This window comes from Anopheles cruzii, chromosome 3 (assembly GCF_943734635.1).
Source record: "Anopheles cruzii chromosome 3, idAnoCruzAS_RS32_06, whole genome shotgun sequence".
In the NCBI taxonomy this organism is placed as follows: Eukaryota; Metazoa; Arthropoda; class Insecta; order Diptera; family Culicidae; genus Anopheles; species Anopheles cruzii.
Window position 1 is genome coordinate 61,130,478 of NC_069145.1, and position 141,371 is coordinate 61,271,848.

Here is a 141,371-nt window from a genome sequence, read left to right on the forward strand (position 1 = left end):
ATATATTTTTTGCAACAATGTATTTTAAGTATTTTTTCTGATGAACTTCTCGATGGCATTAGATCTCGGTGGCATTAAGCTAACGTTACGGATGATATCTGCTGGCTTGAAATGAATAAAAACATGGCTTTAGGAAATAAAGTTTTAGAAAGGTCAACGCAAAACTAATTTGGAAAAGTTAGAATTTGCGGTTTGCTCTTGTTTGTTTCACATATTTTCGCAAAAAAAAGTTTCTAAAATTCGCCGTATTTCATTTTTATTTGTATTGTAATATCGTATTTGTGTCTTGGAGCTAAACCATAATAGCGACTGAATAAAAGTACCGTAAAACATTGATTGATTAGAAACAATAAAACGTTGGAAAAAAAATAAACACGTTAACATGATTAACATTACCAAAGACGACAACATTGATTTTTTCTTCTCGATATCGACCTCGGCCAAATTGATTAATGACTACTTAACGCTTCATGTATGATAGCTACATAGGCAAACATAAATTGCTTCATCATGTTCTTTACAAAACAACCGCTCGAGAACGATCAAAACATTTTCTCTCTCGTCATGCAACTTGCTAATTCATTTGGTCTGACTTTTGTTGATTAAAATTTTACTGTTGGAAATTGAATTGCGAGTCGACTATTGTCGAATGGAACTTTCACCCAAATAAAGTGCAAAACCACAGAAACATCGAAACAAAATAGTGCTTCAATGGAAAATATTTTGCCAAGATTACGTTTGCACAACTGCGAACTCCTTTCCAGTCACACAAACAACCGTCCAAGGTCCTCCATTCTAGCAAAGCTATTGATTTGGATGCCACTAGCCGAGAGATATGGCTTTTTAGGTTCAATCATCGATTAGTGCAAAATGATACGCCTGCAGTCCAGAAGTCCTATCGGCATACCGGTAAAGCCTATCGAAAGCACGGCTCTCCGAGAGTCCTTGAAATTCAATAGCATTGAAGTGGCAATCATTTGATTTTCGGATCGCTTGTGCATTTTGTCAGGCGTTCCAAGTATTTTTAAAGATATTCTAAACAAGATATAGCTGCCAAATCAAGATGACTGTAAGTTCGAACACAATTTGGTATAATTTCACAATGCCATTATCAAAAGCCATTTTGTTTGGTCTATTTCATTGTAATAAAATGTTAATGTGCTTTGAACTTTATTATTTTCGAACATTAAGTTAACAATACGAAGTTTTACGATGCTGGGCATTACAAGATTTTACACAACGACTTACTGCTCCAAATTCAAATGTCTGAAATATTCTTGAGCGCTTTCCACTGGGACCTCCATGCCGTACGATTTCAATAAGAGTGTTTTAAGAACAGGCGAAGCCCTCCTTCGCTCCGTGACCTGACGATATGGTAACGCAGCATCAATGAACCAAGCACCGAAATAAGGGAGCCTTCCAGAACTTTGCTTCCTTTCAGTCACGTACGCAGCAACATCATTTCTTACATCAGAAGCAATGGCCATACTAAGAAGCAGCAGCGCTTTTCCTCCAATTCACCACATTGAGCCGAAAAGAGGGCACACGACAAGCAGAAGTTCTGCTTTTCCCGCATAAAAGTCGCTTACTGTTAAGAAGTAGGAATACGGCCAACATAAGTCATGTGCACACGATTATCATTGACACGGAGAGGGTTTTAGTTTGTGCGAACATGTGTTCGAAGCGAGTTTCCGCACTAATGGAATGAAAGATGAGAAAGAAGCTTATTTGGATACAGGACAGAGAATATAGTCACGTAAAGTTTGGCTCCCACTCAGGTAAAATAGTAGAAGATTGATGCGGGAAATCCGGTACCGACAGTGCTGACGACTCTATTGTTCTATGATTAACTAAATATCTTGGGGCTGGTTTTATCGAGATCTTGGGGTACTTCTTGCCCGCTCGGTGCGTTCGTGATCCGTCTCTCGGGAGCACCGTCAATCGTCGGCGTGCGACAACTCCGGAAATCACAACACACGTTCCACTTATGGCAGTGGCTGACCCAAAACCTCCGCCAAGGCACGGTTCACCAGGGCCATATTTTTGATCTGGTATTTTCTTTTGAAGGCACGTATTAGAGACGGTCGGCGTTAGTGCGTGATAGTGCAAAATTCTGTCCGGAAAACTTATTCATTCATTCATTCATTCATTTGTATTATAGAGACTTTGAGCTGCAATAGCCTAACATTCGTCTCTTTCTACAACTACTTTAATTTAATTTTAATACTAATTCAAATCTTAAACCTCTTGCCAGTTGCCAATCAGGGTACCTGGGCAATGCAAATCATGGCCTCTTCGAAAGCCTTCCGGAAAGTTCAGAAAATGTTGTAGTATAAATTTTACGTTAAAACAGTGCTGTTGAGCGTTTCATTTAAAATTCGTGTTGATTTTCAAGTTGCAGGTTACTCATTTTGAACTCAGATTGCAGGATTCGTTTTTATTAGTAAGAAAATATTATTATTATTAGTATGAAATGGACCGACGCAAACTGATTTCTACGATGCATTTACATACATATGCATACGATGCGCAAGATATTGAGAATTCTGCAATTGCCGCACTCTTTTAAATGTTCACCGTTTCAAGAAACAAAAGCTAAAAGGATGTTTTCGTTGAACTGGCTTGTTTGGGTTTGAGCATAATTAAACCACAATTTTCAAAAATTTCATTGAGGAATAAGTTAAGCATGCTTGGGTGAACTTTACGGTATTAGTACACCATTTTACTACGTAATCTAAGTAGAGCACATATTAACGTGCACGGTGTGCTGAAAAATGTAGTGAATTCTTACTTAGGAAGTTGTTATTTGAAAAAGAAAATTACGTTAAAAACCGTAAAGTATGGTAAAAAACCGTAGAGTATACATTACTTTTCGGCACTAAAGTCTTCGTTTTAGGCGGAATACTTTTCTGCTCTACTAGAAAATACCTTTAAGGCACTTTATTGCCTTGAGGCGGACTCGTGGGATCGATCGTGGGATGTGAAAACGTGTCTCCGACGCCGTAATGCAGTCGTGTAAAAATGTCGGAAAACAAGTGACCGCGTTTTCTTTCTCGGTAAGTTATAGGGTGATAAATTTTTCTTCAGAACATTACGGACTAACAGACGGGCAAGTGCGACCGTGGGGTCTCTTAAATTCTTTGCAGTAAAAGTAAGCCACACACACAGATTACTTAAGCTTCGTCGGCCGTACCTCTCAATCAAGTAAAGAGGAAAAATTAAGGTTTTCCAAACATTAAAAAGCTAAACATCATTTTACCGAAGATACCCTACGTACAACATTAAAGTAAGACTTATCAAAAAGGGATTTGGGATCGAGAGAGAAATGTTTATCCGTTTATCTTATTGCTAGACAAGATACATGCTTCCACATACGAGTATGTGCCACTTCTTTTGTTTCTATTACTACCAACGTGACCTCCAAAGAGGTTCGTTTTTTGCTGCTGGGGTTAACCAATTATTTAAGATCATTGTCCTCAAAACTAGTTTAAAAGGATACTTTGGATCCTACCAAGCGTACAGCTGTATGCTGCCAAGATAATAATTGAATTATAACGGTCTGTGTTGTTACAAGCTTATGGCTATTTTGGCAACAATATTGAGGCGGCACAGAGATGAACGACGAATAAAAAGAACAGCGTACAGTCGGTTTTGGAGAAGCTGTTTATCTTAAATATGTTCCAATTGAATAGGTCAATTTTGAAGATGCTGAGATAAGCGAAATTTCTTCTGAAAGAACATGAAAATCAGCAACATGCTTTCATGCACGGCATAAGAGGATTTCTATTTGAAGATTTGGAAAGAAAATGAAGTATTTTTTCTTTTCTTAAGTATTTGTTTTTATACTTTTTTATGGTATGATAAATAAAAGCGATACATTTTTTAATAAACTATTAAGATAATATGACACGATTTGAAATAATATAATTGAAAACATTTGAAAAAAAAATTTAAAAATGCAGACGTAGATAATACATGTTTATCGTATTAACTACGTCTGCATTTACAATACAATACAATTAATACAATTAAACAATTCATATTTAAATTAACAACAGTTTATAGATAGCTCACATTACTTAAAAAAAAATGAAGCGATACTTAAAAATAATGAAGCGACTGGACCGCGAATCGGCTCGTCTGTCCATTTTTGTCTCGAAGATTTAAAAGCTTTAAAATGTGGTTTATGGGATTCTTTCGTGAGCTGAGTACTGTACCATGAATTACTTCCATTAGAAAGTTTGTAAGAACTTTTTTGACTGTAGTTTATTTTTATGAAGTGATAATGGTCAAAAGATAACGGTCGAAGTGTTATCATTAAATACGAAAGCACAGGAATTTACATACAGCAAGGTATGGTAATTAAGTAGATACTGGTGAACCCACAGTCTGACCTTCACTGAATGGTCACGCGCTCTATGTTGGGCGACGGGCGACCGTATAGGATACACAAAAAACCAAAACGAACGCTTAAGAAGACAGCCCGTAAGATAGCTACGAACGAATATCACTTCTATAGCAGCTGGATAAGTTGTACATCATTTTAATAATGATAACATTTGCCCCTTGGCGAGCTTCAGATACTTTACACGCACTTCTGGATTCTTATTGGAGTTCTCCTGGGTCGCCATAAGTTATCGGTCCCATGGTGGCCCTAACGAGAGCACATTGTGTCTGCACAGTACGGGGCTAGGAAACTGCTACGCTGGCTATACAGCAGCCGAAACAAACCTATTATTATGTGTTTATGCACATCGACCGGGGCATGATACGGTAAATGTTACTAAGTGTTCCTTGGCGAATAAATGGAGAAATCGTTTGCAATATCCTGGCTCATGCTGGTGCGTCCATAATAAATGAACTAAACAGCAGTACTGCGTTGATAATATGTTTAAAACTCTCTTGCAATATTCGGAATGCATGAAGCGTGTAGGCAAAGCTTTTATAAAACTATCAGCGGGAGAAAGAAATACACATACACGCGTGTGTCTTTTCCTAAACAAACCACCATCACTAAAGCATGACGGTCCGAGTGTGTTCGCAATGAAGGCCACGAATATGTGTTAACATGTCGTAAAACCGTACCACATAACACCAACCAACTCCCTCGTTCAGCTGGGGGCAATATTTTCCCTAGTGAGAAAAGGTATCCCTTCCGGACATGCCAGAGCAGTGTTCTGTGGCAATGCTTTTTCCGCTTTTGCTGTCCCATTTTTCCCGTTTCGCTTTAGATTTTTCATCACATTGTCTCACGCTTCTGGTGAGCAGTGCAGCTGCTTGCGCTGCTCCGTAAGGGAAAACGCAACGAACGCAAGCAAAATTATGACAACCGACAATTTGTCAGTTGCCGTTCTGCACACGGAAAAGGATTGTCAGGCGAAAAACGAGTAACAGTGATACGTCGCTGGCTTTCTTGTCTGTTTAGTAAAACAATATTTGCAATGACAATCCGGTAGGATGTGGACTCTAGTCAGAAAAAAGGCAATTTTCATGCACAGCGCCACAACAACTATGAGTAGTTTGTTTGCATTGCTTTGTACAACTAATACATGTTACATTAGAGGAAAATGCAAAATTTTAATTCTAGTTACTACGCATGGGGGATTAATACTTGGCTTACTGACGATTTTGAAGTCATAATTTTCCTACATCTAATTTTGCTACGATATGAGATTAAATTAATACGGTTAAACCATGCATAAAATAACGAGCCACACAAATGTACATCCGACCAAATGGAATTTGTAATTATAACTCTGCTTCTTTCTAGGCGCAAAGCTGGGTATGGCGCTGATACTTGCAGATTCACAGCTTAGGGCACCGTGGTTTTACCCAAGGAACAAGAACTAATTACGTCACCTTTAAAAAAGTCTACCACCAGAGAGGAAAATAGCCCAGAGCATTCACCATGAGCCGGGTTCTGAGGTTTAGCCAGCGATGACATGGTGGCTGTGAATTATTACCCTCATAATAGTAAACATGTCTAGACCAGCTGAGTCAGAAGCGATAGGCCAGCACGGACGATGGCGAAATATTTGGGACCTACATTCCAGTTTTACAAGTTTTACGCTATGGTTGAAGGACGTATGCTCATAAATATCATATTCGCTCCATTGCGTTTCTTATACAGTCGTATTGTCTTATCAACTATGTTATAGTAACTGTTATTTGACCCCCATAAATAAATGAGTGGTGAAATGAAAACAGATGCTCAATACGATACCATGAGTAGATGCCTCAAAGTGCGTTAAGAATGTGTGTGATTTCCGTTCCATCGCTTAAGCAGTGCATGTGGGCGAATAATCTTAAAGATTTCGCCCATCAAATGAAGGGAAATATCCGATGAAAGTTCAGCTTTAATTTCTTTGCTTTAATTACGCGAGCACGGTTTCAGGAACACCTTAGCGTCATTGAAGTGCAGTCTACTGTTTCGGCTCAATCCGATTCAAGGCTAAGAAGTGGTAAGAAGCATGGCTCACACAACGGAGCCAAGCCATGCTCCTTATCGTCCTTTCATTCGGTGCGGTTAGGCGTTCCATTGAGATTACATGACTGTAGCCGTTTCATTTAATGACATTATGTTCCTAGTGCTGCTTACTACAAAGCATATTGAATCTGTAAAGAAACTGGGCACGTTGTCGGCCAAGCACTAACCGCTACGGCCAGATTGCTCGTGGTGCGACAAAACTCGAACGAATAACACTCTGGGCTCCGTGTTGGGAATGGTAGCGGCGTCTATTTAGTAACCACCGAAACCTTTATAGTGATTGCTAATGCGGCACCACTTGAAGCACCGCCGAAGACGGCAGTGTTCCGAAAAACGCGAAACTTTTAAACGTCAGGCATGGTATCGATTTTTTACATCTTTTTTTAATCACTCATCATTTTTTAAATGCATGGTACGTAGTGCTTTCTGTAATTTAGATTTCTATGGATCGGTTAACGTGCGGGTTCCACATCAACGTAGCACATAATGGTAGGAAACACCCCCTCGGCTAATGCATTCTAGTTCGTTTAATTTCTCTGAGTGAAACCGAACCTTGAAGTGAAGGGAACCTTTTGCATTTTCCGCGACGCATCCAGGTCCAACGCAACTAATCATTTGATAAGGAGAATTTGCATTTTTATTTGCAGATGCTAAGTACACCATTCCTTTTCTCAAATTAAGCTCGTTAAAAGCCAAGCAGCATAGATAAAAACGCACACTGTGGGTGTGTCAGTCTTACGATACGGCTGCAGTTGAATGAAAGCGTCCCACTGGTTACTGGTTTTCATTAAAATAATTTAGAATCATGATGGCACCCAATGGACGTGCTTGTACACAGCTTCTTTCAATTAAAATAAATTAAAAAATGCCTAGAGGTCATTATCGCAAGCAGCGTAAACGTAGCCGCCAGCGGTGGCGCCCGGTTTTTTGGGAACGGAAACCGGTAAGAAAACCGTTCTGCAGGTGGACACCTTCGGATATTAAATCCGAAACATCCCTAGACACTTGAAGCTTTAGCAGATGATAATGGCCTAGGTGAAAGTTGTTCACGCGCTGCTGTCCCGAAGGTGTTTCATTCGTTCACCGGCGCACTTCCATTATGCAAATGAACAACAAATGTAACTTAATAATACAAAACTTTGCTCAAATAAGCAGGTTGTGAAGTACGCCACCGAATAATCTCAATCAGTGCCAATTTGTACCAAGTGGCTATTGTTTGGAAAATGAGGATATGATGATCCAGCAGCAGCAAGGCGAAAGGGATAATGTAAAGGTTTTATGCTGAGAAAGCGTAACAGTAGTTTTTAGCATAAACATGGGCGATCAAGATCCCCTTGCTAATCAACGAGTTTCAGAGGGTGACCGTGGCCTAATGGTCGGTTAAAAGCTCATGATGTAAAAGTGTAGCCTTTGTTAAAAACTCAATCTACCGTAATGATCCGTGCATTAGCGTCAGGCGCACTGTAGTGCTCCGTGGCCATTGTCAACTTCAGTTCATATTATGGTAGCACGCATTTTTCCCATAATGTGCAGAAATTTATTGAAATAACTTAATTAATAACGGCTTTAATGATAAATGGAATATAACGTACCGTTGGGACAAAGTGCGTCGAAAAGAATGACTGTTTCTATTTCTTATAACACCCTTCAAACATTTTCAGATTTTTAATGTTTTTTGTTCTTTGATCTTTCATCTTGGATATTGGTTGCATTATTTACTTCTTCTGGCACAGTATGGTTCAGCCTTCTAAGTTTTAACAGTTTTTGTTGGTTTACATCTTAAAATGAATCGAATGAGTAAATTCTCGGTCTTGTCGCACGCATTGGCCGCAAATGTGAAATGAACTTCTCATAGCTCATCAAATCGTTGCTCACTTCACTTCACATCCTGAGAATGAGATGTTATGAGCCGTGAGTGAGAGTGAATGTGACAGTGAAAAACCGTGAGAAAATGCGAATGGTTTTTCCTCATAACGTTCACTCGATTGCCATGAACCAAAACAACGTTCAGCTCAGAGTGAACAGAATCTGCAGGTAAATTGTAAAAAGGGCAAAGAATGGTAGACATAATTTTTTTTTATTCTCAAGAAACTACTGCTACTAACTGAAGATTGATAAAAATGGTGGAAATTTAGTTTAAGAAAAGTCTTAGATACGAGTACCGAGTTTAGACAATGTAAGTCTCGTAAAACGATGTTTCAATTGTTAATGCAAGAAGCGCAATGATCGCAGAAGAACAATCTGTAAACACACATAACTTTTATCCAGCTCTTTCACTGACTGAAACAGTTGTGGATCATCAACAGTTGATTTTAAGCATTTGGTTTGAGTGTTGTGAAAGTGTACACCTGTTGTGCTTACCAAATGTATTTAAATATATCCATGCATTTAAGTGTTTCGTGTCTGCACGAAGCTTCTGCTGGCCACGCAACAATCGTAATCCTATAATGGAAAAATCAAATTAATTATTTCAATCCACCGGAAATCGATGAACGACTTTTGATGGTGCTTGATGGATTAAAGAATGGTACTTTACACTTTGCATCTATCAATTTGGAATGACCCGAATCCATGATGATTTCATTTGTTAATTTAATGATAACAAACGGCGAAAACTAAACACTTGGTGCAAAAGTTAGTGAAAAACTTCGTATGAACGTTTTTAAAACTATATGGAATTTTTAAATGTTTCAATTAAATCACAGGTCAAATGTCATAATTTTGTATCACACCTTCAAATAACATTTGTGTTAGTAAGTTGATATTGGCCAAAATATGTGTTTGACCACTCAAATTATAATGTTAAATATTTCGTTGTTAAATTTAATAGTTGTGAAATGATTGCTGGGTAGTCATTTGTCAAATTATTGTACGATTTACGTTTTATTTAGCTTTTCTACCAGAACCCACTATTTCACGCCTTCACAAAACGGTGCGATCTCTGATCCAGCTCGCTATATTTGCCACCGCCGGCATCGCCTCCAACCTCTTCGTGGTTCGGTCGTTAGGATGTTTCAACCCATGCCATTTCGTTCATGTCCTCCAGCGAGTGTCGATAGAGTGTTTCGATTCGATTACAATTCGATTATCCAACGTTCTGACGACGTCATGTTTGCTGTGAAAAACACCCATTACGAAGCAACGACAAACGACATAGTTATGAAATCAGCATCTTAGACGCGATAAGAAAACATGATTATCGCGATAGAAGAACACTTATCGCAGAACTATCTATCGAGTATTACCGGAACTAATGGCCTGGCTGGCAGGGATCGTTTTTTACCGTACGATGTAACGTCGCTTACTTCCATCCGTGCAAATGACATAAAAGTATAGGAAGCTGATTCGTTTTCGTAGTAGAGTAACTTACCTGCGTTTGATTATTCTTGAACTTTATTTGAAACAAACAGTTTTATTCGCATAACCCATAACACATTATTTTGTTTAGAATCAATCTCAAAATAGAAACATGTACGCATATGCAACAAGGTATGTGTTGTTAACACATCGTAACTTAATCACTGTTCCGCACCGTACCACCCACCAATATACACTCGGAATGTAAACTAAGTACTGGAAATGAATAAATTATCACCTATAATCGAATCGGTAATCGAACCGGATAATCAACCTCGTAGTCTATTGTGAGGTTCATTTAACAAAGCTAGCAGGATGAATAATTCAAGGCTCGTCGATTTGTAATTGGCTATTTCCGTATTAAAGCTATGCCTGACTGCGATCTAGAACGAGCATTCAAGTTGAATGTCGAAGAAATCGTTCGTCACTTCTTCAAACTCTTGCGTGCAGGAAATGGTAAACAAATGTAGTTAGTACCGTACTCTGTATTGAAACGCTTTATGGCACGGATTAAACAAGGTTGGTTAGAGGTTTCACTTTTATGTATGTAAAAATGATCTGCATATCGAAACGAAACCTTAATCTCGATTGAACCTATACGAAACTGTCTGTAACATCACCGCTACTCTACGCTCTTATGTGTTCTAATTCACAATACAGATTTCACTGAGCAGCTGTTTGGATGGGTTTTACTTGATTCATCGATGCTGCATTCGGATTATTGAGATATCATGACCGCGACTTTGACGTCGCCATGCTGTACACGGGATAACACAACATGAGCCTTATGTAGAAGGAAAATACATGCATGTTGGCAATTTTCACATCCCAAATACACGTCTGTGTGCTCTTGAACTGAACCAGAATCGAGAAAGTCAATAGTGTGAACAGACCTTATATGCAAAAGTTGAAAGTCGTATGTTCTGAGCATAGTTTTTGAGCATTTCCACATTCGCTGCCAATCGGGACGAAACCCGCTTCGGTGCTTTAAATCTGCTTTTTTCGGTAAACATAGACATCGAATTATGCATACGTCTCCACAATTGGTATCGACGATGGCGATGTTGGTCCTAAAATATCGTCCTGTCACGTACCTTGATCCCTGCGTATGAAGCCGTTGTGGGAGAAAAAACACGAAAGACAGATTTTGAATGTCGGTTTTCCGTTATCAGGCCGTTATCTATTGCCTATAGCACTTATCTTAAATTGAGTTTGCACTACAGCATGAGGACGCCCTGGCATCATGCGTCATGCATGAACTTGACGGCGTCACAAAAAGATTTCCTGACATGAATTTCGGATTAAAATGAGACACACGCAGCCAAGGACACGCTTCGACGGGCGTTTTGAGCGTAGCTTCGGCTTACGGTCTGTGGCAAACATACCAGTATGAGACTGGTTCCTCGGAGGCCAGGACAGTAGCATGGCTTGAATAATAAAGAACATGGAACAAAGCTGCAAGAATATTAGGACACGATTGGCACTATTCGGTACCCATCGCTTTCAAACACGTTCGGAAACATTTAAAATGTTAATATGCCACTAACATTTCACATCCCACTACAAATTTTTTATTGCAAACAGTTTCAAAATAAGTTTTGACTTTCGTGCAACTTACAGGAAAAAATGATTTACTGTTGCACTGTTTGCAATCCGCTTTCGAAAGGTTTTTGCTCAACATAACTGTCGCAAGACGTGACAAATGAACTTCGATAATGATTGTACTTCAACCGTAAAAACCATATTGAACGGACGGTGATGCCGAAAAAGAAATTCGTAGACTACGAACGGTGTCGGTGATGTTGGGACGAAATTCCTGTTCGACATTTTCTCTCTTCCATGGATCAGTGTATGGAGACAGCATTTATCTTCGTTCGCTCCTCACCTTTACGGTTGACCGCAAAATGCAACCTCTGCTGCTCTAGGCCAAGGTCGACAGTGATTCATGCTTTTTTGTCTTACGAAGAAATTTGCGCCAAGAAGCCAAAGCATACGGAGATAGACGTATGATGATACGAGAATCTTTACATGTGGACTTGTGCTGATCGTTCTAAATTCGGACTTGAAAACTGTTCAAACATTATCATTTTTCGCTCGAGATCAAACCAATCTTTTGCCCATTAATCTTATTTTCCTTTATTAAATTGGGCCAATGTTGACATACTTCTCCGATATTAACACTCTTTGAAATCTCTGCTACACCAACCCCCCTATTATGGATCTCGAACGGAAATTCTACCGTTCGAGTGAACACTACAAGAGAGAAAGCCGAATACAGCAAGAGAGAGGGCAGAATGAGAAAGCTATAGCAAAATGAACTCAAAATGAACGGAATGAACGTTCGAGGACTCGAATCGAGTTCTATGATAGGGGGGCAAGTCCACTCCAATATACGATTAAGTCACACTTCTCCACATTGCAGAAATTCATCTGTAGCAAGGCGACATCCTTCCAGGTTTAGCTCTATCAATCACTCAATTTCGCTATGACTTCCAAAAATGTCTACCATACATGTAAGCCTGACACCATCCTTTCCTTTCCATTAACTTTCAACTAAGGCCCATCAATCAACCAACTTTTGCCAACTTTCTCTAGGTTTACCGCATGCATAAACGTATACACAGGTGTTCCGAGAGTTCATGACACTTTGAAAAACCGAACACAAACAATAGATACGGGTACTGAAGTGTTTTTTTTCTTTCAATTTCTGGAATCGCACAAGAAAATTTGTATTGAATTCAGTGTGATATCAGTTAAATAAAATTTCTCGGCACTCGTCAGCTTGCAAACCTAAAAAGACCAGTGTAGAGTGCAACGTCTCCATCTTGTATTTTTAGCTTCCCTGGGGCTAGAGGGCAATTTAAATGAACTTTTCTATTGCATTGCACAACTTCCTGTAACTTTTTTCAAAAGAAAACTTTTGCTTTGAAATAATCAGCAGCCTGTTAAATAATCCATTAAGTAAATTAACCCTTTCTTACGTTACGTTTTCTGCAGCAATCTATCGTGAAGCATTGTGAACCGTTTTTTATACACTTTAAAACTTCACGCTGCACAACTTCTAGCTCTGTTCTCATAAGTTGTGTCTTCAGCCGCTAATGTTTAACAATAAATTCTCTGCTGAGAACGAATGTTTCCAACATGTATGCGCCAACATCTGTACTGAAGTGGATACATTATTTAGAAAAATTACGTATGAGTTTCTCCGGCACCATATCTTTTCGGTACCTGGCGGAGCTATGCAATGCAGCTTTGGTCTCGGTTCTTATGCAAATGGGAGAAAAATCAATTTTGAGTATAATGGTTGCTATACCCCGAGCAGAAACTATCTGGGTCCAGTGGAATAATGTTCTTGTAACTTTTTAGATTGACTGTAGCAGATTGAACCATTTTCCTTTAGTTCGTGTATAATAACGGCAAAATACCCTGCATCCTACTCCGCAGCTATATAGAACCGCCCAGTAGTGGAAATTTGTATAGAAAATTAGGACTATCGTGCACTACAAAATTAGGACTTTTGAATTGGGACTATCGTGAATGGTTTCGCTTTATGTTACAATAACTGTATTGGGCCATAGTTCAGCTTCGAGGTTTGTGACGTTTTTGGAACCTGGGTTTTTTTATATTTTCTTGATTGTGCTTGGTATAACTTTTATTTCCTTTATCCTTTAGCAGGGATAATGTTACTTTCGCCATTTAACTAGGTTCAGCTATAATTGGCTCTATTGCGTCCAACCTGATGGCACTAGTTTTAATGACGCACTTCGGCATATCCATTCAAATGGATCTCTCTGTCTAAATTAGACGCCACCACTAGAAATCATCCGCTCACAAAATGACACAACCGTGTCTGGTAAAATTTTCATTCGATTTCACGTCAATCCGCCCGTCAGTTAAGTTGTTACGTTCATCGAAAAGTAGACCACCGGAAACGCGAAAATCCGGTTTTGAGATATCATCCACTTCATACCCGCAAATACTCAATTGGGGCCATGGTTTGTTTAATAAGCTTGTGAAATTGATAGACGGTGAGTAAGTTAATTACTATCAATGCTCACTCGAGTGCGGTCGGTACAGCCACAAATTGTACTTGAAAAAAGGTTCGCATTGACTGATTATACTTTCGGCTATGGCTCTGCTGCAAACCACAGGTTTCGAGCTTATTTGCAAAAAAAGTCTTGTTCGAACAAAAAGCGATATGCTGTTTTATTGAAAAACGATACACTTATTATCAATAAAACCATACCGTCATGTAACAGATTGGGACAATATCAACCAGCAAACCCGTACTGGCTGGCTGTAAGCTGCGTGAAAAAGCAGCATATTGAACATTCATATCTACATTTATGCAAATAGGTCAAATATCGTACACAAGGCACGTTTTCAGCGCAAGTGTCTTACGATTCATATTTGAATTGATTTGACCATGCACAGCGGCTCACCCATTTTTTTTAGAACAACTCCACACGAAAAAGCCCGAATTTTATTGGAATTCATATCTTGAGTTGATTGGTAAGTGCTCAATCGCTACCACTGTCCCTATATTGCTCTGGTTTAGTACCACCTGATCGTTAGAGCAGATTGATTGTTTTCCCAATTTATGATTGTGCCAGGTGCAACGCGAATTACACTTTACTGCCAAATGAAGCAGGTGTTCAATACGATGGTGGCCCCATTGATGTCGGGCAATTTTCAATCTTCCTGTGGCCAGCCATTAGACAACACACAGAGAGATATCTTAAGTAGTACAACATGCACTAAATAGTACAACATTTGATTTATTACGTTATTAGACAAACTAGTTTTCTTCAAGATATTTTGAAAGGTGTGAAAGGTTTGGAAAATGATACAAACCTTATTTAGAATCAAACAGATGATGTTTCTTTTATTTGTTTGGTTTTCTTTCAAGTTTCAATGTTTTTATTGTTATTTTGCTATTTCGATGGCGTTATGTCGATTCTGAACAAAAATAAATCTAACTGGCTATCTTGTTCAAGCCTTAAGAACGACAGGAAGATCCAAAATTTTGTTTTTCGTCTCTACTTTGATTTTTCTACTGGTCAACAGATTTTTCGAATTGTAATAAAAACAGTTTCAATAAAATCCAATCACGACTCCCGAATTTGCTTGTTAACTGTAATTGGGGAACAAGGGTTAGTTCAGCAAAGGTTAGGTTAAATTGCAAAACTATATAATTTGCTTACCAACCTGCTTACGAAGTCCTACAATGTTTTATGAGCTGATCATTTTACGACTCCTGGAATATTCAATTGGTTGGTTATAACAACAGAGCAGACCCAAGACCAAAGCAACAACAAAGCCTTTAGAGCTAAATCGGCTTTTCGTACGCTTCAGTAAATGAATAAATAATCTGAGCATAAACGAGTGAACGGGTAGTGAAGGCGCCCAAAAAGGTGCTGAAATTGGGCCTATCAGCTCAAGTTTTTACGACGAGGACAAACACCGAGACATGCTGACCGGTGCAATTTAATCTGTTTCTTGCATTTTTCTGCTCCATGTTTCATACTGGAGGAACGATAGAGATGACGACAAAATGCTAATCAATATTTGAATACTAAATACAAAAGGGACCAAACACTTTCCTTATCGATCTGTAAAGCATGCATTTAAGCAATATAAAACATACCCCAGTTGTTCAATTGCACAGTTATTACGGGTTCCGTTGCAACTTCATTCAGGATCACTCGACATTGTGAGCCTGTCGAATGAAGAAAAGGGCCTCTGTTTAATAGGCAAGCATTTGCATACCATTAACGTTGCATAAATAAATACTAGGCCCGAATTAGCATCTTGACGCCCAATATTGACTATATATGTCATCAAGAAAAAATAAATGCACACTGTTGTTAATAAGATTCTCGTTGGTGCTAATTGACTCTAGCCTTGTTTATCATACTCCAGATTCGCCGGATTACATACGCGCTACCGAAACGACGATGTTTATCGTAGATATAGATTTGTATGGTCATATGCTGATATTTTACGCCAGAACGCTATTTCCTTTTTGATTTTATACTGTATATGTTTATACTCATTTCTATTTTTGAAACAAACAGTATAACAATTACATTGTCCAACACGTTACACATCCTGCAATAATGAGCTGAATAAGGAGGAAATTTTTCACTGCGCGTACTGCGGCGATGTACACCATTTAACGTTGTTAATCAATTATCGCCCAATGCGGATGATTTATTTAATCAAATATTCCTCAACCCATTTGCAGGTTTTCCGTGGGGATCGGATAGCGAAATAATCACCGTTCTATCGCAATGATATTCGATTCAATGAATGCATGTCTTTGCAGGGACGGATAAAAATGCACATAGGATAAATTAATTGCTTGTGTCCAGTGAAACGAAATGCACAAATGCCACGATTCAATTGAACTTGATAATACACAATACTGATGATAAATCATTAAAGATAATGAGTAGCGGCAAATTAATGACAAATAGATTACTGAGCGGAAAAGGAACTTGCGTTGGACCCAGCACAACCGCACCATTTGTCCATCTTAACCGTTGTGGAGCAGAAATGGCGCTAAATTTTCATTAAATTTTGTGCCAGGTTTGCACCGTAAGTGCAATCGTTTAATAACGTTTTCATCCATAATAACCTTCGGATGAAATTCTGAACCAAAATTGTTTTTCTTCTTTGCTGTATTCAAATCATTCCTCGTATTCGTGCAACCGAATTTGGCAGCACTGCTCATGTGCAGCTTTGAAGTGGAGCATATAAACGGCCCGTACTTGAAATGACAGTTGTGAATTTACCGCCAGTTGCCGGCTAGACAAACAAACGCAGCATGCGTAGAGCGCTCACTTTCTGTTGGTTCGTATTGATAAGTTTTAAGCGTGTTTTGTGCTAATTTAACAGTTACAATGGAACCAAACGTTACCTCGAATCTCCCGTGGGTGGAAAAATACCGGCCAGCTACTCTAAACGATCTAATTTCACACGAAGAAATCATCAGCACAAGTAAGCATAACATTATACAGCAGCTGCTGGTTGCCGTTACTTACTAGCTTCTTCAACAGTCAACAAGTTCATAAAAGAAGAGCAACTACCGCACTTGTTATTCTACGGTCCTCCGGGAACTGGAAAGACCAGCACCATTTTGGCGTGTGCCCGGCAGCTCTACAAACCACAGTCCTTTGGATCGATGGTGCTCGAGCTGAACGCATCGGATGACCGTGGCATCAACATCGTTCGCGGTCAAATTCTTGATTTTGCCTCCACCAGAACTATCTTCAAAGGGGGCTTCAAGCTGATAATTCTGGATGAAGCCGATGCAATGACGAATGATGCCCAGAATGCGCTCAGGCGAATTATTGAAAAGTACACGGAAAATGTGCGATTTTGCATCATTTGTAACTATCTGAGCAAAATCATTCCGGCAATACAGTCGCGCTGCACCCGCTTCCGATTTGCTCCGCTATCGCTCGAGCAGATTCTTCCTCGATTGGAACACGTTATTGAAGCTGAAGGGTTAGTAGGTCGGTTTACATATATTTCATAGTGAAAATAGCTGAAACTGTGCTTCATTCGCAGCATTCAAGTGAGCGAGGATGGCAAAAAGGCACTTATTACGCTCGCCGGTGGCGATATGCGGAAGGTGCTGAACGTTCTTCAAAGCACCTGGATGGCGTTCAAGAACGTAACGGAAGTTAACGTTTACAACTGTGTCGGACATCCTCTAAAGCAGGATATTCACGACATTATAGACTGGTTGCTCAATGAAGAATCGTTTAAAATTTGCTACGACAGTGTGCTATCGTTCCTCCAATTGTCTTATAATCTAAGTACCACAGCATTAAACGTCTTGCTTTGTTTTAGAAATTCAGCAGCTCAAAACCCAAAAAGGGCTTGCCCTGGAGGACATACTAACCGAGATCCATTTGGTTATCAATCGACTGGAAATACCGCCACGTGTTTTGTCTCAGCTCGTCATTACTCTGGCATCAATTGAAGAACGATTAGCAGATGGATGTGTGGAGAAACCTCAAATAGCTGCGCTTATTTCTGCATTCAGTAAAGTTAGAGATTTGGTAGTTTAGTGGAAATCTGAATTTCTTTGGATTAAAAAACTTCAATTTTCACACAAACAATAAAAAAATAATTTTAAAATTTACACCCGAGTTTTTACACTCCGAAACGAATATCAAGATCTTCATACGTTTATATTTAACATTAATGCATTTCATATTTTTTTTATTCTCCAATCATGTGTACGTTCGTCGCATACTTTTGAATCAACATATTTTCTGAACAATCGATGAATAATCTATAATATTTTTTTCCCTGTTGTGGTGTTCAACTTTTTAAGGCCTAACTTTATACAATATTATAACATCGGTTATACAAAAATCTTTAAAGCGAAATGAGATTTCCAATGTTATAAATACTGTCAGAATGTTAAAGTTCAAAGAACTTTCAACTTTAATTGAATTGAATTGAAGAATTGTCCAATTTTAGGTAAACAAACTTGACAACTATTTAAACTCAGGGTTAGAAAACTGGGTGAAATGAGGCGTCAAGTTAGTTTGTTACGCTTGTTTGTTGTATAAAAACTTATCAGTTTATTCAAATGGTGCATTTTAAATTGAATACCCCTCACTTCTAAACCCGTTATATCTAAAATCGTTTGATAGACTTAGTTAAAACGTAGTATATGATGGTAAGTAATTGTTCAAACACAAAGTATGTGTTTCGTTGCAGTGATAGCTAATCGGACCTTTCCATCTCAACGAGGATTATAAACTCCTGGTCACAAAAACCGTTTCTATGTTTCTTTTGGGGCATAATACCTGCCAAATAGCACAAGATCCTACAAGAGTCATGAAAATTCTCCAGCGTTCTAGGGTAGACTGTCTGAAAAAAATGAATGTTAATCACCCGAAAGCTGCAAAAAAGTATTTTTTAATGTCGAACCGGGCTCAATATTGATGCACAAAAATCAAAGCCAAAGCTTTTGATGTCATTTTAACCTTTTATCGAAAATATGAAGAAAAACTTTCGGGATACACCTTCCGAGTTGCTGACGAAGAAATATGGCCGACAAGAGAAGTCAAAATGATTGGCCCAAACGCGTTGCAAAAAATTAATCATTTTCGAGCTCCAATAAAAGCAATATTAAAACGCCATTAAAGCATTAATCGAGCTGTTCGATTACAGGGGCATGGTGAGTGATGTTATCAATTGAAAAAAGCACGAAGGTACACAAAATACTGTGAAAAGGTCCCCGAAGAATCGTCCGTTCGAACCTTTTACCAATTTAGAGGGGCCGGGACGAAAATCTTTCGCTAAGAGTAGAAATATTCGACCTAAAAATATGGTTAGCTACGAGCGCGTATCGTTCGAAACAAAAAATTAACCGTATCAAGGGATCGCTTCGAACATCAGCCAAGAGGTATCGAAAAGTGGACACTCAGCATGAACCGCAGCCGAAGAGTAGGAATAAAATCTTACGGTCAGACTGTCAATAGCTGCTTCGTGATGAAATGTAATTATAATCCAAGGATGATTTGCCCATTTGAGGACCTTTTTATTGACCGTCAGACACTGTGAGACACTTATTAATAGCTACGCTTAGTAACACGCTCAGAGTGCACAATCATTTGGGTTTAAGCAAGGCGGTAATCTAGTAAAACACATTTTATCCAAAAATCTATATAAAAAATAATGGCAAGATTTATTTTACAAACGTTGTAAAATGTTGTGATATCGTCGTAAAATATGGATTAAAACCGCCTATGAAGACAAAACTACCGCAAGAAAAAACATGATTAGAAATCTGCATATAGGAGTAATGCCGTATCTATGGCTGTTTAGTAGTTTGAATTTCACTGAAAGTGAACTAATTAGAAGTTATTAGTATTGCTGCTACTTCGTACGCTCAGTCCTAAAAGCTTTTTAAAAATAAGCCTCCCGCCGCACGTTGCCTCTTTATACGCCCAGTTGCTAAGTTTTTGTCCCTTAGACCATTTGTGACCAGTGCCAAGGCTTAATGATTTATGAGTTTCGAAGAATAGTCTAATAGCCACGAGATATATGTTGCTATTCAGCATAACAGCAAACACAAACGTATCTTATGTTTTCTCCCTAGAGCTGGACTGTCGAAAACTATTTAGGTAGCATAGTCGAAGTGTGATAAATGAGATTTTCAGCAATAGCTTCAACTGTTCGTTGATGTTGTAATGTACAATAAACACAATACACTCTTTAATTAACACATCAGGTTCTTCCTAATGTAAAGCTGCATAAAATGAAACAACGAAAAAGGAACCAACCTTCCGGTAGCATATTCCACTTTTGCACTTTATTCACAATTTGTTCTTGACGAAATGTGTCAGAAACAAAATTTTATGCGTCATGCACCACCCGGTTGAACATGGTGAAAGTTCTGCCAAGGTATCGCGGCCATGCAGAACACCGTGAAACGGAGATCGTTTCTTAATTCGTGCAAAATATGTTATGCATAAAGTTCTGTCGGCTGCTAAAAACAGCCGTTTCTTTTTCAACTCAAGTTACAATTTCTATTTTTCGATGCAAATATGAACATCTTGCATATTTCCGACATAGAAAATGATACTTCCTGACGCATGTAGCGATTCAGAAGAAAAATCCAAGTGTGTAAAGTAAGTAACATAAATAGATCCAAACAAGTTTTAAAAAAGGTTGTGGCCAACATACACCACTTGATAATTGACAAAAGCAGTGCAAATGTTTGTCATTTCCATGGAAGTATTTATAATAATAAGATCCGTTAAGCCTATAAATAGCATATTGGGTTACAATAAATGTCCAATGAACTTTAGCATCCGATTTAACCCTAATAACATAAAATAGAACAACGTAGGTAGGCCATACCCTTATCTGTCATGGTTTTGAAAAACGAAAGATGTTTAATGTACATTTTAAAACATTCAAATCGAAATAAACCTTAGCAAACGGGTATAAGGTCTGAGTAAGGCAATAAAACATAAAGTAATTTTACCCTTATCAGATGTTTGAGGTCAGAAGAAGCGGTGTGTTCGATACTACAACAATCAAAAATAAGGGTTTTCTAACCCGAGTCCTTCACACGTTTGGCGGTGTGTTAAAAAATATTTCATGCAAATCGGATCAACCTTTTTCGAATCGAGAAACCATTGAAATCTAAGCGCAGTACATGATTAAGTTTTCAATGATTTTGAAGGAAATCGAGAAGAGGTGGATTTTTATCGAAAAGCTTTAAATACTACAAATCATTTATGATAGCGCAATGAGCTATTGCACTAACGCACTAACCCACGAGGTTCCAATTAGCAACAATTTCAACAACCACCATGATCATTTTGGCCAATGCCGCCAAATATCTAATGCCATGATCATGGTTCTAGGCTAGACGCTACGCATACAGATGGAAAAGCATAAAATAGAATCACCAGTTCTGCGCCCGAAAACTTTCTCACACCAATTAGGACAAATAATTTCGTCACTTAACAACTTCTGCGACCATTGGTCTGGATGTCCCACTTTCTGGCATCTGTGATGATTTACTCACGACTTTGGCCGTTAATAGGCTCACTTGCAGACGAATTTTCGCAGACGAATCACGATTCCGAACAGTAGCTAGCTGTCACAAAAATAGGGCAATTTGAAGATGCGTTCGTAATCGCAAAGTTAACGAAAAGTGTTTACTTTTGGCCTTGAAAATTATCATCAAAAAACCAATTTAAAAAGCCATGCTAAAACACTGGTGTAGATGAATAGTGAAAAACGCCACCACATAATATTTCGTTGACCAAATGAATTGAACAACAAACAATATGGAGCAAATACAAAATAGAGCAAATACAACTCTTCGGAACGGCATCGTTTGGAGCTATGATGCCTCGTCGCTGCCGGGGTCGTGCTGGCATGTCTGTCTTCTAAACTGATCTGATAAGCTGATCCTTCCGTTTTGTAATTCGATAGCATTTCGTTTCAAGTTTCCCGAATCATTTCCCCGAATCGTTTGGGAAGAGTTTGGAATATTCTTTATGTTTCTGTGCCAATCCCTCCTTTTTTTCTAATCCTCCTTTTGCTCCAAATTTTGCACTGTAATGAAAATCTGGTCTATTCCTTTCAACGTTCCACAACAATCACGATACGCAGCTAGGCGTGCAAAGCTTTATTCAATACCTCGGCCTAACTTTTATACGGCCCTCGAAAATGGAGACATAATTTACATTAGTGCTTCTATGGCAAAGCACTACTGCAATGTGCGCCGTCGATGCTTTTGTTTTAGCAGATCGCGCTGTCTGTGTATGGGAAATGTTGTGAATTTCTCCATTGCCTTGATTTTACGTGACTTACACAGTTCGGTTGGCTTTACCACCCCAGCCCTAACGCATGAATTTTTAACGCGTATTAAACGCGTATTGAACAAATGCATAAGATTGTCGGGGTGAGATTCAGAAAATTTTCCTTCCATTTGCAAAGTACGGTGGTTTGAAAAGGTTTGAACTATGTTTTTTGCTTTTCGTTGTCAAACCTACAATTTAACAATTTATCTTATTAGTAACAATTGTTAAATAATAATATTAAGAGTTACATACACACAAGAAGGTTTATGTTAAAAATAATCTAAAGTAATAGCGATTGAACCTTACTCCACAAAACTATTTCAAGCTACTCTTACTATCGAATAAAATCGTTCTGCGTTACTTTGCGATGAATTCACTTCCAGTATTCCCCTTCAGAATTCTTCAGAATGTCCTGGAATGTGGGGATCGAAGTAATCATTGCCCCTAGCATTATCATTTGGTTTACTAGTGAACGAGAAGCGTTCATCAGGATACTGAACAAAATGAACGTTCGAACGATTCAGGATTTCAGGATGGAACCAACGCCACTGAATTCCTCGATTTCAGTTTCTTCTGAACGTCCGTCGCGCGTGGTGCGTTGTGCCAGCGTCTTCCTGAGAACGTGTCGTGTGTTTCGTGCACTCATTGGAATAAACTCCGTGAATCCGGGAGACCACACACAAATTGGATACAACGCGCCAGGATAATAAAGTAACGGATTACGTCGAAGACTGTGTGTGAAACGGTGGACCAACTGCCGTTCTACTGGAGCACGCTGTTCAGTGAAGTGATTTTGAAATTTCGAAGAGATCTTTGAAGGTTTTTTTATAATTCGTGAATGATGAATTGTTTCTCCGGCAAGGATCGATGGAAGCGGGGATGTGCGATATTTTACGTGGCATAATGATCAGATACCAATTGTGATAGCTCAACAATAACGTTCAAGTGCGGAGTGCCGGAAGAAGGAGACGCACTTTTCTTAACAACGGTGTTGTGTGTGATTTTTGTATATTTTTCAGTTAATGTGTCGAATGAATCGATGAACGGTTCTATGTCTTCCGTAAAAAAACAAGCACAAATACTTGCTGTTATTCACCACAAAACTTACCGGCTACCTAACGGACTAATTTAAAACAGTCTTGCGTTTTTGGTGAGTGTATTTTTCTTTATTATTTTCTATCTTTTCCAATACATTGCCAAATAATTTACCTCTTAAAGGTAGGTTGCATCCCGTTATTGGGGATGAAATAATAACATGAAACTCAATGTCGGTTTTTTTTTAATTGGAAAAACAAAACGTGCTCTCACTGGGACATGCAAACACTAGAAAACAAAAAAAGGGAACACTAAAGTTTAACGAAAAAGTAATCAAACCCGACATGGATCATAATTCACCTAATTTATCATGGGCTGGATTCCTTTTGTTTTTCGCTACCCGGTTACGCTCCAGTGATGAACAACTTAGCTTACCCCCTTTATTTTACTACCGAGCGAAAGTCACAGTTTCGGGGCAATATATTTCAAATACCGATTCAAGGCTGAACGGCAGAGAAAGCGAAACAAAATTTAACTCCGGATGATGCTGTAAATGTGAACGTTCAAATAGGTCAATATTGGTTGTGGGCCGAATGGGAGGTCGAAAAAAAGAAGAAGAAGATTAAGTAAAACAATAAATAAAACGATATCGTTATGCGGAAACGAAGCAAAATAAATTAAGCAATGAACATTTATAAGCCTCCAGTGATCCAGTCACCAGCAGCGGCGGTACTCTTGAAGGCTACATGAATCATTTGCCGATTGCGCTGCTTCTGCCCGCCGCTGGCTCGGCAATAATTACCCAGATTGCTTCACGATTACATAAATCTTTTATGAAAAACTGTATGAAAAAAAGTGATACATTGGCAGTGGTGTCCCTCGTTTGGGTGTAGTCGCTCAAGCGCCAGTGAGTCAGCGCCTCCCGGTTTGAACAAATGTAAATCAATCCGTAGGGCCCGAAGCAATAATATATGATCTCCCGACTCGGCACACACTTAGCGATAATGTCGCTGACTGCATGCGGGATATTTTTCACGGGCTGTCCACGTGTGCTTATGCGATTCCGTGCGCTCCGATACATTTTGCGCTTCTTCTAGCGTTCCGTAACCATAAATCATATTCCATTTTAGAATTCATCTGTATACACAGGGTGATTTATGGATGGTTGTGCCGGAGGAAAAAAAATGTGAATTTAAATTCGCATTCGGTCGTGACCGACACTTGCCAACACCTACGGAAGGCGTACGAGGCACCCGGCTGTGGGTGTGTGTCTGTGTATTGAATATGCTTTTTTCCGGATCCGGCTTTTTCATCCTTTTGCCACCCTTCACCGAGACACACGGACCACAGGTCCCCCGGGATGACCCTCATTTGTTGCACATTATGGAGCACGAGCATTGGAATGTCGGAGGCGGCAAAAACAGCAAACAACAACTCAAAGTATAAAAAAAAACCCACGAAGACAGTGCGCTATTAGTGACAAATGTTCTTTTTACACAACCATTCATTTGTTGCCTGCCCCAAGGAATGCGACCACGACACGGGCAATCTTCTGATGTCTTGCGAACTTGGGTTGTTTTTTGTGAAGGTCAAATGTTAAAAGTCCTCCGTTTCCGGTACTTCTTCAATCTCCGGTGCAACAGACAATGACGAACGGGAAATGTATTTAAATAAACGAACAGACACGATACGAATGAGTTGTTCACCGTAAAAAGTTGGGAATATACAATCGTAAAAAATTGTAAACATTTTATAAAATCGCAGATAGACCTTACAAAGTTTAGATGTCATACATGCAACATGAACACAGGTCGTAACTGTAGACGTTGAAACAAAAAGTACGGCCCAGTTTTTCACCTCGGAACTGTCACAATCACCTTGATCCGTTGTAAGTAACATTCACCGAAAATTCCCTCGTTCTTCAGGCATTCGAATCAATCTTGCTTCTTGTCGTAGAGCCACACACTTTCGTGGTAAAACACTCCATTTCGCAGCGGCATTACTTTGGGGAGCTTGCGTTCGCGATTGGCAGCTCGGTTCTGAATGTACCGTGCTCTTGGCGCCGCTAAATAAATCTAATAGCCCGGGAAAGGAGCAAACAAACGGCTTTTCGCTGCCGAAGCCACCGCCGCAGCTTGTCGCTGAATGTGTTTTTAAATTGCCCACTCTCGAGGTACGTTCGCTCCCCCGTGTATCCTTCGACACCCAAGCCGTGACTACCGGAAACGAAAGCGGGAAGGGAGTGTAACATCTTCGCGATATTCTGTAGCCGTTTGGGTCGTAAATTTTGCCAGGCTGTCGCACTCTTACGGCGGGCCCACGGGCTTCGGTTTCAGATAATTGAATTTTTGGTCACTGACGTGAAATACAATCTTTGCTGATAATAATGGTGACGTTTATCAAGTAAATAAATACATTAACGCCTCCTGCGGCAGAGTGCAAAGGTCGACAATTTCGCACAGGGAAGAGCAAATGTTTCTCTGCTGCAGGCTATTAAGAAATAATTCGGTCCATTTTTAAGGCTTTAAATTATGACCAGCACGGCATTGACCTGTGCTGTGCAACGTGGTTCACTGGACGCTTTATTTTTACGCTGAACCATGCTTTGAGACTGCTATATTGTGTGGCTTTTGGCGAGCTTCAAGAATTGCATTTCAAACATTTCAATTTTAATGGTACCGTTCAAAAAAGCTACTATATTTGTTTGCGAAGTTTCACGTTCATTTCCACAGCCCAGTGTTGTAAAATTCGGCAAAAGTCAAATACGTGCATGCATAAGCAAAAGTAAATATTGAACTTTCCCACGGGAAGATGTGCCGCTCGTGTGCCCATCACATCGGGGACAACTGTGTATTGTTTTCATTTACGACAGGGATAAAAAAAGGCAACCAACATCCCAATCAGCCAGCCCCATTCGTATCAAACAACGTCAACTGCCAAACGGTGCCAACAGCGGAGGACTCAGCTCCGATTGCCAGCACTTGCACAGTACGCTTGCTGTACGTGAAGATTTGAATTTTAATTTTTAATCCCGTCCTTTTTTCGACTGCTCGGCGTGGGATGAAACTCCCTGTGGGAGATGTGCCCGAGGACACGGCGGTACATTGTACTATTGTTGGCTTGTTGGCCGTTCGCTCTGTCAATTCTCGACCTTCCGGTAGAATAGCCAAATTGTAATCGAAAGCTCGTTGTAACGCAAGTTACACCCATTTTTTGGCACGATTTTCAACTGTGGCACAGTTTTGCACGGCAAAAGTTACACCACAAAGGTACGGACAATGTAAAGGGAAAAAGAACGTGTTTCGTTCTCGTCGGTGCTCGGGTGGCATAATTACGTGCTCTACTTTGTTGCCGTCCACTTAACGTCCACGCTTGAGTTACTTTCGCCCACCGAGAGACTCGCCGTGCAAGTCAAGTCATGTATATTCATTATGTTAACTCCATCAATAGTAAGAGAAAAACACATTTTTATTCAATTAAAACACTCCGAAGTGTGCGAACATAAATCAATCAAGGTTATAATTGTATGAAAGCGTATGGAAATGGGTGCAATAACACTCGCGCAATTATTCACCGTGGACCCCGTCGGCGCTCGTTTTGCGCATAACAAACCTCGCGGTTATTCAATTGTGTGCTTCGGCTGTGACAGTTGTTAATTATTTTTTTCGTTTCATATTTATAAACCCACATTAAATGCTGCGTGACGCTTACTTTATTTAATTACGGCATCTTTTGGCCGGCCGCAAACTGAACCCTGCCCCTCGGTTCCGTGAAGGCTTAAAACGTGCATATTTTAATCACTTAAAAACAACCCATGTTTCCTGCCATTAATCAAGGGTTGGAAAATCCCCGTAGTATCCGTGACACGGAGTTAGTGCGCCCTGGCCCTGCGCGGGTACCGTGCTTCACAAGGTTTTAACCTGATTGAAATGTTGTTTTCATTTAATTATGCACAGTCGTGAATCCCATTTCGATCCACGGATGGTGTGTAAATTGTGCGGTTCGTTAATTTATTGTAGTCAACAATTGCCAGTTAGCTCAAGGTGTCATCCGTGAGGTCAACGTGTGTAGCAGAAGAAAGATTTAAATATTCAACACTATGAACTCGTAAAATTTGGTTTGAAGTTTTTGAAGCATTAGAAGCATTTGTTTTGTTTTCTACCAACTAAACTTTCTTTTCTTTTCTTTTAACTAAATGTTTCATTTGTTGGAAAACGAGAGCAGCATTCGCACGATTCCTTCGATATATCGCCAAAATCCAAGCTTTGTAAAAACAAGACTACCTAGACTACGATTTCACACATTTTGATAACAAATGTTCTTTAAACAATTTAGCCACGTTGAAGGGACGTTTCAGTATATATTATCAAAGTTTAAAATTTACCAATCAATCTACAACGCAGTGATACAATAGCTTTTTCGTAAAATCTGTTGGAATGCGTAAAGTAGTGCTTTTCAATATCCATACCGCATTCATGTTGTCAAGGTTCGAACCTCTTTCATATAGGAACAGACTGACTGCTCTTAGCTCTGCATAGACAAACATTATCTCGTGGAATAATGATATGCATAGTTTTTAAAACCGTTTTCTATTCCATTTATTCATTAAACAATGTTACCTAGTCCACAGCCTAGCTAACAAAAATAAAACTAGTAAAATCAAAATGAACAAGTTAAAAAGCTGACGCATTTTTTATCATTATATTTAGCAGTTATCATATGGAAATTGCAGAAATATTCATTGCATTTTATAAAGCATGCGTTTCATGTAGAATATGCATAGTATTTCCATGAGCAAGTTTGGGTACATATTCGATATGCAGTTGGAAGCTATGGTTGTATACTGATTTATTGAAAAAGAATGTCTAGTCGAGCCATAAAGTCCACTTTCCGTATTATTACTAGATCGATCACTATCTTGCAAGTAGTGCTCCAAGAAATCCTTCTAGTACGGAAGTAGCACTTCGATTATTGCAACATTCCAATATTGCGATGCGATCCGTTTTTAAAACCTCTAAACGAACCGTAATACAAATAGATCGCAAGTTGCATAAACGGCCATCAATGTCAATGAAGAAAACTGTCATCTCGCTGAGATAGGACGAAGTGATTAGTTTCTGGTTCGATTCGTGGCAATTTTCGAAGAAAATCCCCTCATTAAATCGCAGCAGCCTTCGGGCGGCACTGCTTCCGCTAACGGAAGATCCTGTAACGGGCGCATAGTTTTGATGTATTTGGTTAGCGTTGGCCCCAGCCGCGCGGTCGGTACTATCGAGGTATCGCACTTTCATTGCCCATTTCACATCGGAATAAATTGGCGTGCGTTTCGAGCGGGTTCCGTGCAGCCGCCCGGAACCGGATCGCGGACCGCTAGCCGGGAGTCGGAAGATCTGCTCATCGCGACATGATGTTTGAAATTTATTATTCATAAGTCTATTTCCGTAAATTGGACTCCGTTCGCCAAAAGTCGGTACCGGACCATGTTCCGGTGCAGCACCAGCCGGGCCGGCAGCAGCAGCGAAGAGTTGCACTATTTGCATAAAATGCAATCATCTCGAAAGCATCGCGCGCCGGCAAGATGCGAGGCGGAACCGAAATTTGTGCACCGCCGCGAGGCACTCCCGAGGTGTGTGGCCTTCAAAGCGAGGACCATCGACACCCGCCAGGTACACTGGGGCGCACCGGCCGCACCGGGGCGCCTCCCCAAGCGGACGAAAATCACCGAAGTAATGCATGATTCTGAGGTTGTCTAAATTTCTAAAATTTCTCAACTCCGTACCCAATAGACCGTGCACGAGGGGCCCGGGGATGCACATTTATATGCGCCCGCTGACGAACGGTTCGGTGCGCCAGTGGCCGCCCGGCGCCCGGAACACACTATGCAAATCGGTTTCCCGGTCTGGGATTTCCCACTTTCCGCCACCCCCGCGGGCGATGTCAAATAAACGCGCACCCACCGTCGAAGACGCCACCGCCGCGCTGGCCCCCACCCGGAAGGGGCTGCGCGAAGACTGGCGCCAAAGATTTTGATTTGCATAACATCGGATTTCACTTATGCCCTGCTTTGCGCCACGGCTGCCCGGTGCTCGAACCTCCAGTGGACATGACTCCAGTTGGCCGACGGAACCACCCCCCGGGGGCCCACTCACTGCTGCCCGCCGATTCGCCGAGAGCTCACCGAACGCGCGTGTGGCAGTACCGAGGCCGAGGGCCCATAAGTAGTCGCCAGTGGGCTTGAATATTTATCGGCTCAGGCCCTTATTGCTCTTGCGCTCTCTCGCTCTCGCTCTCTCGCTCGATTGGATAGTCTAGGGGCCAACAGCGGTTGAGCAGGCGGCCCCTTGCAAGGTCCACTCGGGGACCCGGGGACCTTTGGGACCGCTGCGTCAGATGAGATTCGGCAGATGAAACTGAAAGCGCCAGTGGAACAAAATTGTCTGACCGGTGGTCCCGACCGGTTTGACGTTGACGACGGTTGCCACACTGACCCGAACCCGGCTGGCATAAAATATGCAATCAACACGCATGTTTGTCCCTCATGGCCGGGTTGTAGGGCGCCGCAAAACCGCACAGCAGAGTAGAGTACACGTGCACCGCAATAACCGAACGCTTTGCCGAGCAAATTACTCACGCTCACCCCGCCGGTGCATAATCAACACGGTAATTGTTTATTAGGGCCCAGCCACCCGGCGGCAGCGGCGGAGTTTGATTGAAACACTAGAAAAAGCGGCAAAACCGGCATCAAATAGAAAACCATAAAATCACAAACCGTCACGTAACCCGGTGCGGTTTCGTGACCCGTTTCCACCGAGCACCGGCACCGAGAAGCGCCGAAAACGAACCGCAACGGTTCCACTCCGGCGTTCAACGCTTCAACAGCTTTGCCCTGATTAACTTGGGTGGAAGTGCGACGCCAGCGCAAGGGCAGCAAGAAAAAAAAAACATAAAACATAAACCATCTTCAAACGCAACATTCGCTAGGCTAATTGTATTAAATTCCGCGTCTTGCGCTTGCGAAAACGCTTCTCTATTACTTGCGATGCTACCCACAGAGAGAGAGAGAGAGAGAGAGAGAGAGAGAGAGAGAGGGTAACACAAAAACCTCTTACTTTCTTCGAGGATTGTCAGTCTCGGTCTCAACGCCCCCGCCCCAGGGCAAAGTGTCCTCCGGAGCGGTGGGAATTTAAGGTTAAATTGGGATTGGAATGTTGCCCCTTTTCGAATCCGGAGTGGCCATGGCCACGTGGCGAGTAACGGCCCACCGGGGGCTCGCTGCTTCTGCGAAAAGCGACAAAAGGAAACCAAATCAAATCAAAAAGGATTCTTCAAAATAAAACAAAATACAGGCACAGTGGGGCTGTCCCTGGCAGGCAGCCAGGACACCCGGGTTTGGGCCGGGCCCCTAGTGTCACGATGTCGTACCGGCTCAAAAGCTCAAAAGTACCAGAGGCATTGAAGTAACGAGAGCGAGCGATGAGAGTGAGGTTATAAATAAAACAACAACATTCAAGAGCCTTCTCCCGACAATGGCCGCTGGGCAGTGGGAGTAGATTGGTACCGACCGACCGACCGTCAGGCATTTAATTTTCCTTCGACCAGTTCCAGTTTGTTTCGAAACTTTTGGACTAAAAGCGCCGCCGGACACTGTGCATCGTGAAATTGGATACCCTATGTTGGCCTGTCCTATTAAAACAAAGCAAAAAAAAAACGGATACTTTCCATTTCTGCGAAAGAATGCAAGCAAGCAAAAAAGAGATCCTCTGGAAGCATAAATCGCAAACTGCAGTGTCAAAATGATAGTATTCGGATGTGAAACAGGTTAGAAAACCTTTTAGCAAACCTTGGCGGAAAAATGGGAATCCATCATGCTTTCAGTGGCCACGAGTCCACTGGTCACCGGTGGAGTGCTTTACTACCTCGTCAGTCAGCCCGCTATCATCAGCTTAAATTAAGCCGCGCCCCTCCCTTCTTGTGCTTCTTTCCACAGGCTTCCCACTCTGACGCTGACCGGAACCCAGACAACTGCAGCATGAGCAGCACTTTGGGCTATTGGAGCATTGCGGCGCGTTCCTCGTAGGCTGCCAGCCGGGTCCGGTGATCCTGACGCCGCCGCCGCAGCAGCATTGCCCGCGGCATCGAGCAGTGCTTCCGGAGCATGGCACAGAGGCCGGCCACCGTTCGCCGTTTGTGACCATTGCCCCGCGGCGATGCGAGCCTGATCCTCGCATCTTTCCCAGCGACGGCCACGGCGCGCGATCCGACACTGCGCCGGCACTCCAGGAAGCGGGAAGCCCGTCACGCACACTACGGAACCCGCGCACGGACGCACGCACACTCCAGTTAGCACTCAACAGTCGTCCCCGGTCCGGTACCGCGACCGATGTGTGGCCAAACGTGACGTATGGCTATGTACTACTATGCTACCAAGCTATCGGCAGTCGCATGCGGAACTCGCTGCCGGCAAGGATTAGCGCGCCGCCAGCGCTCGAATCGCGCCCACCGACAGCAGCCGGGCCAGCCCGGTGGCGGCGGCTCAGGCGGGGCCGGTGGTAGCGGCTCCGGCGGAGGCTCCGGCAGCAAGAAGGACGACGATGAAGACTCCGACGATAATAGCAAAGATAAAAAGGTAATTGCGATCCCGCGCGTAAGATACCGGCCTACGGTGTTCTAGTGGGTTGATGGGAAAGGAGGGTGGGGCGAGGTGCGCGGCCACCAATTGATGTGTGTGTGTGTGTGTCTATTTGGACCACAAAAGCCGCCGGAGACTGGCGCCCGCTTCCGCTTTGGTTAGCTGCGGTTTGCCCATCTGCGGCCGCGTGTCGAGTAATAAGTAACGAAACTAGTAACACCCAGCAATCCGCCATTGGAATCTGCTACATGGATTGAACGTTGGCTACGCTGGCAGGTATTTGAAATGAACCAAAATGGCCTTTTCATAATTTCAAGTTGCGGGCCTGGAGTAGGACACCGTGGAGCCCCTCACCGCCTGAAGTCACATCCAAGACATTCCGATAAATTTGGACAACTTTGAGAATTCTTTGAAGGAATTCGAGGTATTGGAGCGGTACTGTAACTCTGTTATAACTAACTCGCTGTTAGTAAAGTGGACAATGCGTCTATAGATTCAATACAGGGACGTTCGGTTTGGACGGGCGAGGCTCGGGCAATCGACTGACATTAGACCACACTTCGAGCTCGTTGGTTTCTGGCCCACGTAGTTGGCGCGATCGGCACGAGACTTACTGCAAACAGTACGTTGTTTCCGGCCGCGAGAAGAGTTGTGGCCGTTTTTTGAAGCACCAAGAAGTGTGCGCCCGGGCGCCGTTCGTCCGCGGGAGTTCATGCATACGTAAGGCCAGGGCTGGCAGGGCGCTATTCAAAGATTCATGCAGCTCACGAGCCAGTGTCAAGAGGCAGTCGCCAGATGAAAGGTTTATCTTTTCGCAGCGTCATGCAGCGCAACACTAATACGCTGCGACCCTCCTCTCGTTAGGATGCCAACGACGACGACGACGACGGCCGTCGTCGTCTGACGGAAGCCTACCGGGGGCCGGTCGTTGTAATAAAGGCCGAGATAGGCTCGGGCGCTCGGGCGGAATTAGAAACCGTCCCACCGTTGGAGCCCAGTTGGTGCAATGCTCGCAAGTGTTTTAAGGCGGCAATATCGGGGCATTGCTATGCGGCTGTTCCGCACTTGAACCGAACGCAATAATCAGCTCACGACACCCGTTCACCTCGGAATTGGTCCTACGGGCAGGACTTCGGGGGATTGGTGAAGCCAACCGGACGACGTCGTTACTGGGGCCTTTTCCTTGTTACGTCAGAGCGTGACGTAACAGAACGTGCCACGAGTAGTTATCAAATATTTTGCCACGGTTAGGTAAGTGGCGGAAATAGGTCTAGGTAAACGACAGAGCTGTAGAATGAACCACTGAGAATGGACCCAAGAGGCATACTATTGATATTTTTTTGCACACACAAAATCTCCAAAAGTGCCTATCTGACAACTTTGCTGCCGCAACCGACTTAGCAGATCCCTTGTAATAGAATAGAATAGAAATATATTTGCGCGAATATTAAGGACGAGCACCGATGCGCAGGGCACTCTCACAGACCAAAGATAGTAGTCCATCGTCACGCGTTATTGCAACGAAATGACACGCATGGAAACGGTCAACTAGCGAGGGCGCAAAAAATCGAGGATTATCAGTTGCTGAAGGTGGATAATGCTGTCGCCAGGAACCAGTAGCTGATCAATTTGAACCAAACATTGTCCGGTAAAACCGGACCGAATGGAACTATCGATTGTATCGGCAGTGTGATCTTGCAAACTCTGCTGTCGTCGTCTAGGCCTCATCATAAAAAATGTAACGAGCTCTAACATTGCCTGCGCTCCATAAAGCGGTACATTTTTGCCAGTTTGATGCGTTGGCTATGTTGTGTCGTTGTCGTTTTCCAAAACGGTGCAAATAAGAAATTTATTCTTTTTCTAAACGACAATGCTAGTAAAATTACCAAAAAATAGCATACTTTTACCGTTAATAGAGTACAGTAAGAACGCGTTAAAATCGGATGGAATATCAGGTAATTTTGTTCAGATATTTTACTAGCTTCGTGTTCAAATACACCACACTTGATGCTGCTAAAGTGAGTGTGGTAGTTATATAAAGTAAGTTGATTAAACAAATTGAACAGCTTTCTTCTGGTGATTGCAGCGCATCGTGGCCGACTTTCTTCGGAATCTCCGCCACACCTCAATATGCGCGGTGTTTGCGCTAGATTATTAGACGCAACGTGCAACGCAATTTCGCACCCAAGGACCTTGCATCACTCAGCGGTGCCGTGCAATTAGTTTTAATTAGGTTTCACATTCGTTAGGGCAACGTCGCACGTTGATCTAGCGTATTAATGTTGACGCTGGAGAGCCAAATTAAAAGTAAACCAAAACACCTCTCCCGTAAACTGTCCATGCGTCGGAATTAACGTCGAGTTCTGCGCTGCGCGGATATGGCGCATGAAAAGCGTGCAAAAAAAAGCCGAACCACACAAAAAACTTTTCAATGATGAATCCGTGAAAAGACAATCTTTTTCACTTCTTTTTCGTTCACTCGTAGCTCGCGCGCGTGTGTGTGTGTAGCGACGCCGTAGGGCTCGTTTTTGCATATTTATGCATAATGCAGGCCGCCCGCGGTTGAAAAAGGGTTGAAAACTTTTCTCATATACGCGCATGTGGAGTGGCCAATGTGGAGCATATTTTTCTTTAATTTTGCAGCTTAATTCCGTGCCGGAAAATGGCGGCCTATGGCGGGCGTCAGTAAACCAAGGGTGGTATGCATAATTTGAGGCGGTGAGGTCGTTTCTGGTATTGAGCTGTCCCTTATCGGATCCACTACTGCTTGCTACTTGGTTGTTGTACACAAATTAGGCTGAAAAGTTTCGTTCGTTCCTGTTAAACATTCATCGGTAAACACCGGTTCGAAGCAACAAGCCATCGCTTTTGGCAAATCCTTCTTATTTCGCATTATTAATATTCCGATTTCTTATTGATGCCACAACGCACACAAAAGTGACTGATAGGGTGGAAGCTGTGGATGGCCTGGTGTAAGCCGCTACTGGCTGGTGAATTATGTAGTAATTTATTCAAATGACACAACCGGGCGGAATGTGATGAGGTGGTTTCCGTTTCATAATTTCCAATGAATATTGAATATGGTGGATTAGTTTCGAGCATGTTTTATTCACACAACAGCTTTGCAGTGAACCACCGTGAACCGCTTCAATGCTGTCGACAGTATTAAAATGCGGCAAGAGCTCTCAACTCTTTGCTCTTTTTTGCTCTTTAAACTAGTCAACTTGAGCGAACCACTACTGCGAGAGTGGGCTGTATCAATAAAACGAAACGCCTCAAAATCTGGCTGTGGGATACACAAAATTGCAAGCTGTATTGGATAATTTACCGAAACCTTCTCTTTGCTTTCCATTTCACAGACCCTCTCCAGTTTCTTCTGCGAGTCCACAAACGATACCATTGTGGTATCGGTAAAGTCGTCCGAGCAGCCGGAAGTGTATTGCGAAAGTATGCCACCCCTTGCGGTAAGTTCCGGAATCGGAAGAAAAGTAGCACGAGCACCGCCGCGGGCGAAACGGTCTTTCATTGTGTTCACGCTCCGAGGAAGCTCCTTTTACACGGAATTCTTTCCCGCCGGCATTGTGGTGGTTCCAAATTTTAATCATAAACTCACACCCATCCGACGGCCGTCCGACAACAATCAACTGTCACCGAAGGTGCCTTGGGGTTCAGCCGTCGGAACGGTCGGGTTGGTCGGATGATTTTCGATTCCATCCACACTCGAAGCCATAAATAAACTTCGAAAGAACATCACTTTTGCCCCCACAAACCAAGGCGGAAATGCCTAGCCCAACCAAACGGGGGACTGGCAGGGGGGGAGGAAAGGCAGCGGTGGCACCTCCGCCACCTTCCACCTTTTCTGACTTTCAAATGGAACGTATAACCATGTCCCTTTGTGAGATGTTCCACAAAACGAACTTCCGAGAACCGTTTTCATCATATCAGTCTTTCGGCTAAATAACGGGAGCGTTGTTGACGATCTGACATTCATACTATTGTGACGGGTGGGAAAAAATATAAAGTCGTAAAACTTTTAATGAAAGGCCAATCATTTCTTTTTGAATCCCCGATGCAGGATCGTAAAATGAAATGAAATAAAATTGTAAAATAAATGGAATCCGAATGGAGTTTGCGGAGTCAGTAGATGCTATCAAAACACGAGAGCCGGTAAGAGCACTAGCACCGCCAGCGATAAACGCTGTCAAGTGTTTAATTTGTTGAGCTCTAAAGAGGATCTCTGTTAAACATTATTTTATTAAACCATTTACTGTCAAATTAGTTTGAATAACTAAAGCAGATGGTTCCAGACCAAATTAAATAAAATTGCTTCATTCCAACAATAGAATCACTCCCGTCCCATGGTGCACACAATCCGATGTGCCGTTTCGCAAAGTGGAACGGCTTTGAAGTGATCATGATTATCCGGTTGACAGGCTGGCCTGGACTGGACTCATGGCCAACGGGCCCGGGGTGACCATTTCCAGCTAACTAATTTCGGGAGTTTGCAGAGGACTTTTTTCTTCCGACTCCACTCGGACCGTCAACCGTTACCGTCAGCCTTCAAAGTCACCACCCATCATAATTCCTGGCACTCCGACTCCGGCTCGGGACGTATTTTTCAACGAAAAGACCCACACCGGGGGGGGGGAGGCTTTATCAAAAGCAAATCCGAGTATGAAACTTTTCCCATTATGGTTCAATCTAAACAGCACACCGTCCCATCGGCAGCACCGTCCCAGCTTTACCGGTGCCCGGTACCGACCGGACGGCAACCGGTGGTGCCGTCCATAAGCCCCGGATCCGGGAAAACTACGATGAAATATCAGCATTATCACTCATCTGAAGTTAATACCTAAAACCTACAGTGCCACCCACCGGCACGGCAGTGTTCACACTTCTACGAATTCCCTGGCCCTGGCCCTACGCATGCACCACACCACACCACCCAAAAAGGGCTTGGGGGAGGGTTGGCGGAAGAAAATAGGATTTTCCCAATTAATATCTACTATTCCGGTATTCTGCTTTGCTACGCACCGCTCCGCACCAGCAAAAACCAATATCATGTTCCGATATTGTGCGACGGCGGCGGCGACGGCCTTGGCGGCGGCGTATGGGATACGTCAGAATGTATCCGAAATCCAATTTCCCGAGGTTGTCAGCAGTTTTTGTCAATACTTTTGGCAGCGCCCGTCGGCACTCGCGGTCAAATTCTCCCTGCCAGGGGGGGCAGCAAAAGAAAGCCTGGCATTTCTAAGATTTATACGAAGGCCAGGCCAACCAGCACCAGCAGCAGCCGAAGGGGACGAAGTAAAACAGTGGCTGGCGGAACAACCAGCACTAGACCACCGGGTTTTTTTTTTGTTTGCCGTCTGTCTCGCGGTGACACTGGATCGTCGGCGGGGTGCATGAATAAAGAATGTGGCGGTTGGTTACATTCTTTCCGAGCAACCGGGAAACCCGCCGTGATCCGGTGGCCGTGTGGCTTACCGACCTCACTACTCATGATACTCTTTCATCCGGACAGCCGCCATCGACAGTCGACGTCGGGTGCAGTGATCAGGAGGAAATCTGGTTTGTGGTTTTTGCCTCTGTTTCACCACTTCCGGCGTCCTTTAATATTTTGCCAATCGGAAAACGATTGACCGGATGTGATGGCACGTCCGGGACGGATGCGGGTGAGCATGACGTACGAAAAACATACAACGACTTGTAGCTCAATCAACTATTGTGTAAGTTAACGCTAACAATGGCGCCGACTGTACGTTTCAATTGCACTGCAATATTTAAGATTAATAGTCAATATTTGATGAGCTTTCGAATTGTTTTCATTACCTACTGGGTGTGCTGCCCCGGTTCCTGATGGGGTGCGTGCACGTTTCTTGGCTGCTCGCCCCGACCGGTTTCTTGTGTTGCAAGTCAGCCATATTTGTGCTGTGCGAAGACATGTTTATTTAAGTGCGAGCAACATAGGAATCGGAACGCACAACGCACACAGCTTCAGCTCTGGCCCGGTAGTAGTTTGGGTCGAAATCGTAAATCAAATCCATGATTGATGACACATGAATGAAACATTCAACCGAAAATAACTTTGTAACACGAGTCCGCCGGCCTTCCGGCGGAAGATTACACACTTCAATCTACTGCTGCATCCTGCGAGCAACACGAGACCGATGATGACTCTGTCATTTGTTAAAACCTTCGACCCGAGCTGCGCTGCGCCGAGCGTACGACCCTCTTGGCGGTCACAATAAACCTCCCGCATCGCACGGGGCACCATGCGTCTCCATCGCTCGTCAGACAGACGCGGATCGACGGGCTCCGGCTCCAGCCGCTTGCGGTGCTCTGCTGGTACGGCACGTTACCGGAGCCGCACTTTCTTCCGCACCATTATCGGAACATTTGAATTTGATGACCAAAGCATAACTCTCCGCCCGGAACGTTCGACTGAGCTCGCCTGTCAGCGGGGGGGCGGGCCTGGATGCCGTACCGCTTACACGAAGTAAGTGCCTCCCGCACGCACTTATGAACGATCGCCCGTCCAAACCATGCCTTCCGAACCGTCAGAGAATGCTGGAAAGAAATGCCGGGAAATCCTGTTGCGATCTGCTACTCATTGACGTAGGCAACATGCGCTTATAGCTGTCATGAAATCAATTTGAAAGACGTAATTCCCCCCCCCGGGGGGGGGGGGGGTGCCACCAGGCTCACTGTCGTTGCCTGCCTGCCTATCCGGAAGCCGGCGCTGCCGAATCGATCGGGGAACGATCTGACAGAAATTGAAATCGATTCCGTTTGCGTTCCGTGAGTCGTCATTGTCGTTGTCGGTGAAAAAGCGCTTCCACGAGCGAAATCATTTCCGACTACAACAACTGGCGAACTCGTCTATTGGCGAACCGAGCGTCAGTGGATTTTATTTCCGCCGCCATTAGTGGCCTGTGGAACATTTTCCGTGGCGCCAATGGGCGACGACAATGGGTCGACGACGGGCGATGTAATTAAATTTGTCCCATCCCATCCTCTTACTTTCGCTCCGCCGGCCGCTCCGCCCGTCCGTCTGGATGGCGATGTTTTGATGGCCCGTCCTGGCCCTGGCCCGATGGCGACTCCGCCCCGGAGAGTGCTTCGTATTGGAAAATGAGAAAAGTAAAAGGTCAGTGCATGTCATTCGGATGGTTGGTGGTGGCCGTCGAAGAGACGAAATGGTGGTCTGGCAGCTTCCTCAAGTAGATGGGACCTCACGAAAGGGGTGCGCGCGATGGACGCGGAAGGACGTCCGATGGTTTTGTTTGTCTGTAGTTAATGTACTAGAAATGGAGTCGCGTAAGTTTTCCGGTTCGTTTGTGACGTTACCGTTACAGCTTCGCCCATCAGCGCCCAGCGTAGAGCGGTTTTATTGATTTTACGTGCTCGAAACCGGAAACCAACCGTCGGCATCCCATCAAAGAGGAGGTTACTGAAGTTTATTGCGCCACCACCACCACCACCATTGGCCCCGCGGCATGCATTACTTTATCTCTGGAAATTAGAGCGCGCTATGCGGGAAATAAATAACGCAATTTCACTCGAAAATGGGGGCACTAATAAGCGGAACGGTTATTTCGCTGGCCCCTTAATGGGACGCCCATTTAGGGCACCCCGACTGCAGACTGGGCCGCGGTCTGGCCGAACTTTAAGCTCGTACCGTAACCGGCAGCCAGATATGGATGACCGGTTCGCAGCAGTCAATAACCGCCAACGGCCATCGCTATTAATGCATGAGTTGCTTGAAGTCTTATCATTATTTGAAACATTCATTTTTACGGTGAACACATACACGGTGAAACAAACATTCGTATCCCCGGGAGGGAGGGTCGGGTCCAGGTTTTTGTACGGTACTTTTCTGCCACGCATATACCGATCGCTTTAAGTCCCTCAGTCGGGCAAGAAAATTTTTGAAGCAAAGCCCAACCCGAAATTGTGGTCCTAATGAGCGAACCGAGCGTTCTTGTTGAAAGCATAACGTTGAGTCATCATAAAAACGGCTGCAGCAGTTCAAGTGTGTGAGGAAAGTTTCTTGCAACTTTCAAACATGATTACTCACGCTGGCGCGCTGCACAGTTTTTCAGAATCTTTTTAAGAATGCTGGGCCAATTTTTCTGTTATTTTGCTCACGCCCTACTTAAAGTTTAATGGTAGTCTTCTGAACTAGAAGCATGTAGAATCAAGGCACGGACAATTGATAATCAAGTACAAATAGACCGATTGGGTCTATTTGAACACAAATAGATGGGCAACATGTGAACAGAACGATAGGAATCTGACGGTGAATCTGGTATATGTGAAGAAGCATCAACTGTACGATTGTTCTCCTTCGCTCGAAGGTGCCATGTCCTAGAAGAAGGCAACGAGCCGTGCATTCCGGGAGAGATGTTACGGCTCTCCGTGGAAGACGCCTGACGGCAGCCCGCGAAAACCGCAACTGTATACTTTCTAAACAACTCAATCTGTTGTGATAAGTGAGTGACCAAACCACAGACCCACGTTCAATAACAGCCAAGACAAGATTGCAATACAGAGATTTTATGCAGAGCAGGTCAAAAAATGATTTACAAGCACGAAGCACAAAGCCTGAAGTGTTGTTAGCTTGCTGGTCTGTCGCGTCGATGTAATCCGTTAAGACGGAACTCAGTGTCATGACAAACGACTAGGTCACGGACAGCAGTGTTCCAAGTAAGGCTCTTGTCGCAAAGTCGATATTCGAATTCAATTGGGGTATTCTTTTGCATAGAAGATATTACGGATCATTTAAAGACATTTTGAATCAAGCAATTCGACGCACGTGTAGAGTAACATAGAACAACGAGAAATGGCAATACTGACAACATTAATGCTGATAATAAATAAAAATGGTTCAAGGACACAGCCATGAGGAACACCAGATTCAATGACAAATGCGTCGAACAAACTACCGTAAATGCTCACTCTAAGAGAGCGTTTGGTCGGATACGAATTTACTTTATACCTTTTTGTTAAGTTATTGTTTAGTTTTAGAGTACGCGATACGTTTGATTGCATCTAATCATTTGGTCAAATGGTAAACGGTAAATGTAATATTTAAAAATGCATGAATTGGTCAAAGTGCGATTGTTTATTCAATTGAAAAGTTAGTTAAAGTCTAACATGTTTTCTATTTAAACACTATCTAGTTCTTCTAGTGTTTGTATTTAATTCCGCAAAACAGACGAGACACTCCATTTGTTACATTTTTGTTACAAAGTTATAGAAAATTGGAGCGTTTTTTACATTTTACAAATCTTTTCTTTTGCGTATATTTTCGTTCGTTCAGTTTCGCGGCCCTCGATATATTGACCACCACCCAGTACGGGCACAATTGTTAGCCTCATTATCAGATCACACGCACAGTTCCGGCTGTAACCGTGGTCCGCACCGACCGAAAGAAAGCCGAAACCAATCATCGATGTCGAGCGTGGCGCACATCCTGTGCGCCTCGGGTAGCCTCGTTTCGTGCCACCTGTGTGTCCAGCCAGCGACCCATAATGACCGTGTTACTATTAATATCGGTAGCGCTAAATACCACTCATGGTGCTACACTTGTGTTCAAAGGTGATTTCCCCTTTGTTTCGTTTCCGGTTGCCGGTGATGCATTTCCTCCCTATCGATCCCTATCATCGGCTTCCGGGCTGGCCCATCAGCACGAGGGCAGCCTCGGGACGGGCGGCGTGATGTACGGTAACGGTACCATCGTGTCCGGTCCGCTGGCATCGCTAATAGATTTACTGATGCCCAGCAGCGTGGAAGAATTCGATCAGGTAAGCCATATGCGTAGGAAGCGAAGTTGTAATAAAAAAATTGACGGCTGACAGCGGATGCAGCACTGCCGCGGACACCACGGCGTACGCCGCGTAACCGTGACGAGGGTCGAAATTTAATTGCGCGTCATTTGCATCTCCCTCTCACTCTCTCACTCTCTCTCTCTCTCTGTCTGTCTGTGTGCCCCTAAACCGAACAGGAGTACGTCTTTTCGTTTCTGCTGTCGGCGCGCTTTTTCGTCCGCTCCTTCGAGTTGATGGGGAAATTGCTGGAATCGATACCGGACCCGGAACCGCTCGAACGGATCGTGCCCCTGCTCGGCGTGTGGACGAAGATGTTCCCGTACGACTTTCGCGATGAGCGCATGATGAATCACGTGAAACATATCGTAGCTAGGTGGGTACCGGGCTGTCTGGCTGGCCATGGAGCGCGGTCTGTTCGTGATTTGATGATTGATAATTGCCATCACTCACGGCACGATTGGAACGCATCATCATCATCATCGCGGCCGGCGTGCAGCGCGAAACGAAATTACGTGATTTTGATGTATGTTTTTCATTCCTGCTTTTCGGGGTTCGGCTCAACTTCTAATTAACTGCCCGGTGCCCGGTGCAGATGTGCGGATACCGACCTAGCCAGTGTGGTGTCCCAACTACTGTGTGCCTTGTTAGCTCGACTTACGCAGCTCGAAAACCACGAGGAAGAACTCAAAAGCTATCAATCAACCGTAGACAATAAGGTAAGCCCTCCCCTGGGGAGCTGGGGAGCTCCCCGGAGTGGTCCGGTCAGCTGACGGATCTATCATCGATCATTGGTTGTTCTCGCCGCGCAGACTGAATCCATCACCTGGCCAAAAACGGCCGCCCAGTTGGCGCAGCTACTGTGCCGCATCGAGCGGAAGCTGGCCAAACACGTCGGCCCGGAGGAGTTCGTGCAGTGCAGCCCCAACCTGCTGAAGGACCCGAACCGTGAGGACTTTCCGACGCCCGTGCCGCCCCAAAGCAGTGCCACCGGAAGCGGTCCCGGTGGGACCTCGCTCGACAGCAAGAAAACGTGCAATCTAGAGAGCTACCTGGAGTGGTCGGCCCGATTGCGGTTGCTGGTTGCTAATGAAATTTTAAAGGTACTTACCCCTGACCGAGCGTTACGCTGCGTGACTAGCGTTACAAACGATGTCTTTTTGTTGTCGCCACGCAGTGCCAAAACATCCAGGATCGCAACAAACAGTTTGAGCTGTGGAGTGGCGCCGCCCAGTACTGTCTCTTGGTCGGCAACTACAACAGCGCCACGGCCATACTGGAATCGTTCGACCTGCCTCCGGTGGCCCGGCTGCAAGTAACGGTGAGCATATCATGATTTGGCCTACCATACGTGACATGACAAACAAACAGACACGCAAAAGGGCGAAGGAGATGACAGAAAGGGTTGTTGCCCAGATTGGAGCTTTCTTCTTCCACTGGAGGCAAATTGTGACACTGATCTCTTATTAGAATTTGAGGGTCTCCCACATACAAGCCACCGATGGCTCTGCCCGTGTGAAAGGGTGTCGCCAGCTGACATGGGTTTTGGGGTTCGAGAGGATTTAGCCTAAGTCTGTATTCTTTTTATGATTGATCCGGTCGTGTCCCAGGCATTTGTACACTCTCGCCAGTTTGCCAGTGTGAAGCCAGTTTGTATGAAACCACGGCCGCAGCAAATGGACGTGCCGAAATGGTTTGATAGAGTCATTCTACATGATAATATCAACGTTTTGTATTTGGTATTTTTCTAAACCTGCCGACGGCAAACAGCGAACACTTATTCTAATTGCAGTAAACAAGTAGCCCTTATTCTAAGCACGGCGACAGTCGGTTAGCACTCGGTAAGCACTCGGTTTGAAGCAGAAGAAATATTAAAATAGTATTAGAACGATCGCTTTTAATTAAGAGGTGAAGAGATTACCAGGATTACTATTTTACCGTCATAAGATTACCATTTAAACCTCATTAGAATATGGTTAAATACGGCTAATTAAAGCTGAATAATGAGCTATGTTGTTGTCTTATTGTCTGCTATTTTTTTGTTCTTGTGAAAAAATCAATCATTTGTAAGTGGCTATGGACCCTAATAATGTAATAGTAGTATACGAGAAACTTTTGAAAGCGCCCCTACACGACAGAAAGAATAAAAATCACGTTCACTTTGTTTGGAATAATAATTGAATTCTGTGAATCAGTGCCGCTAGCGCCAGGATCCCACAGTCAGAGTGAAAACCGAGAGCTAGGCGAATAAATGCATAATCTTTAACTCGATCCCTAATGAAGCCCGCCGGTGATTAAGCTCCGTTACCGTTAAGCGTAAGACTGAATGAAATTAAACCTCACACTCAATTGGGAAAGAATCGTCGCCGGGAAAGAAAGTGCGCGCCCGGCGCCCGCCCGAGCGGGAAGAAAAGCGAGGAGTAAAAATTAATTAAGCGCAAAGCGGAGAGAACGGACTGCGGAACACTGAAGTGTGCCTGAAGTGAAAAAGTGAAAGCGAATGGCAAAAAACCAGTTAGGGGAACCGGTACGAGTGCGGGAAAACAGAAAATCCAACCTCACAATACGGTCGTACCATAATTTACAATCGATTGCAAAAAGCACTCAACTGTCCCGATGATTGCGGCGCGTACAAAGTGCAGCCCCAAGGATGCATTTCGTTCGGCCACGCGATGCTCGCAGTGAGAGAGCGCGCCACTCAGCGAACCGCGCCGAGCTGAAAAGATATTGTGAACTGCTTCACTGCACCACACAAGGGCTTATCCATCGACGGTACATTTCCTGGTTTCTGGTTCCGTTTCGCTTCTTTTATTTCGCTCCGGTGTAGATCGTCCCATCCTCTTCGAGCGTTACGGATACGGAACCGAGCGAAAACAATCGACCGAACCGAATGAAAAAGTGAATCAACAAGATTGCATTTCTGCACTCACCGTTTGGGGCCAGATGGGTGTTTCTTGCAATCGCAAAACAGTTGTCGTACTTTTTGCTACCCCTTTTTTGGCCTTCTTCAAAAATCCCAAAAGCAATTCCGATCGCGACGGCGGAATAAGCGGAGCGGAGCGCGCAAGTGCCCAGTGCCGTGTTCCGGTGCTCCCAAGGTGGCATTGTGCCCGGGCAATTTGTTACCTTTCCGAAAAACTTCAAAGCAATAATGGAGCAACGCAGGCAGGAAGCGCTAGAGTGATTCGAAAACTGGATTGAAAAAAAAGGAACGAAACCAAATAGTCGAATGTAAATTGTTACATACAAGATTTATGGTGCCTCGTAAACACCTTGCCCGGAACCCTTACACCTGGTTATCAAACAAAGTGTCCGGGTAGTCCGTTAAAGTGGTAGTATTACGGAAAGGTTATTCGGAACTTTACTCTATTTTATGTAGTTCGAGAGCTGGAACACACGATCTCTGAATTGCAAACAATTACACGTTGGTTTTGTTAGTGTAGATTTAGTTATTAACCGGAATAATAACGCTTTATTACACTAGTACAGGGTTATACTTTTTGTAGTTTAGAAATTACAGGGCTGGCACTTTACAGATTTTCAATATATCTGTCAACTTAAGTGTAAAATTTTTAGTCGAATGCCATTTTAGAAAATGAATCGTTTAATAACAGAGCAACGTGTTAAAATTATTAAAACTTACTTCAAAAACGGGGATTTTTAAACGCCAATTTTTCCAGCAAATATTTCTTCGAGGCTCATTTTTCACTTGGCTGCTATGTACCGCAATTGGGGCACAGAAAACCCTCTATCGATTGAAGAGAGGCCGTTATACCCAGAAAAGGTGACTGTATGGATTATGGGCTGACGGCGTCACTCTATTTTTTCGAAAACGACGAAGGAAGGATCACTACCGTCAATTCCGAGCGATACCGCCAGATGATAACAATTTTTTTTGCCTGCAATTGAAAATATGGACTTGAGTTTCAGTAAGACGGGGCAACGAGCCACAAAATACGATCTGCGCGAGAACTTTGTTGGACGTATAATTTCACGTTTTGGTGATGTCTATTGGCCACCAAGATCATGCGATGTGACATCGTTGTGCTTTTGCTTGTGATACTACGTAAAAGATTGTGTTTATGACTGCCAAAAATATTTCATAATAAAGCTTATTTTTGGTGTGTTTTTTCAAAGTTACTTTTTGGAAAGAGAAAATAAATAATCCTGTAGTTTATGAAATTTCATTTTTTTTAACATAACTAGTGATTGTGCCACTGAGTGGGCAATATTTGTTCTACACATAAACTTCGAATGTTATTAATCTTCTTTTTCAACTAGCGCAAAACGTACCAAATGAAAACGCTTTCCATTATGTTCATTTGAACGACCTTTTGTAAGCTGCGGAAAAAGTTCTTGTAAAGTATAAAATTCTATTAAAAATCTCTGAACGATGCAAAATTGACAACAACTGCGCACGGAGAGGCAATTTAACTTGCACAAAAACGGTGGACGTCCAGGAAAAACGCACTCCCAGCGCCATGTATTGGAAAATGTCCATTTCAACCCGTTACTCGAAACACTGATTGCGTTTCGGGTCCTTTTCCATGGACCTTCCCGGGTAAAAACGAAAAGCATCGACGGCCACACCGACTCGAGGCAGTGTTTTATGTCAATGGGGACACTTAAACTGTCCACCGCACTCGGATGGGCGTTGAAAACGGCACCTCCACAACAAAAAAGCTTACGGCCACTTGCAGCCGGATATGCGAGAGCCTGACGCGCCCGCTTCCGACTACTTTGCCGTGGCGTGGCAGTGGAGAACCGGATCTCGAGCTCTCGATCAACCGAAAGAGCGCCCTTACGCGGGCCCATCACGGGGTTGACAAGTTTCAATTATCCGGAACAAATTAGTTTCATTTTACTTCGTCACTTAGCCCGCGTAGCGGCGTCGGCCATAGCCGACGATGCCGGAAGTTTCGCTTTTCACCGGCTGCCTTCCCGCTAATGTACGGGATCTGTTTTTCTTTCCACTCACTCTTTGGTCTCTCTCTCTCGCTGTCTGTCTCTTTTCTATTTTCTGCCAATGGACTGTGCCGAAGTAGTGGAGCAAACTGTCAACGACTACGAGCCAGCAGCTGGACTGCATGCAGCGGCACGCCGAGGGCTGTGGTAATCTTTGGAGCAAACAAACGGAGCAGCAGCAGCACCTTCCATCCGGTGGGACCGACAGGCGGCGTAGTGCTCTGAAGGCACCCAGCAGCGGCAGCAGCAGCGGAAGCAGCGGCTTTCCGAAGCCGTCCACCGGTTCGGTGTCGAGGTCCAGCTCCAACTCCAACGAATGGGTAGTGATTCCGGTCTTTGTCGATATTATTAAACTAGCCCTGAAGGCGCGGGAGGACTGCTGCGTTAGGTGAGCGGAAGAAAGTTGACCCGAAGGAGATGCCAATTGAAATGATAACCAAAAAAAAACACACGGAAGAGACCCCGGTGGCCATGCAAATTGCCCCTAAAGCCCCGGTATCAGTTGCAATGATGCAAAAGAGTAATGCCTACCGGATGTGACTTTAACGGTGAGCCCGTAAAACTTTATTGCTAATTCGTCCTTTCCTTTGTGCGCTTTTCCCCTGTTCTCATTTTGTCCTTTCGGCACATCCGTCCCTCGGCTTGGCTGCCGCACTGGTGGCAACACGGCCCTAGGCTGCCGAACGGTCACATAAATATGACGGCGTTCGATCGGTTGGCGGCCATCGTCGGGGCGTTCACGAGGCACATGAATCAGGTCAACCAGACGCTACCGGATGTCGGCGAGTACGCGATACTGTGCCAATTTATGCAGAGCTGTAAACTTCTCAACGAAACAGGTAAGCCTCTCTGCAACCTTTAGAGTGCGTTTGTTTGTTCTCGTGTTCCGTGCCAATGCGGCCGTCGTTCGCCGTCGTTAGCCGTGCGAGGGTCTAAGGTACGTGCTTTTGGTCACGTCGTCAATTGAATCTGTCATTCGTCAATCAATTTGAGCACCCTTGACCATACCGTACGAGCACATCGTTGCGTTCCGGTCGCCACTTTGGAAGCTTTCTAGTGGCTTCCGGAACCGAAACATGCGCCAGGACTTCAGTACTGCTTACCTTTGGTGCATCAGCGAGCGTTTCAGAGCGATGTCTGGGATAGGACGCGTAGAAAAACGATTCCGGAATGTTGATCGAGGTGCATCAGACTTGTGTAGGTGACTGGTGCTATATGGCATTAAACCTACGCATACATTACACCTACGCATATACCTTAAATTTTTAGAATTTTCTGAAAATATCAACAATACTCAAATATTGAACAAATGAACAAACAACCAGGCGTCTCCATCGAGTAATGCTTTCACGAGCGTGACTCATGTCCTTGGCTCTGCGTCTATGATTTAATTTTGCCACGCCCTTAATCAACTCGTAATGCCAATCAACAACAAAATCAATAAACATGGCACAGAACGTTTTACGTGAAGTAAAAAATTAAATTAGACCTGCAACCAGGCGTCTCCATCGACCACCGATTGCCAAACGAGCATTAACATTAATCGCCGATAAATATTAAAAAGCACCAAGTCCAATCAGCGGTTGGCAAAGTATTGGCCGCATCGAAAGTAATTTGGTGCCTGCAAAACGATGCAGAATTATCATATTTTTTTTGGTTGAAACGCTCCACAATGAATCGTTCGATTGATTTCGGAATCGAATAAACTCGTTTTTCGTTTTGCTGGTCAAATCGCTATCAATTATGGGTTCGCAACGAGCACTCTTAACCGGTGCAATCTATATGCAACACACTTACGGTATACTTCACTAGACGAGCACGACAAATTAACAAAACCCCCGAATCTTGTTTCTGTCCCTTTGGTAAAAACATAAAACCATGAAAGTGCACCAATTTCGGCTCCTCGTCACACACACACCGGCGCGAGAGGACATGGATTGGAAAAGTGAACGTTTAGTGCACTACAAATTGAATGGGCCCACTTAGGGCCGTATTGTCGGTGTGGCCAAAAACCGGCACCAAACTAATATTCAAACTGGCTCCAAAAAAGAAGTAGCACAAATCAAAAGAAAGAAAGCCCCCAGTGCGGCCCACAAAATAATCGGATTCAACAGCACTCGATTTCGGATGTCTTTTCGGCGATTGCATCCTAACACATATTTTATCAATTCATATGCATTTATCGATGATGTTTGAACGGGTGCACGGCAAACGGTGCCATGCCGGTGGCAGCCCTCCCGGTGGGACCGTATGTTTGCTGAGCTTCATGAACACGCCCGGCGGAGCAGCGGAAAATTGGCATGCACACCAAAACCGCAGCGAAGGTCTGAGGAAAATTCACTGCAGCATTCTCTTTTTTTTTCAACTTCCCGTCTGTTGTTTTGCACCGAACCACCGAAAAGGATTCACCGGATTTTTTTTTCTATCTCTTGTGCACTCCGTTGTATGTTGCTGCAACTTGGGGTGTCCATGAAAAATAGTCCATCGCCACAATCCACAGGACAGTTTGACGGTGGCGTTGCACTCGCGGAACGAAAGCCCCAATTCGCCCGGGCTGCCACCCCTGAGTTGGCCCGGCGGAAGGAAGTGAGCGTAAAATGTTTGTTCGAGGCGAAGAAAAAACCGACCAACACACCGGTCGCCGGTCTGACAGCAACCGACGGTGTCGCAGTTGGTTCCGAATCGGGCGAATATTTACCTAAGCTCATGAATAACTTCGCGTTGTGCAGCGCGGCGGCGGCAGCTTTGGGCGAGGCCCGGCCCAGGCCGAGATCGCCGAGCAGGGATTTTCTCGTTCAACGCGCGCGTGAAAATCGTGAGCACGTCGCAAGAAAATATCGCCCGTCACTATCTTCGCTTCGGTCCGCGCTGGGGGTTTTCGGCTGTTCGCTGCCTCTCCCGCGAAATTCCGGCGACCGGGGCCAACGCTGGAAAACAAAGTCCCAACACCTATCACATTCACACCTGCCCAGCGTCCGTTTCAGCGATCCTTCGGCCGGGTTGACGGGCAGCGGCCGGCGGCGCTGCATATGCATTTTTCACCGGAAGCTTAACTCTCCCGCTGGGACTGTCAACCCGGAGGAACGTGCAAAAGCCTGTTCCACGTGGTCGCACTGTGTCTTCGCTCGGTCACGGCCGCTGTCCAGGGAGTTCGTTTCATTTGCAGATGGGCATGATACCATGGCCACCGCCACCGATCGCACACTGCGCTAAGCCGCGTGCCCTGAAATGGGTTTCGATGGCCGCCCGGAGCGACGTGATGTGTGATTTCGGAGCGAATGCCTGAATCCTGCTGCTGGCGTCCTAATTCGTGTTTAATTCCAACTCGGCCGGCCCGGGCTCGTCCGAAGGTTCCATCGTTGTTGCTGATCGGTAACGAAGTTACGCTGGGCACGGCATGGTTTTGATTTCGTGCCATGGGAGAAGCTTGTTTACCATTTTCGATAACGGTCGGTACCACCAAAACCAATATGTCGGTGCGCTTTGGCAATCACCGTGCGTGCGGAAGCCTGCCTCTCGTCCTGGCCGGTGGCTGGTTATTATTCGAATTTGATTAGGACGCCTAGTAATACTATTGTTTCTGTCGCCGGTACCGGTGGCGATGTGGAGAGGTTATTTAGCTAGGAGAGGAGAGGTGGTTATTTTGCTGAGCAATGTTGAAGTACTGTTTGAGTGTACGGAAATGCATTCATTCTTGACAAACTGCAACGATGCAAAACTGGGATGAAGTGAGTAATTCACGTTTGTTACTATTTCAAAGTCACCATTTAACGAAGGGTTTCCAAAGATCATGATCGTTGACTAGAGTGCGAATGATAAATGTTAGATGGCTGATCGAATCAAATCAATTGATTCTATGCGTCATTCTCTAAAAGTTGTTTAAAAAATTTGAAATAAGAGACTATGTAATGTTTATAGTCCATGAATAAAACTTAGACTTAGACTAATAAAAATTAGACAACTGATAAATAGGCGGGTAATTGTAGAATTAAGCTATTTAGCTATTAAGCTTTTGCTTGTAGCTATTTAGTAGCAATACATACCACATCTATATTCCCCGTATGGTTAACGATGTTTGCGCTGCAATTTTTTTTTGTCTTAGAAGAACGGACCGGGCCGTATTTATGTAATTCTAATTAGGTTAACTAGAAAATATTTACTAGAAGAGAATACAGTTTGGGGAACGTCTGCTCAAGCTTCAAATGGTTCAAAATTGTGCACTTCTGATGCAAACAATATCTATTGCGAGTGTCTATCGTGGCGTTAGAAAATGATCCCACTTTTTTGCACGAGTCTTACATTTGAATGTGCATCTTTACATTTTACTGTGACCCTTTTGTGAAACCTGTTTTGTAATTCAAAATTTTCCGTTCGTCGCAAAGTGGCAAACAAATAAATCTATGAAACTAAACGTGAAAATCATCATTGCAATAAATAGTCGTCGATAACATGCATGAAGTTATGCGCTTCTCTCGAAACGGACATCGTTTTCGCACTGCACCGAGCCAGGCGCTTAGTTGTGTTCGTCCCACAACACTGCACCCAACTCTAATGCCTCGATATTAAAGCTTATCGGAAAGTTATTGGCTTGCAAAGCTTTGCCCGACACGCTTGCCGCCAACCGGTATGGATTATCGTAGCGCAAAAGCCATGAACTTGCTCCAGGGGTGGCGGGAACTTACCTGCGAAGCACGGTGGAAGCCCCACAGGGTGCAAAACACAGTCCGAGCTCCACACGCGAACGGCGGAACACAGCATGCATCCGCGCCGAACCCGGCGAAAGAAAACTTTCTCTTTGCCGGAATTCCAATAAAAACTTCTCGGAAGCGAAAATAAAACCCCTCAAGTCTCTGGGCGTGTCTGTGTATGTGTGTGTGCGCGCGGTGGTGTTATCCACATGCTCTAGGATCGAAAAAGCAACGAAAGCTAGCCAGCAGGTTAAACTGAGCTACGTCGTTCTGGTTGAAAGAGCACATTCCCCGGTGTTGATCTTCGTCCTGCGCGGGAAGCCACCGGGAAGGGGAACAAATAGCTAGGGTAAATTCTTTGCAAAATTGTTGATAAAATTCAGCAACCCTCACCGATTGCTCCCCAATTGAACTATCGCGTTGAGCCGGATCGAACAGGTGTGGCAGGGTTCGACAGGCTTTCGGTGTGGAACCGGGCGCAAAATGTTGCTCTTCATCACTTGGCCGCTGTTGCGTTGAGCCGTTAAAATAGCGCGTGTGCGCTGCAAACGAATCTCATTTCATGCATTTAAAATGCACGGGACGGCCCCGACCATCACGGGAACCAAAAACTAATTCCCCGTGACGAGATCCATCATGCTAGTGGCAGACCGGGACGAGCGGGTAGATTAAAAAGGTTGCCCTGCCGAGCGATACGCTTGTAGAAGAAATTAGATTATTCAACATATTCATAACACGATTGGTGCGGGGTGCGTAAAAATAGAACACAAAAGTGTCCAATAAAAACGGGTCATGAAATGGAATTGCCACGCGCTGATAGCGCATCCCTTCGACACTGCGAATCGAATTAGCATAGCCCTTGTAAGTCGCCTGTCGCCGGTGCGAGCCGTCGGCGGACCTCATGAATTTTTAAATCAACCCACGTTTCGACTTTTTTTCGAACTTTTCACTCCGTTTTCGCTTCTGTCCATCAAGCAGCAGGACCACCGCACCACATTCCATTACTGCACCGCATCACCGGGACTAGATAAAGTCGACTAGCGATCCTGCTGCTGATTGCGTCCGATGGCGTAAGATGCAGCACAGTGCAACGTGCAGTTTGCATAGCAGCATAAGTGCACCGAGTTGCAGCAAGACCCCGTACGGATGCCGGACGGACGCTGAATGGAAAATAAAATATAATTCGATCGCCATAAGCGTGCGCCGCCGGCGTTCGATATCTTTCTTCAGAAGTTAACGAAACTAATCAAAGTTGGTATTATCGCCGGGCTTTGATCCTCGTCCGGAAACCCGATTGCAACCACAGAAAGTGGGAGGCAGCAACAAAAGCCCTGGCGCAACTTGATTATCTCCCGGTAAATGGAGTCCTTGCGGTGCCGCCGGACCAGTGTCTTACGTTCGGCATCCCACGGAAGCCCACACCCCGGGGGGGCCGGGGCAGCCTTCAGTTTGGCTTCATTTTTTACACTGTCACTCTATCTACACTCAATCTTCGGAAAGTGGCGATACGCCGTCAGCACGCTGTCATCCGGCGTGTGGCCCCGGCGAGTGGTCAGTTGAGAAACTATCAATCTTTCCGTTCACTATCCATCGCCCGAACCGGGCTAACCGGGCTTCCGGTCGCCACACAAAGGTCCGGTCGCCGGCAAGTCGCCGGCAAGGAATGCACATCTTCTCGCTTGCTCGCTTTCGGCAAACGTGTCTTAGAAAGGACGCGGCCTTTGTCCACCCGAGCCACCGAGCCATCGACCAGCAGATAGTTGCAGACCGCTCAACGCTCATTGTTCAGTCACTTCATAATGGAGGTGTGCAATTTGAGGCTAAGTTCATTCGAACGCCAACGCCGGGAGCCTGGAGGAGGATCGTGTACCGCACTCTGTAACAACCGCAAAGAAACAAAAAAACCATTAAAACTCTAAAAGGAAGATGGACCGCTTCCGAAGGAGTTGGCAGAATGGCGGGACGGTGGCGGTGGGGCAAGAATAGTTAATAAAAATGCCATTCCAGGGCTCCGGCCACCAGATGATGTCCTTTCGAATGAAGGACATTCTTCCATTCTTGAGCGAAGAAATTGCACCGCACCACTGTTCGCCTGCGGCTACGGAGTTCGACCGGTCACTTTGACCGACTCAGCTTGCAGCAGACAAACGCCGTTCGGGCCAGCCGATTCTAATGCTTCCGAGACGCTTCCGTTCCCCTGACCCACCACAATGGCCGGCAGATTTGCTCACTTATTAATAATATTTCTTCCGCATATTTTTTCCACCCCAGAGCTGATGCTGGCCTCGTTCGAGTGCGAAGCCCCGACGTTGGCCGAGAAGGAACTGTACGACGTTGCCTAGCACCGAGGCTGGCTCATCCTGTGGGTCTGCAGCTGGCCTGCGGCCTCGACTTCCGGTTTCGGGCCGCGCGGCGACTGGCGAGTGGCCGTGCAGCTGCATCTCATCGAGTGCGTCACCCAAATTGCATCCTCGCAATGGAACTCCTTCGCTTCCCGGGCACTGCCATTCGATGGCCGGATACGGAAATCGGGACCATTATGAAACACCGTACCGACGGAGCCGGAGCGTATGATCGTCGAAAAGGACTGCCATTATGGCCAGCCATCGCGGGACGCGAGATTTGTTACGCCACAGATGCGGAACGATGCGGTCGATACGCGGTGGAGACTCAAACTTTATTTCCAATTACGCCACAAACCGATCCGGAGCAAACAAGTCCGGGAGATAGAGGCGAAAACGCGATGATAAACGGTGCGGGCGGTTAGTTCCGGACCAGTGGAACGAATGATTTGGGTCAAATGTTTTATCCGCCATCGATAGCTGCCGTTACAGCGGCTTGGCCCTGGCTCGCTGTTGTCTTCAGTATTTTTACTTTGTTTTACTCCACGCCACACGCCGTAGTTCATTTCCGGTCCGGCAGACAGACAGGGCAGGAGGGGCAAGATTAGCTTCCTGGTGCTCCCACACGGGGACAATTTATTGTACAGTTTCGATAAACCAACGTGAGGTAGTGAAATAATGCTAGTGTCTAGATTACGCGAAGGCGCGCAGCGTAGTGTCACCGTTTTAGGATACGCCATAACAAAGCGAAGAGGCAAAATGTCACGAAGCGCGAAGCAATGATTAAAGAAAATTTATCGTTTTATCGAAAAGCGGACGCATCCGGTTGTTTCACTCCCGGTGGGATTTCATTTTGCGGGATTGCGCATCGGTTCCGGTCGGAACGGAAATAAATTCTGGCTTCCACAGCAGGTAAGTTGGTTCGGTTCTTACCCGGAAGATACCTGTGATTAAAAGATTTACGATTGTAGAAAATATCCTTTACGAAACAAAAGAAAGCCTTCTTAGGAAAGAATCTAGTATAAACTACTTGCTATTATTGAAGCCCCGAAAGGTTGTTTTTAATTCATTTCATTTTTTGGGTGCATAACGGTGGATAATTTTACCATGCCAAATCCTGAAGATCTTTGTGAAAATAAAACATTCTTAATTCATATACGCGGTCAAAAGTTTCCTTGATCCTTCCAAACCAAGATTCAAGGTTCTTTGGAGGAACTACAATTTGCATTCAGTAACCACTGGCTCGTGCCGGATAACGTAAACACGCCACAGTCCGCCAGGGCAGCTTTTCACATGCGGCTTTTTGTATGGGGTGATTTTATGGAACCATTGAAAATGCATAAACATTCATACGTTGGAGTTTATGCATGATACAAAACAATAAAAGTGCCTATTAATCTCGCCAACGAAACACGCACTGCTCGCCAACGCGTTCCACCCAGCACGTTATCATATCAATAAATAAATCCACCACATCAGCGTAATGCGACTGAAAATAAATCTCCTAGATGGAACAACACTTCCCAGCTGGTTCGTAAATAAAATTGACCAAACCCGAAACGGGCCTCCAATGATACCGGTATGAACGCCGCAAACGACCACCGTATTCATTTCCACAACTAGGCACAGTACAGTCGTCATCTCTTTATTTGGAGCTACATAACAAACTTTTTTGTTTGCCCAATGCACACGTCGCTACCGAAAGATACAGTTACGACTTTCTACTATTAATTCTCCATAAACTTGCCGCTGGGTCGTTGTGCTGGGAAATTAAAATTCCCGACTGTGCTCCGTGGGTGGCACTCGAATGTGGCAAATATTGGAAAAGTTACTGCTGCACTTTGAAAACCCTTTCCATGTCGTGCCGGTTGGATCAGCGCACTGGCGCACTATGGGAGCACAGGGGTCAAAACAGTATTTTGCTTGTCTTTTTGTTGCATTTTAAAACAATTTGTTTTTCATATTTAGGAACAATTCGTCTTTAATGATGACGTTGGGTGATTTATTTAAAATACACCTTCTACATCTGAATGTTGATCTGATAATAAATAAAGGTAGGTTTTTAGGTAGGGCTCTACTTCGGATACTGTACATCTAATTCTTTTAACCCTCCGTAAGCCATTTGCATCCCTTTTGGCCACCACTTTTCTCACAGTGCAGCGTAAGCGTAATCGAAGCAAATGGTCTTCGGGGAGGCTAAAAAAATTTATGATGATTGCCAAACGAGCACATCATTGAATCGGTATCGTTCGCACACTGTAACCGGCAGCGCACTGCGCCGTTTTCGATCTGTGAACAGTTCCATATTTGCCCCAGAAGCCCTACTGGCCGGCCTGCGGTATGTTTTATCGTCCTCACATTGCACAATAATAAAACATACCATTACTTGTACCGAGCGATCGACATCGGCAGCCCATAAAACCACCACGCCGACCGTATCCTTTGCTGCTGTCTCTCTCTCTATCCCTTTTTTCAGCTTCAAATGTTTTAGGAAACCTGCGACCGATTGCAACTCATGGCGCTCCATTAAACGCACCGAGAAAGTGTGGCATCTCCTTTGGCCAGCGGGAGTATAGTGCAAACAGAGCACTCAGCTCCCTTTAATGAAGGAGGCGCCCCGAGTCCCAAAGGCAATTCCTTCGCACCACACCACACCACAGCCGAACCGGGTTATTGGGGGGGCCAGCGTAAGGGCACAACAATCCATTTCGACTGTCGTTAAGTTCAGACGATAGTTACCATAATGTGCCATCGGAGAAATAAATCTGGTGAAAAGTGCAAAAGCAAATTCAACTCGAAACAGATTAGCCTCTTCGGTATTGGGATTGGCAAATGAACCGACAAACCATCGTCCGGGTCCGGCCTCCGTAGCCCCGGTGAAGGTCTTCGGCTGGCCGGCTGGTCACACCAAAAGCCAAGCATCGAGAGGAAAGCCAAGTGAAACTAAGTAGAAGTCTGACCGGAAATAGTGGCCGTAAAGGGGAAAGATCTCTGTAGGGTTCTGAGTGGTAAAAATTTACGAAATGTCTTTCCTCTCTCGCTCTATTCGAGTGGACCGACACGGACTGACTTGTTTATACCACATTGTACGTATGATGATGCGAGAGCATAAGTTCAGTTCAGGAACAAGGGCCCACAGCTTGAAGACAACCGCCGGCCATTGGTACCACTCGTTGGCAAGGCGCTTTTCGGGCTAGTTTTGGTGGGGGGCTAAAAAGTGGTCCGACCGAACCCGGACCGAGGAACAAAGATCCAACGTCTGGCTTTAGAAGATGCCTATGTTCTCGGCCAGAGCCGATCTGTAGGAATGAAGATGAAAACTCCACCGGGGACGATTCCTCTGTGGGTGGGTCGGATTGTTTGTGTGCCTTCCTGTGCGGAGGTATGTGTCGTTGGGAATTTAGGAAGTTATCATTTTCTTCACCACCACCAGCCGGGTTTTCCCTCGTTCCCGGGTCTCGACCACAGCTTGAACACGCAGGACACAAAAACATGGTCGAGCAGGATTGCCACTTTTTGTGGGAACAACGGCCAGCAGCTGCTTTAGCGTCGTTACTGCGTCCGAGGGGCGATGGACGTGCAGCCGGAAATAAAACAGTGTCAGTTATGGGGCAAAGCATAGCCTTCCTTTATCACCCGGTCAGCCCAGACCCTTCCAGAAAGCCAGAAAGCCACAACAGAGCAGATTTATGTAACGAAATGTGCAATAAAAATTAATCAAAACAAATTCCCATGCCCAACGGTTCGGTTTGCCTTCTCTGAGCCGGCCGCAGTTGGGATGCATCGTGATTTCCGAAACAAACCCCGTACCGTTGGTTTGGTAAATAACGTTACGATGGTCGTAGCGACCACCTGGAACGTATACCGTTTATCAATTGCAGCTACTGTTGCAGTCGGTCAATCTTTGCGTGTAGTCATGTAACAGTTGCAGTGTGTAAGGATTGCATTCTGATCGGATTGATTGTGGATTAGCCAAAATTCTTCAGTAGCACTTACTTTCGAACGGCTTCCCGACAAAATGTATTAATAGTTAGTTTGGGTTGAGTTTGGCCAATCGAGTTCATTACATACATTCGATGTAATCAACCGTGTGCCGTTTCTTTTGGATAAAACGCCAATGTGATATAAATTTCGATTCTCAAACACGTACGTTGAATGACTAGCTATGAAGGTATTTGCAAAACTGTTGGTTCAAATTTTAACCAACCGGAATTGGGCCAATCCATCGATTATGCAATTAAATTTTCTAGAATGTTTTTACCAGCATGAGCACCATGTGTAATAATCTGAAACAATCCGCCACAAAAAAGTTACAGTTTAAAATTGACGTAGGAAAACGACATTTGTTCAGGATTCGACAGAAATTTATATTTTTGCTCCAACTAATGTTAAGTATAAAAAGTTTGACGGTAAACTAAAAAAATTTGAACCGAATGTGCGGATAAAAGTTTCAAATATCATCATGACAGACAAAATTAATTCAAACTTCATCTACTTTCCAACAAAATCCAACGATATGAACAAGGGCCAGCATAGCAAAAAAAAGTAAATCTCATCTGAACAGCGTGACTCGCAAGGGTCACCCGACCCGATACAAGCACCGAGGCCAATTCTACCAAATCAATTCGCTTCGTATAACTCCAATGTTCAATATCATTCAAAATCGAATGGAATAAATTCAATTTACGATAACTTTCAACAGCTCAACAGCATCGTCCGTGGGACCGGTGCAAGTGAAGCGCCGCGCAACAAAAAAAACGGACGACCAATAAGCAGCGGAAGTACTCGTACCATCAACAATCGTCCTTCCGCAAACTCGTTTCTGCCTCGGTCGTTGTGGCCGACTATTTTCACTGTGTAATGCATTTCTTTGCTGATAAATAGACAAAATATATCCTTTTCTCCGCCGCGATCGCCACGCGGCCCACCAGCCGGCCCACCGGCCGGCCCGCCGTCCATACCGTCGCGCACACCAGCAATCAACTTTTGCAATTCTACAAAAACTTTCGATGCTCCAGCGGGGGTGTTTTTTTGTTCAGTTCGGGAGCGCGTGTTGGGCTCTTGACTTTTCGTGGCCAAAAAATAAAACGCGGTTAAAAAAAACTGGGCCCCAAAAGTACAACACTCAAACCGAACCATTCCATTCGTGCCATCGTTTGAATTGATTCCGTGTTTCGGGGACAAACTGTTGAAAAATTTTGCCTTCCACCATGAACTTCTTACTTTTGTCAGTTTTTGGTTGAGACAAGCAGAAGTTTTGCTACCATTCTGTCGCGTCTTCCTTATGGCTACGCATTTGTTCAAGTATTGCTTCTTATTGTTCCGTTGCTGTTACTGGAAGCCCCGCGATGGAATGGTAGTTGCTGTGCAGGAATTCAAATATTAAGTAACGCACGATACAATGTAATGAATAAAATGTTATTTAAATAAAACAGCTCTAACATAATGTTTCCAAACGTGTAATCGAAACAGGAAGCCGGATCCAAATGGGTAATCAATTAACGGTTAGTTTTCCGATCAATACGATCCAAATAATTACCACCCCGGCGGCCCAGCAGAATGGTATTCATTTGATACATACCGAAAATGCCTCGTAATGTGGCAATTAATTTACTGTTTGCTTTAATTATTGGTTGTTTACAAATTGAGGAATGTTTTTCTTAGCTACAGATGCCCATTTTACACTCCCAACGATAGAACACATTGTAATTTTGTTTTTCATTATAACCAGCCCCATTGTACTTTACAGGCAATTTTCGACCGGCCAAATAGCCAATTTGGGAGCAATTTTAGCATTGTTTGGTCGACTATTATTTGCAAACGTTTTCCTTAGCGTTCGTTTTTTCCACAGAAAATGCGCTACTTAACCGAGACGAGCGTGAAACTTTATCATGTAGCAGTACCGTAGAAAAACTGAAAACAGGACCGCGCACGGAACGGAAAGCGTAGAGTACCCGTACGGAGAGGAAAGTTCATCAACAGCAGCGGAGCGCGGAGTGTAATCGCCAAAATACAACAGTCAACACAAGGGTAAGAAAGTTTTAATTTAATCTTTCCATGTCCATGTGCATGGTAAAAGCTCGTAGCGGTGCACGTGCACTTCTTGGCGCTTCTCCGAAACGTGATGCATTACCGGAGCTATGGAGGACTTAAAAAAAGTGCCATCGATGGAGTGCTCAAGCCACGGCGTGGCAATGGGTGCAAAGTATTGGCAAAGTCAACCAAAAACTTCCGGTGCATTTGAATAACAATTTTATCCCATAGCATTTGGTCGTCCGGAATTGTAAATGCTACCACCTTCTTAACCACGTGGCTCCATTCAAAACTACTTTAGTTGACACAAAAGTAATAAACCTCGTCTTGCGCTGATCAAAAATCTACAATGCAAGAAAATTGGCGTCAATGGAACGAGCTATTTGGGGCCGAGATCAAAGCTATCACTATTTAAATTATTCACCCCGTTGAACGATCACCCTCATGAAGTAACCGCAAACTAACTTTGCTGAAGACGCACAGATTCGTCCCGTGCACCGCTGGTCTCGCCCGAACCGAAAGTGGCTGAGAACGTTATCCAGACTTACACATTGCACGGTATCTCCGCGCCCTCCCCGCACACGTTGGAGAGAAAACTCAAACACAAATAAGAGGAAAACCTTCAAACTTTGCTCTTTGCGTCTTAATTAAACTTTTGTAAAGCAGATTATGTTTTATGCCAGTGTAATGCCAGGAACATGGTGTGCAGAATCGTTTTACGGGGCCGAGATGTTTCTCGGAACAGCATCTCGCATTGCGACCGGGCGGGGAGGGTCGAGCGGACCCACTGACTTTGAGCAGAAGTGAAGTAAATTGGTAGTTTCGTGCTAGTTTGCCCCGATTCGCCGTTGTGGCGCCCCAACATTCCACTACATCGGTTAATCTTTGAGCAAATGTTTTTTGTGTCTTCTTTTTGCAACGAAAAAACCGGCAGTTTATTTCGCTTTTTAGCTAAACATCTCCCGCATAAAAATGAAATATTAATGAAATGGCGAATTTTCTTGGCAGTGTTGTTGTTGCCCTTTTCCGGGTGTTCGCGGCCTTATTTGGGGAATATTTTTTTATACTCCTACCTGATGAAACTAGAGATGTTAAAGTTTGGATGTTCTGATTACTTTCTAAATATTGTACGATGTATTTCGTACAAAAGAACTTAAATAACATTTCCCATAACTTCGCTTAGCTAGTTGCTAATGCCAAAAGCAGATATGAAATGAAAATGTGTTAATAAAAATCAGTTTCATTTAAATTACGTTACAGCGAAAAGAACCATTTTCAAAAAGAGATGCAAAATGCAACCACCATTTCTCAATATATTCTATTTTATCAAAGAAATAAACTCTTATTAAATATTACGGCATTCGTCGCCGGTTAACATTTCATATGTTCTGCCAATACTACACATTTCATGTACATTTTACTGAAGTAACAACGAATTACCACCACGATTTGTTATGCAATTGTTTGAACTTTACCATATTCATCAGGATCGAGTTTTTGATTGCGTCCTTATCCCGGTTCTGGCCATAATAATCCACAAACTCGCCATTCGGATCGACCAAGTACATAATGATCGTGTGATCTACAATGTAGTCATCATCGACGTCTTTGGGACCGGCACTGAAATAGACACGGAATGCACGACAGACCTGCGCTACCTGCTCGACGGTTCCCGTAAGCCCGAGCAACCGCGGCGAGAACTCTTTCACGTATTTGCCCACAATTTCCTTCGAATCGCGCTGTGGATCGACGGTGATGAAAATGGGTTGTACCGGGTCGGCTGTTTCCTCCTTCTCTAGGTAATCTACTACTGCCGCCATTTTTTCCAATTCGTCCGGACAAATGTCCGGGCAGTGCGTGAAGCCGAAATAGATAAGCAACCACTTGCCGGCAAAGTCGGACGATTTGCGTTGTTTGCCCTCCGAATCCATGAGTTCCCATTTGCCCCCGATCGCTGCCTTTCCGAGCTGCCGTTTTCTTTCCCGTAGCAGCGCCTGCTCCTTTTCGTCCTTCACGTACCACATGAAGCCCAACACACCGATTCCGGCGGTGGCAATAAATGCAAAACTCTTCCACGTGATCGGACCTTTACCCTTCACGGGGTCTGATGTTCCGGGTGTATGCTGAAACCGTTTCCACAGCCAGGAGCTGTTGGTATATCGGCTGGGATCGGCTACATTTGTTTTGCGACCGAACACTCCGGCACCACTCCCACTGAATCCGGCAGCACCGCGGGAAGCTAATCTTATCAACATTTTAGACATGTTAAATGTTTTACTAAAAGTATAGAAGGCAGTATTAACAACAATGTTGATGCAACTAATGCCCGTTTTCTCACCTTTTGCTGAGTTACTGGAAAGTACAAAAAATACTTGCAGACATTTGGAAAATTCGTGTGATTGACGCAATGTTTTCACCGGCAATTGTGCATTTCTGCACTTTTGACAGTAGTCAACACAAAGATGCTTCACGAGCCTGGCACACCAACCATTAGGCACACCGACCATTAGCCACACCAACCATTAGGCACACCAAAGGCCGCTAAACTCCCCAACTGTCAGTGCGAGTGTCAAACGTTTTGCAACGCTATTTTAACCTGCTGAGACTTCGCTGGTTTCCTTCGTTTGTTGGGGGAAAATAAATCATTTTCGTCGTTCTCCGTTCTAAATCGCTCTTGATTCCGGTGTTTCTTGTTTTACGTCAAAATGTCCGGTTTTAGTTTTGGCGCTCCGACCACTTCGGCGCCAGCATTTTCGTTCGGCACCCCAGCAGCAACGGCGAGCATCGCACCAGGAGCCAGTGCTCCAATGGGCACTGCAACGGGCTTTTCGTTCGGTTCTCCGGCTACCGCTACCACAACCACGGCCACCGCAGCAGGCGTGTTAAGCTTTGGTAAGCCAGCAACTACCACGATGGCAGCGGCAGCTCCGGCACCATTATCGTTCGGACTCGGTGGTGTCACTACCTCAACGGCCAGCCCATTCGGAGCGATGAGTCTTCCGACCGGAGCGACAACGGCAACTACAACGGCAACATTCGCTGTTCCGACTCTTAACTTTGGTGCGCCAGCAACGGCCGGAACTGGTCCTACGCTCGGCATTGGAGGTGCGGGTGGGTTTTTCGGAGCAGCCAAACCTGCAACAGCAACCACGGCGACAGGAACAGGCTTCGTTCAGCAAACACCTACAACGACCGCGACGACTACGGTGGGCTTGGGTGGTGTGGACATTAATGCCAACTTACCCAAATCAGTTGAGGGCAAAACTGACAGCACTAAAGCGAAGGAAGCTCTGGTGCCGCAAGAAATCCTTACCACCGTGGAGCACCTGAAGGAGTACATCAAGAAGCAGAAAACCATCAGCTCGGACATTGCACGTTGCTCGGCACGAAAAATGTCCAACGTGTCGAACGAAATCAAGAGCCTCAGCAGTACTCTGGCCGAGCTGTCGAACAGCGTGAGTAACAACCAGAATGCCATCAAACTGTTGCGTCACGAAACGTCCGGCATCACGCATCAGGCGGATATGGCGCAACGGACGCAGGAAACTCCCGTAGGACTGCAGTTCGAAAACACGCTGCCGTTGCAGTACTTTATCGAGCTGACTCAAAAGTATGAATCGGACCTCATAAATCTGAAGCAACAGGTCGAGCTAACCGAGAAACATATGAACTCGCTCCACACACCACAGTACTTTACTCCGCAGCACCTGAAACTGTGCCTGCAGCAGATTTACGAAAGTTTTGTCGCCCTCGCCGGAAGACTGCACGAACTGCATCAGAAAGTGGAGGAAAAAAAGGAGCAGTACCTGAATCTGAGGAAGTATCTTCTGCGTGATACTACCGACGTGTTCGAGAGCAACGAAAGTGCAAAGGATGCTGGCAAGGATGGGGACAAATTTGCCCTAAACGTTTCTTCCGGACCGACACCCTTCTCGTCCGTAATGGGTAACGTCAATTTCGGTGTTTCGCTGCGGCAACCGGGTCCTGGATCATCGTTGTGGGCCGGTTCGGTTGAGCAAAGTAGAACTGCGTTCGGAACGACGAATTTCTTCGGGATGACTCCAGCAGGCGGAACAGCCTCAGCAGGAACCGACAGTGTGGGTTTCGGTAATCGGTTAGGCTTCGGATTCGGTGCGATTACGGGAACCGGAAGCGATGCTTTCAATCTACAGAAGCCACCACTGGGGAGCAAACGGAATAAGCACTGAACAGTACGCCTTTCACGCCCAGCGATTGAACGATTCAACATAATTTTGAAAGACAGCGATAGGGTAAACAAATTAAAAGTTAGTTCAATAAAAACGATTCAACGAGGACAGGTACTTTATTATTTTTGACTAGTTTAATAATTCAATTGCTGACCGTCTTGGCTCACTTGCTGCAAATTTGTATTTGCTTTTATGCTTTTTATCTGTTGAGTACCAAAAGTACCGAGGTTGCGGCATTCGATCCGGTCCCATAAACATGAGCTGTCGCGCTTCACAATTTTGACAGCACGAAATGGAAAAGGAAAGAGAAAATCGACGTCATTCGGCCTAACCCAAAACAACTACAAGCAAAACTTTCACCAGCAATTATCACTGGACAGACCAAACAGAAGCTCATTTAGCAGAAAATCGGTCGTGTGACCATCGGAACTCGGTCCGGGCACTTTAGTGGCGCCAGAGCGCGCACTTTGTGAACGTTTTTCCAATCGCTAATAAGAGTGCGTCTTGTTGGATTAAGTAGTCGACAAGAGACACGGATCCTCCGAACAAAAGCATCCAAAGCGAAACAGATTTTCCGTAGTAAAAAACATTCATATCGGATCGCAGCTCGTACGCCTATCGTCTGTAAGTTACGTCGTTTCCGTTGTTCGTTGTCGAACAGCCATAAACGATTCGCTGTAGTGGAAATTAGTTCCGACCAGATCGTAGCGTAGAGAGTGTAGCGGCCGCACAGTATTCGACGCTATAGCCAGCTACTGGGTGGGGTTGCAAACGCTGTATTGCGGTCGTTTGCCTTCACGATCCGTGTCTGGTAGGTGAGTTATGCTTGTTTTCCATTTTCTCCACCACGGATTATTGACCCGTAATTTCCTCGGCACTGTTTTGGTAGGTTTCCAGTGTGGGAAAAATCAACGTACCAAACCAAATTGGCGCCCCAGAGATAGCGACGCATTCGGGAGGCAACCACGCATGTGATTTACTCAAACGAAAAGAACTACTCAACACACGTATTACCTCAGCCACACGTAGTGCAAAATACGGCGACAGAGTGCTTATTTGTATCGCGATTTTATAATCCGGGAGCAACGAAAGTGAAGATGTCGAAGAAACCGACGACGGGACCCGCCCTGCACAAGGTGATCATGGTGGGCAGCGGTGGCGTTGGGAAGTCCGCTCTGACGCTGCAGTTCATGTACGACGAGTTTGTCGAAGACTACGAACCGACGAAGGCGGATAGCTATCGGAAAAAGGTGGTACTGGACGGTGAGGAGGTACAAATCGATATCCTCGACACGGCCGGACAGGAAGACTACGCCGCCATTCGGGACAATTACTTTCGCAGCGGCGAAGGTTTTCTGTGCGTGTTTTCGATAACGGAGGACGAGAGTTTTCAGGCGACACAAGAGTTTCGGGAACAAATACTGCGCGTCAAGAACGACGAGAATATTCCGTTCCTGTTGGTCGGCAACAAGTGCGATTTGAATGATAAGCGGAAGGTGCCTCTGGCCGAATGCCAGTCGCGGGCCCAGCAGTGGGGCGTGCCATACGTTGAAACGTCTGCCAAAACGCGTGAAAACGTGGACAAGGTGTTCTTCGACCTGATGCGCGAGATACGCTCGCGGAAGACGGAAGATTCCAAGACCACCAACGGGCGCGTTAAAGACAAATCCAAACGGAGGAAGATCAAGTGCACTCTGCTATAGAGTCGGGAGCGCGACAGCGAACGGTGCGGCGCGATGATTGGGAAGATACTCGTCAAATACTACTACTTTTCGCCACTTCGAAGAGCTCCCGCAAGGTGCGCCTCTTGATGCGCAGCAATCTCCTTATTACGCGTAACATTACTCATAAATAACGTCGCGGTTGAAGTTTATGTTCTTGGAAAACGATTAGCTTATAAGAGCGGAAACTGTGTTGAGGACAAGCGGAAACTCGTGACATTTTAGTGACTACTCGCCAGAACGTCCGAGGGGGAGGAAATCCGTACAACAAGGGGGGTTAACGCAAGCTTATACTCATTGTTTATGTGCGTTAGGTTGGGCGAAAGGAACGTACCACGCGCTTATCCCTTCGAGGTTCTTTTAAGCTTATTTATTCCATGTACTTTTAATCATACGCTTTAAGCTACCAATATGATGTATTTTCTTTTTAGAAAAATTGCATTGATGTTTGTAAATGCATTTTAGGTTTACATGAACACAGCCCGATCAAGTAAAAATAAAAGAAACGTGAAAAACGAGTATCCGAGTTCACACTCTCGTCCCAACGTGCTTCATTCCGTAGTGTTTCTATTTATGCTAATCAAATTTCCCCCCAAACTTGGGCAATGTTTGTTCCATCATGATACGATACTGCCAGCAAGGGCTTGGCTCTAGCCTTATCAGTCACACTGTTGGCCATGAGCCCACATTTGAATGATTCATACAATGGCATGACTTAATCATCAATGAGTCAACCACGATAAGCTTTAACGGTCATGCACCCTCCGGTCCGGCATCATGCAGATCCGGTACAAACATTGTAGGCAGCCAAAGGGCCCACCGGGCTGCACCGGTACGATTTTAAATGAATATGAAAAATCCTTCCTTTTACCAGAAATTGTACATATTTCTCATAGGTTGGCTCATAGATTTTTTCAAATACATCGAAGAAATGAACAAATGAATATTGCTGTATGTCGATCGAGTTTGATCTCACAAATTTCTTCGAAGATATTTATCTAACCATTCCGTAACATTCCATTTTCTGTCTGATGAATTGTGTTGGAAAAAAATTAGAATATTTAATGCTTATGCTTTTGCTTCGGAATTTGCCTGCGGCAGTTGCAATACAAATTATTACTAGTTTCCCGAATGAGCCGTATTAATTATTAGCACCCGCAATGGTAACAATATTCTTAGGAAAAATGTAACCGTCAAGTGAAGGTGTGCAAGGTATCCACGTGATTTTGGTAAAAACCTTGGATTGTGAAATTGAATAAGCGACAATGCCTCGTTATGTTTGTAATGTGCAAAAAGATAGCTTTCATCAATTCTGATCCGAACACCACCTTTCAATGTCCTTTTATTTCATCTAAAAACATTCTACACTTCTTTTTTAGCACTTTTGCCGCCTCTATGAAGATCACCTCCGGCTTGAGGGCTCCCAGCGATTCGATGGTGAATATGAAGTGATTTCTTACGCGTGCCAGCGTAACGGCATCCGCCAGGTGTGGGTAGCGGTATACATTCCGGCTGCAACTATCGTACCGAGCATCCTTCACGTATGCACGATCCTCTTTGTCGATCTCGATCACACCCGGAGAAAAGCACTTTTGCAGCAACCGTGCATCGTTTCCCACTACCGCGTGCTTGAGCTTGATTTCCGGCAACAAACGATAGGAAGCAGTCGCTACCGGTGAAAATTTGGCATGATCTTTGCCCACGCCCTTCACTGCAAACAGTTTAATGTCGAACTCGTGCCCCGGGCGCATTTTGCTTATCAGTATATCGTCGTCGATTGGTCCAACGGACGCATCGGTGTATACGGCCGATTGGTTTCCGATCGGAATCCATTTGATCTGGCCAGAGTAGATGCTGTGATTGCGGTACATGTTGTCGTTGTTTGTGATCTCGGTCGAATCTTTGTTTTTACGGGTACATTTCACCTTCAGCTCGAATTCCAGCGAATCCTGGGCGGTCGGTGGATCGGTTTCGTTTACCTTGTACTCGAACATGCGCGGATCGGCCCGCAACGGTATCAAGCCCAGCCGGTGGGCCAACACTTCGTCCTGAATGATGGACGTGTTGTTGTAGATGTGTACTTTCTCGATTGCCATGCTCGGAACCTCGCTGAGCATCAGACGCCGGAACACGTTGGCCACTGCAGGACTCACGCCGATCATGTCGAACTCGATTTCGTTCTCTTCGTACCGCACGATCACTATCTGCAGTTGTTGTTTGAACCGTTCGAAGCTCCAAAAATCATCCGATAGCCCATAATCGTTTGCATCTTGCTTCAGTTTGTGTTCCTCGAGGTACAGAAGGGGTTTCACTGGTGAATGCACAGGAGCCATCGTACAATCCGGAACCTAAGTCCAAACAGATTTATTATTGTTTCCAGGTTGCACGTGCTGAAAAGTTGATTGTTCCGATGGAATGTTTTGCCGCTGCCGCTGTTTGACATTGGCACTGCCCTATGAAAAGTATGCAGGTTATTCAAGCTGCTGGGTTCCAGATTAATATTCTGCAGGCAACATCCAAGAGCAACGGAATAGTAAAAATAATTGGCGAGAATAGCTACATATTGCAAGGACGTTGTATTTGCATGCGTGCAATAAGATAACATAAACGTCCGAGAAATGTCCCTTACTTTTTTTCCACCACTGTGTAGCGTATGCACACACTCGCTCCGCCGAATCACGTTTTTCAGTAGCTGTCACTCGAAGGCTTCACTCATTTTCATCAGTCAGACAGAAAACATGGCCTCGATATTGCGATCGAGTAAATTTGTGCGCTATTTCGCCGGCTTTGCGCGAAATGTGGTTTTCAATACGGCTCGCGAAACCGAAAGCAGCCTCGTGCAGCAAACGCAATGTCTGTGCGGCAATTTTACAAGGTATGGGCACAGCTTTCTAACAATCTTCAGTCTGGACCGAGGACTCCCGCAGAGCCGGTGGTACACACCCGGCACAATTACGCAACACTGTCGGGAGCGGAGTTAACTTAAAGTTCTATGTTAATGCACTTTTTCTTCTTGTAGTGCATTTGCAACGGCTGCCGCCAGCAGCAAAAGTGGACTGGACCGTTCGTTGAAGCGTTTGGACGAAGATGTGCGCAGATCGGGTCGAATATCAAGGCGCGATCTGGAGGAGGTGTTGGAGGAGATTCGCACCAACCGCTCGGCTAGTAGCGCTCAGTCGCTGCTCGTTATCCGGTGTTGTGGTAAGGAAGAAAGTTGATCCAGAGAATGCAACCCCCGGTAATCGTTTCTCTCCATCGCAACAGGCAATCTGGTTCCAGAGGAGCTTCCAGAAGTTCGCACGGCTTTGGTGCAAGAGATATGGAAAACATTGAAGCGCCTTAACGTGGCCATGGACGTGTCCCATTACAATGCTCTGTTGCGTGTGTACCTTGACAACGAGCATTCCTTTTCTCCGACGGAATTTTTGGCTGAACTTCAGTCGAACGGCATCGAACCGAACCGTGTCACGTTCCAGCGGCTAATCTCGCGCTACTGCCAGCAGGGCAACATCGAAGGGGCCACCAAAATATTGGAATACATGCGCGAGAAGCAGCTGCCGGTGAATGAGTATGTGTTTAACGCGCTCATTATGGGTCACTCGCAGGCGGAGTAAGTTTTCACGGAGTGAAGGGTACGGGGGCCAATCTTACTGATCATGTGTTTCAAATCCGTTCACTCGACAGTGATCTTGAATCGGCCACCGGCATTCTGGCGGTAATGTCGCAAGCCGGATTGCAACCGTCGGCCGATACCTACACTACGCTGCTCTGCGGTTACGCTCGTAAAGGCGATATTGAGTACATTACAAAAACGATCGACAGTTGCGAGCAGAAGGAAATCTTCCTTCTCGACAAAGACCTTCTGGAGATTGTGTATGCGCTCGCTACGAACGGCCACCCGGAAAAGGTGGATCCGTTGCTGGAGCGAATTCGGCGCCAGGCAGGCTACAACCAGGATGCGGTTAATGTGATCTTGCGTCTGATCAACAAGGGCCAAGAAGAGGTAGGCTTGAAGTTGCTGCGTACAATGCCACGGGCATCGAAAAACGACGGCGAACTGGCCAACACAGGCAGCTTTTTGGTCCGCCAACTGGTGCGGGCCCAGCGCCCCTCTGAACGTTTGATCGCCGTATGTCGAGAGCTGCAGGAAGGTGGCATGAATGATCGAGCCCTATTGATCGCACTAGAGACAGCACTTAAGAGTGGTGCGGTTGAGACAAGTTTTGCGTTGCTCGAGGAGCTGGTTGCTCAGCAGCAACCGATTCGGCAGCACTTTTTCTGGCCTCTCCTGTGTGCCAACGGCACGAAGATGTCAAAGGAAGCGCGCACGGAGCAAGTGCTGCAGGTGTTGCGGCAGATGAGTGAAAAGTTCAACCTCAATCCGAGCAGTGAAACGATCCGCGAATATGCTGTACCAAATCTTCCGGCAACCAACAGCGAGCTCAACATCCAATTGCTCCGTAGTGTTGGCATTTCGCCGGCAGTGGCCAGCAGCAGTTGTGCGCATTATGCTCTGGAGAGCAACAAACTAAAAGACGCAGCCAATATTGCTTCGCGCTACCGGGCGTACTATCCTCCCGGAGTTTTCCGGAAGCCGTTAGTGCAGGCTTTCAACCAAACACGAGACTACGATTCTTACGTACGCTTCTCGCGCGCCCTTTACGATGGGCTCACGAGTCATGGTTATCATCGGTTCATTGTCATGACATTCAACGAATCGTTATCAAATAATTCCCCCCCGGCTTTTTTGGACTCGCTTCACAGATGCCTTTCTGCGGCCCCACAATCCAAGCAGGCGGCGGAAACGCAACCAGCGGCCGCGGCTGAAGGAGAAAAGCGCCAAAATATGTCCTTCCTGACAAACATCTTCCGTGGCGAGATTCAGGCGGCGCAGGTGTTCCCCTACCCGGAAGCGCTGGATGCCGAACAGAAAGAGTACATCGCGGCGTTCGTCGATCCAGTGAACAAGTTCTTCGAAGAGGTCAATGATCCCGCCAAAAACGATGCCAATGCGAAGATCGACGATCAAACCACCGAAGCGCTGTGGGATCTCGGAGCGTTTGGGCTGATGGTTCCAACGGAATACGGTGGCCTCGGTCTCAACAACACACAGTACTCGCGGATGTGTGACATTATCGGTGGTCAAGATCTAGGGTTAGGAATATTCATCGGTGCGCACCAGAGCATCGGATTTAAGGTACGTCGTAGTCGTGTGGGCGATAAGCCGCCCAAGGGATGCAGCACGTGTGCTCACAGGATTGATAAGGAACGCCCGATGCTTCCGTGTTTTAACCGGCGCTCGTGGGTGTTATTGAGCCGTCCTTCAGCAAGCCGTCGCTAACCGATGGATTGTTTTCGTTCCGTTGTTGTAGGGAATAATGCTGTACGGTACCAAGGAACAGAAAGCGAAGTACCTGCCGATGGTGTCTACCGGCAAGGTGTACGCTGCGTTCGCACTGACCGAGCCCAGTTCCGGTTCCGATGCCGGCTCCATCCGCTGCCGGGCGGTGAAATCGGCCGATGGCAAGCACTACGTGCTGAATGGTTCCAAGATTTGGATCTCGAACGGCGGGATTGCGGACATTATGACCGTGTTTGCGCAGACCGAAGTGGTCGACCCGAAGACGGGCCAGAAGCGGGACAAAGTGACGGCGTTCGTCGTCGAGCGAGGCTTCGGTGGGGTGAGCAGTGGTCCACCGGAGAACAAGATGGGTATCAAATGCTCGAACACGGCCGAGGTGTACTTCGAGGATGTGAAGATTCCGGCCGAGAACGTTCTTGGTGGCGAGGGTGAAGGGTTCAAGGTAGCGATGAACATCCTGAACAATGGACGGTTCGGTATGGCCGCCACGTTGTCGGGTACGATGCGTGCCTGCATTCAGAAGGCGGCGGAACACGCCACGAACCGGGTCCAGTTTGGACGGAAAATTGAAACGTACGGTGGAATCCAGGAGAAGCTGGCCAAGATGGCGATGCACCACTACGCGACGCAATCGATGGCGTACATGATTTCTGGCAACATGGACACCGGCTCGTTGGACTACCACCTGGAGGCGGCCATCTCGAAGGTGTTTGCGTCGGAATCGGCTTGGTTCGTGTGCGACGAAGCTATTCAGATCCTCGGCGGAATGGGCTTCATGAAGGACGCCGGTCTGGAGCGTGTGATGCGCGATTTGCGTATCTTCCGCATTTTCGAGGGCACGAACGATATTCTGCGCCTGTTTGTGGCCCTCACCGGTATCCAGTACGCCGGTGGACACTTGAAGGAGCTGCAAAAGGCTTTCCAAAATCCGGCCACCAACATGGGCCTCATCTTTAAGGAAGGATCCCGCCGGGCGATCCGTAGCATCGGGTACGGTGGTACGGATCTTAGCTCGTACGTGGCCGATCCCCTGAAGGTTTCGGCCAAGCAGTGCTCGGAGTGTATTGATCTGTTTGGCCAAACGGTCGAGTCGTTGCTCATCAAGTACGGAAAGAAGATTGTCGACGAACAGTTCCTGCTCAACCGATTGGCGGATGCGGCAATCGATACGTACGCCATGGCCGTCGTGCTGTCGCGAGCAACCCGTTCCGTGCGGAAGGATCTCCCTTCGGCCGAGCATGAAGTATTGATGACCAAAGCATGGTGTCACGAGGTATGTGTACATTTGTTTCGTAATCAATCATCAGTACCTTATCTGACGCCCGATCTTCCGATCTTCGCAGGCTAGCGATCGTGTGCGTGTAAACATTCGCAAAATCAACACCGATTCGTTCGCGAAGAACTACGGTCTGATGTCGCAGATTTCGAAAACCATTTGCTCCAACAACGGTATCGCTCACAATAACCCGCTCGATATTGAATAGGGAATTGGCGCTTGCAAAGAACAAACGAATGATACGACCTAATCACGTCACGGTTCCACGATTTTCCTACCTAGAAAGTTTCCACAGTGAATCCCGATGGTGCGGCGTGTCTCACGCCTCGATGAAGCTATGATCGTGTCTCTCTGCCGATGTGGCCAATCTCCACTGTACCCGGGCGACAGTCGAGCATATGAAGTCACAGCAATTTCAGAGAACTGGTCTCCAGGGCAGGCAGTGTGCAGTGTGCAGGAGTAGTCAATTTGTCCATCCTAGGAAAATTATTTTATAAGTGTTTTTATTATCGTTTTTTCATATTTGATTATTTTGACTCCGTTCGCGTATTGTTTGCACTCATGTGTCTCCTCCATAAACACGAATCCACTACGCGGTGTGGGCATTAATAGAAAGTTTCATTGCACTTAAATTACTTGTTACCATGTACATACCACCTCAAAGAAGACAGCACGGCCTACAGTAGCAAGTGCTCTGGGGCTTGAAGAGATTAGAGAAATAGTTTCTTAAAAAAATAACTCCAAAGCCGTGTTTTCAAATCATAGTTCCGTGGTATCCGAAAATGTAGATTTGCGCAGCTAGTTTTGCGATTGCGATTTGCGTACGGATGAGCTGAACAGATCCTATGTCCCTATCTTTCTCTACCGTTCCCCCTATCAGTTGCCGGAGTGCTGCTGTCTGGCGATAAAATTGGCGCCAAAGTCAATGTACCGTAAATCTCAGAAAAAGCGCAAAGTTCGAAAGCTTATCGGTTTGCGGAAAAATGCTTCCTGCAGCCGCGGGAGGGACTTCGCAAAATGACACGATAACCGAGGAACCGGACTGAACATTGATCCTCTTCGGCGTCCGCAGTGAGTCAAGGATGACGTGCAATTTTAGAAAGCGATTGTGCTCCCCGAAGTCCAACGGGTCTCGAGTCGAGTAGTCTTGGCGGCAAACGTGTGGACATCCTTTTCTAATCGCACGTAAGCGTGGCGACCTTCATATTAGACTCATAAATTCAAAGAAACCGACTGTTTTTAGAGGTACCATCAATACCGGTTTGGACCGCAAGTCACCGTTTACAGCGCAATATTTATATCCATTATCCGTGATAACAAGATAACGCTTTGGTCATGCCCCCTAAGCTGGTCAACGTGAGGATTGGAATTCCCCATTTCTAATCCGTCAGTGAATCGGTATCCAGATAGCGCAGATGGGAAAGTTTTCGTCCGATATCGACGACATCCGGAAGGTGATATTAACTTTTGAACGCAAGCCCCCAGCAGGTGGTTCGCTTTTATCGGTGCGGTGCAGTTTAAAAGTGGACGCTCAGCGCTGCGGACAACAAGCTACCGGAATCGAATTTTGAACTAAGACGGGTTCGTCGCTCACAGAATAATGCTGAGAACTTGTAGGAGTTTCATTTTAACCGCAAACATACGATCAACAACGTTAGTGCGTTGTACCAGTCGCTATGTATCGACAAATTTCGCGGCTACGGTCGAAAAAGTTGAACAACCGAAGCCGAACCGATCATTTGTGATAAACCTGTTCAGTGGAAAGCTGCAAACGGCCGAACTGTTCCCCTATCCGGAGGCGCTGAACGAGGAACAACGCGAGTACGGGCAAGCTTTTATCGATCCAACGGAAAAATTCTACCAGGCAAGTGTGTGATCGTCGATGTTTCCAAAGCAATTAATGTCTACTCGTTTGTCCCATTCTGTGCCATTAGGAAGTGAATGATGCAGTCAGAAATGACGCCACTGGAACTGTGGAACCGGCTGTGGTGGATGCTTTATGGGACAACGGAATCCTGGGCCCTTTCGTTCCAACGGAATACGGTGGTCTGGGGCTTGCGAACTCGCAGTCTGTGAGAATTTCAGAAATTACCGGCAGCTATGACCTGGGCATGTCGATCTTTACCGGTGCTCATCAAACGATCGGAACAAAGGGCATCGTGCTGTACGGCACGGAGCAGCAGAAGCAAAAGTATCTTCCCCAGCTGAGCTCCGGTAGGGTGTTTGGAGCGTTCGCTCTCACCGAACCTGGCACCGGGTCCGATGCGGCGTCGGTCAAAACGAAAGCCGTTCTCAGCCCGTGCGGTAAATACTACCTCCTGAACGGGTCAAAGCTGTGGATATCGGGCGGCTGCACTGCAAACATCTTTACCACCTTTGCGCAGACAGAGTTGGTGGACCCGCAGACGGGCGAAAAGACAACCAAAATGACCGCGTTCATCGTGGAGCGAGCGTTCGACGGGGTCAGCAACGGGCCACCGGAGGAGAAAATGGGAATCAAGTGTTCGAACACGGCCGAGGTATTTTTCGATGACGTAAAGGTGCCGGTGGAGAATGTGCTCGGTGAGGTGGGCCAGGGTTTCAAGATTGCGGTGAATATCCTAAATTCCGGTCGCTACGGATTGGGTGCCATGTTGGCGGGGTCGATGAAGACCTGCATTGAGACGGCGGCCAACCACGTAAACAACCGTGTGCAGTTTAAACGCAAGTTGATCGAGTTCGAAAACGTGCAGGAAAAGATCGCCCTAATGGCCACACAGCATTATGTGGCGCAAAGCATCACGTACATGGTGGCGGCCAATATGGATAAAGGATCGGTTGACTTCCATCTAGAGGCAGCGGTGAGTAAGGTTTTCTGCACCGAGGCGGCCTGGAACGTGTGCGACGATGCCATTCAGCTGTTGGGTGGCAATGGATTCATGAAAGCCAGCGGTCTGGAACGGTTCATGCGAGACATGAGAATTTTCCGCATCTTCGAAGGGGCCAACGATGTCCTGCGTATGTTTATCGCTTTGACCGGCATTCAGGCGACCGGGAAAGGACTTCGTGAGCTGCAAAAGGCAATGAAAAACCCACTCGGAAGCATAGGGGTACTCCTGGCGGAAGGGTCGAAGCGGGCCGGTCGGAGAGTTGGTGTTGGTGGCGTCAACTTGACGCCATTCGTTGCGAGTGAATTGCAGACTGCAGCCAAGCAGTGTGGTGAGGTAAATGTGGTCATCCGCCGTTGGGTGAAACAGTTTAACGGACCAGCGTTTTTCCGTTGCAGTGCATGGACTTGTTTAGCCAAACCGTCGAATCTCTACTGGTGAAGCACGGCAAAGGTATCATCGAGCGCCAGTTCCAACTGGCCCGGATCGCCGATAGTATGATCGATATCTACACGATGGCGGTGGTGCTGTCACGTGCTACTCGTGCCGTTCAGAAAGGCCTTCCTTCGGCGGCCCAAGAAGTGCTGATGACGCAAATCTGGTGCCAGGAGGCAAGCGGCCGTGTGCGGGGCAACATCAGCCGGATTCACTCGCCCTCGGTTCAGCTAAACTACCAACGGATGACACTGGTGGCCAGGAATGTTTCGGAACGCAGCGGGCTAGGTTACACTAATCCGCTGGAGATTGATTAAACATTTCCTTTTCGGCGTACGCACTGATAAGAGAGTGACCGGCAACTCGACACACACAATAAAAGGGATTAATCGAACGAAAATCCGGTGTGCGTTATCATTCGGGTTGTGAATGCTTTTTTATCATAAAATTTGATGTGCTTCTTCGTGTACCGGTCGACCGGTCAGTCGGGTTGGTTGGTTGTTCAATATTGGTGCGGTTTCTGGAGTGCTGCGGAATGTTACGATTGGGAAGCTACATCATCACCAGAGGCGGGCAGTCGCCAAAGACGATCCTGAATCAGTGTGTTAGGTGGGTTACGTTTCGTTCGTTATTTTTGATAATGGCACCGTTGCAAGTTGAAATTAAATAATGGCTAATGTAGTTTTTCATAATGATTCAGTTTTATGCTTCGATTGGTTTTTTATGTAACCTTTCTGAAGGTATGTTTGGGAAGTAATCAACCCATCAGGTCAATGAACGGAAGTGTTAGTAAACAAATGCGTGACCACAGGTGTCTAGCCGTTTTGTTCAATCGCCGGGTTCTCACTTCCTATGAATGAAAAGAGAGAATATCTCTCCTCTCCGGTTGGGCCGCAAACGAGAGAGATTGAATCGCGAAAACCGCACGTCTGACCGTAGCGGTCAGACAAAACTCATTCTTTTCGCGAGTATCGTGAAGTGCGTTGTTTACTGTTTGTGCTGACTGATCGTAGATCAAAGATCGCGAGCTATTATGTATCGTTTTAGCCGTACAATCCTTCGCAACCAGTGTTCTTTTCTATCCCGGAGTGACCCAGAACAATGTTCGTTCCTTGGCAAAAGGTGATACTAAGAAACCTTTCCTTTTTGTGTGTAAATCTCACTCAACCTGAACGAAAACCGTTTCTCCTCGAGACTGTCTGCATTGACGAGCGCGTGGACTTTGCCCCGTATTGTGAAGAGAGCTGAAAATAATTTCGCGTAAATCCGAAATGAAGCTTCGTGGTTGGCGATTCGCGGACGTCATGGTATCAACGAGGCCACCACAACGGAGTGGAACTTTGGACCCGCGGAAGCAACAGTTACTTATCGTGGCACAACTGATACGAAAATGTTGCGTCCGCTGCAGCGATGAGCTCACTCTTGATGACGTTCGCTATCGGATCAAGATCCAAAGCTCAGAAAACAGATATTTTATCGATTTTTTTTCAATTCAAACATATCACTTTCAGGTGCCTGTCGGCCACCGCACAGTCGAACCCAGAAGAGAAGGCCCAACCGGTGCCCACGGTCAACACTTCGTACATGGCGAATCTGTTCCGTGGCGAAATCGAACCGCTGCAGGTGTTCCCGTTTCCAGACGCATTGGACCAGGAGCAGAAGGACTTTGTTGGTTCACTGGTCGATCCAGTGACCCGCTTTCTTGTACGTTAAGCGTCCCTTGGTGACCCGTTTCGATCTCATAGTTTGCTGTTCTTCCGCAGGAAAGCCATGATCCGGTGAAGGCGGAAAAGAACGGTGGACCGGATGAGGCCACATTGCAGAGCATGTGGGACATGGGAATGATGGGCATACAGGCCCCGGAGGAGTTTGGCGGTTTGGCTTTACCGAACACGGGCTACGCTCGCATGGGTGAGCTGGTCGGTGCGGTCGATCTCGGACTGGCCGTTGTGTTCGGGGCCCATCAGAGCATCGGATGGAAAGGTGTGCTGCTGTACGGTACCGAGGAACAGAAACACAAATACTTGCCCCAGGTAACAACCGGTGGAAAGATGGCTGCTTTCTGTCTGACCGAACCGAGTTCGGGATCCGATGCAGGCTCGATACGCAGTCGGGCGGTAAAGTCGGCTGACGGCAAACATTACGTGCTGAATGGATCGAAAATTTGGATCAGTAACGGTGGATTGGCCGAAATAATGACCGTTTTTGCGCAGACCGAAGTGGTCAACCCGAAGACGGGCCAGAAGCGGGACAAAGTGACGGCATTCATCGTCGAGCGTGGCTTCAGTGGGGTGACCAGTGGTCCAGCGGAGGAAAAGATGGGTATCAAATGTTCGAACACGACCGAAGTGTACTTTGACGACGTGAAGATTCCGGTCGGGAACAGGCTCGGCGAGGAAGGTCAAGGTTTTAAAGTAGCGATGAACATCCTGAACAATGGACGCTTTGGCATGTCGGGAACGTTGTCCGGAACGATGGCGCACTGCATCCGGAAGGCGGCGGAACATGCGACGACTCGGATACAGTTCGGGCAGCGAATCGAAAGCTTTGGCAATGTGCAGGAAAAATTGGCCCGCATGGCAATGCACCACTACGTTAGCCAATCGATGGGATACATGATCTCGGGCAACATGGATGCGGGATACAAGGACTACCACCTGGAGGCGGCCATCTCGAAGGTGTTTGCATCGGAAGCCGCCTGGTACGTGTGCGATGAGGCTATTCAGATCCTGGGCGGGAACGGGTACATGAGCGCCGGTGGATTGGAGAAGTTTCTGCGCGATATTCGCATATATCGCATTTTCGAAGGAGCAAACGATGTGCTGCGGCTGTTTGTGGCACTCACCGGCATCCAGTACGCCGGGTCGCACCTGAAGGAGTTGCAGCGCGCGTTCAAAAACCCAACCGCCAACCTGGGGCTGATATTCATGGAGGGTTCTCGTCGTGCTGTGCGTAGTATTGGTTACGGGGGCACAGATTTGAGCTCCTTCGTAGCGGAACCGTTGCAAGAATCGGCTGCCCTTTGCGCCGACAGCATCGATCGTTTCTCAAAGACGATCGAATCGGTGCTGATCAAACACGGCAAAGGCATCGTCGATCAGCAGTTTCTGCTCATCCGGTTGGCCGATTCAGCAATCGATATTTACGCCATGTCCTGCGTGCTGTCGCGCGCTACCAAGGCACTTAAGGAAAAACTCCCCTCTGCCGAGCATGAAGTGCTGATGGCTAACGCTTGGTGTGTAGAGGTAGGTAGAGTTAAAGGCACATAGATCTTTCAAAAATTCGCCGACCTAATGTCTCGCTGTCTTTGTAGGCAAACGATCGTGTAAGGACCAACATTCGCCGGGTGCATAGAGGAGTGTTTCTGAAGAACCATGAAACGATGAGCGCGATTGCGAAGAATGTTTGCTCGCGGCAGGGCGTCGTACAATCCAATCCGGTTGGAATCGTTTAGGATTGCGCTGGCCGGGTGTTCTATAATGTGATAAAAATTGTTAATAAAGAGTGTGTTGCATACTTCATTTCAAAGTGTTTCGATTAATCTGTCGTGAGATTACTCTTTCTCACGATTCACCAGAGTAAGACAGGAAACATTTGGATGCATAATTATTTGATTTGACACGATTTTAAATATAAATTCATTTATTAGAAATAAATAATTACAGCGTACAAGGAAACGCTAAGGAACATAGGAGGTCAAATATGTTCTCTTCTACACTACCTGCTAAAAAGGTGCCTGATATCCACTTTCGACGCATAATTACAGTTCGAGGTCGCTGAAAGCTGATCGGTTTGATTTCTACGAATCCAAGTTAAGCGTTTGGAAGTAAATTAAAATCAATTATAACGCAACGCAAGATTACACCAAAGATACACACTGGGACGTTGGACGCGGACTATGGCCAATTTGTTAAAACACCTATCTACAAACCTATCCCACCGCTATGCCCTATCCCTGGGTGTAAACCAAGAGTAGAAGAATCTCTAACTCTAGCTTTGCAGCCTTGCGTTCTGCAACGATCCGTTGCCATTCGGTTGAGGAAGAAAACTTGAAATAGGTGGGTCTGAAATGATCCGCAAGAGACTGCTTCAAATGAACACCATTCGCCTGTCAAAGACTTCCGGACTGGTAGTATTGAAATGATCTTTAGGGTTATACCTCTCGTGGGAACGAACAACGAACATGTTGTGTGCATGTTAACGCTAGTGTACGATCAAGTGCTGAATGTTTTATCTGTTGATTTGATTGTTGCGTTTTCGATTCTTAGTTTTTGTTGTATGAATTTTACTTGCAAAACTGTCTTAGATCAGTAGAACTTTGCCCTACTCTCCGCTAAAGTGCTCGTTCTTTGGGTGCCTCAGCACTGTTGTTGAATCCGACGACCAATATCAATCAAAACAAATTGGGCGTTCTCCAAAAGTCTCACTCCGTCCAGTTTTAATCTATGTTAAGAGACGACAGTTGCTTTTCAACACTGTGGGGGAAAAAAATTGAAATTAACAAGTTGTACAAATCGATCTATCCGATCGTTGGTCGATTCATTTCGTACGTTATTTCTATGTCCTGAAATAAGTCGCCGATCCAGGCGATCGAGATGCAGTAGTGCTGGAACAGTTGCATCAAAAGCTCACCCTCATCGAGCATCTCTATGCGTTCGGTGCGAGCCCGCTCCGAGGCCGGTATGCTGTTGTAAATCTGCACCATGTCCCACGCTCTGGCCCCGTGCCAGTTGCACTGTAGAAATCTGTGTGCAGTAAGCGCACGAACAACATTATCGACGGGTTTTTGAGACGATCTCGCGCTTCACTCACCTAGAAATCTGTGTTTCGAGCGACACACAAGCATCGACCCCGGCTAAGCTGCAACCGCGTTGTCGTAGATTGTTGAGCATTACCTCACCGAACCGATCGTTCATATTGACCTGCTCGTAGTTGACGAAGGCCGCCGTTTTGAAGTTGGAAGCGAACCATTTCAGCAGATTGCTGCTGTTCTGGGGCTCGATGTAAACGAGCACACACTCGGCCAGGAAGATGGTTGGCACATTGTAGTCGATTTCCGATTGCTGCAACTTCAGCGCTACCTCGTCGATGTTCCGTAGGTCCACGCCGACGATGTGATAGTTCGACGAATGGAGATCGGTCGAACTCAGGCGCACCTCACCGTCTACAGGACAAGGAAGGGCACCTGTTTTATTCGCATCGCCTCGAAAAGCGAGTCCTTCGCGCTTACCTTCGACGTGGATTTTTTCGAGCAGCACTTTATTCCGCTTGATTTGGTAACACTTTCGGGACGTTACGGTCGGGAAGTCGAGCTCGACAAAGTTGGTCACCATATGGCCTGCTTCCCGCAGCCGCCAGTTGAGTGTATCGAACCCGCATCCTAGATTGATGATTTGACATTTGTCTCCCGTTTTCTGCAAGACGAAGAAATGTAAATATGAGACAAGGTCCTCGCCGGGGTCTGTTGCGCTGCAAAAATCTGCGGTTTGATGGCTAAAGCAGTGCGCAGCATCGCGCTAACCTTGAAAAATTTCTCGATGCACATCTCGATACCCTTGACGCGGGCATAGTAGCCGCGGTTTATTTCTGGCGCCTTGCGATCCGGGTTGCGCATAAAGTACGCAATGTAATCGTCCTTCCAGTAGCCCAGCTTCACCGCCGATCGTTTGCTGTTGCTCGCATCGTCGTTCGTCGACATGACGGCTTCGTCGCATGGATGAAAACTTTGAGGCTCCATTTTCTAATGTTTGCTGTAGTTTATCGCTCAGCTAGTGTAAAACGAACGATTGTTTATGCGCGATGTGCACCGCAAAAAAAAACTTTGCAACTCTTTGCGCGTTAGCTTGCTTCAACAACCTAAAATGCTAAGCAGGTCGGCAACATATTGGGCACAAATTGGGGCTGTACACCTTTGAATAAAGTAATTTTTCACCGAAAATATTACACTTTATTTCTAGATGCAGCTTTTCAAGCAGGAAAAATAACCAGGCAAACTTCAAACTTCACAGCCGTTTGACAGCTGCAAAAAAAACAAAACCAAGACGTTATTTTGAAGGATCTGTGCTGCGCGCCGCCCCTCGGTAAAAAGAAGAACTGTTAAATTCGAAAAAACTTATTTAAGTTAGCAAAAATCCGTTGGTCGGGATATGAAACAAGAAAAATGGAATTTGATTCCTTGTAGCATTTTAGGGCCACAGGATACTCACATTCTGGGCTGATGCCATCTATGAGTCTTTGGACTAAACCATTGGACGACGAAACAAATTGTAGAACGAACATTATTTGTCGCGAATCCTTTGCTTAGGAGCCGTTTATGATGATAGTTCTTCTTCGGAAACAACGGCTGAGCGGTCTTTATCCTGCACCAGGGACAATATGTTAATCTCTGGATGCTTTCTGTAACAGTTCGTTTTTACGGGCGAGGTTGTTGGTCCCGCGCCAACCTCCCTCCTGTCACGCCAGTATCGGGAATCAAAACCATGGCCGGCTGCGTGACAACCGATACAGGGATTCGAATCCTGGCCAGCTTCATGGTAGCGAAGAGCACTACCGACTGCTCTATCAGCGGGGCAAATGATGATACTTGCTGATCGTAATGAGAAGTACATACCCGTTCCATCGCTCCATCACTCCTGAGTCACCTGAGTAGTTGGACGATTGCATTACATTACACTTGTCTTTGATGGTTATTTTATTTTTTCCTTAATTTTATATGACTTCCAACCTCTAGCCTTATATTTAGCTAACTTAAAAAATACATTTCAAAATATCATAGAAGCATCGAAACATCCTCAACGTGAAAATTTTCAGAACGAAATCCAATACGTCGTTTCTGTATCTTACAGTAATTTATCAAAACTGTGTAAACTTTTCATCAATTTCTGCCAGTTGCTGAATTGTTTGAGCTTCCTAATAAAGTTTTATTGAAAATTGCCATCTTTGAAACTAACATAAATTTTGACATTATTGTTGGACTGTTTTTACATAAAACATTTAGTTTGTTAGCTGAATTATCAGCGAATGTAAGCTTAAAGCGTAAACATATTTTGAACCGTCGCTCATTGGATAAAACCAAAGTATCAAATAAATAAATGGATTGAAACGAAATAACCGGTAAGTCAAGACCCAATAATTTTCATAATAATTGGAAATGCGATAGACATAGAGCACATAGAGTTTAATTTGGATGAAAAACAGATACCATCTTGATAACACAAAAAACCTTTTCAAAATGAAACCTCCATTACAAAGTTTATTATACAGGAGGACCAAATTCAACATTCTTCAAATTTCAAGTTTTTCATCAATAAGAAAGAACTGTTTACACAACGTGAAAGGCGCATCGTGTAACGCAATAATTTCTAAATTTCCCAAAACTGCCCGCAATAAATCATCCACGGAACGCGCGTTCTCGACTGTCCAATGAGGACCAGGAGAGAACTCCAGCTGGGAATACAAGCATAAAAGTGACCCATTCTATCATGAAGCAATTAAAATATTGACGCCATAAATAAAGTTTTCACGTGCAGGATAACCCGAACGCGCGATCCGTCCGTGAACGTGCATCGGGATTTTGTGTAGGTCAGGAAATTCCGACTTTCTTAGAAAGCCCCTCGGCTCGAGGATATTCTGCCTTGCTTTTCGTTCCAGGCTGTGTTCGTCCTGCAAGGATAATACAGCGAAACGTTCATTCCGAACGCACCGCAGCAAGAAAAGCGAGAGTTCGCTTCGGATGTTAGTTCATTCGAGCGAAAGGATTCGAAAGATGGTTCGGCGTTCGGCAGCAGATGGCGTTCATTCAATCGTCCCAGCCAACTAGCCACGCTCATACTAGGCTGTTCAATAAGTTCGTATGGTCGATAAAAAACATATTTTTATGGTATGGTAAGTGTATTTCAAACTTGTTTATTCAGTACATTTTATTATTCAGCCTTGTACTAAATCTCTTTCAGTCATTCAACGATTTTTCAATACGAAATCCTGTATTTTTTCTACGATTTCAGGTGTTGTGTCTGGTTTTTGTTGTTTTTGACATGGATCGTCTTGAAGACTAGTATGTCCACGTTTAAAGTCAGAAACCCCTCTTTTAATGTACTAATTTAAGGTGAAGAGTCCTTATACATTTTCAACATTCGTTCATAATTTTCCTTTGCTTTTAAATCTTTCAAAAATAAAAATTAAATCACTGCACGATAGTTGATTTTTTCCATTGTAAAAAATACTGTGACATATCGATACTAAGTGGCTTGTAAAAAAAAGTTAAGTGACCGATTGAAACGAAATTTTACATACGCTCCTATGATGAGTGCACCAATATAACAAAAAAATTACTCTCGTAGTAGCGCCCTTTTTTACCGACCATACGAACTTATTGAACACCCTAGTAGATGAACAGACCGCTCCCGCTTTGGTAATTCCGACCGGCATTTTCGACTTCAACATCGCAGAGCATAACACATAACACGCAGCGCAACGGTCGCGAGCACACGTGGTACTTGCGCGGTTGGAGCACGTTTCGGATTGGTCTCTTACAACAAAGTGCTGGTAGTTTATTTACGATATTTATAAAAGTTCATAAGCATATTTATACTAAGCATATTTATATCGATTGTGGTGTGTTTGAGCGAGAATTCATCTGCTGTGAGTGAGCAAATTAAACAGTAAAAATAGCGCGTATCTGTCTAGTGTTGTGATACTGTGAAACTTCAAAGTTCAATAAGGTTCCGTTGATCGGTGAATCAATTTAGTGTACTCTTATTTTCGTTCCGAGTCACCTTCAATTCCTGTGTGCCAACATGAATCAATCCTCAATGTCGGAGGAAGTTCACGGTCATATAATGGATAAAAACATAGACTTCCATATCGTTCAGCTTGTCGAGCGGTTGGAAATGCTTCGGAAGGACCCTGGCCCCAAAATGTCCCTCTCGGTCCAGGGCCGAGCCAATATGCACAAAGAGTTACGGACGCTGGAGTTGTGGAGGTAATTACAATTACATATTAGCTAATTACAAGAAACATAATGTCCACCAGAATCAGAACCAGAACCGTAATGTCAATGTCCAGCAATGTTGATGAAAGCGACATTGGATGCTGTGTGGCGGATTGTTTGTAGCAGAAGCTAGCCCCAAAAGACCACTTTCTAAGAATCAATTAAATTGTACTGCGGGTGACCTTCTCTGCGATGGCCAATAAGCACTCGGAGTCTACTAGCACTAATTAATCACTCATATAGGCAATTATCATTTCCTTTCGGGTGGAACGATCCCCACCGGCACCGGCCGTTTGTTAGGGTCTGTAGTCGAAGTGAAGTGGTTTTTCGTTATGTTTTCGATAGCGTCTCATCTCGCCGGATCGACGACCGCCCAAGCATGATCGTTTGAGGCTTCCCTTTGTTGGCTGCTGCTCCGCGATAGCTGACTCGAATTATGCGGCATGCACTCAGGAGGGGCCATAATAATGAAACATATTTTCTGTAAAGCTATTCCAGCCCACCGGTCCGAAGGGTACCGTTTGGTCGGAGCAGTTCATTAAATTTAAGTTTCACTTTCATTACACATCGTTTTTGGGGGCGATGTGCAGGCAAATGTTGCTCGTCGGAACAAGACACCGACACCGCGGATCGTTAGGATTAAATTATTTGCAATTTTTCCTTGCTGTACGCTTCATTTAATGCGAATCGATGGTGAGTGGCTATTTGTAATATTTAAGCACTCATACCGCGTACCCCTATAATAATAATAATTGGAAAACAATTGTTATTGTGTAATTGAGTAAATGTACGAAGGTCCTTTCCTCTGAAACGTCAGGATCAGCGAATCCTCCCAAATTTAAATAAAAAATACGCCAACACTAAATTTTAAATGCCGCACACAAATGGAACACGAATTGACGTTTTTTTCTCGAACAATCGGCAAGCGAATGGTCATTCCCGGGAACCGGAACAAAGCGGCTCATTTATCATTTGCTTTCCACGGTCCCTCAGTGAAAACCAAGTATCTAATAGACCGTGTCTGTAAAAGCTCATAAATTTGAGTGTTGTTTGCATGCAAAAATAAAAGCAATACCACCACAATGCTCATCATTCGAAGCCATACTCGGCGTTCAGACCATAACAAAACCCGAAACCCCATTTGCGGGCGCGCAAAATCATTTCGGACGACCTTCTCGATATAAAAAAACGCCGGCGATCGGTTTCGAAAAACGTTGGGGGTATAAACCGGCGTTCGGTGGGACCAACATCTGTGTCGTAAAACGTGCCCCGGCGTTTTTTGGAAGCTGGTGACACGGCGCGAAGCCGTCCACTTGGAAGGATGTTAAAAAAGTCCACTCGAAACCCGGGGTGTGTGTACGTGTACCCGGTATGACGGATGTGTAACAAATGTGTGGCATCCAGTACACCCGGCTGCCAGGTTTGGCGAACGGCTAAAGGATATCTTAAAATAGCCCTCAAAACGGTTGGCCGGGCCCTCCGCGAGACGCCGAGGGCGAAGTGCAGCTCCGCCGGAGCAAACCTGAGTCACTTCGTAGTTAAAAAACCTCTCTGCGACGCCGCGCACAGATGAAACAAATCATCTGTCGCTGTATGACGGATCTACACCGCCGTAACCTTGAGCGTTGGTTGAGTTTTTGGAAGCCGTTTCGACACACCCTGCCCGCCCGCCCGTTCGGTGTGTACATCTGCGGATGCATGCCAGAACTTTGTCGTCCTCGGGGCGTCGTCGTAGATGCGTCTCCGGCAAAACATGGCCAACAGTCAACAGGGCAAAATTTATCGTGATGTAAAAATTCGGTGCCATAAATTTCGGCGATGCCGGTGCTGCATCGATCGCATCATCTCGAGTCAAGGAAGACGATGATGATCGACTGAGTGGAGTAAAATATGGGCCCGTTGGCTATCATCATCGGCCGAGGGGACACCACAAACAGAAGGCGACGTGGGACGGGGCGAAGGACCGTGTTGTTCAAACAGAGCGACAGTTTGATCGATGCCGATGGTTTTGTTGCGTTTTGTGGCAAAATTTATATTTCTCCCGGCCCAACGAACGCACACGCCGAAGACATCTGGGAAAGATAATGCGCAGCGCTTCCAAGAACGGCCGACCCGAGACTCCGAGACTAATCGTCGCTTCCAGGTACCGTCGCCGTTGAGGGTTCTACACGCGAGGGGATCTAACCGTTCCGTCTCCCACCAAATCTCCGATCTCCGATCGGAGGACATGTTTCATCGGTGCCGATTGGGTGTGAAAATGCAAATAAATGTTTCCCTCCAAGATTGGGCGAGGAGTAAATTGACCAGGCATGGTTGATCGTTAATCGGTTGCATTCTTCGTCCCGGTAGGTCCGTCATGTCGGAGTGTCTGGCGTCGTTCTTCTACGTGTTCGTCGTGTGTGGAGCCGCTGCCGGGGCGGGTGTTGGTGCGAACGTGTCCTCGCTCCTGCTGGCGACCTCGCTGGCGTCCGGACTAATCGTCGTGGTCCTTACGCAGTGCTTTCTGCACGTCTCAGGTAAGTTTTGGAGGGATATATTCTTGGCGGTTTTACCACGGGAAAATACACGCCAGCCGGCGGTCATACTGTAATACAGGTAGCCCAGAGAGGTAGCTTACACGGGTTTCTACACGATCCGTTTGCATCAGGCCTTGCCTAGGTAGATCCCGTGTTGTCGTGCGGGCTTTTCAGTTATGTAAATATGCCTTAAATGTTCCATCGGCCCGTGTATCTCTAATAACATAATTGTAGGATGTTGTTAAACCGCGTCTGCTTTTAATTTATTATCATGAAACACCTATGCGGGTGCCGTTACTTGCAGCTGATGCCGGGCACCGGTGCCTGACAATCTTCCGAAACACGAATTCGGCTCCCAATCTATAATTATCAGCATTTTGTTTTCGATTCAAAATCCCCCAGCGAAGAGTGTAATTCATTATCGATTTTATGGAACAAATAGAACAAACGCGGACCCCATACTTAATTCCATATGGCTGCGGTGGATGCTAGAACATGCATCCTAAATAACTAAATCGTTGAAACCACTTTATAAAAAAATTGTGAGCCCAAAAAAGCTATTTGGTTCCTTCGCCTGCCCGGCACTGAATTGATAATCGAAAGGCTGATTACGCCAGCAGCACTAGCGTGTCCCGAACTGGGGCCACAAGAGATACGAGAGGTGGGACCAAGAAGCCCGCATCCGTGTGTAGCTGCATGTTGCAATCAACAAGTGCATCACCGGCCACCGGCACGTGCAGGCTGGCGGCCCCAAAACCGGACCGGATGTAATGGCGTACTTAATGCAATGCGATCTGTAGCCCACTGTCTTCTCTTCTCGTTCTCTCTCTCTCTCTCTCTCCGTTCGCTGTCCGATACAGGCGCACACATAAATCCAGCTGTCACCATGGCCCTGGCGGTGACGCGCAAGATATCGGCCCTCCGCGCCATCCTCTACATAACGGCCCAGTGCGGTGGATCGATAGCCGGAGCCGCCATGCTGTACGGGTAAGTTAATGCCACTTTGGCGCTACTTTTCGTTCTTTGAATCAACCTCCAGCCCAAAGTCTAAAATAACTCTAAAATTGGTTGACGATTAAATTGGTCCGTCACTGTTCGTGATGGCTCGGGACCCCCTTTCGCTCTCGGGCCCTCTTTTTTTTGCCTTCGTAGGGGAGCAAAATCGTCAGACCATGGCGAAGAAAATCTTGCCCCACTAGAATCGCAGTTGTACCCTCTCGGTACCACTTTCGTCTGACGTTCGTGATGGTCCGCTTAGTCAGCAAACAGTCGCACAACATACCCTGGCGGACTGAATAGAACTCGTCGCCGCCAGAAATGATGCTCCCTTCGGTCACACACACACACGTGCCAAAGTGACTCCCGTGGAGTTGAAGGTCTGCCCGGGGCACCGAGTGGCATACTCCTGCCACGCGCGCCGCAGCACCGCACACCCCACCATCGAGCGCCGATAGCGCCTGCTGGCCTGGCGCATAACCTCAATTCTGCCGACCGAAGCCTGTTGCTGATGATAATTTATGGATGATAAACACACGGCGACCACCGGCAGGTGATGCGGAGGGCCCAGGTGCCCTCGTGGCGCTTGCGGCGCGACCGACTGGCCCGCAGGCTCGTGCCATTTAACCCACCCCGGTGGTGTTTTAGAAATGGCAGTGGAGCAGCGGTGGCGCTGAGCATGGTTATGAAAAACGAACGCATCCGGTGGGGCGCATCGGGATTCGCTTAGGCCACGTGAAAAAAACGGCCAACATGGCGGCCGTGTGACGCCACACGTTTCGATAAAGTCGATAACGAGACGTGTGAAGCAGTCGCCGGTGCCCGCCGCCGACGATCTGTCGGCGGAATGTGACTTGACTTGTTCGAGTGCTGGTATGTTGGGCTGGTTCTTAGAGTCCGTGTGCTGCGTTTAGAGAAACATCACCGACATCAGACTGAGTCTGCTCCGATTGGCGACTTGTGACCGGAAGCCTAATCCCAAAGCGGCGGTCGAATGCCGTGTTTTTGTTTTGGTGACTTCTGTTTCCTGATCAAGCTGATCGTGCAGACCCAACCTGCTGCTGCTGCTGCTGCTGTCAGAAGATCGTCCTGTCCCGACGGCTGCATCCAGGGTCCTCGAAGGACCCCGGAAACCGGAAGTCTCAGACAGCGAACCTGAATCTCTGGGTGATTTGATTTTCTTCAAGACGGCTCGCCGGAAAGCGAACGCAATGTAACAACCTTCGCTTCAGGGAGACCCGCTGGCTGGTCCTGATCCGCTCGAGCTCATCAGCGCTACCATCTGCGCTTCCTGTTCGGTCCGTCCGGATTTGGTTCATTTTTCTCGCTTTTTTGCCGCTTTTTTCCCACAAAAACCTCGGAAGTGAACGCCGAGTCCCAGACGGTCGGGGTTTTGGGTCGCTGCGTGAGAAGCTCGTTCCGGCATCCTGTGTGTGTAGGAGTGCAGGATGACGCTAAGGAGCCTGGCCGGTGGCTAAAATCGGAAGAGGCTCTAGGCGAAGAAAAACACTTATGTAGCATTCAATTGTCTGTGTTTCTCTTTCTCTCCTCATTCACCGTGAAGACAGGAGTCGTTTTTTTGGCCAGCCTGACTTCTCCAAAAATGCGTCGCCAGTTGTTGCTGCTGGTGGTGTCTTGAAGATTTCGGCGGCTATCTTCGGCACGCTGCAGCCTTCGCGCGTTGGAGCCTTCGTGTTGCAATGCCGGCAGCTGGCCCCTGGACGTGCTGTGCCAGTTTTGCGCATCGTAAAACCATTTGTGGTTTCCATGAGCTTCCATGAGCCCTGATGGCTGTGCTCCTGCCGGGCTCTGAAGTGTGTCTGGCCGGGGCGCTGATTATGAATTGTGTATTATGTTCGCCGTGGCCAGGCCGTGTGCGTAGCCGATCGTGTGGTCCTCGGCGCCCCCGGGGGTTCCCTAGCGTCTTGAGGAGGACACGGTGAGGACAATGGCAGACGACAGCAAGATGTGCAGCACACAACCGTTTGGCAGTGATGAATTGGTTCCATGCGTGCGCCATCCTTCGGCGGCGTACAATGTCTTCAGGTTCGCAGTGGGATACCCGGCCGGTGTCTTTGCCATCCGTGCGGAAGCCTGCCGGCAGAAAAACCAAGGGGAGCCAAATGGTAAAATCGTGATGTCTCATAACAAACATGTCAACTGAAGACGAATTCCCGACGATGAAGTTCCACGCGAGGACTGACGGCGGTGCTGACCAAAACAGGGGTAGCTTCGGTTTGATTGACCACCGATACTTGTGTGTACCACGCACGGTTCAGCGAAGCGGATGTCAACTGCTGCCTGTTTCGATTTGGCCGACTAATGACGTCTGATCGATCCGCGGTGTACATTTCTTGGCCTACCAGGACCGAGGGGAACATTTGTTTAAACTTTAATGAGCCCCATAGAAACGACGTGGAATGGAGAGGGAACCTATCTCATATTATCCCTGTTTAGGTGATCTTCTGGAGATCTTCTCTGTTATGTCAATAATTTTTGGCACAGTAAGGATCCATCATCCAAAACCGCCTTGAATATTAGACATTTTCAATTGCGTCAAATGGCTTAGAGTGGCGATCATGTTCGACATAATAATGAATCTGTACAATTAATATAAAGTATCTATAAATTTGTTATAAGTACAATATATTGACATCGTATTAAACATCGTGTATGAAATGTGAGATGAGCACAACTCAACGTATGTGAGATAGGGTGCCGTAGACTCTGCTCCTAGTCCGAGTCGCTCAGGTCATAATTGCGTTTGTCCCTTTTCGGCCGTTGCTATCGTTACACTCGATCGTGCCGTTGCCTCGCCCAGATCATCAGTCAAACGACGCCAGGGCATGCGTCAAATGCAAATAGCTGGGTGCAGCTGATCCAATAGACTGATTATTCAATCTGCATATAATCCTGACGGGCGACCGATCGGACCCGACGCAATGGCACGGACAGACGGACGGACGGACGGAGGAAGGATTGCGTTTATTGCACCAAACCCATTTGGCTCCCATTACCACCAGCAGATGGTACCGCAACGGTTACTGGCCGGATTGGCCCGATAGATGTCCTGCGGGGCTCCTGGTACGTGCTCCTGATTTTCGGAAATTGGGATGCCTGCACCGAATGTCCCGTGCACACGAAGCTTTTGTTCTCGAGTGAGTGAGTACGCGAAGGGCAACAAATCCTTTTCTTTTACCGGGTTGATCCTTCGGAAGTCTGCAACTGGCTGAATGCTTCCAAAATCAAATCGTACGCGCTTGTCTGTCAACAGGAGAGCTCGGTGTACAATCTGGCGGGCTGTGCATAGAAAACTGCACCATGCAATTGAATGCAATCCATTGCAACTAGACCTAGACAAAAGCTCTAGCTGGGTCTAGTTTGGTTTGGGCAGCTGCTCGGGGTAGGTACACGCTGGGCGAGGTCAGCGAGCCGCGGATGGGAATGGAAGGTAAAGGATTAAATGGCGGATGGCGCACGGTTGAGAAAGAAAAGGGTTACCGATGGCGACCGCAAGGATCTTTGGGAAGCGTACAACTCAAAGGGAAGGATACGCACAAACGACGGATGATTACGATCAAAGACCACGATCAAGACGACGACGACGCCGTTGTAGTCATCGCCAGCCAGCCAGCTAGTAGTGTTTCTTCCCACCCTCAAGGACTTCGCGTAGCAGCAACGGCAGCAGCAGAGTGGCGCTGGGAAAGCCCGGCCGTGTAAGCCCGATTCGCGCAGAAGTTCCACGCTTGTCGCCGCGGCACATTGTCCAGATGGTGTCAGATTTCTTCGAATCTCACCAGAACCGACACACGACCACCGGTGCCTGGAACGGGAACCCCGAACGCTCGAAGCCGGCAACAGCAGGACTGCCGGCGGCCGGTGTGTATCAGCTTTCGGACGAGATTCTCAGCTTCGCAACTCTCAACAGCGGCAACAGTTGATGCGCAACAGGCAAGATGCGTGGCGCTGGCCTCCGCCTTATGCTGTGGCATGCGCAGGAGGATCGGCAACGACGGGTCCCAGACGGGTCGGGGAGAGCCGGGAGAATGTGTTGTTTTGATCTGTTGCTTCACCGGGTGGGTTCTTTCTTTGGTGCCATGTCTTTAGAAGTGCGCCATGCCTTTGTTTGTGCACCATTCTTTCACGGGCTCGGTGCCATTTCCTTGGACCATGAAACTCCGGTCCCGGTTTCAATCCGATCCCGGGCGCCTGTTGCGTTTTCGGGCTCAGGCTCAACATCTGCATCGCCGAGGAGCATCTTTGGTGCGTCCTGATTCTCCGATCTCCGGGGAGGAAGTCAGCATTGCATTTTTTGGATCGTTCGACCGAAGAAAGCCGAAAGGAGCAGCCCAAAAAACCGTTCCGACCGGTCCCCGAAAGATGGAACGAATGATCATGCGTGAAGGATACCGATCCGGATGCCTTCGATTCTTTCTTCGCTGCACAATAGGACTGACGGGTAAGATCCGTTCACGGTTGCTCTCCAAATCTTCTGCTCCCTCCGAAAGACACCTATGCGTGCGTGCGTGCGCCGATGACGTGAAGGATTTAAGGATGCTCGGGCCGGCGTCTTCCGCGCTCGGAGCGCCATTTAAACGGAGGGACCCGTGCCGTCCCCGGTTGGTCTGCCGTGACCTTGTGCTCAATTCGGTGTGAAAAGTAAACAAAGACCAGAGGTAACCGGGGTGTCGCCATCGTCCAGTTTTGTGGTGTGGCTTCTGGTTTTGCCGGGTCCCGAATCGGGGAAAGGATCGCTTTTAATCTCTTAATACGACAATGGATGATGCAGCACGAATGCAATTTTTACTGCATGTTGCAATATAAATACACACACACGCACACACAGAGAGAAGGACGATTCGGGACGGTTCCCGATTTCGAAAGGATGCGCGCTTGTGATCGTTTCCATCTCTCGTCTGTTTGATCAGACACAATGGTCCCGGAGCTCCGACGGATTGGGCGATCAATTTGAGGGCGCAATCTGGCCAATCTTGGCGCCAAATTCACCTCGAATCGGAACCATATTACTATCGAATAGATTCGGGGTCCTTTGTGTATGCAGGATGCAGCTATTCTTCTGTGTTAGCAATTTTTGTTTTGAATGCTGTCAAGTTTTATGTGACTTGAAATGCATGTTTAAATTTAAATTTTATTCTGCAGAACTCGGTAAAAATGTAGCTGTGACATTGTTCGAATGTGTTTTTGTAAAGATCCACTTTGTGCGAAATCGTAAAAGAAATCTTCTCGAAAGAACCAGCTATTTTCTGCCCGACTTTGACGGTCCCTTTGCTTCATGGCAACTCCCTGAGGATGCAACGCATGAATATGCTTCTTAAATTAACTCGCAAGTTTCATTATTCTTCGCAACGCCAACTTAAACACAAAAAAACGATCAGAAAAATTGAGTTTCAACTCGTTCTCGCTCGGTCGTCACATTCAGCTGACTTTCAGGCGTTGAACCGCCGTGAACCGCGTTGTTGCAGGAGCTCACCAGTGTGGATCCCGAACCCCACGGACATCCATCGCTTTAAAATGTCCCACAAGAGGTGGGCAAGAGAGGCCAAGAAGGAAAAAAACGGGATAATCTTAAAAGACTGCTTTCTGTTGAGTGGCGTGTAAGCAAACAGCAAGCTACAAAGAGCTCTTCCAGACGCTCTTGAAACTGGCTAAAAAACGAGGAAAAAGTTGTCTTCATGAGGGCTCGGGCTGCCGTGGCGAGTATTACTCGGCGGAAATAGACGCTTTCCAATCAAGTCGGCGGCCAAGGAATTCGGCGGTGCACTCCGTCGGGAGCCGAAAAATCTTCACCAAGCTTAGCTTGAGGTGCATGCAACCCGCTTGAAGATGCTCCAGATTGATATGGGCGCGTGGCCGTATGCTGATGTTGCCGCGCGCGTATCATTAGCCGGCTCGGAAGCCGATCATCCGGTGCGGATGTCGTGAACCGCGCCGAGATGGTTCCCCGGAGGGAAGGGCCTCTTTAACCGAAAGACCCGGTGGCGGCATGTGTTGCGGTGGAAGATCCTGAAACCTGGTGTGTAATAATAAATCTTACCAGACCAGAAGCCGGACGTGTGGTGAAAAGGATCCGAGCAAGAAAGGGTTTCCAGAAAAAAACCCTGGCTTTTTTTAGCCGTGAAAGTTTCACTCATTTTCTTTCCCATATCTCTCGGAAGGGAGGAAATGTGTCTGAAAGGTTAAGCTGCCCGTAGAGAAAAGTGCCCTCCGTGCCACGCCGGGCGCAGGCGATGACGGCGATCATCTGCTCGTAAGCGGTAAGCTGTACGCAAACGAGCAAGACAAATCATCTTTCTAGTTCTAGCAAGACGCTCGCTTAATACCCGCAAGGCGGAGTGCTTGAAGTAATGGGACGCCACCGGGTTAATAACTGTGACGTTTGTCGTTTTTTTTTTCTTCTGTCGGTTCCCTTCTCCAAGAGCGTCACGCTTCGCGGGGAAATAATGCGATCGAAGAGTTAAGTTTCATTCGGAATATGCAATTGCCCCGAAGCCATGCGTGCCCGGGAGGGCTTCCGATGGTTTTCGGATTGGGGACACGCGCAGTAAAAATGCTACCAAGCACAGCATCTGGCGGGAGCACATCGGAGTCACATTATGTTTTAGAGCAGTAGTGTCTGGGGCGTCTGGGAATGCTTCTTTACGCGGTCCCGTTCGGTGCAGATGGTCGCACATTCCACGAGCGAAGATATCCAACAGACACTGAATCGTCTGCAATGATTTATTGTGTTCCTCAATGATTCTAAATCGGGGAAAATCGAAATGATTTACTTGCCTTTGTGTGGTTGAAATCCCAATTTCAACAACCTCAAAACTATGATTTATCTTTTCTCAGAAGTCGTTTCTCGGTTAAAACTTTGCCTACAAATTCAAGCCTTGAGATAAAAATGATCTCAAACATATCTGGAACAGATTTGTGTGCTGATGAAACACGCTAACTCGACCTTCCATCCGGATGCACCTATGCTACTTGCTGGAGCATTATGCTGAGCTGCGCTATGCTTTTTTTCCACGCTTCCTGTTTATGTACTTTGCGCGACCTACCAGGTGCGCCACGCTGGTGCCCTGCGTATTCTCCGACAGGAGGCACCGACCGAAAAGGAGGTTATTACAGGAAACGTGTATGAGATGTGTGCAGGAATTTGTGTGCCACGCAAACAAGCGGAAAGGAGCACAAAAAACTACACAAGAAAGCTGTGAGCAGTCAGAGCGGAAGTAGGCACGGAACAAGTTGCACACACGGGGGGCCCGGAAGCAAGCTCATCCGGGAAGGACCCGCTTCGGGCCGTACCAGCGAGCGAAAGTAATCCAACACCGGCATTCATTCATTCGTCATTGGTCGTCCCGATGGAAAAAAGGTTCCGCGCGCAATATTCCCGAGATCTACGGACCATCAGGATGAACGAAGACATCGTGTCGTGCGATGGCGACGACGACGACGAGAGGCACTGCTTGCCGCGGCCGCACTTGAAAATGTATAAATAATCAAGATGGTCAAAAACTACCTAATCCTGGCAGGTCCTTTTTCTGGTCCTCGATCGTCCGACGATGATGATGGAGTGGCGTTCAGCAATGAAACGCGTCGTTTGAAGCCTTTTTTGACACGGGTCCACGCCGCGCGCTCACTGGTGGTTCCGGTTCTCGCGACACCTGCGGACGGTTGCGCCTGTGTCCTCTCATATCCGTCCTTGCTCATGCTTTATTCATCGGTCCGCCGCCACGTTGCGTGCGTTTTCTTGTTCTTCCCGAAAGCATCGGACGAACGCCGAAAAACAAACGAAAATGAAAACGGAATGGACGAGTGTCCGGTTCGGCGACGGCAACCCGAAATATTGTAATTAGCTGCACCGTTGCAGGGCACCGGGCACACGTTATCGGGCGGGTACGATCGGGGCCTGATGGGAGAGGTGGATCCCCTGGATCCCGGGGGCCGGCAAATAGGCAGTAATAACGCTCTCATCATAAGCGAATGCTCACATCGAGCAGATTGGGGTGAATGCATCCGATCGGAACATGCGCTTCAATGTGCCTGGCGCCCATTTCTTCCCTGTGCCCGTCTAATGGGAAAGCACTTTCTTTCGTAAATAACGCATTACGGCGCGCAAGGTGGCGCGTTCCGCTGACCGGTGCCATTTTCGGGCCACTCGATGCACGCGACCTCGATCCCGGGGATTCGGGCGGCGTTGACGCAACGATGCGATACGTTTTTATGCTTCTGATATCTGTGATGAGGCGGGGGGAGGGTTCAAGAATAATGCAAACAAATGAGTGCCATCGACCTCGGGATGTTGCTGTTGAAGGTTTGCATTTTTTTTCGTTGCGCAATAAATTGCTGTACTACATGGCTTGGGAAGTGGCGAATTTCTTGACTTGTCCGATCCACGTCAAAATTCCCCGAAAGATGCTTTTGGTGTGGTGAAAGAGATTCTTAACAAATAAAGAGATCACGATCAAATTGCACTCCTTGGAGCTCGATAAATAATGTCATTCCGGGTCCGGCAGTGGGCAGTTTCCAATGCATGTACCGACCCGACCGGAACTGTCCCCCCCCACCGAATGACGGAACCCTTTGACGGCACATCATTGCTCGTGTTTTGTTTCTTGTTTTTCGACTCGGCGAAGGGTGCCGACCGTTTCGAAGCAAAAGACACGCACGGCAGGAAGCGCAAAAATGGTTCATTAAAAAGCCTCAAGCCGGTCATGCCTACCGGTTCCTTCGCCGAAAAAGGCCAAAAACCGTCGGCAGGTCCGGGGGAACGCAGAAAAGAGCACGTGTGCTGAAAGTGCACAATGCACCGCCCCCCCCCCCCGGGCAAAACCTCAGCCATGGGCCTTGGTGGTGCAAGAGATTCTTTCAGCCTTCCTTTTTTTGCTTGGGGAGCATTTCGTCGGGTGAAAATCGGACGGAAAAGTGCATCCGAAAAGGAGAAAAGGTTCCAAGGCGGCACACCGGGCGGGCGTTGGCCGGAGGGCGGCGTAGATGGTGCTCGGGCATTCGGAACCGGAGAGAAGACAGAAACAAAAAAATCAAGCCATGCATGAGCAATCCGGAAGTATAGAATATCACGACCTCAAAAAAGACGGGCAGGGGCGCCGTCGTCGTTCATCATCTTTATCAACTGGCGGTGGCGAGGGCGAAGGCGAAGGCGTATTGCGGGAAAAATGTGTCGAGCACCTACGAGGAGCTCGAGAGCTGTGTACGCAAGGAAACGCATAATTATGGGTATGCTGTTGGTGCACCCGCGTAGTGCGGTCGATGGCCGCACTCGAGAGTGTCGATTAACATGAAGATGAGAAGATGAGCCTTTTCATTTGTCACTTGAACCCATCGTGGTGTACACGTCGTAGCGTCGGCCGGGAAGTGAGATGTTTTCAATACAGGCGAACCCTCCGTGCCGGAAGCATCCGAGAGGCCGTTCCACGTTCTAAGGGGTTCTTTTCGCATGTCGATGCACGTGCGGTCGGGCGCGATGCAACGCGAGATATTTGTTTCCAGTCGGAAAAGTGCGAGGAAAAAGTGTAAAATCGGATACGGTTGTGCTTGGGTTTCGGGAATTTCGTGTCAAGGTGCGATCTGATAAACTGAAGATGCTGCGCTAATGAGGTCTTGACGCTGGCCCCTTCAATCACTCGGCACTCGGTGACCTGACTCGATCAATCGGCACGCGGCATCAGAAGTTTACTTTAACCGATAAGGTGTGTTTTAAAACGAGTGTCCGCAATGGGAAAACAAATATACATTTTCAAACAAACACACACAAGGCAGGGATAGGAGATTGTGATCGATTGGCTTCATTGAATGAAATACAAACACAAACTGTCAAGAACTTGAAAAAAACATTTTTTCGAAATTTTGTTAAAGATGCCTTATTTATGTTTCGAATTTTTAATACTTGAATTTAACAGCAATTGTTTAGTCTTCTGTTATTGAATAAATGATACTATTTGAACCCTATTTTGTCCAGATATTGTTTCAGTTCTTTTAGTCACATCGTTTAGTTTTAAGTTCTGTTTAGTCTCTCAGTTTTAATATGTTCGTTCGTTCATTTGTTCGTTGTTTTACTTGTCCACTATTTTTGTTTACTTTGATTGATTCATTTAACTGTTTTTACGTTTACTGTACACGTAAGTTTTTCTTTGAATTAAGAGCTAAAGTAAGCAATTAAGCAAACACTATTATTTCGGAGTATTTACAATATTCCTCAAATGTATACTGTTTCTACTATTTTTAATAGAACTTACAGATTTGTTAAAATACTGGATATGTATTTTATTGTAAAGAAATCGATGATTTCAGTTTGATAAAGACTGAGTGGAATTTAAAACTTAAAACTTGAAACAAACTTATGGATGTTTTGCATTTTTTTGGTATTTTATGGTACTTTTGCATGTTTCATGATACTTAACAACATTATTACAAAGCAATTATTTCAATATTCCAGGCAGGCATTTTAGATGAAACAAGTCTTTGTAGATAAAAAATGATTCATGCTGATGGTTCAATCATATTTATTGTTGTAAAATAATATTGGGGAGGTACTAAAGAAGAAACAACCGCATTTAATTCATGATCAATTAGAACGCAACTCTTCCTTCGTGTGTACGTGCGTATGTGCCCGCTGCTGATTATTGGGTCCATCCGGAAGAGTTAATAACACGGAAGTGCATGGAACACTCCACTTGCCGAAACCAATTTCCCACGGAAATGACAGAGACGCCCCGAGGAGGCCCACCGGTCAGCTGCAATTTGGTGCCTCCAATTCGCAGCCGCAAACTCTCAATTTGCATATTTTCTTCTCCAAAAACTTTTGATGGCGCATCCGGTTCGATGGCTAAATGGCAACTCCTGGCGCACTCTCCGGGGGGAGGGTGGCGATGCGTTGTTGGGCAGATGAAACGGTAAACTTTTATTGCTTTCGGTGCAACTCGGGGCATGAGTTCGGGGCGCAACTTTGGCGAAGCGACTGCGGTCGTTGATTGTGCATTATTTTCCCTTCCTTTAATTGCACCATTTTTCGTTGGCCGTCGTCAGACAATGTTCCAAACGTGACAAGCTTTGGTTGCAGCTCTGGTGCACGGCGCGCAATTAGACTGTTGTGACGAAGATGGGGCTAATGAGAAACGAAACGGAGGTCCTTTATGTCGCAGCAAGGAGGACAACATCCGGAAATTGTTGATTTTGCCCGGGCGCCCGAGCGTTGGGTAAAAATGCGACTCAAACACGAACGGACGTAAGGGAAGACAAAGGGTTGGTTGATGATTTATTCCGGATCGTGACTGAGTCCGTCTGACGGACACCTTACGGCCGCCGGTGCCAGGGTTCTGGCGCCAGGCGCACCGCAAGACCGATCGAGCGCACGTGATTGGAAATAAAAATGATGCCGCGGTGCTCTTTTTCTGACAATTAATGCCTTCGCTGCGTGCACCCGACCGATGAGGAAGTGGCCAGAAACCACTCCTCGGGACAAAAAATATCGACATTTGGTGTCAATGATGTTGTGGCGCGTAAACCACATTGGCCAGTGAAAGCGACAGTCTTCACAAACAAACGGCCACCCCTAGTGTAATTGCTAACTAACCTCGCGGTTTGGCCCACTCGGTGCGTTGTTTGTCTCTATGGACCATAAAAAGAAGTGCCAGGGATTAACACCGCAGCCTGGTTCGAAGCAGAGCCCTCAATCCGATTGCCGAAAGTGACCGAAAATGCACCAAAACGGGCCCCGATGAGATGCAGTACCCGAGGCCATAAATCTCGCCCGGAACAAGTGAATCCACTGATCAGAGCCGGTTTTTTTGTGTCCTTCCGCTTTCTGATTAACCGAAGTCAAACAATGAAACACTTTGCACAGCCTAAAGGGCGCCGCCGGCACCCTCCACTGGCAATGTTCCACTTTTTCGACCCAAAATCCTTTTCCACTGAACCCCGGAACCCCTGGAAGTTTGGGAACGGCGCGGTCGTGCCATATGCAAATAAATATTAACCACAATCATCGTGGGCATCGTTGTTGTTATTGTTGCACCGCCAACCGCACGGAGGTTGTCGGCCGGAAGGACGAGGCAAACGAGGAAGTGATTGGCCAGCAATAACATCTGCATATGCTGACAGTTATGCTTTCGCAGGGCCGGCCGGGTGGAAGTGTTTCCGGCGATGCGCTCGTTAATGGATTCGGGCGAGTGGCGAAAAGGATTGTGGGAACATCGCGGATGCGGCGCGCAACAGATGTGGAAGTGGCCGAAGAAGCTGCGGTTGACGGAAAATATGAGAAGCGCCCGGAGTTCTTCGCTTAACGAATCAATTATCTTCGGCCCTCTTGAAGTCAGCGGCAGTTGATGGGCCGAGATGACTGAGACGAGCCCCGGAAAAGCCCGGGAATCGGTCTGAATTGGGACGAGTCAATCGATCGATCGGAAGAGCCTGGCCAAACCACGGAACGACAGTTCACCAATTTGCACGCTTCCCCCCGGTGGACGTCGTAAAACTTTCGGCGGTTTTAAAATTTATTGCTTTGCCATTGCGAAATCAAAGTCAGTGGCCAATTTTTGGCCCACTTCCGGCCGGCGTTTCTACAAATCGGGAAAGCCCGACCCGATGGTCCGCACTTGACCCTCCCTCCCGTGTGGTCGCACTAAAAAACTGTAACAAACTGCTTTGACCTGCCAACCTGCCTAGGGAGTGTGGAGGGAATCCGTAAGGGTCCCGGCGCGAACTCGAGAGCGCGCCCCTCCGAGGTCACAGAAAAACAAACAACTGTTCGTCCCGGCGCCGAGCACCACCACCATCATCGCTCATCGCCGGTCCCTTCTTGGCCAATTTCACGGCACGGCAACCCCTGGTTTTTCGGGAGGGTCCGCCAACTTCCGGATGCTGCGAGGTCAGCCGAGGTTCTTATCGCGCACGCTGAAGTGTGGTTCCGATGATCGCGGATTACGGGGCAAGTGTGTGTGTGTGTGCGAGTTGTAGGGCCAGCGCTTTAAAAAAATCCCCTCCCAAGGACATGTATCAATTACGGGGATGAAGTTTAAATCCACTCCACTCGAGGGAACGGCACTGGCACTTCCGACTGCGGACTGTGGTCTGCGAGCCAGCGGAACCGGTTTTTACCCCTTTTACAAACTTTACAATACCCTGCCCTGGCCGGCAGGATCAGACGGCCCTAGAAAGGGGTGCACAGTCGACTGACGGACGGACGGGCAGCGATTGGCTTTACGCAACACGAATTTGAACGTGATGTGATTTTGAAATTGAACCAAATTTCACTTGTTGTCGCTGTCGGCGTCCCCACCCCGCCACACACAAAACAGGTTCGGACGGCCGGAAGAGAACCGGGAACAAGTGGTCGACGAACATCAAATAAAAAAAGGAGCTTCAGGACGCGTCGCAACATGATGGATGACGGATGGTGACGAATTTAGCCACAAATCCCTTCAGTCTGTTTGGTTTTACACAACACGGTGAATAAACGCCTAATTGTCCACCATATGGGCGGTGTTTGGGAAAAGTCACACCACACCGGAACATGGAAGCAATGATTTGCGATAAATCGATCGAGCTTCCGGCTTTTTTCCACGATTCACCGATGACGTCGTCGATTATCTCTTGATCGCGTTATATGCAAATCATCTCAGCCGTAGGGAGCCAACACGTCTTAATCCCTGCAAATGGACCGTAAAACGCCCATTATTACGGGGATTATTAATTCACTAAAAAACAGCGCTCACCCCCCGGAAAGGCACAGTGACTCATGACGCATATTTCTTCCTTTTTTCTGTCCCCTTTCTGCAGCGTAACAGTGCCGGGTTATCAAGGTAATCTACAGGCTGCTGTTTCGCACAGTGCTCAGCTCGCTCCGTGGGAGCGCTTCGGCGTCGAGTTTATCCTGACGTTCATCGTCGTCCTCACGTATCTGATCTCGACGAACTCCTTCCGGAAATACTTCGGCTCCTCGACCGTTGCCATCGGAGCCGCGTATAGTGCGTGTAGCTTCGTATCGGTAAGTAACCCATCGTGGAAAAGTGTGGCCAATGCACATAATATTCATAGCATCCTTTCGATATCTCGCCCACAGATGCCCTACCTCAATCCGGCCCGCTCGCTCGGTCCTTCGTTCGTGCTGAACAAGTGGGACAGCCACTGGGTGTACTGGGTGGGTCCATTCATCGGTGGCATCATCGCCGGGCTGATCCATCAGTTTGTGTTCACACCGAAGCCCCGTTCCAGGAGCGCCACGAAGGCCGGTACCGCCTGTGCGAGTGTGACCGCTAGTAGCGCCGCTCCGGACGAGGTTAACAACTGTACCGTCGATCTTAGTAAGCTCGGCGCCCAGGCGACCGTCGGAAAGTTCCAGAACATGCGCCATCACAGCGGAACGCTGCCATCGCGCTTCTGCCACAGTATGTACGCGGCCAGCGATCAGCCAGCGATCAAGATTGAACCACTAGAACCGATCTACGGGGCGGCCAAGTCGATGTTCGGCAAATCGCCGCAGATGTCACGCTCCAACCTGAATCGCTCGCAGTCGGTGTACGCCAAAAGTAACATGGCCCTGAACCAGGAGCTACCGGCTACGGTCGCGGCCACCGCAACTCTGCGCCCGGGCCAGCTAGTACCGGCTCAGAGCTTGTACCCTCTGCGAGTGTCCCAGCAACCGCACACCGCCCACAGCCAGAACCAGAACGTGCAGAACCAACTCCACCAGCGCTCGGAGAGTGTCTACGGGATGCGGAACGTCATCCGGCAGCAGCAGCTGGCGGAACATCTCTCGCAGCAGCTGGCTCCACGGCCCAGTCACCACTCGCAGGTGGCGGAAGTGCAGGGTTCCGGCCCATTCCAGTCCATCTACGTCCGGGGCAATCCAAGCTGCTCGACCGATGCGCTGCGGGACGCCCACGAGCAGGCCGGGTAAGCTGTGTTCCGTCCGCCTTCCGCCGAGTCAGCCGAGGCCGTGTACTGACCTAGACGATCGTTCTCTTTCTAACGGATAGTTCCCTTTTCTGAACCGCTCCTTCCTCCGCTCTAACCTTCCGCAGCTGCGATAAGCTGCTGAACACGATGGCCCGCGCCCAGGAGCGACCGGAATCGATGTACGCGGCCACCCGGCGCATCCACTCGACGCACTCGGACGACAGCTCGTACGGATCGTACCACGGCGCAGGCGGCTCGGCGGCGCCCAACAATACTCCGCCAACGCGGGAGCACTCCGGAGGCAGCTACGCAACGGGACTGTTGGGAGGTGGTCGTCCGATGGGCCACTCGCACGGCCACCGGGGAGTGATCGTGCATGATCCCAGCAGCACGATGCAGCCGCCGCCACCGCTCATGACGTGCAGCACGGCGCGAACTCGAGAGCGCGCCCCTCCGAGGTCACAGAAAAACAAACAACTGTTCGTCCCGGCGCCGAGCACCACCACCATCATCGCTCATCGCCGGTCCCTTCTTGGCCAATTTCACGGCACGGCAACCCCTGGTTTTTCGGGAGGGTCCGCCAACTTCCGGATGCTGCGAGGTCAGCCGAGGTTCTTATCGCGCACGCTGAAGTGTGGTTCCGATGATCGCGGATTACGGGGCAAGTGTGTGTGTGTGTGCGAGTTGTAGGGCCAGCGCTTTAAAAAAATCCCCTCCCAAGGACATGTATCAATTACGGGGATGAAGTTTAAATCCACTCCACTCGAGGGAACGGCACTGGCACTTCCGACTGCGGACTGTGGTCTGCGAGCCAGCGGAACCGGTTTTTACCCCTTTTACAAACTTTACAATACCCTGCCCTGGCCGGCAGGATCAGACGGCCCTAGAAAGGGGTGCACAGTCGACTGACGGACGGACGGGCAGCGATTGGCTTTACGCAACACGAATTTGAACGTGATGTGATTTTGAAATTGAACCAAATTTCACTTGTTGTCGCTGTCGGCGTCCCCACCCCGCCACACACAAAACAGGTTCGGACGGCCGGAAGAGAACCGGGAACAAGTGGTCGACGAACATCAAATAAAAAAAGGAGCTTCAGGACGCGTCGCAACATGATGGATGACGGATGGTGACGAATTTAGCCACAAATCCCTTCAGTCTGTTTGGTTTTACACAACACGGTGAATAAACGCCTAATTGTCCACCATATGGGCGGTGTTTGGGAAAAGTCACACCACACCGGAACATGGAAGCAATGATTTGCGATAAATCGATCGAGCTTCCGGCTTTTTTCCACGATTCACCGATGACGTCGTCGATTATCTCTTGATCGCGTTATATGCAAATCATCTCAGCCGTAGGGAGCCAACACGTCTTAATCCCTGCAAATGGACCGTAAAACGCCCATTATTACGGGGATTATTAATTCACTAAAAAACAGCGCTCACCCCCCGGAAAGGCACAGTGACTCATGACGCATATTTCTTCCTTTTTTCTGTCCCCTTTCTGCAGCGTAACAGTGCCGGGTTATCAAGGTAATCTACAGGCTGCTGTTTCGCACAGTGCTCAGCTCGCTCCGTGGGAGCGCTTCGGCGTCGAGTTTATCCTGACGTTCATCGTCGTCCTCACGTATCTGATCTCGACGAACTCCTTCCGGAAATACTTCGGCTCCTCGACCGTTGCCATCGGAGCCGCGTATAGTGCGTGTAGCTTCGTATCGGTAAGTAACCCATCGTGGAAAAGTGTGGCCAATGCACATAATATTCATAGCATCCTTTCGATATCTCGCCCACAGATGCCCTACCTCAATCCGGCCCGCTCGCTCGGTCCTTCGTTCGTGCTGAACAAGTGGGACAGCCACTGGGTGTACTGGGTGGGTCCATTCATCGGTGGCATCATCGCCGGGCTGATCCATCAGTTTGTGTTCACACCGAAGCCCCGTTCCAGGAGCGCCACGAAGGCCGGTACCGCCTGTGCGAGTGTGACCGCTAGTAGCGCCGCTCCGGACGAGGTTAACAACTGTACCGTCGATCTTAGTAAGCTCGGCGCCCAGGCGACCGTCGGAAAGTTCCAGAACATGCGCCATCACAGCGGAACGCTGCCATCGCGCTTCTGCCACAGTATGTACGCGGCCAGCGATCAGCCAGCGATCAAGATTGAACCACTAGAACCGATCTACGGGGCGGCCAAGTCGATGTTCGGCAAATCGCCGCAGATGTCACGCTCCAACCTGAATCGCTCGCAGTCGGTGTACGCCAAAAGTAACATGGCCCTGAACCAGGAGCTACCGGCTACGGTCGCGGCCACCGCAACTCTGCGCCCGGGCCAGCTAGTACCGGCTCAGAGCTTGTACCCTCTGCGAGTGTCCCAGCAACCGCACACCGCCCACAGCCAGAACCAGAACGTGCAGAACCAACTCCACCAGCGCTCGGAGAGTGTCTACGGGATGCGGAACGTCATCCGGCAGCAGCAGCTGGCGGAACATCTCTCGCAGCAGCTGGCTCCACGGCCCAGTCACCACTCGCAGGTGGCGGAAGTGCAGGGTTCCGGCCCATTCCAGTCCATCTACGTCCGGGGCAATCCAAGCTGCTCGACCGATGCGCTGCGGGACGCCCACGAGCAGGCCGGGTAAGCTGTGTTCCGTCCGCCTTCCGCCGAGTCAGCCGAGGCCGTGTACTGACCTAGACGATCGTTCTCTTTCTAACGGATAGTTCCCTTTTCTGAACCGCTCCTTCCTCCGCTCTAACCTTCCGCAGCTGCGATAAGCTGCTGAACACGATGGCCCGCGCCCAGGAGCGACCGGAATCGATGTACGCGGCCACCCGGCGCATCCACTCGACGCACTCGGACGACAGCTCGTACGGATCGTACCACGGCGCAGGCGGCTCGGCGGCGCCCAACAATACTCCGCCAACGCGGGAGCACTCCGGAGGCAGCTACGCAACGGGACTGTTGGGAGGTGGTCGTCCGATGGGCCACTCGCACGGCCACCGGGGAGTGATCGTGCATGATCCCAGCAGCACGATGCAGCCGCCGCCACCGCTCATGACGTGCAGCTAAGCGGACAGTCTCCTGAACGACCTCCCTCATCTACAGCCACCGTATACTCAACCAAAATGAGCGTTAGCGTTAGAAGTCTATAAGTGTCGAATTTGCGTGTACAATATTCTATCTCATACATAGTGATCCTATTAGGCGTAAGGACGTTATTTATAAACCGCACGTAATCCACTGCGTAGGGTGTAGTAAGTTATGGCATATGTTTCGAAAGTATAATACTCACACACACACACACAAACACACGATCTTTTGTATGATTTGTAGCCGAAGACTGAACTGAATAAAAGATAGTAACCAGCCAGCAAGTGAGCAGTTTGTTTCTGTTCATTGACTACAGCCGTCACTGATTAGCCAAAGGAACCTTCTTGAGGTCCCGAACACACGTTTTCCTCGATCTTGTTTGGTTTGCGAAGGATCAGCGTGAACTGAAAACGGTCGAAGACGTTTCACGCACTGCGGATTGCATACCTTTAGGCGGTAATCAAGCAAGCGATCGGGCGTGCGATCGATCTTAGCGTTGGAACTCGGCTTCGTTGTAATAAATATCGGCCCTCTCGGCGCGCCACCATCTCAGCAACAGCCGGCGGAAGCTGTAAGCAGGCGGCGCCCCCCCTTGAAGGGCAAGTGCCTGGGCTCGCTCATAGTCGTAGATCAGGAGGAGTTCAGCTTTACCCTGGTGCCATGCCTGGTGGGGGCCGGTTCTGTGATAAGGCTGTTTATTGTAGTGTTTCTCCTTAAGACCCTCGGCCTCTAATTGTTTATAAATATTTTTTTCTGAAAACCGCAAAAGCCGTCGTTAACATTTTCTTTATTTCCGCTGGAATTGGAAAGAAATTAGCCACCGAAAGAAATTGTGGAAGAGAATAAGGTAAGACTCGCAGCAACGCATGAAAGAAAATCAGTTTCCATCGGAAGCTTCAGGGAACACATTTGGGAAAACGCTAATTGCGCTTTTCTTCTCGACCTGACGCAGAGATTTTCATATTCTGCGCCACTTCTTAGCCATTCCAGTTTCTTAGGCGGTTTTCCTAAGACGCTGCCAGCGTTTGGTCATTTTTGTAATCGGAAAATCCGCTAAAAAAGTCGACAAAAGGCCAGACGACCCGAAAAATCATTTTCTCTTCCCAAAAACTTTTACTTTACTTTTACTAAACGGGAAGCGAGAAGGAAAGCCCGATCGTCTGAAATAGAGGAGCAGCGGAAAGAAAGAAAGGAAGCCGATCGGATACGTCTCCAGGAGGTGCGATCCTTTGAAACGCCGGATCATCGAGAAATGAGTATGAAGTGAGCCGTGGCGACGCATGCCGGGAACAGTTAGTAATAGCATAAAACAAACCTGTTTCAAATGGGCAGATTAAGTAGACATAAGCAGAGTGAATTGGTCAATTTGTATTGTTCTTTATTAATCGTTCGTTTGAATTCCTTTACAGTTTAGTTTATTGTTTTTTTTCCTAATTTCAATCACAAATAAATATGTACAATGCACGAAGTGGCACGAAATTCTGTTTGTCGCGAGTAAAAAAACCTTACAACGGTTCTTTACGTACTACTCACGCGTATATCGATTGTTGCATAAATCTATGAAGATGATAACTTGTTATTAAACACCGCAAACACCGTTTTATCTAAGCCTACCTAAGCCAATTAGAACCGGAATATACGTGGCCGCACCCTTTCTCTCTCTCTCTGTGGACCACAAGCCTAACTATTGATGTGTTGAGAATGAGACAAAAAAAAGGGTGGAAAATAATGGAAACATAAACAAAAAAAAAGTGGTGAAAACAAAGTACACAATCTAACTATTTACATTTGTACTAAAAGTCTCCGCCGAGTCCTCCTGTGGTAATACTTGCCGACAGCTCTCGATCAGTCTGTGACTTTGGATTGTTTTGGGGGATTCGAAAAATGGAAAAGGGACCACCGGTAACGAGTGGACGAGTAACTCGATGAAACTTCTTGCGATGGCAATTGGGAAAGCGCAATCCAGGTTTCGCGTCCTACTCCCTGACACTACTACCGACATGCCGCTGGTGCTCGAACGCGCGGAAACGGCGACCCACGATCGTCGGAGGCCGTCGTCCGGATCCGCGCATCGAACCTAACCTCTAAACGCACTGGGGGTTTTGTCGCAAAGTTTGTCGCTGGCCGCGGACAGCAAACTTTGGTTGCCTACCTAAAACGCACTCGTTCACACACACACAACACGCACACACACACAGACACGCTTATTTCTCGTGCAACACTCTTACGAACTAGCTCCGGAAGGATCGCAAACGCTTGCGATCACCGGGAGCAACTAGCTAATGGTTTGTGGGGACAAGGACCGGTCTTCTTCGTCTAGTTCTGCCGCACCGGATGCATGTTGTAGGCCATCGTGTGGTGCAGCGGCGGCGGCGGTGGTGGCAGGCTGGTGTTCTGTATGCTGGAAGAGTTCTGCAGACTGCGAGGTGGCTGCGGTTGCTGCTGCTGCTGGTGTTGCTGGTGTTGCTGGTGCTGCAGTTGTTGGTGTTGCTGTTTCTGTTGCTGGTGCGAGGGCACCGAGGACGAGGACGTTTTCCGTTCGTAGGTGGGCTGCGGCAGTGTGGCCATGGCGGGGTTGAAGGTGCTACTGCTGTTGCTGGTGTTGCGCGTCGGTGGGGTCAGTGCGGGCCCCGGACCGTGGTACGATCCGTACGAACTGTCATCCGACTGGGCCGAGTGGATGCGCCGTGGTCCACCGTACATCGATTCCGGCCGGTTTCCTCCGGTGCCGCGGGCAAACTTGGAGTTCAGCGCGTCGTCACGGCTGACGGAGAAAGCACCGAGAGTCGGGAGAAGAAGGTTCAAAGGAGAGAACTGTCAGTTCGGGAAAGTGGTCCATTAGAAAAGGGTTCACACACTTTCGGTAGCAGCCAGCCACTGTGTCCGCGAGTCGATGGCGATGCTTACCTATTCGGGTCGCGGTCAAACTTGAGCGCATCGGTGGAACAGTGCGGATTGTTGCGCGTCCCGTAGATCGGTTGGAATCCCTGCTGCTGCGGGTCCACCGCACCCCCCACGGCCGGGTGCGATGGCATCGGCTGAGGCATCCGATCCACTGGACCGACCGGTTGCCGCATGGAACCGCGGATCCCGTAGATGCTGTCCGAGCGCTGCTGAAGCTGGTTCTGCACATTTTGGTTCTGCAGATGCGTCTGGGGAGCGGTGACGCGCAACGGGTACAGGCTTTGGGCCGGCACCAGCGGACCGGAGCGGGCCGGCAGGTCACGGTTCAGGGCCGTGTTACTCTTGGCGTACACCGATTGCGAACGGTTAAGGTTGGCACGCGTCAGAGGCGGAGACTTGCAGTACATCGACTTGGTGCCGCCGTAGATGGACTCCACGCGTTCGACCTTCGACGTCGGTTCCGCCGTGTAGATGCTCTGGCAGTACCGCTGCTGGCTGCCGGATAGTGTCCCACTCGGTGGCCGGTACTGATGGTACTTGCCCTGCGCGTGAGCCGGCTTCTCCAGGTCCATGTCGTAGTTGATGTCGTCCTCCGAGTTGAGGCTCGAGTCGGCGTCGTCCTTCGAGCGGCTCAGCGAGCGCTTCGGGCAGAAGATAAACTCGTGCAGGAGCCCGGATACGGCCCCGCCAACCATCGGCCCGAGCCAGTACACCCAGTGGTTGTCCCATTTGTTCAGCACAAACGATGGTCCGAGCGATCGGGCCGGATTCAGGTAGGGCATCTGTCCGGGTTAAGAAGAACGGCACATTAGGATCTTTTGTTGTCAGTAAGCTTTTGTCAGTTGTCGTCCTAGACACGCAAGAGACGCTTTCTAAGCGGATCGCTCATCCGTTCCGACTTCCGTCTAGCCGACTTGAGCCGCGCTCTCGTAACGCATCTCGCAAGTTGAGTTGAGGAACAATCAAAATCTACCTGGGGTCCTGATCCCCGAGTCCCCGAGTCCCCGAGTCCCTGGCCGGGATATCTTGGGCAAACTGATTGTCTACACGGCTGAGAAGGATATCCTTTTCTTGACGCGCCCGTCAAAGAAGCGCAAGAAGAGTCCACATCGGGACGAAGATCTGGTCGCTTTCTTGGGCCCCGACACCTCCGACGATTTACGGGGTCTCTGGCGGCCCCGGATAGCGCAAGACAATCGCGCAGAGAGCAGGAATGACATAAAGAGAAATGTTCAAAACGAACGAATGGAACTAAAATCCAACGCCAGCCAGAGCCGCAGATACCTCCGCTGGGCAGGTGTTTCTTCCTGATTCAAATTTCATACTTTCCAACTCTGCACGCGTTCCCCGATCGCCCACAGTGCCGGCGAGGGGTCGCGCACATGTCCACCGGAGCGTGGACTTTTTTTTCTCCGTAATCTTTATTCCCTTTTCGTTCCTTCGTCCTTCGGCTGCGTGCGTCGCTTAACGAAGGGGGAGAGAGCGAGCATAAGTGAAGCATAGAGCACAAGCATAGAGTTTTATGCTGGTGCCTGTAAAAAAAACGGCGTGGCCACCGGTGGATGTGCGAGTGTGTGCGTGTGTTTTCAGTCCATTATACAACTGAACATAAAACATAATGAACAGCGAGAGAATGAACATAAAACGGTTGTCGGTTTAAGGTGACTCAATGTAATTCGCTTTTTTCGCGTTTGTCCTCATTCTTATCGGCCAACAATTCAGCAATTGGAATCAGCAATTGGAATACAATCGTAAGAAAGTCGATATTACAACACTTTTTCAAAAGTTATAAAAAATTACACACTTTTGGCTTATTGAAGGCGAAGAGAAAGGAACCTCAACGCAATCGGCCATATTGCAGATATTCTTGTGTCAGGCATCTGACACACAATTTTTTGGCTTTTGACCAATTTCTAGTTGCGAAGGCCACACAACCCAAAAAATGCATTCCAAAATGGCCAGTTTTACGGTCAGCGCAATGAGCACAGAGTCGTAGCACCTTCCAGAAAGGTCATTCCGCAGGTTCTTCCCAACCGCCCGCCGAAGGACACAACGGTACCTGGGCCAAGGGCCCTGCCAGCGGAAGAATGTCGTTTGATCTTACCGATACGAAGCTGCACGCACTGTAAGTGGCTCCGATGGCGATGGCGGACGATCCGAAATACTTCTTGAACGAGCTGGTCGAGATCAGGTACGACAGGACGACGATAAACGTCAGGATGAACTCGACGCCGAAACGCTCCCAGGCGGCCAGCGCCGAGCTGTGGGAAACGGCGGCCTGCAGATTGCCCTGATAACCGGGAACGGTGACACTGCAAACAGAGAGAGAGAGAGAGAGAGAGAGACGCAAAGGTTAATGATGTAGGAAGATTGGAAAATGACAACGGGGCACCGACGCGCGGGATACCGTTTAAATGTTCGAAAAAATGCACAATGCACTAAATGGCACCCATGTGTGTGTGTGACGGGCAATTTGGATAATGCGCCCCGCAGGATTGCGCGCCCAGGATTGGACGACGACGGGAGGCACAGATAACGAAGGCAACCTCCCGGTCCTGGGGTTTCGGCTAAGGAATGTTTGGTCAGAATTCCCAAAATTGACAGCGAAACGAAATGTGCGATAAGACCGGCCAAAGATCTGCCGGCCGCTAGAAGAGGGCCTCTCGTTAGGAAGGTGTGAGGAAGAAAATAACCTTTAACGCCAATTATGGAAGCAGATTTCCGTTCCAGGCACATTTTAACCGACCGCAGGGACACCTATAATCGTCCCTCGCAGGTCCACGACCCAGGACCATCGGGCGGCCAACAGTTTATGTTGCTGACCGGCGATTCAGAGATTGCAAATTCTTCTCCAAACGCGAAAACATAAATGCGTCCCGAGGCAGGGTTCAAGTAGCGGCTCTTGAGCTGCATGTCGGGCGCCGTCCTTGCACATGGTCCAAAAAACGTTTTGTAGCCATTTGACAAAAGGGAAACGAATAAAAAATCTAAAATACATTTATCATTGTCTGTGCGGTTCCACTTGCTTCGAAGCTCGGAACCCACCCATGCCAGGACGAGAGCCAACAACAACAAGTGCCATTTAATTCAATTACAATCTCGGACAGACCCAGGCCCAGGCTGATGGTCCTCAGAATCAACCGCGAGCAGAAGGGCGTGTTTTTAGTGTAATTTCATTTGAATGGGTCGGTAACGAACGCCGTATTGTCACCTATCGAGGGGAAGTGAAACCTGTTCCTCGCACAAGTCCCGTGCGCGCACAGGGACCTTCCGCTGCGCACGCCACAAGTGGAGTGGATTTTAAACTTCATCCGCGTAATTGATACATGTCCTTGGGAGGGGATCTTTTTAAAGCGCTGGCCCTACAATTCGCATACACACACACAATTGCCCTGTAATCCGCGATCATCGGAACCACACTTCAGCGTGCGCGATAAGAACCTCGGCTGACCTCGCAGCATCCGGAAGTTGGCGGACCCTCCCGAAAAACCAGGGGTTGCCGTGCCGTGAAATTGGCCAAGAAGGGACCGGCGATGAGCGATGATGGTTCTCGACGCCGGGCCGAACAGTTGTTTGTTTTTCTGTGACCTCGGAGGGGCGCGCTCTCGAGTTCGCGCCGGGCCCCTTACGGATTTCCTCCGCACTCCCTAGGCAGGTTGGCAGGTCAAAGCAGTTTGTTACAGTTTTTTAGTGCGACCGCACGGGAGGGAGGGACAAGTGCGGACCATCGGGTCAGGCTTTCCCGATTTGTAGAGACGCCGGCCGAAAGTGAGCCAAAAATTGGCCACTGGCTTTGATTTCGCAATGGCAAAGCAATAAATTTTAAAACCGCCGAAAGTTTTACGACGTCCACCGGGGGGAGGCGTGCAAATTGGTGAACTGTCGTTCCGTGGTTTGGCCAGGCTCTTCCGATCGATCGATTGACTCGTCCCAATTCAGACCGATTCCCGGACTTTCCCGGGGCTCGTCTCAGTCAGCTCGGTCCATCATCTGCCGCTGACTTCAAGAGGGCCGAAGATAATTGATTCGTTAAGCGAAGGACTCCGGGCGAACTTCTCATATTTTCCGTCAACCGCTGCTTCTTCGGCCACTTCCACATCTGTTGCGCGCCGCATCCGCGATGTTCCCACAATCCTTTTCGCCACTCGCCCGAACCCATTAACGAGCGCATCGCCGGAAACACTTCCACCCTGCGGAAGCATAACTGTCAGCATATGCAGATGTTATTGCTGGCCAATCACTTCCTCGTTTGCCTCGTCCTTCCGGCAGCCCTCCGTGCGGTTGGCGGTGCAACAATAACAACAACGATGCCCACGATGATTGTGGTTATTATTTATTTGCATATGGCACGACCGAGCCGAGCCCAAACTTCCAGGGGTTCTTCCGGTTCAGTGGAAAAGGATTTGGGTCGAAAAAGTGGAACATTGCCTCTCGGAAGGGAGGGTACTGGCGGCGCCCCTCACGTGGCTACGCAAAGTGTTTCATTGTTTGACTTCGGTTAATCAGAAAGCGGAAGGACACAAAAAACAGGCTCTGATCAGTGGATTCACTTGTTCCGGGCGAGATTTATGGCCTCGGGTACTGCATCTCATCGGGGCTCGTTTTGGTGCATTTTCGGCCACTTTCGACAATCGGATTGAGGGCGACGGTGTTAATCCCTGGCTCTTCTTTTTATGGGCTACAGAGGCAAACAACGCACCGAGTGGGCCAAACCGCGAGGTTAGTTAGCAATTACACTAGGGGTGGCCGTTTGTTTGTGAAGACTGCCGCTTTCACTGGCCGATGTACGCGCCACAACATCATTGACACCAAATGTCGATATTTTTTGTCCCGAGGAGTGGTTTCTGGCCACTTCCTTGTTGGAACCGGCGGCATCGTTTTTTATTTCCAATCACGTGCGCTCGATCGGTGTTCCGGTGCCGCCAAAAGAACTCCCAAGAACTCAAGCGGTTGCCGGTCACGATCCAGAATAAATCATCAACCCTTTCCAGAAGCACAACCCGTTCGACGCGGCATCACGCAGCCGGGTCATTTCCTGCCTTTGTCAATGTCGTGACACAAAATTTGTCCATACTAAAAATAACTTAATTGACGCCCGTGTAGTCCGGGGCCGCAGAAGGACCGACCCTTTTCCAAGTACCCATAGAGCACGGGATGAGCTGTCCCTAAAAATGGCATTCGCGCTTGCCAATTTCCCCAATTCACTGCCACGATGAAGAAGTAACAACCCTGACGAGTGTGGCATGCATAAATTAGCAATTAAACTTCACGGCTACTGGCCGGGCATCTGGGTTGACATATCGATTGGGATCGGGCGACGGCAGCAGATTAGCCACAGGCAGGCAGTAATATGCAAATTGCCGATCGACACCGCCACGCGGAGAAAAAGTGGTTCTATGTCCCATGAATAAATTAAACTCGCATGGCGAACCGAAACCGAAGGTCAAACAGTCACGGAACATCCCTAAGGACACCGGCGAATCGCTCGTAAAAGAATAATTATTCCATTTGCGAAATTATCCCGCTCGTAGCAAATTGCAAATCCATTATGTGGGGAGCCGATTCGGGAGCCGACCTACGACCTGCGGCCAGTAGGTCTTAACGCTTTGCGTGTGCGTACGGGAAAAGAAACCCACAGAATCCACGTTAAGTTTACCAATTACCGAATTCGAGCAAACCGACAGAAGAAGGCACCGGGCACCGGCTGATGCACCACCGAGTGGGATACGGAACCGGGATTCACTTTCCCAGGGACCCAGAAGGCAGAAGGAACTGAACTGAACGTTGGAAAACAGAAATCTGGTGAGCATATGTAAGGGACCTGCGTGTTCTTTTACGGGTCGCCTCCATTTGCGATGAGCAACCGCGGCAAGGGGGCTCGGGCAGCAAGTAGGTCGGTGCTGGCTCTGCTGGTACCGCACCTGGTACCGGCTCTAGCCTGCTTCCTGTTTAGCATTCATTCGCTTTGTGTGTTCCTTAAGCAAACACCACAGTGGGAATCCACTGTGAAAGGGACCTCCGCGGAGAGCAATGCAGGATGCAGGATTATGCTGCGAGAGCGGCCTACGAAAAGGATGGCTCAGGTTGTCCCGGGAGCTTTTCGCTAAATGCGCAGGTAGATTGCAACCTGGGGATTTTTTCGTGTGTTTGCTGATCCAGCCTTTTCATCCTTTTGCGAAGCGTCGTTCGGGGTAAGGATATTCCACAATTGCGGCCCTATTTAGGATTTAACAGCGCCCGCCGGTTCAAGTGGAATCCACGTTTTCGGCTGTCAAAAGAAGCAGGTCCGGGGCCGGCCGACCGGGTTGGATGTTTCCCACAATACCCACTATATGGTGGCGCGCACATCCTCGATTGTACGTAATTTTTCGTCAGCCATAATAAAATTAGGTCGGTCGAATTTCAATGGTCGCTTGCCTCGCCCTGCTCGTGCTGCTCGCAGGATGCGCTCTCGTTCGTTCCGAGAATGGAAACGATCTCGATCTCGGGCCGAACTCCCGCAAGACCCAGAACGGAAGCCGGCCTATACCATGGAGATAAAGGTGGAGCTCTTCCAACGTTCCGGGAAACCGGCAGCTGGGGGGCTCCTGCGGAACCCCCCTCTCAACCCGTTGATCCGGACTATAATTCTTGCTCCAGAACAGAAAAGAAAAAAGACTCCCACCAAACGGCGCTCGTTTAAGCGGTGGTTCTGGGATGCGACAACAAATTTAAGACACATGTTCGCCCGGTCGCACCAGATACGCCTCGACTTGTTCCCAGGCCGATCTTTATGCTGGCTAATGACAGCCACGCCACGCCACCATACGACTCTGCGGGACCAAACGATGAGTGACGCCTGTGTCGTTGTCGTTTCCCATGAAGTCTGATGCCCGCGTTTCGGGGGTCCGTAAATCGTACGCAGGCCGAGAAGACTGTGGCAGCGCTCTTGACACATGCACCACATCCACGAGGCAGGCGCGTAACTGCCGTTGAAGCGAAGAGTGAACTGTGACCCGCGCGAGGATGGCTCCCTAGCCTGGGCCGGGGCCCCGTTTGAAAGTGAGAGTGTTTAATTTACATCGAAACCAATTATTATGCTGCCCCGTCTGCCCTCGGGGACGGGACGAGGTCCAGTGTTTTTCCAGCCGAACCGTGGAATCATGTGTGGCACAGTTGCTGGGAGCGTTCGATCGATAAGACATGTGGTGCAAGTGTGACAGAAATGATACGCCACAGCGTGTTACGGTGTGTTGTGTTCGATGAAAGAATGCCCGAAGTTGGTGTGGCCCCACAATCCGGCCCAGGTTCGGGAGCCGAGTGTCGTTCGCACCCATGCTAATGGTACGTCCTCTTGTTTTTTGGATCGGTATCATGTGATGGAACCAGCCAAAAGGGGCTCATATTACAAGGAGATAATAACGAAAACCTTGCAACAGACAACTTGAAACGACTCGCTGGTCGTTATGCGGCGCACGCGCTGAGACGGTAACTTTTCCTGGGCGTACAGAAGAACTTCAGAAGACCTTCAACGCTACCGTGGCGACTTTCTTTTGATTTTTTCGAGCACGTCAACGGCCGACCTGTAGGAAGACTTGGAACTTTGAACCACGACGAGGCGCGCAAGTGCCGCAGCTGTCGCGCCGTTCGTGTTTGGTTTGATAATCCTCCGAATTCTTCGATGCCCGGTCCACACAGGTCTGCGAGTCCGACAGTCGCGTCTGACGTGATCTAACGAGACGTCCCCTCGTAGCCGTTGGGGAGTACCAGAGGACAATGGATCCACGGTGGACCGGGGTGCTCACGATACGACTTCGTATCTTTTCAGCTGCAACAGTTCTAGACGGAACCTCGCGCCCCTTCAAAAGTCAAGCTGCAACGGAAGATTGATGGTGCTAATTCGATCGGAGGTCAAGCGAGCATGCCTGCATCGCTGGTAGGCACCGTGCGTATGCATAATCAGCGGTAACTGCATTCAGCTCACCACACCGCACACACACACACACACGCTTCCGTCATCGAGCGTCGGGGTCCCGGGGGGAGCGAGGTGGTCACGTCGAGCCAATATGACGTGATAAAAATCAATCGAGACGTCGAACAGCTGTTCGAGGAGAGACCCTCTGCGCTGGGCGCTACATAATCGAATCCATTGTCCACGGCCACATCGCCACACTTGGATGGGGAAAAGGATTCGCCCCGCATCGGCCGACCCCCGCGGCGGGGGGAGATATCGAAGGGTTGCGTGTGCGCTCTCGCGGGCTGGTCACTCGGGCACCGAGAGTGCACTAAGTCGGAAACACCTGGCACCTGGCCGGACAGCGTATTCGTGCGACCAGTCCACTTTTGTGCACCTTTATTTTTTGTAGCTTCACCATCGTTTTTGTTGTCCAGTTTTTTAGGATTTTCATTTCAGACCCCTCAGCGAGAGAAAGAGCAGCCTTTTTTATATTTCAGGGCGACACTAGCCGTGGCTGAAGTACGGCCGAGTGTTGACAGCGAATAAAATATTATTCCCAACTGTGATCTCAACGATCCTCGGACTTGGGATTCTCGTTGGTCTCCTCCGCGTGGCAAAGCGGGATTTCGTATAGCTTTTGGGAGCGGCCACTCGACGACGATGTGCAGATGGCGTCAGATTTCGTCGATCCGCTCGCAGACGCATTCAACAGATTGCTTCCACGGTCGCCAGACTGATCTCGAGTTAGCGTCCGCAGCAAGTCCTGGTCTCGACCATGGTGGTGGTAGTAATAGCAGGCGGCACACACCGAGAGCGCGCTTAGCCATCCTGCAACAGATTTTTTTCTGTTCATCCCAGTCCAAAAAAGGTTACCATTTTTGACGTAGGTTGCCTACTCCTACGGGTTTTGGGTCGTCGGCTCGGCGGGCATGGTGCACGTTTGGCGCGCGTTTTCTAGCCCATCGTCTCGACCCGAGACCGTGTGTAAACGGATCGGGCGGAAAATTTGACCTGAGCGATTCCGTGCGCGGCTCGGGTCCTTTTCTGCTCGCCGCGTTGTTGGTCCGCATTTGGGTTTTCTACGTATTTTCTGTGATTCCGGAAAGGTTCTAGAGTTGCAACAGCTGCCAAACCGGGCCTATACACCACCGATATTCGGAGTGATTGCAATCCACACTCACACAGACAGCACAGCATCCTTGGATGCGAAAGAACGTAGTCGGCTTTCAAAATGGTTGCGCGGCCCCAGGATGCAGCAACCGGTGGAGGTGAGCAACTTGTGGCTGCAACACGTGTTGGATTCGAGCTCAGAACGAACGTAAATGTTTAACGTTCCGAAGCTGGTGCTGCGGGCGACGTGGCCACTGGCAGGTGTTGCTGGATGCGTTCAAGATTTATCAACACCCACGACACGACACGAGCAAATTGCTGTGCGCTTCGGTGCGGGATGTTTACAAACATTCAAATTGACACATCGAACGTTCAGCGCCACCGTTAGATATGAACCCAGAAGCGCACCAAAAGTGGCTAATAAATAAGGATTTTGTTTTGATTTTGTAATGGCTGCCGTTAGGGCGATTAGGGCGACATGAATGGGTGAGGACCCCGAGAGCTAGGGGTCCGCCGTTACACAACCACCGACTGACACGAGCAAATGAAGATGGATCGGTATTCTATGGCGGACCACAATTTGTGACACTCTCGGGGGCAAGTTATGGCCTCACCGAGAGAGTAAAAGTCGTGCGTTTTGGAGCCAAAAGCCAACGCACGTTTCGGTCAACTCGGGTTGCCATCTAAAGCGGAAAGCAAATAATGAACCGTAAATCAACAGGCGTGCGCTATTAATCGGCAGTAAAAAGTTTGTTTTAATGAAACGTTCGCCAACTCCGGAGTTCCACTCCGGTACACTGATCATTTCGGAACCGCGAAAACCGGCTGCCAAAAAGGCGATCGGTGGCCAATTTCGCTCATTATGTGCTCCCGTGAGATGCGCTTCGGTTCGGATTCGTCGGTCGGTCGGTGGCCTGGTGTGGCCTCCGCTGACCGCAAACTACAATCCGAGCAAAATTGGCCGAAGAAAATTGTTATTTTTGCGTTTTCCGCTTGGCTTCGCTTCGGATGGCCCAAAACAACGGACCAGATGAACGGACCCAAAGCGGAATGGCCAAAAAATGTATCACCTGCCGGTGATTACGGCCCATAAATTATCGTCAGCGAACGGACCTGTAGGTCCTGCTGCCAGCAGCCGTCAGCGATTTTACCGAGGTTATGAGCGGCTTTTGCATCGGGTTCGTTGTGCAGTTAGCGGTCGGTCGTTTGGCGGCACACGATCGCGAGAAACTTGTTGGACGGCTGGCCAATTTGCTTATCACACGGCGATTTGAGGAAGCACACACAAAAAACCCGTTTGGCACACGCTCCGCGGCGCCCGGCGGCTCGATCGGATTAACGCGAAAGCGTGGCTTCGACCGGGGTAGGCAGGCAGGGGGAGGTGTGTAGTAACTTACCCGTAGAGCAGGGCCGCTCCGGCTATCGATCCGCCACTTTGCGCCACGATGTACAGCAAGGCACGGAGCGGTGAAATTTGGCGCGCAACGACCATTCCGACCGACACGGCAGGATTCACGTGGGCTCCTGTGAGGATGAGAGGTAAACCGAAAGGATGTTGAGCAAGGTTTGGAAAAGAAACATCTAGTACCCTAGACCGATGGCTAATGGTGAGCCATGGCCCCGAAAAAACAATCTCCACCAGGCCCGAAAGGATACCGAGATCGGAGGAATTAAAGCCCACGGTTAAGCACGGCGACCAGATAAGCTGGCACCGAAATTGAAGATTTATCAGCACAGACACACACAAGGATCAAACCACCGGTGGATTCAGGGTCTGGCCTCAGGGGCTTCTGCCCCGAATTATGCCCCTGGGAGAGAGAGCAAGATGGCCGGGCTATCTTTGCGTTCGCCTTCGCCATCCTCTTCGTCGCTGGCGGCTGGCGTCTTACCAGAGTGTGTCGGTGGCAGCTGGCGGTGGGACAGCACTTTTTGGCACAACAACCATACATTTAGCGGGCAATCGGGCTGATGGTGCACATTTCTTTTAAGGCCCTACGGTGAGGCCCCGTAGTCATTGTTGGGCGAAATTACAGCATCCTGCGCGGTGTAGAATTGGCCCGGAGCAGACAGGGGCTTTGCAAAGGTTCTGATCTACCGTGTGATGTTGGTGATCGAAACTTTCTTATCGGCAAATTATAATTTATTACATAAAAAAATGGCCCAGCAATGGGGCAATGGGGGCCTGGCCATTTTGTGGCACGAAAAGCTCCAACGGCGCCGGGCTCAAGCTCAATTACTGTAGCCCGCAGGTTCGCAGGGTCGCGTTGATACTGGTCCTTTTCGAGTGCAATTTTTTAACCCCCTGTCATGATGCTTTTCCTTAATGATAATTATGCTGGCGATGCAACGGCGGCACCCGACGCGGCGTGTGCTCCGGGACCCGGGACATCCGCTCTCTCTCGATGGGAGTTTAATCGATTCGATGTTGCGATGTGCGGTTTTTTTTTCCTGTTGTCGTTGCTATACGTCGGTCACATTTACGTCTATCCCGTCGGGACAGCTTTCTCCGGCACAGCCCGGACAGCGATAGTTCTACCCGTTAACGGGGCCAACGGTGGCATATTTTATTAATTGCATAAACACTTGATGAGAACTTGCCGGCACAAGGATGCGGGCTAAATTACGCTACGACAGGCGGGTGAAAGTTGGTCCTGGGTGGATGGTTGGGTTGGGTTTTTTTTCTGATGTTTGCTCTTACCAGAAATGTGGAGGAAGCACTGGGTCAAGGCAATCATGGAGAACCCGGAAGACAGAGCGGTCGCTAGCAGCACCGAGGAGACGCTTGCCCCAACACCGGAACCGGCTGCCGCACCGCACACGATGAACACGTAGAAGAATGAGGCCAGGCATTCGCATGTGATCGATCTGTTGAGAGATAAAAACCAATAGTCCAATTAGAACACCCTCAAAAGGATTGCCAGCTTGATTAGAAAGGCTTTACAGGAACCCATTTGGAGTGCAATATTCATGAATTGTTATTAAAACACACAAACCCGGTTGGGTCGTGAGTCAGAGATGAGATGGGTGGTAAAAGTGTCGCGGAATTCACACAGCCAGCCGGCAGATTGGAGTGGATCATACATAATTGAGCGAGTTTCAATCAAGCGGCACACGCGCCGCCCGCGAGTGCGAAAAAAGGGGTTTAACAGCTCTTTATTGGCTTAAGTGTGCCGCTTCGGGCAACACCGAAGCGTTCTCCAGTTGAAAAAAAAATGGAGACACAAGAAGATGGCACACGCTGCCCGAGCATAGGCGGTGTGCGGCATGCTTATCGTAATTTTATGCCCCGTATGCGCAACATGGCACTGATAACGGCTCCGGTGGCTCCGGTCTCACTCCTTCCACAAACACACAAGCAGACACCGGTTCCACGCGGGACAACCCGGCACGTACGTACCTCCAGAACTCCAGACTGCGCAGCTCGTTGTGCATATTGATGCGGCCCTGCAGCGACCGGGACAGCTTGTGGCCCGGTTCCTTGCGCATCGTCTCGAGCCGCTCGAACAGCTGGACGATATGGAAATCGATGTTCGTATCCGGTACGTGCAGGCTTTCGTCCGCCATGGCTCGGATCGGTGGGATGCTTGCTTTCCCCGTTGCTGGGTCAATTAGTCTCGTCGGCTGGCCAAGTCGCGCCTCACCAATCACACACACGGGACAAATCACAAGTCGCAACCGAAAGGTCAATTGAGCACGGGACCCGACTACCGGGGGGCACTTGGGGAAATGTTAGTTTTCTTTTTTTGCGCCACACGATCGTTCACCACGGTCCAACTGTCCTCATCGTAGAACCACTTGTTGAGCGCGTAGTCGAGTTGTAACACACGTCACCGAATATTACTTTTACGGGTCACTTAAAGCACCAACTAATACACTTTTTGTACGTAACCGTGTTTCTAGCGACAACTAGACCCCTGATTCCGCAGAATTAAAAAAACCGACGGTTGCTAGCAAAGAGCGAACGTACACGGACACAGCGGGAACGAACGTCCTTTCGCTAGCAACTCAAAATTACGAATGATGAAAATGAAATACTGAATGCGTTAAGCGGAAGCGCCGATGGAATGAACCGAATGAACCCTTCGCGCGAAGAGCCAAAGTGCGTGCCGCGAATGAACGTTCGCGTCGGGACAAATTCGGTTATTTTGTCGGTCCTTCTCCGGTTCGTTGGCTTTTCAGTACGTTGGTTTTCCCTTTTCCCCTCCACGTTTGTTGTATCGCCTGCACCAAGCAACGAGGCTCCGATGCACTGTGGGGAAAAGGCGGTCATAAGTCAACTTCAGCCAACAAAGAAACTGAGGGTTTTAGTAATATTAGCCTGAAATAGATACGTTATCTATGACAAATCCGAATTTTTAGCCTTTCATGTTGCGTAGATTCTGAGAAATCATCTGTCAAATAACAAAGTCGAAAGAATGATAAAAATGGACCTTTAAAACCAACTTTTATCAGCTATTTTAACGCGATCGTTAGCACGTTTCTGCAAAGGTCATGTTCCTGTATTCAAAAGGTAATGAATCCTTGTTTCATATGAAATAATTAAATGTTTACGTTTTGCATTGCTAGAACATTTTTATCGGGAATTAATATAGTAAACTTCGAAAAAATACAGTTTTTCAACTTTAATAATGCAGCAAAAAAGTTCTTCGCAGTCAGACACCTAAACGAGGCATTACAATAGAAATCAAGGGAATTTTAAACGATTTCTAGTAAGTTTTTTTTTGCGAATTCCTGCAACAAATTTAGCAAATTACTATTTTAAGAAAACAATTCTTGATGCAAAAGGAGGCGCCTGGTCTCTAGTAGTCACCTGGTAGTATATAAAATGGCCATACAAAACATATTGCCTTTATGTGTTTTCTATTATTTAGGTAAACTAAGTGTTATCAGCGATCAAGGATCAATCAAGTATGTGTTGCAATATTTGTAGTGGAACCGCCAGAATTTAAATTTTTTTGTGTAATGCCGATTGCATACTTAAGGCGTTTAAAAACCTTAAAATAACGAAAAAAAGCTTATTTAATATACTTCAGCGAGTGCATTACACATAAAAAGTTGAATTTAATTAAAACACATGCAAAGAAACCAAAACCTTGAAAAAAGTCCATAGATTCCTCCTAAAAACAATTATGTCCGCCTTTCCCATATAAATTCCCTACTGTGCGATGCTTCATCCTTAGACGGTCGCAAAGTCGAGCGAAAAGTTGGGCAGATAGTGCTTGGCGGAACAAAAAAACACTGGAAGAGGTCATGGGCTTGGAAAAGTGCCTCGCCACGCCAGCAGCATCAGCAGTTAAAAATTCAAGACACTCGCATTCGGGCGCTTTTCCGCCGTGAACGATGTTTACAAAATTGCACTTCAAGCACTCCCATTTGTCATCACGTCTCGAGCAAAAGTCGTCGTAAACGGGGCCTAGACTCGGAATCGTTGAGCATCGCTTTAAACTTTCGCTGTATTGTTATCGTGAAGTAGCCTCGGTTCTTTCAAAGGACGAGCAAAGAAAATGTTGAATGTTTAACCTCACAAGCCTTTGTTTTCTTTATGAATTCCGTTGTGTTTCACCGTCTTGGAGTTATGGAAAACGCACAATCACTACGCAATGACAATAAAACGTAGCCAGTTACTCAACAATAATATAAGGTTGGGGAAAAAGTAATCAATTTTTTGCGTAAATTTCAAAACATTATTTAAGATGTTTCAGATGGTCCGATTTGCATCAAATATTCACCGTTTTGTTGGAAATTTTGTAGCCTTTTTGAAAATATCTTTAGTACGACTATCTTAAATATCTTTAATACGACTATCTCATAAAAGTATTGGCCGCTATTGGCGAAAACCTCCAGAAATTTTTTTTCACAATCCTTTCTTGATCTCAATTTTTCATCGTTCAGGAAGTTCTGTAATGCGTGAAAAAGGTGTCAATCGCTTGATGCAAGGTCCGGACTATACGGTGGATGCATTAAAACTTCACAACCAAGCTCCCGGAATTACTGCCGAGTAACTACGTGCGTAACATTTCGTTGTCCTGGTGGAACACAAAACTTCTTCCTTTTGCCGATTCTGGTCGTTTCTGGTCAATTGCTAGCTTCGAACGGTGCAGTAATTGATAGTATCAAAGACACTATCAAACTATCAACTAACTATCAAACAAGCAACAAACGAAAAACATTGAAAGCATTTTATTTTAGAGTTATTTTCGCAATGAAAAAAAATCAATTGGATAGTTTCGCTGGCTTCATTATGTCTCACAAAACACATCAGATTACAAACGGCAACAAGTGGTTCGGCTAGTGAGCCGTTCGTTAAAGGCCTCCCAAATTACCTCCTACCAAACTTCGTAGGCCAAGGATGCGGGAGATTGAAATACGGCCACCGTTCGGACAATCATGGTGCGTTTGCCGTATGGACATGGCAATAAAGAAAGCTACCAACAACAGAAGCCCTGCCGAAATACAAACGGGAGCGCGGCAACAGCGATTGGGCAATTTGCTTACTTTCCGCCCAATCGGTCGTGCAGTCGATCCATCCTTCAGCGCCACGGCCACGAAGGTCGGCTTCGGCCAAAAAACGCGAAACCAATTACGGGGCTAATATTCAAATGATCGGCATGTATGCATAATTACATGCAATTTATTAAGGAAGCCCTGCCTGCTGGTCGCCGGTTTATTTGCATAAAAGACGACCCCGAAGCGCCGTAAGGAGTCCCGACTTTCTCCTCGTCGCAGGCGCAGGCGCGAGTCTGTACGCGACATTCCAACGCGATGTTCAGGTTTATTCACACGCACTGCGAAGATCCTCGAGGTCCAGAAATCTAAACAAATCAAAAAGCGGTTCGTCCGTGTTCGCGGGAAGATCAATCAATGGGCAAAAATGGCTGGAAATGGTTTATGATTATTTGGGGCGAAAATAATTGCCATCGCCCGACATTCCCGAGAGCGCGACGGTTCGGTTCAACGTCTGGAAGAAGCGTTGCCACAACAGACAGCATAGCGGGCGCACCGTGGCACCAGCATGGCGGAAAGGATCACGTCGTCCACCGTTTGAGTGCGGTGGCCGCCCTGAAGGATCGTCGATTAAATGTCGATCGTCGGTCGGCGAGTGCTGGAGCCTGCAACGGCAGGTGTGCAATCAGATTCAAATTTCAGGGCCCCGTCGTGCAGAGCATCCTGAACTGGTTCTCCGACACTTTAGAGGATCTTCTTCTTCTAGTACATTTTCGAGATGCTGGCGAACGACGCTGGGTTAACAGGATTTTGGGACGCACCCGGGGTGTCCCAGGGCGCTGTGGTTCCTGTTTGTGTGTGTGAGGCCTTTCTTTAACGACGCAACCAAACACCGGCGAGGATGTGCGGGATTCAAAGGCACCAGAAACTGCGGGAGGCACTAGCAACTGCATCCGAAATACGCCTTGCGTATGACGCCCGGACCGGTGCGATCAGCGCAGTACGGGGGTCGCACAGGTTTTGCTGCAGTTTGGTTGCCCGACGCACGGATCAAATTAGGGGGTTGGCTGGCAAATCCCAAAAAGAGCGAGCCGAATGTTTGCCGGGTTCAGCAGTATCGGGGAGCCGCAATTGCCATTGCCCTAGCGGTCCTATATAATTATCACACGGTGCAGCGGCACAGCACAGTGCATTTAGCGGCCAGAACTGCTCTGAGAACACGTGCAGCAGCCGTTTTTCTGTGCGATTTATTCCTGAGCACTCTGATCATTGTGGTCGTTGCGTTGCAGAAGAAACAACATACCTTTCCGTGGTTGGTAGTGAAAAATAAAAATATATTTTCTACTCAATTATGCTAGGATATTTCTTTTCTTTATTATTATGATGCTCATATGTGTAAGAATATTCTACGCATTTGTTGAATTCATTTATACATTAGTTGAACTACTTTTAGGCAGCCAGCTTAGCTTAGCCAGCATGTGTTTCGTTCGATAGCTAAACTCAATTTAATTATGTTTCTCTGAACGGTTTTAACGAATTAGATAAATTCATCACCAGACGGTGTCCCGGCCCATTGTTGCCGATGTCCCGTGGACCGTTTGATCATTACAAGCGAGCGGAAAATAATGATGATCAAAAATATGTGAGGCTCCTGCCACCGTCCATTCGGCGGGGGCACCCTTTTCGAACCCTTTTCACGTTGGCTTATTATTTGAAAGTTCAACGAAGGGCTTAATTGCTCAATTTTTTTTCTCGATCATTCCAAAACTGATCCTGGTGGCACACGAAATTCTGGCAAACTAACTGCTTTTTTTGTATTCCCGTTCTGAGCACGTGGATGCCATGGGAGGGATTGAAAAAACTGGCCGGGCCCGTTTTGGAGGAAGTTTGACGGAAACAGCTGGTTAAGTGGACAACCGCTGGGTCTTCCTGGAGCCCAGGTACTCCGCGGTACACGCGCGTGTGTTTTTTGGAAATTTGACACCACCCTGCAGGTATACCGGATCGGAACGATCGACGGCATGCGCTCGGATCAGGAAGTACAGCAAATGGCCTTTAAATTGATAGTGTTGAAGCAACCCATTTCTCAACGTTATACTGTAAACTGGAAGGAAGCACGTTTGGTTATTTTAAAATAAAATGGCATTTGTTCAATAGGGCAGCCAGGCCAGGACACCACTGCCAAGGTGAGCTACTATTGTTGGCATACTAATAATCAACCGCATTGAGGCAAGATCTCGATGCCCTTTCAGAACTGTGTCTATTTCCAGTCCATCATGTGCAAGTTTCAGTTGCTCAATATCACTGTGGTTTTAAGGTTCCTAATTGAGTGTTCGGAGGCGATGAAGTGATACTTTCTTTCAAGGACCGTTGCATAGAAAGGCACGACGATTGCATCTATTCATTGTTTGTATCCGGTGCCGAATGTAAGTTCCCCAAACTTACTCAAACTTCGCCAGCAATCAGCAACTTTCAAACATGCGACAAGTTGCGAATGGATCTGTGCCAACAGTTCAACTCTCCCTGAACTCCCCGTTCTAACACTCATCATACTTCGTCGTACGGTCCGCAAGCGGCAATATTTTCATAACTCAGGATTACTGCTAATGCTATACACCTGCGCTGTGGAAGCGGCTTAGGGGGGTCCCTACCCTAGGGAAACGGCTAGCTGTGACGGAGAGTATGTTCGTCCTGTGGTGTACAGAAGAACCACTTCTACTTACACCAACTGGTGTGTGAGAACAGAATTTGTTTGTCTGTTGGATTTACCAGGCAAAAGTAATTTGCACCCAGAGAGTTGGCAGCAGCTCAGGACAAGGTCTGGCATGGTGTATGAAGTGTTCTTCGTTTTATTCAGAGTGTCGGAGCGCATTTTAAAGCTGAAACTGCACGGGCTGACGATTGATGGTGACGGTGGAACGAACATCACATCGATTTTAAAGCGGAAAATTACTCCTCTTGCAATTCAAGAATAGATTCAAAGGTATTTTCATACTATTGTAACATTAAATATGCTTTCCTTGCATACATTTCCTTCGTGTTTTTATTACTATCCCACCAACATCCAACCAGGTCATGAGCGAGTGCATTTTACTTTTTCTTTTCAGTTCCAATAATTATAAATCCATAAACTGAAAATTGAGGTTGATGGAAAACATTTTTCCCGTACGTTGTCGGTAAAAACTGGTTCCCCTGACTGGTGACTGGTTAGCGCTCGGTGATGATCTCAAAATGAGGAACGACATAAACCTGATGACGCGCCGGAGAAAAAAAATGAAAACCGGCAGATTCGCTGCCGGGCATCGGAGGGCAGAAAAACGGACCGCAATTAATCTCATGGCCCCAACGCATTTTGGGTGTTGTTGAGCGATTTTGTGAGTGCAAACTTAAAAACCCTCACTGCGAGTCCGCTTACTTGTGGTTGCGAACAATAAAAGGCCGAAAGTTTAAAAGTTGATGTGCGCTATACACTCTCATTAATGCGCTCTTTTACCGCCATTTATACGACATCGATTTTACGGTGACTTTGGCCATGTTGCTTGCTTTCGTAAACTGTTCTTACCCAGCTTTATCGGAGCGGGAGCCTGTTTGCAACAATGTTGCCGAGAGAAATTGAAACATAATTAAGCAAAACATTTATGATTGCCCTCTGGTTTGCTTTCCTTACTTTGGAGCCTCGCTTTGGTCTTTTGAAGGCGAAGGACAAGGCGATAAAGTTGTAAAGTTGCCCGCCTGCGATAATTGAAGGCAAAACACACGTGCAGAAATGTTTCGATAAACTTGTCGCGAAGCAATGGCATGTCGTCCTTTGGAAGTTATCGAAAACCCACCAAAAATTCTCTCGGGAGTTTGATGAAATCGCGATCATTCGCATTCGGACGGCTGCTAAAATGCTGTTCTGGGTGATGCGATGCGAATGCTGGCAAAAGGGAATGCAAGCGAAAGACCCACCCATTTCGGCCTCAGCCCCATCATCCCGGGCAGGTACATATAATCATCTGCCATAAGTATAATGACAGATGGAGTGTGACTGAAGGAATCTCGTTCTGCAGCGGAATGCTTTAAGCGATCCTCCCTCGGGCCCGTGGCATCGGGCCAGAACCAGGAAGCAACAGCCGTGAGCAAATAAAAGCATTAAGGTCCTGCACAAGTTGAGCCGCGGTGAGCCTGCTGCACAGCGATGGGTTTGGGATTGTTTTTCTGCTGCTTCCTTCCTGATGGTCCTTGGTTTAGACAGCAAATCTGCGGTCAGGCTTCCAATATATCAATCATCACACCACTGCAGCACGGCTTCGTTCCGAAAAAATCTACAAACACGCTGCTAATGGAATTCACTAGCTTCTGTCTACGAAACATGGACTCCGGAACACAGGTGGACGCCATATACACGGACTTCCAAGCGGCCTTCGATTCGATCTCGCACGACATCCTCCTTGCCAAGCTAAACAGGATTGGCTGTCCGGATCAGCTGCTGGCCTGGTTCCGGTCTTATCTCATTGACCGAAAGTATTGCGTCAGAGTCGGACCTCATCTCTCCCGGGCCTTTACCAGCACATCTGGAGTCCCTCAGGGGAGCAACCTGGGTCCTTTGCTGTTCTTGATCTATATCAACGACGCCGCATCCGTCGTTTTGGACAGCCGTATCCTCTTGTATGCCGACGATGCCAGGCTCTTCCGCACAGTGCGCTCCGTCGATGACTGTCGATTGCTACAAGACGATTTATTACGCTTTTCCGCGTGGTGCAGCCGCAACGCTCTGACGCTCTGCATACCCAAGTGTCTCGTCGTTTCGTTCACTCGCGCCCGGAATCAGCTAAAACATTGTTACGCTGTGGACCAAGCGCCCCTAGCTAGAGCAGAACTGGTGCGCGATCTTGGGATTCTCCTCGATGGCCACTTGTCGTTCAGGGATCATATCGACCACGCCATAAAAAAGGCCAATCGCTCGCTAGGTGTCTTGATGCGGATGTCCAGCGACTTCGAGGACCCCATGTGCTTGAAGGCAGTATACTGCGCCATCGTTCGGCCCACACTTGAGTTTGGCAGCGTCGTGTGGTGCCCCGCGACGGCAGGCGCTTCGGACCGTATTGAGCGCATCCAACGGCGATTCACTCGCTTTGCCATACGGAAGTTACCGTGGACCGCCAACGACACGATGCCTGATTACAACGCGAGATGTCTTCTTCTGGGGATCGAGCCTCTGATGCACAGACGGCGTGTGGCCCAGAGCTGCTTCATTGCGGGACTGCTGCTGGGGAAAATCAACGCGCCGAGCCTACTCTCGCAACTGCAGCTCTACGTGCCCTCGAGGGTGCTTCGATCCTCGCAGTTCCTTGCAGTGCGTCGAAGTCGATCTGCGTACGGTGATAATGAACCCCTGTCTAGTGCCATCCGTCGCTTCAACGATGTGTTCGAGTGTTTCGACTTTAATATTACTGTAGCTACGTTTCGTGATCGTATTGGTTATGTTCGTCTTAGTTGAATGCCCTTGAGTGTTAAATTGTCGTCCTCCCTGGGCTCAGTTAGGCTTCATTGCCCGTTGAGCCTCAACTACCAAATAAATAAATAAATAAATATCAAACAACAAATGCAAAACAGGGAAGAAAAATACAAGAGTGCAGCCGAGCATGTTGTTGAGCATTGGTTGATAAACATGGAAGAATATTGTTAAAAATTCAACACGAAAAATAGTTGACTCTAAGGACTTAATGAAAGTTTTATGAAAAATCAAGAGAACAATTTAAATAAATCCAACAGTTATAAATATTTCATTAGAACATTTTTGCTAAATATAGTCGAAAAATTGATTACGATGTGTTTAAAAGATAACTTTGTTCCTTTTAACGTTCCGTTCCTTTAATCCTTTAATGTACCAGCGACTTGGTGGGGATATTTTGAGCGCTGCAGAAATATAATTTAAAATATTATCGTTTTCACAGCCCTTCACACCCATCACTACTCAAAGGCTGCTGTCGAATTTTTATGCTTCTGACAGGCGGCACGGACGCGGGCACCCACCACAACAAACGGCACGCAGTTCCGGGGATGATCGTCGGTGAAAATCAGTAAACCGGCAGTCGATAAACGGCAGCGGGTTGATGATTTTTGTCGTGAGGCCGAGCTTTCGGAGCGGCAAAAAAGCGTCCCAATTTAAGGCCTCGGGTTGAGGGATGTGCCCTTCGAGCCCTGCCACGGGCCGCATCGGGGCGGGTTCGGGCCGATCTCAGGCCGTTGAACGAATCCTCTATGCTCTGTCTCCACCTCCGCCGCCGCACAAACCGTACGCATGAAGCACGCCACCGCCATCAGCGCCGAGAGGCAAAAACATTCAAAGCAATTTTCGTCATGGGCAGGTGGTTCCTGGACTGGTTCTTTTGGAGATTTTTTTTGTTTCCCTCTCGCCGCGGGCCACTCTTTCTCTCGCTCTCTCTCTGCTTCGTGGTTGTCTTCTTGAGCTTGGGTTTCTCTACTGGTGCGGTTCGGAGCGAAAAATTCCTTCACTTCGCATCTTCCGCAACCCTGTCACCTGCTGTGGAACGGCAGCATACGTTTTTTTGTGTCGATCGAAAGAAGCTGAAGCAGATTTCAATCGCAAACGTATTGGGTGACCGATCCTGCCAGCGACCTGCAGGCGGATCGAGGGTAGATCAGGCACCCCACGAGCGATGCAGACATCCAGCCGAGCATCGGGCGTTGTGCATAGCGTCGCATTTCACCTACAAACCCTTGGCTTGGGTCGAATCGAGGTTTTGTTTCGGAATGCGGAAGCGTAGCTCACACTGGAGTGACTGCCAGTGGCTCGGTTCAATATTGATCTAGAACCTATAGACTTGCCCGAGCGGATGCATCTGCCCTTGATTTGGGATGCAGGAATAGTGGTGGGATGCTTATTTCAAAATACTTTTCGAATTTTGATCTGAACCCAAAAGCCTGTAAAAAATTCTGTAATTTTTTTGTAAATGTTAAAAATAAATATTCTCCATGATCAATTTTGTAGTTCGGTGCAAGCATAGCACGTTACCATCGTTCAGGACATTTTGCTCGAATCATGATAATAAATCTCGAATAAACATAATAAAATTATGTTGAAGAGGTTGTCAAGCACTGGCTCTCTGGTTCCGAAAACACCTTTCCGAAAATAGCCGAGACCTTCACAAAGGTGCCCGCTGTGATAAGATCTCTTCACTCTCCCTGGGATACTTTTGCTAAATGTGTATAGATTTGAATGTTATCTTGTCTTTCTTTTTTGGGAGACTTTTGTTTTCACCACACTGTGCGAATGCAGATGTTTTTCTAAAGAGAAGCGCAACAGGAGAGGAGCAAAGTTACACTTTCCGTGGGTCTGGTGGGTCGTTTTCTTCCTTTTTAGCATGCTAACGACAGGGAAACGGAGAAACATTATCTCCACGTCGCTCGACAATATGGCAAGATTTTTCGTGGGTCGCCGACATAATTGCAGACGCAGCACGGAGAACGAAGGATGTGAAGTGGAGTGAAATATGTTTCAGAAGCCCAACTTCCAAGTAAGCATCGCGCTAGATGGTCTCGTGCACCGGCATGGTGGTTCCTTTTTTTAGTTCTGGCTCAGGTCAGTTTCTGTTTCGTCCTTTTGCCTTCGCTCGTCGTTCGAAGGACGCTGCCGCGAGGAGGATCATTCCGCAGGATGGAGATCGTCTTCGGGGCTCGATCGTAAGCTATTTCATGGCCATTAGGGCAGACGCGCACCGAGATGCGGAGCGCGAGAGGTTGTTTTCATAGCTTCTCCGGCCGAAGGAGGTGCTTTATTTCGTTGCCATCTGCGCCGGAACGCTCCGAGGCTGCGGCCACCGGCAGGCCCCGAAGAGTGTAAACAACCCGAGCAAGGACCAGCAGCAGCAACAGTTAAAAGCAGCCACGGGCGGCTGCTGAAGCCGTGCCCGCCGTCAGTTTGAAGGTGGCCTTTGATTTCTTGTGGCTTCCCAACTCTCGGGTGCTCTGCCCGCGCCAGGACCTTTTTTTATGGTCAGCGGATTGAAAAGACTGCCGAAGCCGATGATGAGTTATTCTTCGTCCCCTCTTCTTCTTCTTCGGCGGCTGCTTCGTATGCAGCGTGACGCTTCGGGAGAAATGCGAACCGAAAAAGGAGTGGAGATGACAGACACCATAAAAAGGCCACGAGCATAAAACATCGGAGCGCATCTGTAGCGGAATCCTGCCGAGCGGTGGTTATTAATTTGATTGGATATTGTTTAACAGCGGACGGCCGTCGTCGGGATTTAGTCGGAAGGCACGCCAGGCGTTGGCACGGACGCCAGGTGTTTTGGCGCGAGATCGATTGGAGCCGTTCCAGCGAAAGGATGTCGTGTTTGTGAATTGATTTGGTTGCTGCTTCCATGTGGCGTTCGGAATAAAACCAGACACACGCCTGCACCAATGATTGTGGTTTGGCTTAAACTGTTGATTTCTTCTGTATCATTAATGAGAACGTTTCAATGAGCTGTTAGGGTGTGGTGTATCGGAATGAACAACATCATTTTTTGCACTCTAGTTTATTCACTGTCAGGTCTTGGGTTTGCTCGCCTTGGCATAGGGGCCGTTTAGTTGGAGCAATACAAACTGATCTACGAACGAACTGCAAGATTCCTGGCGGTGGAGGCGTGAGAAAAATCGAGGTTCTGATAAATCGAGCATAAATTCCAGCAACTCGATCGACTCCGATAGATAAGCTTCAATGAGGTTTGTTTGTTTTAGATAACTTTCCATGGCTTTCAAATAAAACGAAAGATAAACCTAAATTAGAAAATATTTGCTTCTTTGCTGACCACCCTCATAGGTCTGATAAGGTTGAGCGTGGATAGCAAATGCAGGGAAAGAAAAAATGACTTTTTTACGATAAAGTGCGAAGAACTGGAGGCGAAACATCGTTGGAGGTTTTCAATCTAAGCTGACTTGCACGTTCTATACAAAACTTATTTTAAAAACATCATTAACAATTATTACGGTAGCATGGTTAAACGGATTTTTAAGTTTATGGGCAAGTTTGATTGAAAAAAGATTTTCAAAGTGTTACGATGACATGATTTGAACAAACCAGCAAGAGTATTTGTACCGAAGCATAAAGGCAACGCTCCATTCAATGAATAACATCAACAGCCGACTGTTGTTTTCGTATGTTTCTTTTTTAACCCCCAGATAACGGAGCTGTGTTTTCTTTATTTGTCAGCTACCAGTTACCAGGGATTTACTGTTACCATCTTTACTTCAGAAACAGAAAGGATTAATATAAACCATGCCAATATACTAAAATAAAGGACATTAGCTAAACCAATAACATAGCGTAAAGATGCTCAACCAAGACAGAAAATATGTTTAAGTTCCCAGCCCCCAGCTATATTTCCATTCTCAGCTATATTTCCATATCATAGGAGGAGTTGTTTGGTGTTATTAATTTGGATAGTAACACTATCCATTTCTTGAATTTTGATTCAATTTTTAAGATCAAACGTTCCCAAAAACCGCTAATTTAAAATAATTTCATTGAAATATTTTCTTGAAATATTTCATTGAAACATTATTGTACTCAACATCGAGTGCAATTCTGTTTTATAGAATAGCTATAAACAGATGTTACGAATTTTTTATGGCAAATTCTAATTGGATTAAAATTCGTTTTGTAGCGATCGTTTGTTCCAAAACTTTTTGAACGGGTTTTCTCACATAAATGATGAAAACTATTTGATGCTCGTTCCATATTTCATGTAACATCGACTGTCGATTTTTTTTTTCAATATTGCTTTTAATGCACCTCTGAACCATTTTTTTGTTCTTGCGGTGTCGAATGTTATGCACAGTTTACTTTATTTCCATGGAAACAACACTACATAGTGCAACTGCTTTCATTAAGAATATCGTCTTTAAAGAAAAGCCATTATTTTGCAACGACTTGCGAGCCATTTTTTTAATGGACCAACTTGAGTCATAGCATTTTGGCGGAGAATGATAACGACATTTGACGAAGCTTTTTGATATGATGCAGATGAAGAAACAGTAACAATCGCGAGACAGAAAATCTCAATCACACCGATCCAGGGTCGTCATTTAAATACGCACGCAGGAATTCGCGGGTCGAAATTACGTGACGGAATGTGAAAACTTACCGGGAAAAGTTAAAACATTTCAAGAACAGTGGGTCTCCCTGGGCCGAGTGTTTTGGCGCTGATTGGAGGGCAAAACAAAAGCAATCTGAACGCAAATATTTGCGCAGCATAGAACGATCCCCGTATCCTGTCCGCTGGCTCTCGAGGGTCCAGCATATTTTTCATGTAATGGTTCGTTTGACTTCATGAAATTCATATTACACACTCGGGGTTGAGTTGATTTTGGGTTTTGCATTTTTGTTTTGTTGTTTCTGGGTCTGGGACCAGATTTGGACCAGCAATAGGCTCCCCTCCAGACGAACTGGGTCGCCGCCGGTCAGGTTGGCGTTCTCGGACACACGGAAAAGGAACATCCGCGATGGGCGCGTCCGCATTTGCCGGGCGATTGCCGACTTCCGTTCGGCCATCAGTGCGTGCGAATGGTTCTGCGTCCGGGAGGTTAATGTTTATGCTGATTATGGCATCGTTTAGCAGATGATAGACGTAATGCTAATGCTTGGTGCTGATGCTGCCGCTGACACTGTCTGCCTGATGCTGCTGCCGGGTGTGCCGAGGCGTAGTCATTTTCTCACAAGTCGCCCGGTATCTTTGGGTCACTCCCACCGGTATTGCTCGGGCAGACGAAATCCGCTGTAGGCTAGACGACGAGGCATAGATCAACACCGGGGTCTAATAGAATCAAATGATATGGCCTTGGGGTGCGTAAATTTTATAGCCATTTTGATCGCGTCTGTTAAACTTTATGACAAACGACTTACAATGAATCAACTCATGGTTCCACCTTTGGCCCCGCTTTGTTGTGTAACTCCAGGCGTGAAAAACTACTGAAACGCCAAATTTGCCAGAATCTTGAGTAGGTGAACGAGAGAGATGTAATAAATGTATTCCCTACCAGGGGTCCTGACGCTTTGTCATACACATGAATACAATGCTCGGTTCAGATACTAACTGGTGAAATATTATCCTATTAGGCTTAGCCACACATTTAGCACCAAGGTTTGCCAACGCGGCAAAGTTCAACATAATACCACTGTTTAGTATGCGGTTTGGGGCATAATTTAGTTAATAGTTAGGAACGATGGTACCATTTATACTACACGATGACAAAGCGGAACACGGAAAATCGTCGACAGCCCCCGAAAGAGGCAGTAATGGTGTAGAGGATATGTTACATGTGCTCTACTTTACCGTCTATTATTCAACGTCTTATTGTTCAATGATAATGAAACTTTGATTATTAATGGTTTTACACTATAAAATAAATTCATAGAAACACTAACTTTGAAAATAGAACTTAGTGTAGCGTGGCATGAGTCGCTGACATGTTTTCGTACACTTGAAGAAAAGTCATTTTATTCCTAGAACTAGATTAGAACGAGTTAAACTGATGGTGAGTATACCTACAGACTACAGCCTCTCCTCTCCAGCCCTGAAGGGTGAATCACAACGGAATGGCTACGTTGGTCAAACAATGTTTCTTACATTATCCTTCGGAGCGAGACAAGCAATTCATAGCTAATATTTGCATCAAGAAACTTATCCCACGCCGTCTGCCCGATGTCAAACGCAATCGCGGCGAAAGTTTAGAGGCAATCCTAGGACAGGCGTGAACTGACCCAACGACCCGAGGCTGGATCTAAAGTTGAGCAATAGCAACGAGGTTCAAACCCACACAAATACTCATCTGACGGTAGGAAATAATATTAAATATTTACCAGGCAGCAAAAGTGAAAGTTCACGATCGCCATTACACTCCACAACACTCTTCACGAGCCGCAGGGTTACACAAATTCCTGACCGGGCTGCCCATCGGCAGCACGAAAAGTTCCTCGCGGCGTCAGGAAAGTAGCCTAGAAAACCGAGCATCGCGAAAAACTATGTCGAAACGCAAACACTAACGGTGGCACCGCGAAACGGTTGTTAAAAGTCGGCCGAGCTGAACGGCTCCTCGTTTTTCACTGGATTTTGGTGGGATTTTATTGAACAAGCTGTAATGGAGGCGCCCGACCTGCTGCTGACGGAACGGAACGGAACGCTTGTGGATTACGGCCACGGTTCCAGGGCGGAGCCATTGGCTTGTAATGAGAGTTGCTAATTATTTTCCTAGCTGCCGCGCTAATGCAACGGACCCAACTTAAATTACCGTCCGCCGAAAGGCGCTAGCAAAGGCGCTCGGAAGTGTAGCGACTTTCGGGCGTTCGTTGAAGAGATTCTATTTTCCGACAGATTTTACGCTTTATGTTGGACCGCGAATGCTTGAAGTTGTGCTTGATTTTTTGTTCGTTGTAAGTAATTTAAAATTGTATCTGTAGTGTCGCACGCCAACATATTGCTAAGATAAACCATTCAAAGCAGCGCTTTGGAAAGCGTAAGCTATTTACATTTTCTTTTAAAAATATAAACTATTCAAACCATTCACAAGCCAAGGCCAGGCCGTTCTGCTTCTAACGAGTTGAGAAAATAGCAGTTCCTGTGGAAAACCGAGAGCACAAAAAGTGCTCGGTTCTGTTTGACGTGAAATGAAAATGCTGAAGCCACAATGCAGAATCAAAGAGCATAATTTCCCGCAGCAGGTGCTTCTGGTTACCGCCACGAGTCGTTCAATTTCATCAACTCCTTTCTGCTGTTTCTGCCTTTTCAGAATTGAGTTTTCGCCGCGTTTTAATCTGTCCGTGTTATTGCCGAAAACAACAAGGGCGTAAGAATTTTATTATGTTCCGTTCCGTTGGTAGTTGATTTGTGCTTTCGCTTTTTGCCTCCATGCTGGGCTAATGTGCTGGGCTTCAGGCAACTCCTTCCGTTCGGCGAGCTCCAGCTGTTGAACAGTTGAATTAACCGCCCCGAAGGATGTGCTGTGCGGGGACCGTACCGGCAAGGTCTGTGAGCGAAACACGGCGAAATTGAACACTTCTGGTTTGTCTGGGTACACACTTCCACTTCAAACAACCATTCGGTACTCGCCGAAGGCGAACGGGATGCTTTGGGGCGGAACCAGCGTACACATAATGTAGCGGAAAGGCAAAATGTGATGATGGACTACTGGAAATTTGATGGATGATACGTAAATGGATCCACCGAACGAGCATCTTTATCGATTGCACGAGATAGCACGGTTTGGTCACTTTTGTAACGACGAGAAAAAATCTCAACCACTTACATGCACCGCGACGTACGTCGATGCAGCGGAGAGAAAATCGTTTTTCCACCCCAAAAGCCAACCACATCGCTCGGGTCCATACGGACAGAACGAAGCCAGAAAGCTTCGTCCGAGTTCCTGCCGGGACCGAGTGCTCGCAATCGTCTAGAATTTCCCCGGCCAGTTCGCAGCGGAAACTCTAAACCCGAACCGGCACCGCCGAGATAGTAATTGGATTGAAGATGGTTATCTTGGAACGGCGTTGCTTTTTACTCCGTTTTCTTCGTCCTTTTGCGATGTTTCACATGTCGGGCGCGCTGGTCGGGTGCTGGCGCCCTCTATGTCCGCGGGTGTCATCCGGACGATGGGATCTTGTAATGCTCTTATCGCAACATACGCTCGCGCCGCTAGTGAGTGCGGTTTCGCCACGGTCGCGGCCAGCGTTTTGGGAACAGATTTTGATTTTAATTAGAAAAGCCAACGGTCGGTCGGTTTATTGAAATGAATTTTCGGGACGCAAGGGGCGCAAAAATGCAACCTCACTCAGGCGGCCCTGTGTTGCGGTGGGTTTGCGATAATTGCATGGTTTTAGCATAATTTGAAACGCCCGACCTCTCGAGCCCTAATTGGCACGGTACACAAACGCACATGTGTTTATTGTGCCATTCGAGCCGAACCTCGGGATCATCGTGCCGCCGGAGGGGCCTTCACTGCAATAGCGAGCAGCAAATTAATTATCGTGAAACCACGAATCGTGAGCATAATTGTCGATATCGGTAAGCGATTCAATGAGCGTTTTTTTCGATCAAGCCGAGTTTTTGCACCACTAACTGCCTCGGTCGGTGCATCATTATGGAGCGATTATTGACCCATCAATCAATCTCAATCGTACAAGATGAGCAACATAACTCCACGGTTAGATGGCACGACTTTAGGAACGCTTTTGCACTTGCATTTTTTTAGGAACGCTTTGCACTTGCATGCTACAATCTGCTAACTAACTATTGCTGATCGTCGGCAGGTCCCTGGTGGTTTGCCCGAAATCAAAGCACTACTACCATAATGCCATAATGTACCACCATAAGCATAAGTTTATAACGCATCCGATTCCACCAAACTCTTCAAGCCTGTTCCGAGACGGTTGGGCCGACGCTTGAATTTACGGCCCTTCGTTCAAACCGTTGAAACGTGCCACCTGGGCACCCGGCTCACCGCTCGGCTCGGTATTGCTCACGTTCGACCACAACAAGATACACCTTCAACCGCATCCTGTCGTGGCGTGTGGTGAAAGGCCTCGCCATCTGGCATGCTTAAAGCGCGTCACGAGGACGCAAGCGGCAGCTTTCATGGCGTGAATTATGTATTAACGCAGTTTTCATCTTTCGTGTACGCCACACGCACACCATTCGCTGGTGCGTATGTATGTGCCATCGGCTGTTGTCCCGTACGGTCGGAAGATGGATTGGGAGATCAATTTGAAAATCAAAAGAAATTGGATCGATTTGTGAACCGTTCCACGTCCCGTGCGGACACCAAACGAATCCAGGATGTGTATTGGGTTTTGCCTCAATTAGCATGTTTACTGTAACAGATGTGACTAAACACGGGAGTACAGATATTTACCCGATACGAACAGGTAAATTGCTGGAATACACCGACGGTTTTATTCTAATTAAAACATAGCAGCGTAAGTCTGACCTAGTGCTTGTTCTAATGCCAAAATAAACACACGAAACTTAGCAAACTGTTCGTTAAAATCTATAAATTCTTAATAAAAAAGGGTATATTCGTTGGCACTCACAGTAAAACTGCTTTAGAGTTCAGTCGTAAGATCAGAATATTAGCGACTCTCATGCGTCAAGGTTCGATTGCAGCACCCTTCAAGTGTGTTCTTCACTTCCACATATCCTCAGGTCGAAAAATGCACACTCTTCAACAAATCAACAAGTTCACAATTTGAGGAATGTGCCTGGCTTTGGCCCGAAAAGTTAATGCACTCCGGTCTCCGGAATTCCGGGGCCAGAAAGGTAAAAGAATGTTAAAAGGCAGCCACAAAAATAAGACGGTTAAACGAACAGAGTAACGCCCGTTTTTTATGACCCTCAGCCCAAAGTTTCACTTCAAACGAAAAGCAGGAAAAAGGCCGTGTGAAAAAAGTTTTTAAATTAAGTTCCTGACACGTACCCTTGGTGCCGTCGGTGCCACTCACGGCGTTTCGACAGGATTCGACAGGATTCGTTTGTGGAGTGCATCGAGTTGCATTGCAAAGTTCGCCCCATTTATCCCGCACGCTATGCCGGGGGTTCCGGGATCCTCTGGGGACATTGCTTGGCGGTAGCTGTTTTTTCCCGTTTTTCCTTTTATTGTAGCCTTTGATGTACCACAACCACCAGCGATTTATTTCGGTATCAATGAGCGCTTGACTCCCGGTGTGGAAGAGGTGCAAAGCTGACGATGTTGTGTAAATTAACCAATCCATTTACGTCGGCAGTTGATAATGGTACACCAATGGCACACTTGTAACGCTTGGAGTAAGTGTCCCTTGCGGTGCGAGATATCCAATAAATCACCAGATTACTGATGCAGTGTAGAAATCGAGTCTGTACGCGATTGGCTCCATGCAAGGAAGTGATAGCAAAGTACTGCAAGAGAAGTATGCCAATTTATCTACTATTAAAATTTACAACACCAAGAAGATGGGGGATATTGTGAAGTGTTTCGAGTAGCTTAACAAAACAACCTTGAAATGGGAGTTCGTGTCACACAAATGGTGTGATCTGAAAATTGCAAATTCCCATAATCGTTCACACAAATGAAAAACATTTAATGACCCTTCACAAATGGATCTTCGTCAAAATGTTTTTTGCAGAACCATTTCCAGTACGCCGTTGTGGCTGCGATGCGGCAAGTGAGCGTGAACCCAGGATATAAATGTAGCGACAAAATGCACTCCAGTTTTTATTGCTTCGTCTGAGGAAGTGATAGGCACGCGTCAGGCCATCAGCAACGGGGCCTGCGGAAATAGAACTTACTTTGTGGAAAATGAGGAAATTATAATATCATTATGACCCGTCTTCTTCCTTTGCCAGTGGTTCGATTGTTCACTCTCTGTAACGACCCCGTTTTCCACCGTTTATGGTTTATGCACAAAAACGGCAACGGCAGTTTTGTTTACAACGGGAGCTCGGGAGGCAGCCTGAAATGAAATGCTTAAATGTGTGTACGCCAGCCGTTTGCGTTCTTCGTTATTTCCACAACATTAATTCTGTCGAGCGGCCCGGCTTCTATTCAGTCCGGGTTGGGATTTTGTGAAGTCATCCCATCTGGCCACGTGACGGGGTCGCTCGGAGCTTTGGCCATCGGGCTCCAGGAAGGTGTTGTGGCGTTGCGATTAGCGTGTCGTCGTCTTCGGTCACTGAAATGGTCGACGTTTCCGAAGCATTTTGGGTGCGGATTTAATGCAAATTCACGCACGTCCACCCATTCATGCCGCTCGGCCCGAGGGAATAGGTGAAAGGTCAAATGAGGCGGAAAATGTGGTGTATTCGTCTAGGACGAGTCTCACACAAACGGGTCTAATGGTCGGTCTGGAAATCATCATCCACCACCAAATTTA

General features: G+C 47.1%; 12 protein-coding genes across 13 annotated transcripts; 8 read left to right on the top strand and 4 right to left on the bottom strand.

Moving 5' to 3' along the window:
• The first annotated feature begins 16,736 nt into the window (after nt 1-16,736).
• On the top strand, nt 16,737-17,985 carry LOC128272681 (replication factor C subunit 5). Its single transcript, XM_053010546.1, has 4 exons — nt 16,737-16,846; nt 16,906-17,356; nt 17,420-17,634; nt 17,705-17,985. The coding sequence occupies exons 1-4, from the start codon at nt 16,750-16,752 to the stop codon at nt 17,923-17,925; spliced, it is 984 nt and encodes a 327-aa protein (XP_052866506.1). The 5' UTR covers nt 16,737-16,749; the 3' UTR covers nt 17,926-17,985.
• Nucleotides 17,986-31,633: 13,648 nt separating this feature from the next.
• Nucleotides 31,634-53,686, top strand: LOC128273562 (ras-GEF domain-containing family member 1B). Its single transcript, XM_053011557.1, has 10 exons — nt 31,634-31,858; nt 35,221-35,325; nt 41,554-41,670; nt 41,871-42,067; nt 42,287-42,410; nt 42,504-42,794; nt 42,869-43,012; nt 46,737-47,044; nt 47,332-47,495; nt 53,616-53,686. The coding sequence occupies exons 1-10, from the start codon at nt 31,634-31,636 to the stop codon at nt 53,684-53,686; spliced, it is 1,746 nt and encodes a 581-aa protein (XP_052867517.1).
• A 7,404-nt stretch (nt 53,687-61,090) lies between these two features.
• LOC128272992 (protein SCO1 homolog, mitochondrial) lies at nt 61,091-62,154 on the bottom strand. Its single transcript, XM_053010895.1, has 2 exons — nt 62,058-62,154; nt 61,091-61,996 (listed from the first exon to the last, which is right to left on the bottom strand). Exon 2 carries the CDS (start codon nt 61,981-61,983, stop codon nt 61,156-61,158), a length of 828 nt encoding a protein of 275 aa, XP_052866855.1. The 5' UTR covers nt 61,984-61,996; nt 62,058-62,154; the 3' UTR covers nt 61,091-61,155.
• A 166-nt stretch (nt 62,155-62,320) lies between these two features.
• Nucleotides 62,321-64,004, top strand: LOC128272912 (nuclear pore complex protein Nup58). The gene has a single exon (XM_053010797.1). The coding sequence runs from the start codon at nt 62,425-62,427 to the stop codon at nt 63,925-63,927; it is 1,503 nt and encodes a 500-aa protein (XP_052866757.1). The 5' UTR covers nt 62,321-62,424; the 3' UTR covers nt 63,928-64,004.
• Nucleotides 64,005-64,285: 281 nt separating this feature from the next.
• LOC128272187 (ras-related protein Ral-a) lies at nt 64,286-66,127 on the top strand. Of its 2 annotated transcripts, none has more exons than XM_053009941.1 (2): nt 64,286-64,742; nt 64,817-66,127. In XM_053009941.1, the coding sequence occupies exon 2, from the start codon at nt 65,025-65,027 to the stop codon at nt 65,628-65,630; it is 606 nt and encodes a 201-aa protein (XP_052865901.1). In that variant the 5' UTR covers nt 64,286-64,742; nt 64,817-65,024; the 3' UTR covers nt 65,631-66,127. The 2 variants fall into 2 exon arrangements, with proteins under 2 accessions (XP_052865901.1, XP_052865902.1); XM_053009942.1 differs by having other exon boundaries at nt 64,286-64,738.
• An 852-nt stretch (nt 66,128-66,979) lies between these two features.
• On the bottom strand, nt 66,980-67,981 carry LOC128270735 (DNA-directed RNA polymerases I and III subunit RPAC1). Its single transcript, XM_053008149.1, has one exon. It carries the CDS (start codon nt 67,979-67,981, stop codon nt 66,980-66,982), a length of 1,002 nt encoding a protein of 333 aa, XP_052864109.1.
• A 405-nt stretch (nt 67,982-68,386) lies between these two features.
• LOC128270736 (very long-chain specific acyl-CoA dehydrogenase, mitochondrial-like) lies at nt 68,387-73,017 on the top strand. Its single transcript, XM_053008151.1, has 6 exons — nt 68,387-68,523; nt 68,668-68,849; nt 68,913-69,258; nt 69,333-70,845; nt 71,021-72,283; nt 72,354-73,017. The coding sequence occupies exons 1-6, from the start codon at nt 68,387-68,389 to the stop codon at nt 72,492-72,494; spliced, it is 3,582 nt and encodes a 1,193-aa protein (XP_052864111.1). The 3' UTR covers nt 72,495-73,017.
• An 869-nt stretch (nt 73,018-73,886) lies between these two features.
• LOC128270737 (very long-chain specific acyl-CoA dehydrogenase, mitochondrial-like) lies at nt 73,887-75,933 on the top strand. Its single transcript, XM_053008152.1, has 3 exons — nt 73,887-74,150; nt 74,221-75,489; nt 75,552-75,933. The coding sequence occupies exons 1-3, from the start codon at nt 73,887-73,889 to the stop codon at nt 75,903-75,905; spliced, it is 1,887 nt and encodes a 628-aa protein (XP_052864112.1). The 3' UTR covers nt 75,906-75,933.
• A 631-nt stretch (nt 75,934-76,564) lies between these two features.
• On the top strand, nt 76,565-79,095 carry LOC128271345 (very long-chain specific acyl-CoA dehydrogenase, mitochondrial-like). Its single transcript, XM_053008817.1, has 4 exons — nt 76,565-76,710; nt 77,100-77,292; nt 77,352-78,833; nt 78,902-79,095. The coding sequence occupies exons 1-4, from the start codon at nt 76,622-76,624 to the stop codon at nt 79,040-79,042; spliced, it is 1,905 nt and encodes a 634-aa protein (XP_052864777.1). The 5' UTR covers nt 76,565-76,621; the 3' UTR covers nt 79,043-79,095.
• A 110-nt stretch (nt 79,096-79,205) lies between these two features.
• LOC128272327 (leucine carboxyl methyltransferase 1) lies at nt 79,206-81,525 on the bottom strand. Its single transcript, XM_053010115.1, has 5 exons — nt 81,110-81,525; nt 80,819-81,002; nt 80,401-80,752; nt 80,139-80,333; nt 79,206-80,063 (listed from the first exon to the last, which is right to left on the bottom strand). Exons 1-5 carry the CDS (start codon nt 81,323-81,325, stop codon nt 80,027-80,029), a joined length of 984 nt encoding a protein of 327 aa, XP_052866075.1. The 5' UTR covers nt 81,326-81,525; the 3' UTR covers nt 79,206-80,026.
• Nucleotides 81,526-84,383: 2,858 nt separating this feature from the next.
• LOC128270738 (uncharacterized) lies at nt 84,384-106,068 on the top strand. Its single transcript, XM_053008153.1, has 9 exons — nt 84,384-84,568; nt 86,927-87,093; nt 87,954-88,080; nt 101,890-102,097; nt 102,173-103,005; nt 103,134-103,487; nt 104,521-104,728; nt 104,804-105,636; nt 105,765-106,068. Exons 1-9 carry the CDS (start codon nt 84,384-84,386, stop codon nt 106,066-106,068), a joined length of 3,219 nt encoding a protein of 1,072 aa, XP_052864113.1.
• Nucleotides 106,069-108,405: 2,337 nt separating this feature from the next.
• LOC128275595 (neurogenic protein big brain) lies at nt 108,406-121,603 on the bottom strand. Its single transcript, XM_053014152.1, has 6 exons — nt 121,437-121,603; nt 120,738-120,904; nt 119,437-119,563; nt 111,098-111,305; nt 108,997-109,775; nt 108,406-108,853 (listed from the first exon to the last, which is right to left on the bottom strand). Exons 1-6 carry the CDS (start codon nt 121,601-121,603, stop codon nt 108,406-108,408), a joined length of 1,896 nt encoding a protein of 631 aa, XP_052870112.1.
• Between the last annotated feature and the right edge of the window lie 19,768 nt (nt 121,604-141,371).

Coding starts and splice junctions, on each gene's coding strand:
- LOC128272681 (XM_053010546.1), top strand. CDS start 16,750: ATGGAACCAAACGTTACCTCGAATCTCCCGTGGGTGGAAAAATACCGG. Junction 16,847..16,905: donor CGAAGAAATCATCAGCACAA/GTAAGCATAACA, acceptor CTTCTTCAACAG/TCAACAAGTTCATAAAAGAA. Junction 17,635..17,704: donor GTTTAAAATTTGCTACGACA/GTGTGCTATCGT, acceptor GCTTTGTTTTAG/AAATTCAGCAGCTCAAAACC.
- LOC128273562 (XM_053011557.1), top strand. CDS start 31,634: ATGGCTATGTACTACTATGCTACCAAGCTATCGGCAGTCGCATGCGGA. Junction 42,795..42,868: donor TTGCTAATGAAATTTTAAAG/GTACTTACCCCT, acceptor GTCGCCACGCAG/TGCCAAAACATCCAGGATCG. Junction 43,013..46,736: donor TGGCCCGGCTGCAAGTAACG/GTGAGCATATCA, acceptor GTGCCGAAGTAG/TGGAGCAAACTGTCAACGAC.
- LOC128272992 (XM_053010895.1), bottom strand. CDS start 61,983: ATGTCTAAAATGTTGATAAGATTAGCTTCCCGCGGTGCTGCCGGATTC.
- LOC128272912 (XM_053010797.1), top strand. CDS start 62,425: ATGTCCGGTTTTAGTTTTGGCGCTCCGACCACTTCGGCGCCAGCATTT.
- LOC128272187 (XM_053009941.1), top strand. CDS start 65,025: ATGTCGAAGAAACCGACGACGGGACCCGCCCTGCACAAGGTGATCATG.
- LOC128270735 (XM_053008149.1), bottom strand. CDS start 67,981: ATGGCTCCTGTGCATTCACCAGTGAAACCCCTTCTGTACCTCGAGGAA.
- LOC128270736 (XM_053008151.1), top strand. CDS start 68,387: ATGGCCTCGATATTGCGATCGAGTAAATTTGTGCGCTATTTCGCCGGC. Junction 70,846..71,020: donor ACCAGAGCATCGGATTTAAG/GTACGTCGTAGT, acceptor CCGTTGTTGTAG/GGAATAATGCTGTACGGTAC. Junction 72,284..72,353: donor CCAAAGCATGGTGTCACGAG/GTATGTGTACAT, acceptor CGATCTTCGCAG/GCTAGCGATCGTGTGCGTGT.
- LOC128270737 (XM_053008152.1), top strand. CDS start 73,887: ATGCTGAGAACTTGTAGGAGTTTCATTTTAACCGCAAACATACGATCA. Junction 74,151..74,220: donor CAACGGAAAAATTCTACCAG/GCAAGTGTGTGA, acceptor CTGTGCCATTAG/GAAGTGAATGATGCAGTCAG. Junction 75,490..75,551: donor CAGCCAAGCAGTGTGGTGAG/GTAAATGTGGTC, acceptor TTTCCGTTGCAG/TGCATGGACTTGTTTAGCCA.
- LOC128271345 (XM_053008817.1), top strand. CDS start 76,622: ATGTATCGTTTTAGCCGTACAATCCTTCGCAACCAGTGTTCTTTTCTA. Junction 77,293..77,351: donor ATCCAGTGACCCGCTTTCTT/GTACGTTAAGCG, acceptor GTTCTTCCGCAG/GAAAGCCATGATCCGGTGAA. Junction 78,834..78,901: donor CTAACGCTTGGTGTGTAGAG/GTAGGTAGAGTT, acceptor CTGTCTTTGTAG/GCAAACGATCGTGTAAGGAC.
- LOC128272327 (XM_053010115.1), bottom strand. CDS start 81,325: ATGGAGCCTCAAAGTTTTCATCCATGCGACGAAGCCGTCATGTCGACG. Junction 80,753..80,818: donor CGAAAAAATCCACGTCGAAG/GTAAGCGCGAAG, acceptor CTTGTCCTGTAG/ACGGTGAGGTGCGCCTGAGT. Junction 80,064..80,138: donor TTTCAGGACATAGAAATAAC/GTACGAAATGAA, acceptor TTTCCCCCACAG/TGTTGAAAAGCAACTGTCGT.
- LOC128270738 (XM_053008153.1), top strand. CDS start 84,384: ATGAATCAATCCTCAATGTCGGAGGAAGTTCACGGTCATATAATGGAT. Junction 102,098..102,172: donor GTGCGTGTAGCTTCGTATCG/GTAAGTAACCCA, acceptor TCTCGCCCACAG/ATGCCCTACCTCAATCCGGC. Junction 103,488..104,520: donor TCACAGAAAAACAAACAACT/GTTCGTCCCGGC, acceptor CCCTTTCTGCAG/CGTAACAGTGCCGGGTTATC.
- LOC128275595 (XM_053014152.1), bottom strand. CDS start 121,603: ATGGCGGACGAAAGCCTGCACGTACCGGATACGAACATCGATTTCCAT. Junction 119,564..120,737: donor GTGCTTCCTCCACATTTCTG/GTAAGAGCAAAC, acceptor TCATCCTCACAG/GAGCCCACGTGAATCCTGCC. Junction 111,306..119,436: donor GGAGCGGCCCTGCTCTACGG/GTAAGTTACTAC, acceptor CTCTGTTTGCAG/TGTCACCGTTCCCGGTTATC.